The 144,179-nt window shown below is 39.4% G+C and overlaps 1 protein-coding gene across 4 annotated transcripts; it reads right to left on the minus strand.

The window, feature by feature from the left end:
- Nucleotides 1-17,584: 17,584 nt before the first annotated feature.
- LOC118222986 (contactin-associated protein-like 5) lies at nt 17,585-111,299 on the minus strand. 4 transcript variants are annotated; one of them, XM_035409013.1, is made up of 24 exons: nt 111,004-111,299; nt 80,889-80,999; nt 78,989-79,179; nt 65,274-65,421; nt 62,220-62,423; nt 61,728-61,912; nt 60,369-60,512; nt 56,234-56,495; nt 54,972-55,142; nt 53,759-53,930; nt 45,678-45,784; nt 43,098-43,217; nt 41,735-41,935; nt 38,074-38,230; nt 36,813-36,940; nt 36,408-36,578; nt 35,866-36,084; nt 35,298-35,537; nt 32,649-32,873; nt 30,630-30,763; nt 29,979-30,066; nt 23,303-23,506; nt 22,761-22,835; nt 17,585-22,138 (listed from the first exon to the last, which is right to left on the minus strand). In XM_035409013.1, the coding sequence occupies exons 1-24, from the start codon at nt 111,086-111,088 to the stop codon at nt 21,894-21,896; spliced, it is 3,987 nt and encodes a 1,328-aa protein (XP_035264904.1). In that variant the 5' UTR covers nt 111,089-111,299; the 3' UTR covers nt 17,585-21,893. The 4 variants fall into 4 exon arrangements, with proteins under 4 accessions (XP_035264904.1, XP_035264905.1, XP_035264903.1 ...); XM_035409014.1 differs by having other exon boundaries at nt 54,972-55,115; nt 78,989-79,182; XM_035409012.1 differs by having other exon boundaries at nt 54,972-55,139; nt 78,989-79,182.
- Between the last annotated feature and the right edge of the window lie 32,880 nt (nt 111,300-144,179).

The raw sequence follows: 144,179 nt of genomic DNA on the forward strand, positions 1-144,179 counted from the left end.
ATTAACATAAGAAAAGAACATTGAGATGACTCGAGAATGACAGAACACGCATGTAAACCAGATCCGATGGGGTTGGACTTCCTCCAAGCACTCCATTGTGAAGAACTATTCAGTGTGAGGAGTGGTACTCATGTTAGTCAAGATATATAACTTAAGCTCCACCAGTGCCAGTCCTCACGCCAGTTTCTCAAAAGGTTCCTAGTTCCGAGGTAAAGTTCCTGCGGTGGAAACGCGGCTTTATTCTCCAATAACACACTCACAAGCGCATACACATCCTGAAGTGTGCACAGTAAGAAGTTTTCCCTCTTTCTTTAGCTGTGGCCGGCTTGAACACTCTGTATTGAGTTCACCCTCATGACCTTCTCATATTCCACACAAAACATTGTACGCATGCCATTGGTACTTTATGTACTGTAGCAATTACAGTTTTTTTCACATTGTAACTCAAATTGTAACTTCAAAGATCAAAGTTTTAAATTTTGATTTTTTGATCTTTTTTGATTTTTGTACTGTAAAGCTACGCACATGTCAATGTTTTTAAACTTGTTTTTAATTTTTAATTTAGCAACGTATGGCTATATAATGATACGGCTGTAGAATGTATATTCTGTGTGATGAAATACTATATCAGTTATAGGTAAAACTATATATTGAGCTTGCAAAACTTCTACATTACAATATTAGTTTGAATAACAAGATCACATAATTAATTTGTGGGACATGCAGTAATTGGCATGCTATTATTATTATTATTATTATTATGATTATTATTATTATTATTATATAGCAGTCAGTGTGGAAACAGAAAATAGTGTGTCGTAACATGTTTGATTTAGGTGACATTGTCAAGATGTTGCCTGGTCACTGAGTAAGTACTGGCTGTTGCCACTTCTCTAATCTGCTTGTCTGTTTTCCTTCCGTCACCTTTAGCAGCAGTTCACAAATCATTTTGCCAAGTCACCAGCCATAAAAGACCCCCATTAAAACAGATCCCTGTAAAAAGACTCCAGGTAAATTAAATGTTTTCTCCTTTCTTGATGTTTCAGATTAAAGCGTTGTTGAATTTTGTTCTTCAACTACAGAGAAAGTGTTCTTGTTGTATCTTTAGAGAATGCTTCTGTTTTTCATTGCTATTTTTGTACAACTTCAGTACAGTCCTAAGCCCCTTTACTAAACTAAAAGTCCTTCTTGGGACAAGCTTATGTTACCACACAAAGTGAAAACATCTCAACTACTGTAAATCTCAAACTATGACTTTGCAAATGAAGTGCAGTTTTCCATAGGATAAATTATTAATGCATATTATAATATAAACCCGGTTAATTGTATGCCTGTTCTCAGAGCTCAAAGAGTAGGCCTATGTTAGATTGTACAGAGAGCTCTAAATGAGTCCATGCATCTGAGCTGTTTCTCTCTGCTTTTGTATCCTGCAAATTGAACCTGGCAGCTTTCACATAATGTAATTTAGAAGCCACAATAATTACTGAAGATAGCACCCACTAATGTGCTGTCACAGATGCATATGGTACAGCTTGTGTTATTCTTTAAGAAGCACACACAGGGACTACTTGTGTATGATAATGGATTTCTTTTTTTGCTTTGCTTAATGCTCCAGATGCAAATGTAATCTGACCAGTGATAAGAAAAGAGATTATGAGAGCAAGCTTATTATCCGGCTCCTTCATTACTTATGTAATTTTAAGGGCAGTGATTGCATTCTCCGAAGATGGTGGGAAGCAAAAATAAATAAATAAATAAATAAAATTCAATTAAAGAAGCTGCTAGATTCGCACACTCCAACCTCTGCCCCTCCCGACACACGACACAGAGGCTTCCTGGAAAACCGAGAGCCTCGCTTTCTCGTGGATGTTATTTCACACTTTCAGAAACCCAGCGGATGGCGTGGCGTTGGAGAGACAGCGAGCGGCTTCTGCTGCAACTGTACGGGCCTGCAGGTCCTGATTCCTATAGGGATGACCACGTTTCCCCTGTTTGTTTGGCTGTTGATGCGGTCCCAACAGAATCTGTTGAAAATCTTGTTCATGCTGTGTCCCTTGGCGAACCGATATAAAGATCTTTACTGACAAATCCTACTTTATGGCCTGACACATATATAACAGTATGATATTCACTTTATTCTCATAAATATTCAGTTGACTATTCTGGGGCTGAGAGCAGGTATAAAAGATAGGATGGAGACTGTCCAGATCAGTTACAGATAGAACCATGAGTTTTATCCTGACTTACTTCCTTAACCTGTATATCCAACCTCACACACCGCAGTATGGAATAGATGGGGAGGGTACAGTATATTTATTTTCTCATTACTTAACCTGCTACTGCTTTGTATCAGCCTTGCACTGAAATTAATTTGTGTAATTGTTACCTAGCAGTTATGGGTTTTGAATGGGATCTGATTAAACTTTGAATGCTCGTTATCCAAGTGCCTATTTCACTATTACCTGCTTTTAAAATAGATTTGGATTATTCCATTTCTGCACAATACTGTCTTGGATTGCATTGTACTTTCCTTAAAGTTGTCTGTTCATTACCTGCAGATTTAATGTCTTGTACTTGTACAGACTGTCTATTTATTAAGTGAATATGTATTGCCTTAAACATACTTGTACAGACTGTCTATTTGTTCATTTCCCTTATATTTAGTGTCTTGAATGTACAGATTTTGTACAAGTTTGAAGTATTCTTGTAATTCAAGGACTTTGTGGGATAATTGTGCTCTTGCCTTTATTTGCATAATTCAGTGTTTAGACCACTCCTATTTCAATATAAGAACTGGAAAGGAAACCTGGTCATGTGATTCCATTCAATCTTATTAAATCTGGTATTTTCGCAAGTGGCATCACCCTGAGATGGCTGCCAAAAAAAATAGTATTGCTGATGTATTTCAAAACTAGTATTACTGATGTGATCTCCTAACCACTGAGCAACATGAATTAGCTCATGAATAATCTACAGCTAACTACCTCGCTAGCTACTTAATGATTGCTTACAGTTTAGTTCACTGGTTTAGCTAGCTAACAGCAATTGCCTCTGTGTTGTCATCCATTGTGTTGTTATGTTGTGCATACACAGCCATTACACTGTGTAAAAGGGACAAAATGACCATGTTCACATGACGTTACATTGGCCAAACAGAAAAAGCGCCATTTTGAGAAGGCAGTTTCCTTTCTAAATCTCATACAGTTCTGCGAAAAAATCCAGGGTGCTAACTGTAGATCAGTGAATCTTTGCCGTGTCTTTCTGTTTCGGTAGCCAGGCAGTATAACCAGAAGGCATACTCCAATTGCAGCTGTCATTGCACAATTTGTACTGATCAACATACTCTGTGATTCATGGAGATCTCCTCTCTGGTTTCCAAGTAGATGCAGACAATCATTAATAGAGATAGAGCATTAATAGAGCTGTGTGTACACAGCATTTTGAGAATATAAACTAATGGTATAAACATGTAGAGATTGGAAATGTGTATACACATCACTCACCTTCTTCACACTATCAAGGTGTTCATCAGCAGGCTTCTCTTGCATTTTCACACAATCAAGGTGTTTGTTTACACTTCAATTTAATTTATTCATTTGCATTAGAAACATTTAATTTACTAATTACAAGCTATCCTTGCATATAAATATATTTTTGGCATACACTTGTTTCACATACCATCCCCAGTACGTGCAAACCAAATCACTAACCCTAAAATTCAGTCGCATGCACACAAACACGCACTGGCAGACAAATGCACATGTACATGCACTCAAAATAGGGAATGCACAAAGCAACAAAGGTGGGCACATGCACATGTACATGCACATACAAACAAACGAGAAAGAGATACACACTGAAAGCTGAGTTTCAGGCATCCCATCACAGTATTTATTTTAGTACTATGTGCTCCTAAGGGGAACTTCTATAGGAGCCGAGCTCATTAGATCTCCTGTTTGCAAGAATATACGTAGAGCTTAATGTTGCCATGTCTGTATCCTGCAATAAAACTGTGTCCCTTGTGTTCCGATGCTCAGCACTGCAGTCATTATCAAAAGTGCTGATTCTCATAGAAAATATAAAACAAAGAAGGGGGGAAATCGAGTGGAAATGTGTGTGTGTCCATGTGTGTCTGTGCGTGTAAGGGAAGAGTATCTACTGTTCCATTCCAAGATTTTCCCCAGCTCTGTTTTCCAGGCTAACTGCCATCAAATCAATATTTCACCTGACACAGTTCTTTTTGCACGGTGACGTGCTTCTGATGGTACACGTTAACACCCTGTCTGCCAGCTCCTTCCTTGAGCTGTGTCTTTGTTCCTTTATTCCCCACAGTGAGTTATGTCAGCTAATGTGGCCAGTACCCTCATTTAAGAGCAAATAAAGCACTTTAAATCTTGGCAATACACTATACAGTATGTGTGATACACAGTCAGGCCTCAGATTTTCTATATCTTATGCCTCAACAGGGTGCCAGCTTTAATAGTTGGGCATGTGGTTAGCAAACATTATTCTAAATATTTTTGAAAATTTATTTTCATTATTTGCATATTTACTAAGCACAAGCAAGGTATTTTTTAAATTATGAATACCATACTCATCTATATAGCAGGACCACACTTGGAATTCAAAATCTTTAAAAAGTTTTTAATGTTTAATTTTTTATTATTTACAAGTCTGATAAAAACCATACTGGGCCCAGATAGTACATGACTCTTGAGTATTGGATTAAAGATTCAACAATATTGGAATAAAGCATTTGCACTTTCTCTTTTTTGGGACACAAGGAAAAAGGCTGGCATGTATGATTTACTGTGACAGGCTTTTAACTCACCTGAGAAACACAATACTGAATGCTGTACATGAAATATCCTGGAGAGCATTTATTTTTTATTTTTTCAGTGAACCTCATCTTTATTAAGAATAAAAATTCAGCAACGTTGTCTGTTTCATTAAAAATGTATTATTCACAGTCGGAATCATGGCCCAGAACTAGAGGAAGCAAAAACTGTATAGTTTGGTGCCTTATTTTTATATGGTGTCTTGCTTAACATGTGTTTAACCCATTCGTGCAAGCTCTCTAATGGCTAGGATGCCAGTGTTCTGAGATTGCTCAACTCAGATCAATCAGAGGCATTTCTCCTGCAACCATTCTACGAGTGGAAACAACAAACAAGATAAACCCAACAATAGCCTGAATGTATGCCGAAATAAGTGTAAGAATTAAGTGTAATTATATCATGTCATTGTACTATCAATATTAGCAACTAAATCTGAAATAAATACACAATACTACATTGGTTTTATGCATAGAGATATTCCTTTCAAGATTTAGTGGTCATTTATTGTTTTTGACAATCCATTTGTGAAATATACACTCATTTGCAATGCCTATATTTCTTTTGAGCTGTGGGTAAAAACACATTACGTCATTATGGCCTTTTCCAATTCATACTGGTTTGATCAACAGTACCTTTATCCAGCAGAGGATAGTATAAGCTTTACAGCGAAGTATTGTATGATGTGTCTAATTAGAAGTTTGGAACAGTGGTTTAAATCCGATCATAACAGCAAGTTTGGTTGCACCATCACATCTTTATGCATTCAGCCACAGTGTAAGCTGGATAAGACATGTAACTGTTGAAAAATAATTGTTCTTTTATTTCAATTTTTGAAAAATCTGAATTATTTCGAGAACTTCTTAGCATGGCTAAGGCATATGCTTGCCTAGCTGATATGGATTTGGGCAGTGAGTTGGAAGAGGACAGCGAGGAAGGCTCCTCTGAGCCTGACAGCATTGATTCTTTTGAGAAGGATACATACGGACGTGGCAAATATGTCCTCCTCAATATACAGTATTACTGTTTGAAATAATTCAATTATATATGTTATTTTCTTCCAGTCCACTTTTACCTTTGCCATATTTTTGATATTTATTATATTTGCATTATCAAATTCAAATATACTGTTTGGTGATATGTGCAAGATGAATGTTACATTTCCCTTTGGCTGAATATAAATTCAGGCTATTCCCATTTTCATATTTGCATCTCACATGTTGTATTGTTTTCTTCATTCCATATTAGAAATTTAAATGACCGGTTTCATTGAATAAGAAACACATTTGAGCACAAGGAACAGGAATTTTGAGTAACCCAACTCCTTTCAGAAAACATTTCCAGCATTTTGGATACTAAGAATAACTGTCATTTACATTGTTAGAGAAGGAAAAATAATAATATGTGCTGTTCAAATTTAATTTATTAAGTTTATAAAAATAGCAAGCTTGTAATTCTGCCCAGTTTTGAAACACAAAGAAAAGTCATTCTGTCACAAGACACAATTAAGCAACAAGCAATTATTCTTGGATAATGCTGTGGATATTCAGCTGATTAATTTGTTGAATGTTAAGTAAAAGAAGCAGACGCAGGTTCAGAGGCCATGGTCAGCATCTTGGTTGATTTGGCAAACCACTCAGACCTGGATAATTAATGATAAAAATGATGATTGACTGTGCTTTTACAGTTGAGAATTGTGGGAACTGAATTGTGAATTTTGTATCTTTTTTATATCAATGTATACACACACACACACACACGCGCATGTTTGTATTGCTATACTTGTGAGGATTTCCCATTGACTTACATTCATTCCGTAACCTCTAACCCTAACCCTAACCCTATCCCCAACCACTACATGCCTAACCTTAACCCTAACCTTAACCTAATTGTAACCCTAACCCTAACGCTAAGTCCTAAGCCTAAAACAGCCTCTTAAACTTGTAGGGACCAGCAAAAGGTCCCCACCTTGCGTAATCTTTCTATCCTTGTGGGGACAGTTGGTTCTCACAAAGAGAGTAATACGTGCCCCCCCCCCCCCCCACCCACACACACACACACACACACACACTCAGTATTAATCATTAAGGGAAAAAAAGTATTCCGTTTCAGCACATATTGTTTTTATGTAAAAAAAAAATAATGTTTTTTGAATAAAAAAGTCCCAGAAATCACAACCCATGACAAAGCAGACTGAGAATAAATGGGGACCTAATTTGACATTTTAAATTGGATTTAATTTACTAATTCAATTCATATGATCTTATATTATATACTTCCACTAATTTCCCTAATTTGACTGCTTATTGTTTCTAAAGTAAATTATAAAATATTTGAAAAAATATATTTATTTAATGAATAACAACACACAATACTTATGGAATATTTGCAGAACATTTGCCTTTTTTAATTTAAAATGATTTTGTGAGCAACAGAACTTGGTCTACCCACCTTTCAGTCCTCAAGAAAGTGTTCTTGCTTTGTTTTCAGTATTGATTGGGCCCCTTAAATTGTAAACTTGTAGAACCATTCATCTGGATAACAAAAATAATAGTTTCACCTGCACGTATCCTCCAGTGTACTTCTTCCAATAATTAAAAGGCTTATATTTCTTCCTGGTCTGCATTAATATGCTGCCGTGTGTGTAACCGTCTTATAGTCTACAGCATGACTCTTGAAGTGCCGAAACGGTGAGAATGTGAGACAACGCATGCGACGGCCCTCATGGCATCATTCTGTAATGCCATCATTAGCTCTTCATGTTTTATTCAGCGAAAGCCTGTGGCTTTGCATTTTAAAAATTATGGGAAAAAAAGGATATCTAATTATATAGCCCCCCCCCCTCTCTCTCACACACGTGCACACAAGCAAAAAATACTCGATAAAGGAATATGCCTCATAGATGACGTGGTGTTACATGGTGCTAATGCTATAGTCCATTCATTCAGGGTGCAGTTCCTTTAGTCAATCAATAAATCTTTATGAATCTTTATTGTTTCTTTCATGTACAAATAGAAATATGAATAATATGCATAGGAATATATTAAGAATAGAAAAACAATGTACATAATCATTTTGATTATGAACTATAATCAAAATGATTGTCAAATAGGTTACTTTGTTGGTGAAAAATAATAATATGATAATAATATGAACCATTCTTGATTTTTGGGCTTCATGATCAAAAGCAAGAAAGGATACGACTTGACTAATGCTCTTGAGCAAATCTCCCAGGTAGTGTGATTTAAATCTAGCTTGTGTTTTCTTTTTTTTAAACTGCGTTTTCTTTTTTCTCTGTCATGGATATTTCATGTGTAGTAAAGTGTGTGCACCTAATCACCACTGTGTAGGAAACAATAATGGGATAAATTGGTATTTAAAAAAACACTTTTAATGTTTAAATTTGATTTCATTGATGAATCCTGTCAATTTGGTCAGTGAGATAAACCATTTAGCTCAGTGGTGCATTGCTTTTGATACTAAGCCAGTTTCTGGCCTTATTCTTAAAAGTACTGTAGAGCTAATTTTATCAAATAAAACAGTTTTCAATGCTGGATATATCCCATATAATTTAATAAAAAACTGAAATGAATGTTTGCCATGATCAGAATTCAAGAACCTTCCACACAAGCTGTCTAGACAATTTGTTGGCATTGACATACTGTTGAGAAGGTTTCCAATGAACTTGATATTTGTATGCAGCTAGGACTAAAGAACACCTATGTATGCTGGCTGCGGCAGGAGCCAGTACACCTGTCTATGATCTTGTTTTGAGACGACATCTGTGATTGGTGGATCACAAGCTGAAGGTGAATTTCTACCACACAAGTATACAAATTTCATAACACTATGCCCAGAGCTTCTTTGGTTAGAGATCTAAAGATCAGAATTTCGCTAATATTTTACATTCATTAATATAGCTTCTCACTTATCCCATACTAATTTGGCCAAAACAAGGTCAGCGACACGAGTTAGCATGCAAATGTGTGCCACAGAATGAAACCCCTATGGAATAAGTGTGACGCTTAGCTGAGGACTATTGGTCTTTAGCACAGTGGGCTAATCAACATCTCCTATTGTGTGGTGCAGCGGTGGTCAGACACTTAAGGCACACCTAGGCCATTACACTAATGTTAGTGGTAACTCACAGTGGTAATGCATGAAGAACTTTTAGCTTACTTTACGTGCTTTCTCCAACAATTTCTCACACCCTGTCCTGCTTGTAAAAAGACTGGAGTAGATAAACTAATATGACTTTGCTTAGTAGGTCCTGAAATATTGAGCTGGTCAACCAATCACTAGTCAACTATTCATGTGATATGATACATATCCATTTCTCATGCATGAATTGCTGTGATGTTTTACAATTACTTAAAACACTACAAACATCAAGGCACATGCAAAAAATTAATTGCTGGGGACATTGATTTGCACAATGAAATGTTAATGAGCAGGGCTTAATTTGTCAAACCATTTAGGAAAGATAAAAGAGGAATATGAATTACACATAACAATGAATAACAATATAAACACAACAGGAGCAGAATGAAAAAAAACAGATAAAATTACAGTTGAATTATGTTGTGACTCCCGTCCACAAATATCCAATTAAAATGTAATTCCAGAATGATATTACTCTTCCTTTATTCCTTTCAATTCCTTAAAATGCTCTTCTTGAATTGCCTATGTGACATGGTTCACCAGCTCTATGGACAGCTTATCTGTGTATGCAATGAAAAAAATAATAATCGTGCTGTTCATGTTCTCTGAACATTTCCTATAATTTGTCCCAGAATTCATTATTTTTTTCATAGTTATTTTTTATGAGCTGTACTGATAAAAAAAAAAGAAAAATCTATGTCTTTCAGAGTTAATTTGAACTGGTACCCCTATAATCAAACAGTCACACATTTGTTCATCATTGGAGAAAAAGACATACACATGTCATATTCACTGACCCGATCCAAGCAAAGCCGATTGGCCCAAAAATGTGATATTGCAGAACTGGCGACTGTTAAAGTCTGTTGCTCCAACTCTCATCTCAAAGCTCTCAGCTTGGTCTTCTGAGTACGAAGGTTAGCCATTTTGGAAAGCGCCGGTTGACTGCATTTCAATTTCCATCCGCATCCTCTCAGCAGTATTCTGAATCTCTTGCCCCTGCAGCGCAATTCTCTCATCACGACAAGGCTCGAGAACACACAGACAACTGTCCAAGATCAGAGTCAAAGTGCATAAAGCCAGCTGTGTCATCACAACTGAACAAACTGCTTTAAGTAAGCCAGTGTGGTGATTTACACTGATTAGAAACAGTGGCAGCCTAGCAGAGCTGAGGATTTTCAGAGATATTTTGGATGCTGATGCTGCTGGTATGCCCGCAAGTGAATGAGATGTTCTCCAGTTTGATTGTGTTCTGTGGTGCTACATTTGCCATGCCATGACTAGGCCATTCAAGGTCTTGCGTATGTGCTGACGCTACTGCGTGCACTGCAGACACATTAACTCTGTTGAAGAAGCATGTGCAGGTCTGGCCTCTTCTTTTCACTGTTTCTTATATAGGGATTTTTTTTTTTTAGATGTAACATCATAGCCAGTCTGGAAAAGCTCAGACAAGTGCCTGGTTGAAGTGCAGGCTGTTATTTCATGACTTCATTTTTATATTACACTACTTTGCACTCACTTTGCCAATGTTCTTATCCAGAAATAGAGGGGAAAACCTCAGTAATACTCTCATGAATACTAAAGTGTGGTATCACCAAGAAGGCATAGAAGCCCCATTCATAATCAATGGGCCTCATTCACAAAACATGCGAATGACCAGATTTGATCGTTGACTGTGCTAACATACATTTCCACAAACATTTCTCCATTCATTATTGTTTTCTTATCTGAATTTGTTCTTTGATTTGAACAAAACCAAATCTGTGGGTTTGGAAACATGCGTAAAGGCATATGCAGAAGATGTTTCTATTTAGAATATATTATTACTTATGCAAAGTCCATTTTAAGTAGTTACCAACCTCATATTAACAAAATGCTTATCAATACCATTATTATATTAATATTATAATACATGCTTATGAAATTGACTTTTGATTTCAACTACATTAGCTAGCCAATTTGAATAACCTCATTTTTCTACTAGTTTATATCTTTGTTTAGTTTTCAATTTTGATTTCAGTTTCAGTTTAGTTTTAAAAGTGGGTATGTTAGTTTTTTTTTTTTTTTCCAAAGCGTTTTTTTAAATTTCAGTTTACAATAATGTTTCTTTAATACTTACTTTTCATCTTAGTTTTAGTTTACAATAATAACCTTTTTGGGAACAAATGTAATTCATTTTGTTTATTGATAACCGTGATTGATAATGATTGATAATGATATATATCCATAAGGACACAGCCAAACCCAAAGCTTATTGTAACAATGGTATATTTGCTGCTTTGTTAATTTGCTAATTGAGCCACTCAACCTTGCAGACAGGTTTGCGGAAAACAATCAGTTGCTGATGTTTGCCCATGACCATGAAGTCGACATGCCTTTTTATGGGATTGAGGACTAGGGTGCTTCTTTATACTAATCTACATGAACAAGCATACTCATCCAATTAACTAGGAGTCTAGGATACACACAAAATTGAAGGTCTGTGTACTTTCATCCAACGACTTTGAGCAGATGTTGCTATGGGCAGATGCAACTAAATGTCCAATGGGGAGAATTGTTGATTGTGGGACTGGAGCATTTGTGATGGTGAAATTGGCAAGAAAAAGAAAGAAAAAAACACAAAATAACACAAAGTTTTTGGCTTTATTGTGTGGACGTGTCGAGTTGTATCTGAATTGTGTTTACATGAGATCAGAAGGTACAGAGGTTAATGTCATTAAGAGATAAGAGTCTGTGCTGTTGTGGTTATTTCAATAGGAAGCCCTGAAAAGTGCCAAACTCTTGGTGCTGTATAGGTATGGGGCATGCCCTGCCAAGGCATATCTTGGCAGATGGTATACCTGCCATCCCAACCAGAAGGAAATTAAAATGAAACAAAGAAAGAGGATGGGGTGGGGAAGAGGGTCGTTGGTATGGTCTGAATTCCATGCAAGTAGACATTGCAAAACCAGAGAAGGAAGAGATGAAGGAATAGTAAGCTTGTTGCCTCTCCGCAGAAAAAAAAACGGTAGTACTGAATATTACTGAATCATAGTCAATCCGCCTCCCCAAAGAGGATTTTCATGTGCGCTCAGGGTAATGTAAATGTAAGGGTGGGTAATTTACCCACTTGTCACGCTTGTCAAAATCAAACCTGAATTTGATTTTGGATGAAAACTCTACCCCTGGCAGACACAAGCTTTGGGTCTAGTGGGCAGCATTCACATTCTGTTTGTGTTGACTGCTCACCATACGATCCTTGCTGTCAAGTGTGTGCATTAAGGAAGATGACATTTTAATTGAATCTGAGCATATGCAGAAGTGAATCACAACAAATAAATTGAATCTTCCTGAGATCTGTGTTTCCTCCCTGAGGGTGAATCTTGAGCTAAAGAAGCTCATTTTACGTCACTGCCTGTGAAGTAAACAAAAGGATGGGTAGCTGCTGGTAGTTCATTCTGAGATTGTGCTTAAATACCCAAGCTACTTACAAAGTTAGCTACAATAGTCCTTATACTCCTAGCCATTTGGCTTAGAATGCCATAAGCTAGGCAAGTGAACAAGATGAAAGTAATGGTTTACACTGGATAATATGCTAACATGTCTTTCTAGAAATGATAGCTAGCTAGCTACAATATTTAAATGAACATGGTCTGCTGATACACCTATTTTTTATTGCCAAGCAGGAGAGATGTTTATGCTGCAGGCACAGACTACTGGGATGCTTGAGCTGGTAAACATTAGAAACCACAATAATTTTAATACGGTGCTCCCATCAAAATATTATAATCAGTGCTTTGGGCAGTCTGGCTCTCACACCTAACAATACAATCAAGAGAGAACCAACTGAAGACCACTCCACATATATGACTAGTAATTGTGAAATTGGAAACATGAAGTCCAGTTCAATTCAAAAAGCTTTTTGATATAAAATTGACTGCTAAAGCCATAGTGTTGATGTAAATCAACAAATGCGATTCAACATGATTGGTTGGTTACAATGGGTGAGATATAGGGATAGATAGTTACTCATACCCTTGCTTTGTGACATTCCATGACAAAGCTTGCTATGATTGGGCCAGTTATTCCCTCTCCCCTCTTGAATTTTTCTTCAGTGCTTTTGTGGGGAAATTCAGGCAATTTATTTCATAAATAATCTCAGCAAGAAGTCATCTGTCAGTAGAAGCATTTTAGGGGTTGGTGGTCAAAATCATAAATGACCATACAAGTTAAATTAAATACATGCCAAAAAATGTAGGAATCTTTGGACACAAAATACACGTAGCTACGTTCTCCACCACTCCCAGGAGGCCAGGCCAGCCAGACAGTTCCATAGTTTATCTTCCGGTGAAACCAGATAAGAGGGAAATCCACCATCCCATGTGAGCCAATTTAAAATAAATAAATTGGCATGAAATTTTTTTTGGAGGAATATATTTTCCCCATGGTATCCTGGTCTGGGGTGACTCCATGGTTATGTAACAGGGATCAATTATGTGTACTTGGGATGGTACTGCAAATGTATTACCTGGCTTTCAGAGGTCATCTGTAACATCTTTGGTGTGTAGAAATTGTTAAGAGCTAAACTGTTAAGAGCAGTGTATCAAATTTTTGTAGAATTGTTTGGCCTTGGCAACATATCCCATATAGATCATTTTTGAGTTTCACTTGAGCTAGGCTTACCTTTTTGTGAGGCGAGGCTGCTGTTTGGCGATTGCATATTCAGCCTATAACAGCATAGGCTATGGGACATGGTGTTAGATGGATCCATAAACACTCCAAAACTGAATGGAAGTAAATAACCTTAGGCTGTTTATTTAAGAAAAAAATAAATAAACAAAATGCTTTAAAAACATATCTGGGCTACAAAATAAATCTCTCCTTTCACAGAAAAAGAGGTTAACAGTGATCAAGAGAGCCAAGGAACTCAAACCTCTGTGGCTGCATTTCAGCAGTTCTCCCTCTAATGAAAGCAATGGGCCACACCTGAGCTGATTGCTGATCAGCCTCATGTGTGTGTGTGCTTGCGCAGGAGACAGCTGTTGAACGCCTTCCCGGCTGTGGGAGGGAAAAGAGAACAGCAGACAGAGAGGAGGAGCAGACCTCTCTGTACGTCCTCCCATTCCTGGTATCGCAGGCTGCCTTTGCTGTGTGAACTAGACCTGCGAGAAATGGAAATGACTGATTGCATAATATCTATTTGCTCATGTGCTTTATCTATGTCTGGATGCCTTCGCAACACAGTCAACATGTATTAATTTGTATTTTACAACTGTAATCCTTTATCAAGATCTCCGGCATTGCTGGTGGATGCATGAAGATCTTTTTTTTTTCACGGTTTCAAATTATTCAGAACCCTCATATCTGTACTTGTGCAGCTCTGTGTTACTCCAATATATCAACACGCACAGCTGTATTTGTGCAAGCAACAGGTCTTTATGTCCCAAAATCCCATTGGGAGTCACAAGCAAATGTTCATATTTGATCCACACTGTGTTTCTAATCAAATGTTTCTTTTCTTGCTTGTTACAATTGTTCTGAATATAATTTTTGCGAGGTTTTGAGTTCAGAATTATTTAAACAAATATAATCTCTAGTGCTTTAATGGATGTAGCATACTATATAGTCCTCATGCTTTCTTGTTGATATATTAACCTTAATTTCCCTGTTAATTAATTTGTTGCAGATAATTAAATAACACTGAATATTTGCCAAAAACAATTGTGATTCAGATCAAAGCAAGCCAAAAGAAAAAAAGAAAAAAAAAAAAAAAAGACCATTTATGTTAGCAGGATTACTGGCAGTTCCAGTGTTCAAGCCATTTTTTCATTGCTTTTAAAGTTTATAATGCATCCAGATAAATACTCATGATCTTTTCGATTGCCGCACCAGGTGTGGGTGAATAACAGTACGTCAGGATTTAATTAGCGGGTTCTGAGAGGGGTAGAGACGAGGTACTCCATCACAGAACCTGGCAGAAACAGCCACTCCTGTTTGATGTATTCGCCAAGAGTCATTTCAATCATCGCACTTCTCCTTGGCTCAGGAAGCTCTGGAAAGTTCCGCCTGAAGAGTGCCTTAAATGTAAAGCTGAAAGGGCCATAACTGCTCCCATGCAGTACAGGGTCATCACTCATAAATATATACTGTGTACCATTCATTTCAAGGGAACTTTCTTTGTTGCTCATACATGAATTACAATGGTGAGGGAATGTATGTGTGTATGTGTGTGTGTGTGGTTTCTGCATGTGGAATGTGTGTCTGTATATGTGTTTGTGTATCAGTGTGTCTTTATATGTGAGTGTGTGTGTGTGTGGGGGGGGGGGGGGCATGGAAAGAGGGACAGAGAAAGGGAGAGAGAGAGAGATTAATGTGAGATGAACAGTATGACAGTGACCTAGTACTAGTTATGAGACTGTATACAAGGTATTATAGAAAGCACCGCATCTTTTGTGCGAGTAAACCTTTTCTAGATATCATTGTTGCCACAACAAGTTATTAGTTTTAGCTTGTACCTTGTATGTTCTATCATGGGAATGCTATTTTTGTAAAAGATCATTTTTAATAATAACACCAATGTAGTATATATAACAGTACACACAAGAACACACACATACTTGCATGCACAAATCTGAAAAAAAACAGTCTATATGGAGTGAAAATATCTGAGCTCTCACGAAAAATGGCCCAAATAAAAAAGTAAAAACTGACGCCTAATATTTCCTTGTTTCTAAAGGTTAATGGGTATCTGAGAGAAAATAATGTGAAATACTAAAAAACAAAAGCGGCAGCCATTTCTCCATGTTTGCAGCTCCCTCTACAATGTCTGTTCCTTAATTCACTCTGACAGTGAGGTAATGGGTCTCTTCTCCATCTCCTCTCAGGCTCACACCACAAGCACACTCTGGCAGTCAGCTGGGGAAAAAACAAAAGTATGAAACCCACTGCTCGGCTCGCTCCGATGAAGCCTTGACATTTAGCTAAAATCGTACTTGTACACTGAGGAGAAACCATACAAAATACCCACGAGGAGTTCTTCAGTAAAAGTGAACTCTTTCCTACAATGCTCTGATCCTGGGGTCGGTTTGGGTCAGGAGCAGATGCGTAGGCAAAATCTGACTGTTTGCCAGAAATTGTGCTTAAGGTTAGAATAACTTTCAGACTGGCGCTATTTGTAGAACAATTTCTGTACCCACACTGGATGGCGGATACTCACCTTTAGTAAAAACACATCAATACATTTTGCAAGCACAATGTACATGTTAGTAGAAGGCTAGCAGTAAAATTCCTTATTGAAATGAATGTTTTGCATGCTAATATTTTCCATTTTCCATGAATGTATATCATTAATGAAGAAACAGCTCACAATATGTCACCTCTTCATTAGGTTTAGGACTTATATCCATAATAGAAATTAAGGCATTATTCCAAAGCTTATGGACTTACTGAAAGTACAAAGTAGAACTAAAATGTGAAATTTGTAAGAATGAAAGCTGATCATAAAGCACATTTAGCTTTATAGTAAGAACTCGCCTAAATGGCAGGGAATTCGGTGCTCTCACAAAATTACCTAACCGGCTATGACTAACTGTATTTTTATTTTTAGTTTCAATTCCAATGTGTTTAAGATGGTTCTTTTGAGTTTTTCTCTCATCCTGGCTTCCAGCTCTCTTCTGTGAAGTAACATTAACCCAGCTGTATGTCCAGCTGGTGCAACAGTCCCAGCTGTGAGGGAGATGGTGAAATATTATTCTACCCATGGAGGAGGAGGAAGCTCAGGATGCCATTACAATGCACTGTGCTCATTAAATTGTACGGGAGAAAAGACAGCGGTGATGCTCTGACAAATGAACTGTAAGCACCCTACGAACATTGAAAATGGAGCAGGCTTCGTCATCTGTGGTAACGTTACCACTGCTCTCAAAAATAAATCTGGGGCTTGTATTTGTGAAAGCTCTAAGTTAGAATTTCATTGCATTACTTTTTTTTTTTAATTCAGCGCATTAAATATAATTGGATGAATAGAAAACTAATGTTTTTCTGACAAGATTAGTCAAACATTGCAGATGCAATTAATTTAGAAACACAGCACTGTTTTTCTAGGCCGTGGTTTAGATAATTAAACACTTGGTTGCTGCGGATGAATAAAGACAATGTGGGTTTGTTTCAAATAAAGACCTTGATGGGTGAGCATGACACCACTGGTAATATGCTATTGCATACAAACCTTATACCATAGACATGCAAACATGCACACTGTATGTGTGTGCATAAAAAAACAAACACACACATGTATGCACGCACACACACACACACACACACACACACACACGTTTGTGGCGTTAATGACAAGCAAATATTTCTTCATATTACATACATGTTATGTAGGCTAATATTATTTTTTAGTTCAAAATTAGTATCACACAGTAATGTATAATTCAACATGAATGTTTGTGAGTATTTATATTTTATAGACTACATTTTTCCCTGGTTCCATGCCATACAAGTATTTTATTCTCAGTGGGGGAATGTGTACATGCCATTTTTAAATTTCCTAGTGTGAAACAAATTCAATGAGTACACACAGTAGACAGTATTTCTTGCACATAAAGCAGTAAAAATGCATTTTCTTTATTAAATATACATCTATTTACAATATACCTGTACAATTATTATAGCCATATAAAACAAACCCAAAAAATAACCACAATGTTAATATTAATATAAAGTAATAAACAGCAGATTCTGCAAAGTTTGTACAAGTCTTTTTTTCAGTTGTTGTAATTAATTTTAAGAACATAATGCACTTCAATAGTGTTTCGGTGACAGGATTCATTCTGTTCAAGTTTTTCTTTCGTTTTTTTGAAAAGAATGAGCCAGCCCAGTGATTACAATATGATATAATTTCCTTCACAAATCAGTCTCTTCACATTTGTTCATACTGAAGTTCATATGGTTTCAAAACACACTGAACAGCAGTGATACCCAGTTGCCTTTTGCTAAGGCCACTGGCATAATCCACACCATTGTCCAAACTGCACTGAAAAGCAGTGAACAACAACAGAGGTTCACTGAAGGGAAAATAGGTAGGGTGATAATATCTGTAATAATGCTTCTGCAAAACTACAGTGCTGCATTGTACAGTGAACAGCATAAAACCACAAGCAAAATTACAAGTTTCTCCACAGAAATGCAATATTTCCTCTGACACTTCCTTTGCAATCTCCAGATCTAGTTTGCACTTCCTTTATTATAATTAACAAGGAAACTTACTACTGTACTGTACATGCTGCACACAATTCAATTAATTGCATCTTGTGAATTTAAAATATGCAAATTGAGCGCTATTTAATTTTATTTACCAGCAGGTAGTATGCTCTGATGTACTCCTTATGCATTACAAACTCTATAGACCTGCTAACATACACATTACTCAGCATACCTTTCATGAAGATATTTTCTGCAACACAGCTTTACTTTTCCACATTATTCTATTCTGTCTTACAATTCAATAGAACTGCCCAGCCTGTTCTGAAACTCATTTTCCTGAGGTCTTTTTGATCTTAATGGGTAGCATTTCAGACACTGAACAGACAACCATATGAATCACAAACAGAACATATATCTAACAATGTGCTTTCCTCTTTCGAGCAAGAGGGTATAGATCTGTCCTAAACAAATAAATGAATGAATAAAATGATCAGTGACTAAGCATTACGATATGCACACCGTCATTTACACATATTGTGTCTATAATTTAGAGCCTTGTATTGTATATTGCCACAACAATGGAGAACACACACTGTACCTTCTAAATACATGACACAAATGATGCAGACCATCTCCATAAAAACTGCCATTTCATGAACAATCTCGAGAAATCATGCTCTTCAGTTTTGTAAAACACATTCTCGTAATAGAGCTTTATGATTTATCTATTTGATAGTTCCACTTCAAATAGAATATGGTATGCAGATAGTATAAATCATGTACTCTACCCCAGAGGGAACCAGTGTAATAAAGTGCATAATATTTTTTAAAATTTAATCTAAATTTCATGGTTGAGAAGTTCAAATTATGAATGTCTTAAAATACATAATAGTTAATGTCAGTTTTCTCTCTATGGCCCATAAAGTAAAATGCAGATTAATATATCAAATTGAAATCCTGGCCTTGGAATCAGTCAGCCAGTTATATACATAAATGAATGAATGAATTTATTAAGTAATGAATTAACAAATAAATAAATGTGGACAGTAGTAAGGTGTATTCAAAGACTTGTTTGTTTTTCTTCTTGCAAATTTCATAGAACTCCAAAAACAGACTGATGTTCTGTAGTGCCGAAAAAGGAAAGTGTTCAAAAGTCGAGTAGAAACCAAACCGTAGTTAGACTGAATCCAGGTCAGTTTGTCTGTTTTTCCGTCCTCTCCCTTCGGCATGGACACATGGACGCTCGTGCATCTCTCCTTGCTGACAGAGCACTATTGGAGAGAAACTCCATTCTCCAGAACACCCACGCTCAGCAAAAAAAAACTGCAGGTTTTATTGTCAGCCCAGCAATTTTCATGCAACTTAGGATCGGCTGCCTGGTCCCCCAGAGAGAGCGGGGAGTGGGTGCGATTCCTTCCTGACCTCACCTGTTCTGAAAGCATCCTCTGGTTCAGTAACCTCCCGAAACATTAGGTCTGCAACACCTGCTGACTGAGCTACACCTAATTTTACGATCCACAACATCAGAAACACATTCAACTGCAATGATTCATTTTAACTTTGGAAATGCTCACTGTGTTTCCTTTAATGTAGGTATGTAAAGCAGAGAGATTTCCGCAACCTCAAGAAAGAATTGTACTTTCTAGGTATAACAGCTGCTTAATGCAATACTTTCGAAAATTGCTGTGGTAATCCGTCTTGATCAGGTGTAACAGTACTACAGAAAATGAATATGGCCAACAATCTGAGGTAACAGATTTTAACTCCAATGAAGATACAATGAACAAATAAAAAAGAAAACTAATGTTCTCATATAACAAATCACAAAATGTAGCATTACAAAAAAAAAAAAAAAAAAAAAAAAAAACAACTTTCTTTTTTTTGAATTTGTGAATTTATGGCAGGTCTGTGAAGTTTTTTTTTTTTGCAAAGCCATTAGCAGACAGCGGCTTCAGCAGGATTTGATTGGCTGCTCTGCCAGAGGGTATGACAACAGATGTGCCTTAGATGTTCAGAAGCAGCCTAATGGCGGGAGGTTTTTGGCAGATGGCGGGTAGTCACAGATCTGCAGACATCAGACCCAGGATCCTGACACCAGAAGTGCAAACAAGGAAGTGAGCTGAGGCGATTCTTTCTGTCCTCACAACCAGATGACAGAAAAGACCGTGTAAAATATTTGTAGCTAAAGGTTAATTAAGATATCCATTTTTGTGTATACAAATGACGTGCAGGAGTAAGAGTCATACTTCCTTCTGAATGGTTAGTTTCATCTAATTGTCAGTGGTAAGTACAGTATACATAGTACTGGACTTATTAATACTTATTTATTGAACTTTGTTGCTCTGTTTCCCAACACCAGCTGGTATACAACATATTTTTTAGAAGCGCTCTGAACACACTCAGTTGTACTACCGGTTGGGTTCATATATGTGGACCAAATGCTGATAACAGACGGGAAAGGCTATGATATACTGTCGGCAAAATATGTATGTCTGATTCAAAACTGTTTCTGACCTAATTCAAAACCAAATTGTTTTTCTTTTTCTTCTCCATCTATCAGCCTACCAATTAATACAGAAACTTATCATCTGAAAGTCCTCTCTAATGTACTTATCCTTCCAGGGTGTGTCCTGATAAAATGCATTTCAAATCCTGGAAGGTTGCCCTTAAGAAACGGAATGGCCGGTGAGAATAGAAAAAGAGACAACAAATCTGAATTTAGAGAGCGGTCAGTCAGGATGACACAGCCTCTGCGATGTCACTATTCTCTTGCTGATTCACCTCAGATGCAGGAAGGACAGCTTTTGATCCTTGGCCCTCTGTAACTTTATAACAGGATTACTATAAGAAAACAGCAGGCCTTAAATGATCTACAGAAAATGTGTAGTCTATACCCCACCCCCTATTTTCTGTTTGTCTAACAAAACTGTGTTCCCTCTCCACTAGATAAACATCAACACACAATCTACAGATTAAATCAGCTCTTCCTGTCCAATCAACAGTAAAATATAGGGGAGGTCTTTCCCTTCCCAGAATTCCCTAGGTGGGTAGTCATGACAGACAAAACGGGATGCATGCAGACGAGGCACTGATCTACTGGATCACATTCTCTCCCAGGAAAACCTCAGCTTGAGGAGTGGAATAGATTCTTCAGATGTTTATGCTAAAGTCAGTCGCTAAAGTGCATCCTACCTATAAAAAATAATGATAAATAACAGCCCCTCATTGCACCATATGATATCATCAACATAGTAAAATAAAATAATGCTAAAATAATATTCACATATAAATATTGTTCTATATCTTTATACTAAATCCACACATACTGTTTCATTCATGAACTGGAATGATGTTTTTGTAACGTTTCCATGCTGGGATTAAGCCAGATTGCTTTTTTCTATAGACAGGAAAAAAAAAAAGAAAAAAAAAAGATTTCCCATAAATCTGTTTCATCATTTCAGTTTCTTAATTTCCTTGGATGCGTATTAGTGTTCTACGCTACCCTGCAGTGAAAACAATAATCACATAATTGTTTTTTATATCTTAAAAAACGTACAGACTAATAAATGTTTTTTTTTTGTTGAGACCATCGCCCTTCCGTTATGCGGTGGCTACATGCCAAGATGTCTCTGGGCGGAGAAGACGAGGTGCAGTTTCCCAAGACGTACAGCTCAGGGAGGCCAGGAAAGACGGACTGCGAATGCTGGCGTGTCAGATGTAGTACTCCTTCCTGCTGTTCCGCACCGAGTTCTGAAGGTCCATTTCTGTACAGTAGGCCGCGTTCAGGCCGTGCCGATGGCTCTGATGGTCCAGCTCGGTGCGGTAGGACACCTCCAGGCTGTGCCGGTGGTCCTTCTCGATGGCGGATGTTTGTTCGGCCTGGCGGTACTGGTACAGGAAGCGGGCCATCACCGCGACCACGCAGAGAGTGATGAAAACGACGGCCGCACTCACGCCTGCAAACAGCGGTTGCGGTCCCGTGGAACGGGAAGATAAGGTCAGTGAAACATCATTGGCTGGGTCATTTTGGTCATATTTTAGCCACATGATTATAAGGAACTGGTTCAATATTCAGCAGGATCTACACTCTCTCCTGCTCATCACATGTAAATGAGGCCTGGATTCAATTAACATTTGTCCTTAAGTCTGACTCATGGTTAAATGTAAATGTAAATTTTTCTATTTTATAAATGTCCAGCAAGTTGATTTTGGCTTGTTGAGTGCACTGTGTGGAGAAATCAATTAACATTGACACTTAGTTGTAATGATAATTCAATCTAGCATTTATATCTGAGTAAAACTAATTAGTATAATTAACCTGAGTAACCTGTTTTATTAGTTACACATTTTCTGAGTGGGATGTCAATGCACAATATTTAGTTACCCTCCAGGGTGAATTACAGTTTTATCAGTTTGAAAGTTTGTGGTGGGAGAACCTTGATGTAGTACATAATCTTATCCTAACCAGGACACATTATTCCAAGAAGTCGGCGAAAGAGACAGAGATAGCAGGGAGCTCATTTCACAGCAGACTGACTTTAACAATCAAACAAAATAAGACAAAATGGGAACGCTCACCTCCAATTACTGCCGAATCACTCTGAACCCCATCTTTTAATGGCTCCTTCCCTCTGTCAACTTTCTCTGAATGATCTGTAGACAATGAAAGAGGAGAATGAATGAATTTAGCAGCATTTGGGAACGTAATGTGTCGCTAAGCAAGGAATGGGAGGTGTACACAAGAAATAAATGAATGAACCTGTCAAATATAATCTTTTTTTTCAGTTTGCCAGAATATACACATTTGTGTGTGGTCAGTGCCCTTCTCTGATCCAACATTGAGATGAAACAGAGCACTAGTCTTGACCAAAATGTACTTAATTTGGTGCAACATTTGGTGACAGCAGAATGTGTTTGCATATCTGGTTTATGTGTGTGTGTTGGTATAAATAGGTTGTTTTTTCTGAAACTTTTTAAAAGACTGTTACTGTAGGCGGCTGTGTTTTAATAGTGACTGTTGGAGGTGTTTATACGTCATTTGCATACGTAAGGTGTGGTTTAACAGTAATTGTGTTGGAGGTGTGCGTCTGCATTCAAGAAGTGTCAGAACATAAGCATACCTGAGAGGGAGTGTGACTTCGTCATGTCCGCTGACGCCCCACAGTTGGACTCCACTATATGTCCCCGTAAGCTGACCAATGAGCTGCCGCGATTCAGCAGCGCCGCTTTCAGTGGAGCCACCTGATTGAACTGGACTGACGACAGGCAGCCAATGAAACCTCTGGATCCCGCCTGCATCACTTCTTCATTCAAGATGTCACTTTCTGTACACATAGAAGGAAAGATATTGACTGCAGTTTATCTGCAAGTTGATCTATGTAAACTGAATGTGAAAATCGATTTAGCTGGACGAAGTTGATTGTTTAAATGAAATGCTAAATAATCATTACGATGCAATAAACCTTGAACACAATGAGTGGTTGTTACCATTGTTCTAACATTTTAAGCATGACAATACTTATTAAATCCCATTGATCAGTTTCTGTGGAGAGCTCATTCAAAGAAGAGCATAATTTTACTGAAACTGATTGTTGATTACAGTTCCTTATTCACATTTGCAATTGAAATGCATGTAAATGCAATTATGGGTCCTCAATATGCTGTGATTTCCAAGTAATCGTAAAGTACATAATATTAGCTCCATTTGCAAATAGAATGATTGCATTTACATAAATATGCTTAAGTACTGAAATACACATTTTTACTCAGTGCTGAGCATAAGAGCATTAAATGGCACGATAATTAGCATTTTGTTGAATGTTTTTTTTATCTGAACAAAAAGACTGCCCCTTTTCTCAGGAAAGTTCCAAAGATATATTTACTTTTGTTGAGTTTTTTTCACCTGGAGGTGACTGAATATAACCATAATGTTAATGCTTATAATAATGAAGTTACATCTGTTCATTTCTTCAAACACACTGGACCACAAATAACATTTGTGTGTCAGAAATTGTACGTAAAGGGGCACAGAAAATGAGTACACCTCATATGAACACATCTTTTTTTTAAGGCAAAATAAATGGTCAATTAACAACTGTTAAATCTCACATGAAAAGCAGATATAAATAAGCAAAAATATGAAATTTGCAAGAAAATATGCCCATTTTAAGAAATGTTTTCCCAAGTCTTCTGGACCAAAACAACCATTGTTTTACAAACTGCAGCACATAACTAAATTTATGATCACAAAAAACTGATTAGGTTTTTTTTTGGCAGTTCAATCATCTTGGTTTTATACATTGAATTCAATGGGCAGCCAGCTCTTTTGCCCTCAAGCACGGGCAGTTGAGGCTCTTTGCTGTTACTTCCTTGGCTTCGCCGCCTGGCCCCTCCTACCCTCTCCAGTTCTTTTGAACGCTCTATAGACCAATCCCCGGGCGAGGCAAAACATCCGGCCAGTTGGCTCTGACACCGAGAGTAGACACCAGGCCTCGGAGCCAATCCATGCATTAGAACAGAGCCTTTATGCCATTTTGTGCCAAATTCATGTCAGTAGTTGCTTCTTCTCTGTTTGTAATCCACATTTAGGCTCACACAGAGCTTAACTTAATCTATCGTAATCATGGTAATTTGAGATGATGACCCATATTAATTATACTTTTTAGCACATACTGAAGTTTGAGAGTTTGGTTGAATATAATAAAAATATCAGGGCTACAATTTTGTCAGGATACATTTCATAATCTAATTAGCCTATGAGCTATTAGCCAATTAATTTTCTCTTTCTCTTTTGTTGCTTCCTGTTGTTTTTTTCTAAACACTTATAAGCTGCTTTAATATATATTTTTCCCCTTATGCAATGGAATCCTTATTTATAAGTATAAACACATGGCATGGACTATATAGCAAATCAAATTCATGCACAGGAATATTGTTTGAAGTCATAAGAGTAATGACATCTATTGATATGATCTGGCAGGTATTAGGTCAGTTTGTGGTTAAGATTCCCTGCAGGCCGGGTTAAGTAACAGTCGCTGCCTGTTTTGGCGTTGGGTTGTGGTACAGATCCCAGTATGACATGGTGGATGCGGGGCTGTGTGCACATTACTGAAAAAAGGACCTACACAGGAAACTGCTCCACACAGTTGAATTTTAACGCATAAGCAGTCTTACAGCTGAATCTTACCGGAGCATGTCTACGCTAAGTACCTCCCTCCAGGGTACAACCGCTTTAGCTCAGCTGGGTTTCAGAGCTACAACCTTTCATGTCCTGTCCTTTTACCACTACAGCAGTCAGCTACCCAACGGTATTTGGCCTGGAGTTAAACAGCTTGCAGGCAAGTCCCTGATGGAATGTGACATAAACACTTTTTCAAGGCCACCATCACTGAAATTTTGCCTCAACATCCAGATTCCTACAGATGAACTGGGTAACAAATTTAAGAAAACAACTGGAAGGGGAGAGGGGACCGGATACATTGACGACTGCAATATTTGGAGTGGATTTTCTCTACACTATTTCGTTTTCTTTCTTTCCTTTCTTCGTTTTTAAAGAAAATTAATGGTTAGACTAGTAAATGTAGTTGCATGGAATGTAAAAGGGCCTAATAAGACAACTAAGCATTATAAAATTCTCAACAATCTCAAAAAATGTAAAGCCCATGTGGTTACATCATATATGCTAGGATTGGGTAGGGCAAGCCCATGGAATAGGTAGCTCATCGAAAAGTGGTGAAGTTGCTATTCTTATAAATTGGTTCTCTTTATTCCAAGTGACAAATACAATGATCAAGAAGTGATACTCTTGCTCATTCCTGGCACATGGGGCTCAAATATAATAACATTTATAGGGATGGCAGGTATGCCATCCCGCCAAGTTACACCTTGTCCCAAGTGCTATTATTCCTAAATGGGAAATAGGGACCAGTGGGGGTTATCTCTGTGTTTTTAGGCTAGTGTTTAAGTAACTGTACTTTCAGTTTGTCTTTGTATTTTGTACTTTGCATGTTTCTTTTATATATTTTATGTTGAACCCAAAGACAAATGTCCAATGTGTGGACAATAACGTTTTTAAAATTTTTTATTATTGTATTGTGTTGTATTATACAGCACTGAGAGTTTGGTACTTTTCAGGTTTTCCTACAAAAATAACCACAATGACCACAGACTCTCAGCACTTAAAAAGATTACCTTCTGTACCTTCTGACCTCATGCAAACAGACAGAATTCACAAACTTCACACATCCCCACAATAAAACCCAAAACTTTAGCATTTGTTTTTTCTGCCAATTATATCATCACAAATGCTTCTGTACAGCAATCAATAATTGTCCCCATTAGACATTTAGCGACATTAGCCAATGACGACACCTGATACACATTCAAAATGGACATATAAGTACACACATTTGTTAAAAGAAAAAAAAACTTTATCATCTTTGGGTTTGGTGGAGCCTAGCTTGCTTGCTGACTAACAACTGCCAAAAAACTATTGCTTTTACAGCTGTATAATCTTTGTGGGATACTCATTTATTTGTAGCAAAACAATTAGATAATAAAAGCTCACTTATGTCTACACCAAGGAAGCAATTGAACACACCTGACTAATCAGAAACACCTGTGAAGCCATTTGTCTCAAACAGTATGATGGGGACAAATGGCCCTGAAATGGGGAGATGAAACCAACATGATGGAACCAAAATGTATAAAAATACGCTTAAATAAAAGAGTGTGCACTTTAACCACATGTGAATCATTTGATTACAAATCTAAAATTGTGCACAGAGCCAAATCAATAAATCATATGTCTGTCACTAACATTATGGCACTTACTGTTTGTCCAGAATGTTGGTAATCCTCCACCCATACATGAAATAGAAGCCAAATTGGCCAGATACACAAATACATCCATCATATTTATTGGTGGCAATTTTAATTTAGTAATGAATCCAGCAGAAGACAAAACTGGAAAGCAACTGGTTAAACCTTCCAAGGCTAACCTAGTGCATCACTGTTTGATTAACTGAAATAGATTGATAGATATTTGCCAAGTTATCCATCCTACTGAGTGGGATTGAACTTTTTTTACTAAACGTCATCGATCATTCTCAAGGATTGACTACTTTTTTGTTTCTCATGACATACCACAGACTTGTTATTCATCCAATAATCATTTCAGCCCACAATTCTCTACATCTTTACCTGGTATTCAGATGTCCACTAGTTGACAGAAAACCAATCATTCATTAATAGAAGAGAAACATATTACAGTACAAATTGAGGAGGATATAAAGGAGTTTATGGCTACAACTAAAAACTTAACTTAAGACATAATTATTTGGGAATCTCTTAAATGCTGTTTAAGAGGTGAATTAATAAGCAGAGCAAGTCATCACAAAAAAACAAATAGACCATGAGTTGTTATCTTTGACTAAACACATCAGAGCTATGCAGAGTAAAATTGCCCAAAATTTTAGTGAAGACCAAGACCTTTACTGGGACCAAGATTCTCAGTCTTCAGCTTCAATATAACAAACTTTTAGGAGCCAGAACAGAATATGTTCTGAACACAGCTCAGCTCAATTTTTCCCAAGAGGGAGAAAAAGCTGAGGTAACCAAACAAAAAACATATGACAAGTAATAACATTTGCAGTATAAAAATGCCGCTGTTACCAAAGATGCAAATGAGGTTAACTCAACTTTTGTTGATTTTATAAATTTTTTTCCAAAAGCTGTACTCCTCTGAAGTTTTGTGTTCTTAGTCAGACATACAGGATGTTTTGGGTGTGATGAAACTCCCTAAACTATCAACAGAGGGTGATAACTCTCTTGAGGGGCCTGTCACTATATCAGAGCTAAAGAAAGCTATTCATTTATTTTCTTTAAATAAATGCCCTGGACCAGATGGTTATTCAGAAGCATTTTATCAAACATTCCAACACTTGCTTACCCTAATTTTTGTTTAAACCTTCAACAACATATGTTCAACAAAAACAGCATCTGTCTCTTTTAATGAGTCTCTAATAACACGTATTCATAGGAAAGACAAGGACCTACTACTGTGTCAGAATTATAGACCAATACGCCTGATGAATCTAGACAATAAGATCTTAGCCAAAATTAGGATGGGCACATCCTTACCCAGATGCATTCATTGGGACCAAACAGGTTTTATGAAGAATAAATGATTCGGACAACACGAGAAAGCTTTATAATTTAAAATGGGGGTTTAAGCCATTCACTTCAGATCAGAATTTCTTACTTAGGACTAAGAATTAAGGATAATTTGAAAGCAACCAGAGATATTCACTTTAAAGATCTATCAAATCAAATCAACTCAGATATTAGCAGATGGGAACACTTACCCCACACGCTTATCACACTGTGGGGGCAGAATCAATATAGTTAAAATGATGGTGCTTCCAAATGTGAATTATGTCTGGAGAATGCTACCAGTTCAAATCCCTAAAAAAATGTTTCAAAAACTTCATATAGTTATTCTGTCCTTCGTCTGGGGTGGGAAGAAATAATGTTTCTCACTGGAAAGACTGTGAGCAGAAACAGAGGGAGTCTGAAGCTGCCCAATTTCTTTCATTATTACCTAGCTATGGGGTCACTACCTAGCTATGGGTTTCATCACATAAATGCTAAATATTTGTTCAAACTGAACACAACTTAGTTTTTTGTTTACCTCGTGGTAGTTTGCCCTTGTTTTGTTCATTGTTTTGTCTATCTATCTATCTATCTATCTATCCTCATTTTTATTTAAGTAGTTAAGTGATATATGATCAAAGATATGGCAAAGAACCCTTTGTTCTAGTAATGATACTAATAATGATTTAGGTGTTGCTTAAATGATGTAACTTTGCAGTACCTGATGGACAGGATGTGGGGGACTTCGTGGGATCCAGGTAATCCAGGATTACTTTGAGTACAGAAATTAAATATACTGCATACCGATATAAATATATTAATTAAATATACTAAGTGATACATTTCTGTCCTCTGACTTTAGAATTTAGATTTAAAGAATTTAGAAATAAAAGAAAACTAGCTTCATGATATAACTCTATGTTTGTTGCATCAAACAATAATAACAATGAGTATAACTTTTGCGCCAATTAACTTCCTCTAGATCAAACAATCCTATACAAGGAAAGAAGGGCAATTTCCTCTTGACTTGTATTTCAAGGCAATCATATCCAGATTCATTTTGGTATCCTGTTAGATAAAAGACATCAACAGACAGATGCACTCTGAACAAATCCATTTGGCGGTTATTAAACACATCCTTTACTCAACCAGCACATATGACAAAAACAAATGCACAAATGTGCTACCCGTGGGAAGAGTAAACACTTAATTTATTTAATTATAGTTTAATTATGAACTTCACGCAGTAGCTAATGGAATCCAAAATTAGTCCTTGGGTAATTGCATTATATCACATGTAAACAGCTGATATTATAAGAACTTGCGTCCATTAAAAGTTGCTCTCCATGGGGGCTGCATCATTGCATCATTGACACTGACATGCTTTATTCCAGAATGTGATGACTTTATAAAGATACACATTGCACGGAGCTACAATATCCTTAACATATGGCATCAAGTCTGCCATTTGGACTGACTAAGATAAAACTACACCACTTAAAAGAGCTAAAACAGCTGTCTGTATTATATCACCTCTTCTGGAGATAGGACCCTTTGTCAGGATTTATGGGCAGGGTTTTATTACGTTACATACCAAACATTTTGAAATTATCCATGGAGGTTTAATGCCACAGGACGGCTTACCTGTGACTTTGCCCAAAGTCACGGATCTGATTGTATTTAATTCCGTGTTAGATGACAGGCTGTATTTTCGGTTGATGTCCTTGTCAATCTGGTATAGCAAGAAAATAAATTAATGCGTCAAGGCATTCATACATATAAAACACTTTTTAAATCTAAGGATATGAGAAGAGCTGCTGTTCATTTGCTTTCTGAATCAACAGCAGCCAAGGGCATTTCATGAACACTGGAGAGCAAGCCAATGACACATGCAAATGATTCAATTTACAGATCATTTAAAGTCAGCTGGATTCAATCCAGAGGTTATTCACAAAAGCCTAAACACTTATTGTATTTATGCCAACAATATAGTATACATCATATAGGTTTGTACATTAAATGTTGGCAGATAAAATCAAAACCAATATACATTTGCAATCAACGTTCTTTAATATTTCATTACATCATTGTGCAGATTGGTACGGTACACAGTTAGCTCATTCGAATTAGAGATTACTGATAAAACATTTATAAAGGTATTGTATAAATTGTGTCATTAAGAGCTTTCCATAAATATTAGATGCTGAATACACTGTTAAACCACAGTGATCCATTTGCAAATTGATTATGGTATTGTGACAAAAAGAGCCAAAGCTTAGAAAAAGGACCAATTACCTGGACATAAATATCCTTCCCCTCCCGATGCATTCGAACCCAATGCAGCTGCCCATCAGCCAGGCTTCCATATGTGGGGGTGAACACATCTGGGGCCCTCTCCTTATTGAGTCGGTAGAAGATTTGCAGACTCCCTGGAGAAAGAAAATTAGCAGCCAAGGAACTTTAAGAAATCACCCATGCTAGTCTTTTGAAGAGTAACATGAATCTTCATGATACACGTAGTGATAAATGTAGGTGAGGTAAAAGTAGTGAAATAATTAACAAATGATATCAAAACTTCTTTACATTCTAAATTCTAAATTGTACATTCCACAATGCATTTTGAGGCTCGAACAGCAGGAATCACTCTTCAAATACCATAATTCTAACCATTGAACCGGCTACTAAAAAAAAAAAAAAAAAAAATCAGTTATTTGTTATAATTTTATTTTTATAGTTTAATTTTATAGGTGCAAGACAAGTAGGAAATAATCCAAACTGCAAACTTTTGTGTTATAAAAACCTGTCATATTTATCCCATGTATAAAAACATGATCTATGTATAAATGGCAACAAAATTTACAGTTGTCTGAAACATTTTTTCATAATATATGGCACAATGTGCTATGCCTATATATATATATATATATATATATATATATATATATATAATCTTCAGAACTATTCTAGAAGAAAGCATTAGCTTCAACTATCACATTATGAGAGAAGTCTTTAGTAGACTGACTCTTTAAAAGTCAAATATTTGTTTGATTAGATATGAAAATCCTTCACTGATGAGTCCTTGCTTGTCCTTGTTGTTCAAACACTGAAGAGGTAGAAATGCATATAAACCTGCTGGAGTGTTGCATGTGAATGTAATTAAAAGAAGTTCCACAAATCCATTGAGATAGCAGCACTTTCCCAAACATCCAGGCTGGTAATACAGCAACAATTCAATTTATTTCTCTCTCCTCTCTTTCTCTCGTCCCCCACCATGCCTGATAAACGCGTCCTTACTCGAGATTTGCCAGAAATGATTAAGGCCCCTTGATGATAACGAATCCTGAATTGCCACCAAATCTGGAACCGGGAGATGCTCAGTGCAATAGCCTGTGAGGAATTCCAAGTATAGAACCCAGCGGGTTTTTTCGAGCAGCACCACATGGCTGATTCAGAGCGGAGGTGGAAAGTCTCATGTTCTAAGTGGACTGAAAAAGCAGCGATTTGTTCTCAGTCACAGGTACTTAAACACTGCCATAGAGAATCACAGACTCACAGACGTGGATATATGTGCTCGGCTGGACCTTCTTGATTACAGATATTATACTGCCCTTCTTCCAATCAGCAAATTAGCGATTGCCACCTACTGGGGCGTGCCAGCTGCTACTTGATACAGAGACGCAGTGTACAACCCACACTTACAGTGCCGTATCAAAAATCAAGGACCCTCACAATTTCACTTCTGCCAGCCTAACCAGGTAGCTCTTTAGTGTGATATTGCTTCTTTCTAGTTTTGTACTTTGGCCTCCACAGGAATAATTAAGATACTAAAGAGTGACAGGCTGATTTGATTTTACTTGCAAGAAAAAAATGCATATCCAGAGGTGGAAATTCCAGGGATCACAAAGTAAAAGTCCTGCCACTTGTTTCTTCCACCCAGGAATACAGACTGCGCTAATTAACAAATCCAGGTAACTGGAACAAAATACTGGAGATTACTTTATTTTCTGAGCCTGGATTTTCCACCTCAGAAATCTGAATTCTGAAATGACGAGCAACACAACATAATTGTTGTTCTAGGAGAGCTTGTGATGGCTAGACAGTTAACTACCTGGGCGGCTTGCTGGTTTGCATTGAATAAGCAAAAAAGATTATCTTATCATGTGGGGATATTGAAAACAATTACACACAGTTTGACAGACAGCCAGATAGACAGACACACACTCACACACACACACACACACACACAAACACAAGGTTATACACACACTCAGATTCACGCCGAGACACACACACACATAGTTATGAGTGTTATACCATTGCGGGCCAAGATGATGGCAATGCCCTGCTGGTAGTAGGAGCTGGCTGAGAGCAGCATGGCGGGTGTCTGGGTGGTCAGGAAGCTGAATGCCACGTTCTCCCTGGGCCTGGCGTTCTCTGCGTAGATGGCGGAGGACAGAGTGCTTCTGTTGCGCATGACTGAGAACGGTTCCTGGAAGGTGTAGGTAACTGAGGACCCGCTCACGAAAGACACAGACACCTCTGAGCGATGGGGGGGGGTGGGGGGGGATGGGGGGGGGGCACAAGGAGGTGGGGAAAAAAAGAGACACAGAAAATCATTTCACACTGAGATGCGGGATCATTCCACAGCCAAAAAGTGTTCGCGGAAAAAACTGAGAAAAGAACCCGCTCATCCATATGCAAATTCCTCCAATAACTCAAAGCGGTATTATAAATCAGAATAAATCCTTATGATAATCTGCAGATAGTAATGACAACGCAGCTGTGCCGAAACATGTAAGGGGCTTTGACTGAAACGCGACTGGGTGCCATCCGCGAGCGGCGCTCCGCGAGGGCGGAGTCGGCCCGTCTCCGCGCCACACGCGCTTTAATCAGGGCCCCCCGAAACGGCTCGGGCGCCAGTCATTTCTCAGCTCGGGGTTTGAGGAGATAAAGACCGCGGTGACAGCGCTAGGATTCTCTCATTATAATGATGGGTGGTGGAAAGCCGGTGAGCTGGCGGGGCAAAGGCACAGAAACAGGCTGCTTTAAATGAGATTCCTCCCTGCGGAGGATGTGCCGGTAACCCAGGCCCTGGAACCCACGCTCGAGCGGGGAGCGGGATCCACGCGGAGGGGCAGGAGGGAAACGGCAGAGTGCGGGTTCCTCCGTCGCCTTACACGTTCACCCTTTGATCCCGCGGAACCAAGTCGGCATTTTGAAAATCCTAACATGCTCCCTTTAAGGGCTAATAAAGTGTGACCACAGTGGAGCAAGACCTTTTGGCTAAGTCTTAAAGACCAAATGAAAGCATTTTTATGCTGTATTGCTACAGTACAAGTTTAATGAAAATGAATGCAAATAGGGTGAAATGTGGATTTGGCCATCAAAGGAAGTCATTAGATAAAGACATTATAGGTTTTAGTGACTATCACTGTTTCTCTTTTGGTTTGGCTGGAGTTTACCCCCACAGATGTCTCAATAGGCATGTGTAGACTAGAAGATGAGAAAATGAGAAGGGATATTTATAACAACCACCCACTAGCTAGCACCGGCTAATTCTGGTTCAACCTCCCTCATGTGGGATGGCAACAATTTGCTCAATTGCTATATTTATATTCTATTCATATGTATGTGAAAATGTAAACAATGGCAGAATACAAATAGTTTTTGCTAAATGGAGTTATGTTGAACAAATTATTTGCTACACAATTCATCACCAGACTTCCAGCTGGTATAGGCCAGCTGTTACTGTTTCGTATTATTGTTATTGTCTTGTATTATTTTGTCTGTTTGATTTTATTATTTTGTCCGTTTGATTTTATGTCTCACTATACAATCTCGTATGTATTTTATGTTTGGACCCCAGGAAGATTAGCTGCACACTGTGTATTGCTAATGGGGATCCTAAATAAATAGTACAGCAAGTTAATGCGGTTAATTGGAAAACTGGCTGCAAAATACTGGTGTTAATCAGAAATTGTATTGACTCTATGATCAGAATTAAAAGTATATGATCACTTTTGCCAAAAGGACAGTAATCACTTCTCAATGTAGTGTAAATCTTTCCCAAGGAGATCACTGTTTTGTACAGGTACTTTGGCCCTTACTCTCATTGGTGCTGGACTGGTAACTTAAATATATCTTAATAACAGGGTGACTAACCATTTGAATGAACTGTCTTAACCGATTGTCTTATACAGTATTTCTACAGCATACGTTGTCGTGTAACCTAATCTACTTTTTTCCAACAATTTCCGACTGGCAGTCCAGAGGATTATCTGCATAATCTCAGGATTATTTGAAAACACACTTTTCTGTTGCATTTAATCATACATACAATAGCACATAGTTGTTTAGATTTGAGCTTTGTACTTGTTCTATACATTACATACAGAAAATAAACCTGAGCACATTTTATTTTATCACAACAACATGTGGGGTGACTTTTGGGGATATTTGTTTGTGAGAGAGCATTATACTTTCTATGACAGAAACCAGAATGGTGAGCTGATAAAAATGTAAGCAAGGCAGTGTCAGAAATACAAAAATATTCCTGAAAAAATGTATCTGGGAGCCTTAAATGTATATACTGTATATTCATAAATTTCACACTAGACTGTTTACGTATTCTAAAGCAAACTAAATGGAAGAAAATCTCATAACATGCTCTCATAACATTGCGGAACAGGCTGCAGTATGTTCAGAGTCTTACCCACACTGCATTAATGTCATTGTGCATGTAAGCCTTCTGGTTTTGTCAAAGGAGAAGCCAGGCTAAAACAGTACAAAACTGAAAACAGAGTACCTCTATTCACACAGCTTTTCCTTAAAAAGATTCCCACAAGTTATCCTCATTAGTTCAAAGAAAAACTCCATGGTGACTTTAAGATTAAGATGAGGTTTAAGGATGAATCCTTCAGACTGTGGCAGTTTGGGCATTCAGTCTTGTTTTTGGGGACGTACCTTTCTTGCAGTGGGGTCCCCTGTAGGCAGTATGGGTGCAGTCGCAGACGTAGCCGCTGTTGCTTTCCACGCACCTCCCTCTGTTGTGACACAGGCTACCGTAGCTGCTACAGTGTCCTGGGCACCCAGAGCTCACTCCTGGCGTGACCTTTGCCCTCTCCTGCAAGTCAAGGGTTAGCCCGCTCATGGCCAATGCTCGGATACAGCCCAGGAATCCTCTCTGCCTGGACGCTGTCCCTCCTGCAATGATTGAAAGGAGGATTATAAATGAGTTAAGAACAAGAGAAGAACAAGAAGGAGGATGAACAAACAAAGAAGGATGACTTGGCAGGTATCTGTCTGTCCTGTAGCAGGAACAGACAGTTAACAAAAACTTCAACACAATTTAAAATGATGGTGTCAGAAGGTGTGAGAACAGTTCTGAAGGTCTTAGAAGGCATATGTAGGTCTTAGAAGTAGGTGTCAGACTGCTGAATGTGTCAGAAGGCTGCAGGTGTCAAGAACGAGGCAGAATAAGCTCTGCTTCTGTCAGACGGGTAACCAGGTAACCAGCTCTGTCTGCTCCTACCTACGAAAAGCTGGCTGTTGAGCTGCAGGCGGAAGTGTCCGTCGGGCGGGGCCTCCAGAAACCGCAGAGGCAGGTGATCCACCTGCAGGGACGCCTCCTTCACATTGCGTTCCGCCCGCACGTAGTGCCACTGCTTGTCGTTCAGGGGCACGTGGGACTTTACCGTCAGAACGGCCGGACCATTCCCCACGTCGAAAGTGAAAGTCACGGCAGATGGAGCTGAGTGGATTAGCGTCAAACAGAGACGAGCTTTTAGGGATGTGCATGACAGCGCAAAATCACAATGTAATGCTAGCCCGTGCCTGTTAAGAATGAATCTCCAGAAAAAATGATTTAAATGTATCAAAATGTCAAGTTACTCATGCATACAAAGCACTGTCTATAGGTGATTAATTAAAACTGGCAAAATCTAGGTCTGCCTTTGAAAATATTGATATCAAAATTGATATCAAACAATCAATGGTGGCCATCTTAGAATAGACATTTGTAGTTGGTGTTCAGCTCAGGTCCACCTCACTCCTGTTCACAATCGGCAGACTCACAGCTCAGCTCCACCCTGATGAAGTCCTTGATGCCCAGGTTCTCCAGGAAAACCCCAGAGGGCGCTGTAGTTTTGAAGTAGAAGGAAATGTCAGCACTGAGCTCAGCCTGGAAGGTAGGGAAATGGAGGTATGACGACTCCTGATAGAAAGAAGCTGCATTCCAGAAATATCCTGAAAGCAGGAAAAAAAACAGATTTTCAGACTTCATAATTTAACGACTACTCTTCACTGAACAAACTGTGAATACTTGAATTTCTTAAATATACTCATTTGTACAGTAAGACAATAGGTACTTTTAAACAATCTGAAATTAACAACAGAAGAGAATGAAAGCTAATGTTCACAAACATTGTAGGTAACTCATAACTATTATTTTGAACTTTCTCCAAAGAACAAGCTACCTACTGTCACCATAGCAACGCAGTGGTCCGATTCTGTACATGACTTCTGAGCCAGTCCTGTTTGTGTCTCCAATCAAAATTTCGCTCACAGGCAAGTGCTCTTTGTAGGAGAGCAGGCCTGTGTCGTCGGTCCTGTAAACACAGACAGATCCCCGCTGAAATCTCACAGACCTTTCCTTCTCTCGCCTATCAAATCTACTTTCACATCCCCCCCTCTGTCCCAAGAGCCTGTCTCTACCTCAGGCTACACAAGAGGGAAAAAACTGGACTGAGGATGTTTGCTGTGCAAATATATATCCCCTGCAGTAGTACCTCTGCAGTTTTTATGAGTTTCATTACAAACGCCCTGCAGAGAACCCTTGGGCCAGGCCCTGGAGTCAGAACCTACGATGCGAATATCTGCAAATACCCCGAGGAGTAAAATCTGCATTGGAAGGGACACTGCTCCCTCACTGTGTAAAACAGGAACAAACAGACTCAATGCAGCAGGGCCAAGCTGCTATTCCACCAGTATTTCCCTGGACTGAACAAGTTTATACGAAATGATGCAATACAATCCGAAGATACTTTACTGTCTGTTTGTTCAGAAATTTGTCTTGCATCGTAGTGTCTACAGTTCCATAGAATCACAAGAGACAAGTAGAGTACTACAGAAGACATTAAAAATAAATACTTAATTTTAATATCTTAATATAATTAAATATAAAAACACATGTTCTCCCATATACCCCCCTAAGCAAGAGTTCCCAATTATCTGCCCTTCCTATACAATATACCTCCTCTCTAATGAAAAAAGCTGGTACTCAAAGTGCAGCACATGGGAACTATCACAAACAATATTATTTGTCAATCGGAATATTCTCAGATTTTACTCTTTTTTTTACATATCTGTATCACTGGAACTCCCATGATCTTTGAGCACATATGAAAAAGACTGAGCTTTGATTTAAACTGAACTGAGATACTATTGTTGTTATATTAAAACAGGAGCTTGCCATGATAGTACAATGGTTAGCAAACTGAACTTGCAACTAAAAGGTTGCAGGTTCAATTCCTGTCCACTGCCATTGTGCCCCTTAGTTTAGGGGCAAGGTACATAACCGGTATTACATCAGCATATATCCAGATGTATAAATGGATAGTTTGTGTAAGTTGTTCTGCATAACAGCATCTGCTAAATGGCTGCAATGTAATGTATGTTAGTGTTTGTTTTCTGTAAACCTCTGACATGGTGATAATGCAGAGGCGGCATGCTGTGGCATTACCATGAGTCCCTGTTTGCATCACAGTTGCAGAAGTAGTTCATGTCCATGCAGTTTTCGTTCAGACTGCAGGAGCACTGCTGCACCCCAGGAAGGGATCCACCCCAGTAGGTGCGCCTCTCCCCGTTCCTGTCCACCCACCAGGACATGGGGGTCCCATCTGCAACACAGCCCACAGCACAGAGTAACCCCACAAATTCCCAAAAAAAATGGCCTGGCAGGATTACAGCCGCAGACAGAGATAAGACGAGCCGATCTTCCATAAGGCATTTTGGTTTTCACTTTTTGGACTGAACTATTCTGATAATGCCAAGCTTGAGCAAGGATACCTGCAGGCTTCATCCCCCTAAGGAGTCGTAGTCATTTGTCACTAGGTCACTTCTGCAGAGTGGGCAAAATACAGGAGTCAGAGCTGCTGGCATCTGGTACCATTGTGTTATTGTGCTGCCAGCTCTGCAGGTTAGCCAGGGCAGAATTATTCATGCGTCCATGATCTCATATCAATATCAGAATGTGATATATACACACACACACACACACACACACACACACATATATATATTAAACATGTGGTTACAGTGCAGACTCTCCGTTTTCATGAAAGCTCACTAGTGCTTTCTTTCTTCTTAATGATGTTCCAAACTGTTGATTTCGGTAAGCCTAAGGTCTGGCCAATGTATTTTAGAGGTTTATTTTTCTTACAAAATATTTCACTGCCTCATAATGGCTTCTTTGACTTTCATTGGCACAGCTCTGGTCCTTATGCTGACAAACACCAATAACAGACCTCAAAGGCAATCAAAACCCTAGGATCAAAATGAGGTACTCTAAACTGTATTATACTTGCAGAAAATAAGCAAATGAACACACATACCTAATCAGAAACACCTGCGAAAGCCATTTGTCCCAGACATTATGGCACCCTGAAATGGTGGGGCTATGTATAAAAAGTGCTGTTATTTCTACATGGTGAAATGTATTAAAATACCCTGAAATGAAAGCTGAGAATCTGCACTTTAACTACATATGGATTGTTTGATTACAAATATAAATTTTGTACAGGATACTAATAATACAAGAAATTAAATGATATATATATATATATATATATATATAATAACATGATCCCAATATGATATATCAGCACAGGACTGCAGTCTGTCATACCTCCCTGTTCTCATTCCCTGTGGAACTTCAGCTGACTGGAATAGAATTGCATATTCTCCAATAATTATGAGAGCAAAATCTAACTTTTTTCATTTTTAACAAAGTTACATAGTCCATTAAAACTATGAGTTGTCGAGAGGAACCTAATCACATTTGACTTTGCCTAGAATTGGATTTAATATCTAAGGGGACCTGCGAGAGGGTGAAATTCTCGTAGATTTTGATGAACTGTCATAGTTGGTGAGGAAGATTAAATGATGAAAAAATCAAATAAACATTCTGTTTATGAGAGTAGGCCTGGATGCTAATGCACCAACAAACAACACTAGCACATACTGAATTCTATTTAAATATGAGCCAATGCTGGAGCTCTGCTTATTATTCTATGTCATTAGATCATTAAACTTCAGGCTCCTTGGTGTTTCTCAATAATTCATTGGTTAATTTTCCATTGTGTAAGGTGAGGTTAAAAATAAACAACAGAACATTGCCTTCTCTATTCAGCGTTAAGACTGTTAATATTCTAAGTCTTAAGGTTGGTAGCGTGATAAATGTTCTGTGTAAAAAAGAAACACTTTTTGGGCCATATTTACCAAGAATTTGCAAGGCTTTTATAGACGCTAATAAGACAAATATTGTTTTTCCATATTTACTTATGTGACACACCGAAGGTTTGCGCATCCCTAAAATTTACGTGTTTGGGTTAATGCATATGTATTTTAGGGTGTTCTGATGCTAAACCGCAAAAATATGGGAATAAATAATGGAAATTAATTCCTATGACCTGCTACACCTGATTTATCATGGCTGGTGGCCGATGCGGCAAAGGTAATTCTGGCTGTTTTTAACATCTGGGAAAAGCAGGTGTTACAAGATTGCTATTGCGGCAGTTGCCATTCTTAGCAGGGGACTTCATCAGCGTGGTAGAGTAGGGGAGAGTAACTAATATATATAATAATGCATGCTGGGATAGGCTCCAGCACTCGCCGCGACCCTGCTCAGGATAAGCGGGTATAGATAATGGATGGATGGATATACATATAACAGTATTTGGATTTTGCTCATTTACTCAGATAATATTTAGCCTTGCTCTATGAAATTTTACTTCAAATAGTCTGATGTTACATGCATACCACCTAGTCAGAATGATTGTAACAGAGGTGCGGAATAATTGTAATAGTAAATATAACGTGTGTGCACAGGTTCTTCACAGACTAATGTTAATCAAGGAAACATATTTCCAATAGTGAGGTGTGACCAGCTGCAGCATCAGGTTCTGAAGCATGTGGCTTTATTCATGAAAAAAAAAAACTGCATAAGCAGCCACATAACTAACCATGAAGTGAGTTGTGGTACCATCCAAACTGATGAGGAAAGCTTGTTTTTTAACACCCAGGAAAGCTTTTACCAAGCAAATAGCCTACCATACGGAACAGGTGTGTGCTTATTGTAAATGCCTGTGACCAGGTGGCTGTTTCTTTTCCATTAATTACTTAGGGCATCCAGAAGATGAGGCTATGTCAATGCAGCAAGCAAACTGGCTGGACACATTTACCATCAAACACTGAAGAAACTGAGTACAATTAATTTATTTAATACATTTTAAACACCATTTAAAATGCCCAAGGTCTCCCCAAAATAACACTACATGTACTGTAGATGGTTTTATATTGTCCCTAATCGCCTGAAGCCCTCTCCATAACCTCCCCATGTACCAACCCTCTTTTTTTTCTTTAGTTGGCATTCAGAAAAACATTATTTTGTTATAGCAACACAGAGACTGCATAACTGTAACAGCTGAAACCTAGCATCCAATTCCAGCAAGAGTACATTTTAAGGACAGGTAACCTTTTTACATTACTGTGAAAAAGTATTTGCCCCAGCCATTCCTGATTTCATCTATTATTGCATATTTGTCACATTGACTGGTTTCAAGTCTTTATACATAATGCAATATTATACAAATGGAACCTGAGAAAACACAAAACATATTTAAAAAAAAAAAAAAAATTTAAATGTTAGCCTGTGAAAGTATATCATTTATGGCACTACAAAATAATTGACCAGATAACTTCAATGAGAACTGTTGGCTATACATTAGTTTAGATTCCTTTTGTGATTCACAGTGCAGATTTAAAATAAGATACTGAGGGTTGTGGTTTGAGTGAGAGCTTGTCTGCAGTGGCAGAGATTGCATCTCTAGAGAGGCTGACTGCATTCATTTTTCATAAATAGGCAGTGAGTGCAGGAGACCCAACCAGAAGAGGGAACTGGAGAGAGAGAAGAGGCATACTCTTGGGGAGTGTATCTCAGTGAACTGACACTATCATCAGAGAGAGAGGAGAAGATGTTCTCCCAGCATACTCATTTAGTACTCTGCCTGGGGAACTTCCAGGATGTTATCTGCGAGATGTGACAGGCAAAGCCCACAAAACCATAGGCAAGAAACAGAAGTGGATCGAGGGTAGAGGGGCAGAGCCGAGTGGCTAAGACTCACCCAAGTTACTGAAGAGGCGGGACTTCCTGCAGCGGTACACCACTTCCTGTTGACAGTACTCTGATCCGGCCACCAGGGCACGTAGCTGTGGTGGTGAGGTACTGTAGTTGAAGTGCATAACATAGGGCTTCTGCAGCGTAGATCCTTGCACCGTGACCAACTCTGTGCTGTTGTGTGAAACCACTGTCCACACTTTGTCCTCTGCATGGACAACAGAGGGAACACATTTACTTTACATTTCCGCATTTAGCCAATTTAAGGCTACAACAATATCACCTCAGCTAGGAATCAAACCTGCAACCTTTATATCAGAAGCCCGGTTCCTTAACCATTTGCCACACTATACTCCACTTCATAAGAGATAGTAACCCGTAACACATTTTGTGTCATTCACAAATTACTCAATAAATTGTTTCGATTACAGTATTCAATACATATCGGAGTTAAATTGTTTAATAATTTGAATAAAGTATATACTATAACTGATCGAAACACGAGTGTACTGAAATGAATATGCAGGCAAGGGATAGTGAGTTTGCTTTCCCTAAATGTATGCACAGATCTATGATTATGTACTGTCAATGTTTGCTGAGCTGAATGGAATGTATATCTCCACTTGTCTCTTTAATTGAAGTCTGCCTAAGCAAACTATGAGTAAATCCACAAGAATTTTTCAAAATCCTCTCTGAAAAAAGTCAGCTTTACAGTGATCACTTAGACAACCAAAGCACACTGATCACTAATATGATTACAGCAGGTACTGATGCCATGGGTAACTCAAGAAGACTCATTTCAGTTATTTGTTCTTAGTAAATGAGAAGGAATGAGCCATATATAAGCTGTTCGACACATACTAATTTGTGCACCTACACACCAACATATGTATTCCCATATGCACATATGCAAATGTTTTCTTTGACATTCTCATAAATGTTTTCTCTCTACCTTCTTTCTCAATTCATAATTTTAAGCATTTGAAAAACTTAAATACATACTGCTATATACTCTCTAGCCCATATTCAATCAAAACTTGTCATTTTGGTGACTGCTGATCAACTCACCAAACTATGGTTGTGAAGAAAAATAAAGCATTGTTAAAAGTTAGTCAAATTTAGCTTTGATTGAATCCAGCCACTCTTCTCTGTATTTGTGCAGATCACAGTACCACCCTCCCCTCCCCAGTTCTAAGGGCAACACTATGCACAAAGCATAGAAATTAACACAGGTAGGATAGGTAGATATGAGTTTAGGATCTTTGCGCAATTTGCCTGCTGCTCTTGGCTCCCCATTGCAGAGAGTAAAACAGTGAGTGGGCCACAGAGGTAAGAGGGCAGACCAGTTCCAGGGGTGGATAGCGGGTTACCTGTCATGTTGCAGTACACCAGCGTGGACCCGAGGGGACCGCTCCCGTCAGGATCGATGGAGAAGAGTCCCGAGGTGCTTCCTGTCTGCCTGTATGCCTCGCAGGAAGGTTCATAAATGGCTGCAGAAACAAGGGCAGGATGTACTGCGGGAATTCTCAATTAAATTACTCACCTCACAAGCTGCTCGCTCTTTATTATGCCACTCACACCAAGAGAAATATTCATTTCAACAGAACTATGAAGTTATAGTTCTTATTTTAAATAAAATTATTTTACTGTCTTATTTTAAAAGCAGTTTTTGATTAGTTGGTAACACAATAATGAAGAAGAAGACGATGAAGAAGTAGAAGCCGTGACATTAGGAACATTTAGTTGATATGTAGAAAAATCGCTTTAAATTACTGTAACTTAGAATAGCAGGGGTACGCTTGGGGAGTTGCTTATAGAGGAAAAGTTGTAGTATAGGTGTAGGCTGAATCAGGGCTTGACAGCTGTCCATAGTACATGTAGTCCAGGCAGTGGTTCTCTAACTTGGTTCTGGGGACCTCTGTGAATGCTGGTTTCTGTTGTAGCCATGCTCAAATAGGTTTGCTGAACACATGTGTTTAAGTTCTTTCATCATTTTTTTCCTTAATCCTTTTAATACAATACAGGTTTGGCTCATTATCATTTGCTTTGTATTTTAATTCTTCATAATCTCCCAAATGGTCAGCCAGGTGTCCACAATTTCATCATACTTCCCCCACTGAGGAGCCTACTGATTCAACTCAGCCTTTAATTTGATCAGTTAATTAACTTATTTATTTATTTTACTTATTTGCATACAATATTTAATATGTTTGCAAAATACCACAATAAGCACAATGTGAATATGGGACTTTTATTATTCATGATATGCATAACTATTTCTGACATAATGTGGTTTAAGAGGGTAAATAATCCCTCAAAAATGAAAAGGGTCATTAAGGAAAATTAACAGTTTATTAAAATTCTTGGATTGCAATTGTGGTTGGAACAAAAACCAGCATACACAGGAGTGCCCCGGGACCAAGTTTGAGAATCACTGATCTAGGTGTAGGTTGATCAAGGTAACAAGGTTTTGTATTGGAGCTAGGTGTAGTCTGAATAAGTGTGACATGGTTGTGTATTGGGGCTGGGTGTAGATTGTATAAGTGTGACAGGGATGTCTATTGGAGCTGGGTGTTGGTTGAATAACATAATTCAACATAACATAATGACAAGAACAGGCCATTCAGCCCAAAAATATTTGCCATTTTTCTGACTAAATTGTACCTTGTGCTCAGACCACCTATAGACTAGATATTATCTAACACCGTGTCAAGCTTGGTCTTGAGAATCACCAGAGTTTCTGCCTCTACTACGTGACCTGGCAGGCTATTCCACACATTGACTACTCTCTGCGTGAAAAAAATTCTTCCTAACGTCTGTACAAAATTGACCTTTTACCTACCTTAATTTACATTTGTGCCCTCATTCTACTAACAGAACTTAACAGCCCAAAGAATCTCTTGTAGTTCACTTTGTTAATCCCCTTTATGAATTTAAAAGCATCAGTCAAATCACCCCTAAATCCCCTTTTACTAAGCTTGAAGAGATTAAGCATCTTAACTCTTCTCATAGCTTTTATCTTTCACACCAAGAATCAATTTGGTTGCTCTTTTTTGAACCTTATCCAGAGTCTCTATGTCTTTTTGTAGTACCCCAGAACTGCACACAATACTCCAAGTGTGGTCTAACAAATGTATTGTATAAGATAAGTTTAACCTCCTTGGGTTTATACTCAATAAGACTATATATCCCAGCATCCTTTTTTTTTTTTTTTTAACTGCTGCAGCACAGTGCCTAGAACCTGAACGTTTCTGATCAACTATCACTCCAAAGTCTTTTTTCAAATTGAGCACATTCCAGTTTTGTTCCTCCCGTTAAGTAATCCAGCCTAATGTTTTTTATTTTCCACATGCAGAATTTTACATTTGGCTATATTGAGTTTCATTTGAAAGGTTTCTGCCAACCTCTGGATTCTGTTTAAATCTTCTTGGATTACTATAGTAGATTCCAAACTATTAGTTGGGCCTCCCAGTTTTGTATCATCTGCAAATTTGACTAATGTACTTTCTATGTCCCCGTCAAGGTCATTGATATAAATGACAAAGATTTGTGGTCTCAGCATCAATCCTTGTGGAACTCCACTTCCCATAGTTCCCTGCTCAGATAATATCCCTCCTACTATTATTTGTGCTCTACCCTGTAGCCAATTCCAGGGTAGAACACCAAGAGTAGTAGGAGGGATATTATCTGAGCAGGGAATTGTGGGAAATGGAGTCCCACAAGGACAAGTGTAACAGGATTTTGTATTGAGCTAGGTGTAGGTTGAATAAGTGTGACAGGGTTACGTATTGGGGCCTGGACATAGGTTGAATTAATGTGACAGGGTTGAGCATTGAGGCTGAGCGTAGGCAAGGGGTGGCCGCATGAGTGTTCTATATAAATGAATGAGCATGTGACTGGGAGAGGTGAGGACAGGTTTGTAAGACAGGAAGGGGTGCACAGTGACTCACAGTTGTGACAGGTAGCTCCAGTATACCCTGTCCCAGAACAGTCACAGTAAAAGGAGCTCCAGGATTGAGAGCACTGGCCTCCATGCTCACAGAAATTTGGCAGACACCTGGGGAGAAGACAGTCTCCAAATATGAGGAGGAAGAACACCAAAAGCCACCTCCAAAAAAAGTGAAATAATAATTAAATACGCATTTTGAACAATTAAAAAGGTTGCAAGTATTCCCATGGTTTTGAAGCCACCTGGTTGAGAGCAATGGCCGAGATTACATAGTGAGACAATCTCTGTGAAGTATTTCAGGAGGAATGAATGATGGAAAAAGATTTTTTCAATCATATTCCTAATGTGCTTTGTGACTATCATATTCCTAATGTGTTCAGTAGCCATACTCATATCATAGCAGTTTACTATGATACTACTTTTTCAATGGTTTTTTTCATTAATATTGGTGAATGCTAAATTCAAAACACTTTGAAATTTGTTAAGGTCAAATGCTATTATGATCAAAGTATTATGAGCAATGAATGTGCAAAATTCAAGTCAGTCAAATGCAAAATGCTATGGTGGGATTTTTATGCTGGTGATAGTAAAATCTGACCCTACTGCTGGGTTTCTCTTCTGCCTGATAGTCTATAGTCCAATAATGTCACTGATTGATCAGAGATTGCACTAACCAGGTGCATCAGTTTTAAACCAGTCAGGGGAGGAATACAAACCAGCAGTTCTACTAGCCCTGAGGGCCTGAGTTGAGTATCCCTGACATAGGTTGCAGTCAAAGAGTTATTACCAGCTTTTTACACCTCCAGCACCTGCTATATAAACATGACAAATGTAAAATATGAATTTAATATATGCTTATATGAATGTATGAAGATACTGGTACATTAACAAAATACATTTGATGCCCATTTTTGTGTTGCCTGTGACCTTGTGCAATCATAAATAAATTAATGAATAAATAAATAAATAAATGAATAAATAAATAAAATGCAACCAGTTCTGTCAAAATGTGAGTGAAAGTGGAAAATGAACTATAATGAACTATGAAAGATAGAAAAAAAACTGCAGCAAAGCAAATTATTTGCTTGGCCAATTCTGGATTAAACCCCAAATCAAGACTTTATAATATTTTTAAAAACACTATTTTAAAATGTTTCAGCGATTCAGAATAAATTCATAATAATCACAGGATTAGAATGTTGTGCAAATACACTGCAGATATTAAGGACATAAGGAAGCTCACCTGGAGAAGGAGAAGTAAGGTGACAGGGGTGAAATAAATAACCAAAAAATAAAATAAATAAAGTCATCATAAAAATAATGATATATAAAACCTATAGCCTCAACACATAAAGAGGTTGATTAAGCCATAAAGTTTGGGCTGTCAGCTCTGTTGAAATATAATCAAGGGGCTGCCCTTTTTCATGCAAGTAACTCTGATGCTGAAGAGATAACTGTTCTTCAGATGTAATTAAATTGCTGGCCGTCTGACAGGACACAATTCATTCTCTTATAGATGTCTAATGCTGAAATGGTGGAAGCTAGAGAGAAAACAAAAGCCTTCCTGCATCCATAGCGTTAATGCGGCCACGCCTTCTATGGGCCTATGAAGTGTTCTGATCTGGCCAGAGAGATGGAGCAATAGCAACAGAGTTTGTGATCACAGAGAGGTCCTGGACACCTGCTGTCCCACAGGCCTGTTCTGTGCCCCCTCTCTTTGGGAAATGGAATGTTCTTTAAAGAGGCATAGTTGCAACTGAGCCTCAACAGCTAGCACAACATTGTAGGTGGCGCTGAAAGATTTTGCGATCAAACCTAGATGTGGAATAAAGGAGGTTGAATGGAACACTGAGCTGAATATCTAGTATTAAAGTAGAATATCTTTGGTCTGTGTCCAACTTCAGTGTTTGATCCTCTGAACTTACAAGAAGTCCAATACTCACTTGGTTTGGGACATTCAGGTAACCAGAACCAAGAGACCAATTTACAAACTGAGAGGAACAAATAATAATATATTGCTTAGAAAACATAAGTAGAATATAAATACAAACTACACATCTAAGAAAAAAAAATGTTTATAGATATTGTCTTGCACGTCAAAAAGAGTGACTGCAAAGCAGAAGAAATGCGCTTTGCATTTATGCATCCTGAAAAAGAATGACAATTTCTCAGAATGAGATGCGGCCCTCATGTCGAATTGGTTTGCGCTGTCACCTTCTTGCTCTGCTTACCTAGCTGATATGTTTTATGATGTAATTCTGTGCTCAAAGGAAAAATCCATTACTTTTACTGTGGCCGAGAATAACAAAACACAACGGGCCTAAATTTTCCGAAGTGCTATTGATCTCATATATGATATGCTTCCATAAATGCAGATGCAAAAGAATATGAATACAAACAATAAAAATTGCATTCCCAGCTACACAGGTAAGGCGTGTCGCATTTTATTGATTCGCAGATCAGCATCCGATCATGGTGACCCGCACCTTCGCTGCCACGCCTTTGAGTTATCATCATGCGCTCCTTATAAATGTGTCTCTGGGAAGAGAATTTGCAGCAGTTTATGCATTCTGCATTCCACAGGAAATGACACGGGAGCCATTGAAGGTATTGACAGGAAGCTGCTTGCAAAGAAGAGCAGGTGCAGTGAGCACACATAGTATGTCATAATCAATACTGAGTGTTCATTTACCTAATCGTTTCCGTTTCTCTGAATTATCAAGGCTCAGATCTGAGACAATACTAAATATGTGGCGGGATACATTTCCCTCAGTTTCCTTTTCAGCATTTTGTGTTTCAGAATTCCAGACCAGACGCTTAATTCCCAAAAGGCAGACCCATTTCAGAACAGTGGACTAGGTAGCCCCGGTGAATCGAGAGAGAGATGGGTGGTAACCCACGGCAACGTTGCTATGGTGACAGACGGGCATGAGATCCAGGAAGAGCTGGAACTCAATCTGTCAAATGCTCTGCGAATGTGCTACTGTTGTGCCATGGGGGACAGCCCTCCTCAGAAAATCCTTAGTCCTCCTCATTGGGACCCAAAAGGTGTCAGGCCACAACACTGATGTCAACAACTATGGTAAAGAAAAGACTGCCCTAAATCAGACACTGTATGGAGTGAAAAAAGCCTCCTATCTCAGAGGACTTCAGACAATTCATGATTAATAGCAGTTTCTTCAAGCCATCTTAATTTACACAATTACAGGCCTTTTAAGCATGCATATATTATTTCATGCTACTTTGTCTGTGGATCAAATCCAAGAAGGCTATCTATTTTTATGTATAACAGTACTTACAGCTTGGATATCTCAATCCCATTTACTGTACAGAGTGAATCAAGCATGGTCTGGATAATGTTTCAGACATTGGTTTAATTACTACTGAGCTATTTTTACTCTCCTGCTGAAACAGGCTCTCATGGACCATAAAATCACAATAACCATTCTGCAGATCCCTGTCTTCGGAATCACCTGGATCATGAAATTTTAGTGGGCATACAGTACAGCTCAGCTTTCCCAAAGCCCAAGGAACCAGACCCCTGAAGCACCTTCCAAAAAGAAGATTTTATTTTTCCATTAAACCTATCCCTTAATGATATGAGTAATGTAAAAAAAAGTTCTTCAAAATTTCATGGATTTCAAAAAGTTTGGCAGATCTTGGTAAGGTCATACATTTATTGTACATTTCACGCTCTCCATATTAAATGAGAAATGCCCTTGGCAAAAAAAAAAATTAAAAAAAAAATAAATCTCTTGAACACTTCCGATCCTAAATCGGGGTGCTGCACTCGTCCTCAGCAATTCTGTGCACATTTGCCGGTCCGGGCTTTTCCCAAGAGCGCACTCATCACGCCGGCTGGGCTCGGGAAATCAATCACTCGAATCAATGCCGAGCACACCACACGGGCCTAATGAGACCCACTGAAGCACCGTCACCCCCCAATTCTGGCGGCTCTGTTTGGCAGAGAGAGTGACAAAAATAATATCGCTGCAAGACCAGACCTGCTTTTCTGTCATCGACGAAACAAATTTAGATCCAAAGGGCAAAATGGGAAAACTAAGACAAACATGGGACAAGGACTTATGTGGCCAGACTATGAGCCAGATGGAGTCCTGTTACTCAAAGCAAACAGAGAATATTTATACCTCAGCTGATTCCTATTCCCTGATAAGCAGTCTGAGGTTGACTGGGTATACAGTGTAGGAGAAAAACACATATACATATATAAAGCTGTTTAGAGAAAACTAAAAGGCTGAGCTGGCGTTGTATTTAATCCCTGATACAATAACATATTGCAGAACCTATCAAATTGCAGGAAATACAGTAACAGACCACTACCACACTTAAAAAAATAAAAATAGAAGTAAAGCCTTGGTACATTGTACAGTGCAATTATGTATCATCTACTGTTCACAGTCCACACACACACACAAGACTGGGTTCTAGCAATGGTTCTATCCCGCCTGGACTACTGCAACTCTCTTCTGGCTGGACTACCGGCATAAGACCCCTGCAGCTCATTCAGAATGCTGCAGCTCGTCTGGTCTTCAACCTCCCCAGACACTCCCATGTCACTCCCCTGCTTACTACCCTCCACTGGCTGCCTGTTATAGCTCGCATCAAATTTAAAACATTGGTCCTAGCATACCAGGTAGTCAAGGGATCAGCCCCAGCATACCTCCACAGGATATTCAAACCCTACATGCCAGCCAGATCCCTCCGTTCTGCTACCTCAGGATGCCTGGCACCTCCCCTTCTTTGCACCTGCGCTTCTAGAACATGTCTCCTGTCTGTTCTGGCCCCACGATGGTGGAATGACCTCCCCGTGGAGGTCAGAACAGCTGAGACACTGACCCATTTCAAGCGTCGACTGAAGACTCACCTCTTCAGGCTGCACCTCTCCCCATCCCTCCCTACCTCCCTGTAATCTCTTAAATGACTATAAGCTTAGGGTTGTAACTAGGCTGTTTCGTAGGTGACTTAGTTAATGCACCTGTCTTAACTACTGCTTGTATTTTTCCATAGACTGTTGCTGTTCTCGTTTGTGTTAGTGTTAATCAGTTTAACCTTCAGGGTCCAAGTTGAACTATGCGGTTGTTCCCTGCACTTGGACCGGTACTTCTCTCTAGGGTTTTTCATCATACTTGTTCCTGGTTATGGTTATACACTTTGTTGCACGTCGCTCTGGATAAGAGCGTCTGCCAAATGCCTGTAATGTAATGTAATTGGCGGCAGTGTAGCACAGTGAGTAAGGAACTGGGCTTGTAACCAAAAGGTCATAGGTTCGATTCCTGGGTAGGACACTGCCATTGTACCCTTGAGCAAGGTACTTAACCTGAATTGCTTCAGTACATATCCAGCTGTATAAATGGATACAATGTAAAATGCTGTGTAAAAGTTGTGTAAGTCGCTCTGGATAAGAGCGTCTGCTAAATGCCTGTAATGTAATGTAATGTAATGGGTGATGTCCATTAAAAAATAGCAATATTGTCCTATGGAATGATATATGATACCTTTGTCTCATGGCCAGCTATTGATAATCAAATGCCTTAAGTACATTGCAAAAATAACTAATTTCACTCAACTGTTCCACCATATTTTTGGAGAGCATTGTATATTATATATTCCCTCATAATGTATCTCTGTGATCAGGAAAGGGAAAAGGTGCAGACAAGGTTCAGAGGCACCATGCAGGTGATACTAGTGGTGTGTTGCCTGTTTGATCTCCACCTGCAAAAAGCAGGTATCTAGGGGAGTCTTCTGACCTCATGGAGAAAAGAGAGAGACAGAGAGAGAGAGAGATACAGCTGCCTGGCCATGAGCGCCTCAGTTATCTGCCCAAGCTGATATCGAACGTTCCAAAACTGTCAAAGTCAGTGTGCCAGGAGCCAGTCTGATGCCAGTCCGATGCCAGCTGGTCATGAATGATTTAATAGCGGGAGCCTGTGATGGAGGAGTCCGGACATGTCTGCCATCACTGAAAAGCGCAGCTTGGAGCAAGGCGGCAGTAGCTGTCCAACCTCAGATATTTCTTTTCTTCTTGTGCAAACTATAATTACAGCCCTCTCCAGCAAATCTCCACATTCCTGACTGATGTCTCCTATTGGAGTATGGTGCATGCCTTGACTAAATAAATTATGCAAATTTAAAAAACACAGAAAACATAGAGGAGACAAATATGAAAACATATTAGAGGACAAGGAAAGGTCTGTACCACACTGTCACACTGAATGTGAGCAGCCAGATCACCTGTCATTGCCCATAGGGCTGCTCATATGGTCACAATTACCACAAATGAGCACGACAGCCATGGTGACTCATCAAGTGACTAATCATGTGAATATTGCAACCTGTTACACAATACATTGCCTAGGAATTAGTCACTATGATATGCATTTTTAAAACTAGTTTAACTGTTAGTTGGTTTAGAGAAAAGTTAAGTTGGCACAGAACTTCTGGCAGGCACTGCTGTGCTCACGTGTGCTCACATATCACTGAAGATGAATTAGGTATTGCATTTAATTAAAACATTACAAGAATGAACTCAAATACAACACCAAACCGATACTGTAAGGAAAGTGGCTGTACATTAAAGCACGTTCTATTAAAAAATTACCTCCCCGATTTGTCCATTTTGTCGGTGTCTATCATTTTCAGGGAGAAAAATAATGTTCTATTTGTTGCCAACATCCTGTAGTCATGACAGCTGTTTACAGTACTAATGAAGGAATATTGTGATATTGGTTTCTTCTGGGGTAGAAACCAGGAAATCTCTCTCTCTCTCCCTCTCTTTCTCTCTCTTTCTTCAATTCAATGTTCTTTATTGGCATGAAATACATTGAGTACATATCGCCAAAGCAAACAGGAAACATACAGCAACAAGTTATGTAACAGTAGAAGTAAAATATGAACAATAGTATAAATAAAAAAATATGATAAAATAGTAATTAATGTTTTGAAAGTGTAAACAAAAAAAACAAAAAAACAACAAAAAAAAAAAAGATTTTGTCACTGTCTTTGATGCCACTCTGTCTCTTCTAACTGCGGCAGGTTGAAATATACCGCTCTCTCTCTCACTCTCTCAGTGTGGCGTGAGCACTGGGGCATTGTGGGTGATGACTCACTCTCATGCAGTTGCTCTCAGCAGTCAATTATCCATAGGGTCCCAACAGAACTGCTGATAATTAGAGACCAACCAGGCTGCAGGACCCAGCTCATTAACAAGCCTTCAGCCAGTGTAACTTTAATGGGTCTCTTTCAAGCTTAATTTGACTTTACTGTCAGTCAACCTTTCACCTGTCAGTCAAAGCACTCCGAAAAAGTGCGGCGAGCCAAATCACAGTAAAAGCTGTCAGACCTATGGAAACATCAAAAGCCTCCTTCCTCAATTTCAGCAGGGCCTGGGAAGTGTGAAAACATGTCCTGACTTTTAACGAAATCCAGAGAGTACAGACATATGTATGGACCCAATTACCTAGTAAACGGGATACCCCCTCTGGACAGGTTATACCCCACTTGGACAGCGCTGCCTTTTGTAAATTAAAAAGCAAAAATATGCGCACAATCACACACATACCCAGGCACATACGGACACACACACGCACGCTTGTGCACGCATGCGCACACACACATATGCCCACTCAAAATGGACATGGTACTGGTAATTTGACTGCAACCTGCTGTGTTAAAAGCAGTTGTGATGCTCATGTGAAAAAGTGGAAGATAATGCAAAAATATATAAAACGTACAACAGCTATATTGCATCAAGGGAATTCAGCATTTGAATAAGTGTGATGACGGCATCAGAAGCCTTTTAATATTAGCGTTTTTTTTTGTTAAACTGCTGCAGCAAAGCAATTATCTCCATTTCCGAAGAGACAGTGCTTTGCCTTTTAATAGCAAAAGCACATGAGAATAGACTGCTCTGCCAACAGCACTGAATACATGAAGATATCATGTGCCAAAAGCCTGCTGACAGAAAAGGGTCTTAAAGAGACAGAGGCAGAAAGAATGCAGGCTTTAGCCTGTCGTGGCGTCCCAATTTGTGCCATGCTGAAACAAGGTTCCAAACTGTCTTACCTGTCACGGATGCCACAGACATCAAATTGCAACTGGCTGTAGTTCCCCAGAAGGCCCTTCTGCACATGGAAGAGGTTTACGGGCTGGCCGTTGATGAACATCTGACGCATGCACCCTTGAAAGGCCAATGTGGGGTTTTTGCAGCCTGGATTGTTTTGGGTCATGGGGCAACCTAGAGTGATATGGACAAGCTTAACTTTCACTCAAGAAACACTTTCTGGGATAGAAACATCTGGCAAGCTCATAAAGCAGATATCTTCTCAAAAGTTTGAGAAGCAGCTTATAAGAATTCTCAAGAAGAACAAAAGAGTGGATATTCATGAGCTGAGTTTGGGGAACTCGGGATTGCAATGATCAGCCTTCGTATGGGAAAACTTAATAAAGCTACACTGCACTCTGTGAATTCAGTCACTATCACCACAGTTTTGGGGGATGCAAATCTGAAGCATTTCAAGCTTACATTAAAGAGAGATTGAAGCTGTCCACAAATGTAACAATTATGCAATTTAGTGTCAGCGCGTTTGATCGACTGAGCGCATGTAGAGTGTAATTATAGCACTCTAGAACATTTCATTTACCTCTGTTGAGGTATTGCAAGCAGAGAGGGTTTCCTTACAGTATAATTTCTCTCAGTGGGGTATGGTAGGCAATAGAGACTGGGCTTAGTCCAGAAAAGGCCCAAAAGTCTGGATTTCTCTGATGTGTGAGGCATAAGGGTTTTAGTCTGTTACTAAGCCTCCCACGCGCAAGTAGGAAGTCGGAGGTGGACACAGTGACAGATATAGTAGTGGGAGGCGGGGCCAAAGACTCATAGTTTGAGACGGTTGAAACCACAAGCAGTGATGAGCGAAGGGACAGAGTGTGATCCTGGGCAGAAAAAGGGGGGGGGGGGGTGGGAGTGTTAGGGTGTAGTCAGGTCAAGGAGGATCATGGTGAGTATGGGGTATGGGCCAGGGGTGGAATGAGATGTGACATGGTAAGTTTTAAATAGGGCTTGTCTTCTCAGGGAGTCTTTATTTCTGTAAACGTATATCTATGCTTATCAGCCATTTCTAGAAAATTACCTGCTGTGAGTTTGGGCCAAAAACATAATTTAAGTAGCTACTTGTGCATTGGCTTTTTATACCAAGAAACTTGCCTATCTTTAGACATTAATAGACATCTTTCTTAATAATATGTTCCATTAGGCAGGTGAAAAAACGTCAGAACCTACCCCCGAAGAAGACATCATATCCAGAGTCAACGTGGTCTCCCAGCTCCATAACCCAAGATGGCTGGTCATCCAGAGTTAGGGACACCTGCTGTCCCCTTGCACTGAGACTGACTGAGTGCCACTGTCCATCGTTCAAACTGTGACCTGCGGACAAAGGCATTGTTTGGACTACTGTCCAGGACAGAAGGGAGTTATGGGATTGCTGAATTATAAATACCATAGATTTACATGTAACACTAGCTGAAAAAAAAACATTTTTTTCAACACCAGCTGTGTAAATTAAGTTGACTCATAATGTTGCAGGTCTTTCAATGTGGGGATTTAAAAGGGTATCTGATTGAAACTATGCTATTCTACAGAGGTGATTTTTTTTTAAACTTTACTGTTCTTTTCATATAAAAAAACCCACTATAACTATTGGGATGGTAATGCTTGATTTAAGAGTGAATCTCAGATTTTAATGAATCAAGTTCTGACAGTGAAGGGATATTGCAGTGCATGTCTGCTGTGTTTCCTCAGAGCCTTATGTCCCTGCCATCTGCTGAGATATCTCATCAAACCTCACATAGTCTGAAAAAATACATAAATATGTTGATATAAAAGTCTTGCATTAAACCTTTACCAACCATTATGGAAATGTACGCGTATAGGTTAGACGTATCATAAAACCCACAGTTCTCTGCTGCTGAAAAATCAGATCTTTGACTGATGCCTTTCTCCATGCCTGAAGACTAACCTCTGTAGTTCTGCATCACTCAGTGAAACAAACCCTCAGTCCAACCCTGACAGACACAAACTGAGTTCTCTCATCCCTCTTTATTAAAAAATAAATAATAAAATTAAATCCACAAAGTGTGTGCTGATAACATGTAGTTTAATTGAAGAAACTACGCAGCTGCGCCGCATGGCATCTATGGGGCATCACTGGTGTGTCTCTTGGTAAATGGTAAATGGACTGCATTTATATAGCGCTTTTATCCAAAGCGCTTTACAATTGATGCCTCTCATTCGCCAGAGCAGTTAGGGGTTAGGGGTTAGGTGTCTTGCTCAAGGACACTTCGACACACCCAGGGCGGGGTTTGAATCGGCAACCCTCCGACTGCCAGACAATCGGTCTTACCTCCTGAGCTATGGCGCCCCAGGTCCCACCTCTTGGCTATGAGCATCCGTGGGTTCACAGAAACATATTATGTTGGAGGCCAGGGCCTCGGAAGCAGTCATGGCTGTGCTAGAGTCTTGCCTGCTGAGGCGCTGGCCCTCACCTGTAGATATCTCTGATTTCTGTAGGGCCGATCTGTGGTGAGTGAGGTGGAGCCGCCCCTCGCTGATCTGCAGGACCAGGTGCTCGGGGTCCGAGTTTAGCTGCGTGGAGAACAGCAGGCCGTCTCGGTTCCAGGTGCGGAACTGTAAGCGCACGGAGAGCCCTGCAGTCACCTCCGTCGGGATCGTCAGGAAGCTGGCGCTTGCGCTTACGAATGTGGTCGCCACCAGCTGCAGCTCTGAACAGGAAAAGGTCACGTTGCCCTGGAGATGACAAGACACAGCCTTATGCACATTAGAAAAGGATATACACAAAAGTACAAGATATTCACATCGCAACTGTCTGTCGCTGTCACATCACGGTATTCCCACTGGAACTGTCTCGCCAAAATTTACAATAAATATGCAGACACACAAATGGTATATAAGCTTTTACAGTGTGTTCCTCAAATGGAAGCCACCTAGTGGCCTAGGTCAATTCAGACATTCAGTGATCCTGCAACCAAACTATGAGTGAAACTCTGTTCCAAACTCTGTGTTCTAGCTTCTTCAGTAGATGATGCAGGACAAATATTTCAAATATGAAGTTTCAAAGTGCCACCATTGTCACATAGTTCATCCATTTAACAAGTACCCCCAGCCCAGTCTCATCTGCAACTAGCGTGACACATTGGACAATCTGTATCTAGGAGTACATAAACATTTTCACTTTACCAACCAAGTCATATATGAATAATCATTAAAAATGCTTTGCCATATGGTCTTAATTACTACTATTATTGAATGTATTCATTAATAATCTCTTGAAAATCTTAATAAAATGGGACATGTGGTTTATAGTGGTCTGCTTTTTCAGAATTCATACCATTCACAATGAAATTGAATGTCTTGCAAAAAGGTTTGCACTATTCTCTAATGTGGACATTTCTCATACTGTAGTGCAAGCATTCATAGGTGGCTCATTCATGTGTTATGTTTGATGTACTGGTTTACTGTGAAGCTATAACATCGCTATGGAATATTATTTTATTGTGTTCTCATTGCATTGTTCTCATGTGCGGGTATTAGTCTATCCATGGGCTATACTTGTCACTTAGGGCATGTAAAATATTAATTTCAAATTTACTTTGCTTCATAGTAGTACATTTGCTTTAGTAGTTCTGAATATCATCCTCAGATTTTGCACACTTGTGGTCAAAGAATGTATGATCCAGGGCATAATTTTACCTGTTTTACAAAATTTTAGAATGTTTAGAATTTTAGAAGATAATTTAATTTCTGGCACTTTATTCTTATCTAAATTATGAATATAAACTAATTGTAAAAGTTATAATTGTAAATGGTACAAATGGTACACATTTTGTGCATAATTTAAGCCATTTAACAATATGTTAAGTCTCTGTGATCCTCACATCTGCCGTTATAAAGCCTTACATAGAACACTACCTAAATGGGCAAGGATTAGCATCTGTGTGAAGGGGTTAAAAGATGAATTATCATAGAACATTATAATTAACAAAATAATACCAAGCAGGTAATTTACATGAGATGTAATGATGAGTTAGTAGTTACCCTCATCTCAACACATTCATGTGTTAGTCCAGACATAATGAGGTAGTGTGGGATCGAACTGTCAAGACAACGAAACACAATGCAATGCAACTCACTGTGGGTCATCTCAATCATCTGCCTCACAAGGTCATGTAACTGCCATCTCAATCCGGAAAACATCATTACAATCTGACAGGGAATTTGTCACACTATCATTCATCACTGATTTTAGAGCAGATTATAAGGGACGGTATCTCTTCATTGATTTGAGTTGCATTAGACTCTTGCACTAAGTACAGGCTTCTGATTATATGGTCCACTGAAGGCTCATGTTTCTATGGGATTTGTGGCCTAGTAATCAGAGTGATCAGACAGCACTTTCAAACGAGGGGCTGTGGCTAGCATGACAGCAAGATCTTCTCAGGTCATGTTAACTAAACAGTTTACAATACAGTCACAAGATATTGAATAGCCTTTGTAGTCCACTTAAAATCAAATGTAGCTACATAATGCATAGCTAGCTAGCCACTGACATTTTAGCTAACCTAGCTGTCTAATTTGGTTAACATACTAAATAGGTATGCTTAAGGTGCCTCATTCAACCTTTTGCTAACTGCATTGTCGTGTTGCTTCTTTAAACCAACTGGCACAGCAGTGTCCTTTGAATAACTGCTGTACATACACCCAAACTCTTTTTGATTAAAAAAAAAAGACTCAAACATATGATTGCATATAGGCAGATAACAGTCATCATGAGGAAACTGGCCTCAATCACTTTAAATGCAAAATCGAAAAACCTGCACTAATATAGCTAGTGTTCATAGAGAACTGAATTTTAATAAATCAGGATATTATCAGTTTTAACTGTCTGAAATTTTCCTTTGACAGACTTATGATTCACAAAAGCAGACCGGAAGCACATTTAACAGGCTGACAACTGTTTTATGGACCAAATAGGATGTACTGACAGTCAGCCTTTGTTACACAGGGAGACTACTTTACTGAACACCAACCAGGTCAATGTCATTTCCCAGTCATTTCAAGAATTCATTCACTTTCAAATAAAAATTTCTTCTGAGATATTCATTTAAACAGAAAATAGATTTGACTTTGAGTCACAATGGAATTATCACTACCAGAACCTTGGTGGTTTTTGTAATAACGGTGACATATAAAGCTCACAGTAGCGGTAGTTATAGCTATGTGCCAGCTTTTCAAGCTTTGCTGGATTCGTCAGCTTGTGATGAAGAGACACTCGTAATTAGCAGGGTGTAACAGAAACAGCAATATCCCACTCAGTGGGTTTCCTGTCCCCCAGGTCTCATCCTCTCTTTTCTCCAGCCTGTCTCACTATCAGATATCTCAGTTCCCAGCACAGAGCGGGACACCTCACCGCCACCCGCTAATTGGACACTAAAGGACTTCCTGAGAGGCCATCATTAAATCACACAGACGGAATCTGCAATGACTTGAGAAAACTGGCAACAACTGCTGTGAGATTCTCCCAAGACCATCACGATGCAGGATGTTACAGTGCAATTAAGAGAACTTTGCGAACCAACTCTGTCCTTAAACTCTGAGGACCAGGAGCAGGTGTACTGAATTGAGAGGGACCATAAACAGTTATACTACATTGAGCAGGCATAGGAACAGGTGTGCTGAATAGAGCAGGACCATGAGCAGGTGTACTCAATTAAGCTTACTGCATTCTGTGGCCCACAGCTTGAATTATCATGACTGAATACAGGACATACCCTCCATTTCTCTGAACATACTGATAGATGGAGTCATTGAGAACAAATTCATTTTGTGGCTGGCAGAACATTGATCGTTCGTGTTTTCCTGGGTTAGATCTGCCTGAAGTTGCTTGCTGAAGCACTATACGCACAGCTGACAATATGTGTCAGAAGATTATCCTAAATAACACATCTCTCCAAATGCAAGGGTCAGGCTAGTGGTATGCGTCATTCATTTGGTTCATGGGGGGAATTATATTAAACAGCAATCCCACAGGATTGGATAGGGCGTATTAAGCAGTAAGATTTATTTGTTCCATCTTGAGTACCTCTACATAAGATATACACAAGAGACTCAGACAAAAAACACAGTACCAGTAAAGTGAAACCTCTTTTAAAAACACTCCCAAAAGATGGAACTGCTATAAACCAGACATGAAGATATAGTGCATATATAGTGTAAGTATACATCATGGCAGACTTGGTTTTGCACATTGACTTCCACATCTTCCAGAAGCCCCAGAAGGTTCTTTGGTCATGTTATGTGTGCATGCTAGCTCAGCTCTGCAGACGAGAGAAACCAGACATTGGTTTGAAGGTCAAGTAAGGATGGCGTAACATTAACCAGCATGCTTAAATTGCTTCAGTAAAATTTGCCAGCTGTGTAAATTGGTAATCTATACAATGAGATTGATACAGGCAATTATGGGTAAGAGTACCTGCCAAGTGAATCACAACAGATTTGCCATTAGTAATTTTTCAAGTGCCAGGCTAACGTGTTATTTACTGTGAGTCTAGTGACCGCTGTTCATTGATATCTGCAATGCGACTGTTTGGGGAGGGGTCCTACCACACTGTAGATCTGAGGTTTTCGTCTCTTAGCCAGGTCAATGATGTTCATTCCATTGTAGTAGAGGTTCTCTATGCAGCCATGGAAGTTCTTCCTGAGGAAGGTCCCTGGTTTGCCAGGGAGTGGAATTCCTCCAATGCTAAGCTTTGAGAAAGAAACAAAGGGTGAGAGAGATGAAGATGACACATTACATCTCCTTTGTCTGTCTTTACAGTTTAGTCGTGGTCTCCTGGTTTGGTTCATTGCAGTATACAGACTTGATTTATCATTGTGAGTCAGGCAAGAGAAAGAGTCTTATACAAAACAGAGTGTAGTAGCAACCTGTGCTTTAAAATGGCATGTACTCTTTAAATATCACAGCCAACAGTTGAAAGCCAGTGGATGGGGGGGGGGGGGGGGGTGTTCTTTGCATGATGTAACACAACACTGCACATGATCACTTTTTATCAATACCGTAGCTGCATCTAAGGAGACAAATTGATCTATGATTTGTAGCGTCGACCTCAGTATGTCATTGCAACGCATTCATGACTAATTCAGACACTTTGCTTAATTTTTACAAACAATGGCAGCGGAGGTTTGAAAGCAATCATCACTCGGAGAAGTAATTAGGTTTGAACCTTAGATCTAAAGTTCAAGGCTTTTACAGGGAATTGAGTTGCTGTCGGTTCTTTTCTTTCTTTTTTTGACGAAAATCAATAGACTGTACTGAGTGTATTGTGTTTATAACCACAACCGGAGTCCTTTTTTTTTTGCTTTTTCAGCAGGAAGAGTGAGAAGTCGGACTTCAAAGGTTTGATATGAACAACAAATTGAGTTCCTAACTGTACAAGAATGCTCAAAGTAAACATAAATCGGTCTAAGGCCCTCTATAGAAGAGGTTCTGCTAAATACTGTAATGTAATGTCATTTGTAATAAAAACCAACTGTAAGTTTGTTCACAGCATTGATGCTTTCCATGCTGACACACTGTGGCTGATGTAATATTTTGGATAAGTACAGGATATTAAATCTCTTTCCATTTAATTCAAAAATAACTTTCTTACAATAAAGATGTTGCACAGAGACACAACTTTAATAGAAATTGGTTAGTGCATCTGTGAGAGAGAGAGAGAGCAAGAGATTATGTGTGTGCGTGTGTGTGCGCACGTGATTATACATTGATGCAGGTGTGTGGAGTGTGCGTGCGCAATTGTGTGTACATGGATGCACAAGGATGTGTATGTGTGTGTGTTTGTGTGAGTGTGTGTGTGTGTGTGTTTGTGTGCATGTGTATGCATCTGTGTAGCAGGGGAGGATGCAGAAGCAGACCATACGTGTTAATAAACAGCCGGAGGAGGAGGGGGTGCACATTCTCACCTCATAGTCAACATCCAGTGAGTCTCCTTCACCCTTGGTGCGGAAATGCTCCGTGTGTTTGTCGACTGTGAAGTTCACCAGCTTGTTAAACCGCTCAACAAGGACAGAGTGCCAGTACTGATCGTCCAACAAGCTGCCTAGGGTGACTGACATGCGACCACTACTAGAGTGGAGCTTGGCATCATCTAAGTGAATAGAGAAAGAGAGAAATAAATTGATAGAGAGACAGAGAGAGAGATATGCAGTAGAGAAAGACCAAGCATATAAAAATAATGTATACAGTGAGATGACAGGGGCTATTAACTGGCTTTTCAATTTAAAATTAACATACATTTACACCAATGCACAAACAGCAAATAAAAATGCACAATAATGGGCACGTAATAGCACATGCATCAATAGAGTAGATGCCCCTGATGTGAATGTAACTAGCTGAAGTTTCATTCAATCTCTGTCTCCCTCTCTGTTTTTGACCTTTGACCTCCAACTTACCGAGGTTCAGGTGTAGGGCCAGCCTGCCTCGATGCAGCTCCAGGGTGATGTAATCCCCCCTCTGTCCCTCCCCATGAACTAGCACCCCCTCCCCTTGCTGGCTCCGGAACTTGAGTGAAATCACATCTTTAACGGTGCTCATGGACTTCTGGTTAAACCGGTACAGAAGTGAGCTTCTGCCATCAAAGTCTGCCACATCTGACTCTGCACAAGAGAAGAAACAAACATATGAAAAGTTTATGGGTATGAACTCATTAAAATAATAAACCGTTGAGTATAAGTTAATATAGTTGCCTGAGAGAATGAATGCAACAATTTAAAAAAATGAAAGAAGGAACCAACAAACAATACACATACACACAGTCAGATGAAAGATTGCTAAAATGAAGTCTTAATGACTAGGAATTAAGTATGCTGAGTATGAATGAAAATACGCAATTATGTTAGTTAATTGTTAATTGGACTAATGAAACCTTTATTTACCTCCTCTGCTTGCCTAAATCTGGATCTGCCTCTAGTTCACTAGTGTCTGACTAATTATTGCCCTAAGGACCTTCAGCAGGACTGCAGCACAAAAACTCCTGAATGTTCAGACCGGCTTTCCAGTGGGCCCAAATAAATGACTTTTGCTTCTGCATCTGTTGCAGGATTACTGTCAGAAAAAAATACTGCAATCGGTGATGTGCACCTGTTCATTTTCTGTAGAACTAAAGCAATATTAAGTACTGGGTATGAGCCTTTGGGCAAAAAGATGTTGACATGTTGATATGTCTGAACAAGCTGTCAAACGCAGACTTGACTTCATCAAAAATGCATGCACCGCTGTCTCTTAAATCTCCTGCCGCATCCAGCTCCTGCCGACAAACACAGAAACACACACTCTCACCATCTCACACCATCTCTGCTCTCCACAGACAGACAGACAGACAGACAGGCACACACACACACACACACACACACATACAGTACATTTGTGTGTCCAACACAACCAATCAGGCACAAACATACTCAACATAGCTAATCAGGGGCGAACATATCGAACACATCCAATCAGGTGCATACCTACCCAACATAACCAATCAGGCATACACATACCCAAAACAACTCCAGGCAGCTCCCCATAACCCTCCGCACTGCTGCTGTAAGCCTGAGGGAGGGAAGAAGTGACTCTCTGCCTGTCTCCTCACCTGATTAATGACCTCACCGGAATCAGCATGTTTAGAGCCAGTTCCTAATGAACAGTGAGAGTGCCGTTCACCCTAACCCTGGGGGAACCCCTTCTTTTTCCTACTTCATCTCCCCCCAATGAGTCATGCGCTACAGGCTGGCCAGTGTTGCTAGGCACACTGCCAAATTTCACAGGAGCCCTCTCAAAAAATTGGCCAGTATACAGGGAAGTGTATATCTGCATACACATGCAGCTATTACCATACCCTTGGTTATTGATAGAGATGCCCAGTAAAATTATTACTGTACTTTCAAGAAAACTCTTATATGTGAATATCACTGTAAGTGTAAGGTTGTTTATCTTACACTTCATCTTTGAAACTCAGAGCCAATAACCCACGCTTTGAAAACATAACCCATACCCTTTCATCAAATAACATCCTCTGAGTGATGTTGGATCCACAGGTGAAGGCAACAATTTAAACAAGAAAGTCAAGAGGGTACATGATTCAATACAGCTTGCATTGAACGGTCATTTAGATTCTCTGAAATGGTTCAAAACACAATCAAAATTGCTCTCGGATGGCGGTAGACGGTTAGGGGAGAATTATTCATTAAAATGAGGGAAAAAACAAGTTCCTGCAAAGTTAAGGTTGGCACTTTGGAAAGTACAGACTAAAACAAACACATTGTAACTTCTATTCCATAGTGTGATTAGCAAACGTGTCTATCTACAGTCTGCTAGTTTACCAGAGACAAGCATTTCTTAGGTACTGTACTAGAAAGGAATGGAGTCAAAAATCAAGACAAGACATATGTCAAATGCAGAACACCTCTGAAAACTGCCTTGAATCTAACCTGTGACCACCTTTCTGCAGTGGGGATTGCTGGTAAGATGATAAATCAAGATTATCCTGAAGTCTGAGGTCTGAGAACAGAAGACCCATTTTTCACACTTTCCATACTGTAATTTTAGCAGACGTGCAGTTTTCATAGTGTATGGCTCTCTTGACTTAATTTAAAGCACCAACCTAACAAAATATGTAGGATTTAATAATGGGTAAAATTCTTCCATTGTTTTTCTGATTTCACTCCACTAAATTGTTTTAAGAAAGCCATTCCATCAAATATAATTGATGATGTTATGGATTAATTCATTAATTGGTTGATTCAGTTTCTGGTTGATTGATTTATTAATTAATTGGCTGACTGGTTGTTTAATTTTTGCTGGCGGCTCTAAAGTTCAAGGAAGGTTGTGCCCCCTCAGGCATTTTTTTGACATTTATTAGTTGAAGTGAGAAGCTTCCGCTGCAGTGTTTTTTCAGTAAAACACAGTCACTCGGCATTAATACAGGGCTATAGAGTGAATCTGTTCTGCTTAATGAATGTGTTCACTGAAGATAATTGGATAAGAGCAGTAATCTATGGACTGATTCATTTAATTTAATGCCTCTTAGGAACTTGCATGAGTAGCATCCCAGTTACTCACATTGATTTATTCAGAATCAGCCTGACAGGATTTGACTTTGAGCTGGCTGGTCCTTTATCACCTGCTCCAGTCAGAATAACTGAATGAGGACAGAAGCTGCTTTAATTAAATTAAGTTTGATCAGAGGCAAAGGGAAACTACTCTCGGTTACAATAGGTCAGTGTCAGTGTATTGCTATTCTGAGACTACCACCAATTGGGCTAACAATCTTTTTTTGCATTTGTCCAAAACTATAAAGGCCAAACTGCACTTATCCTCACCAGTTTGTTGGTCAAGCCTCTTGTACATGCATGCTTTAAAGTAACACAAAATGATAACACAAAAAAATCCCTTATCCTATTGCTAACCTCTGCACACAACACACTACTGACAGAGAAAAATAACACAGAAAAACTCACTGTATGTGCATCCGTAGACCTCCACCCTGAGTCCCACCCAGCCACTGGCACTCCAATCCAGGGGGACAAAGCGCAGGAACCTGGTCCTAAGGGAATGCGGGAAGCGATGGTGGACAACGCCGTCCGCGTTTGTGTTTCCAGTAAATGTCTGGTGAGAAACGGTGGGAGACAAGTAAGTGTACCTCTTCATAACAAAATCCTTTTTCTTTTTTGTTAAATAGTATGGAGCTGGTACTCATTCAATCTCACTTTACTTGCAGAACCCCTTTCATGTGCACACCAATTAAATGCAAGTCAGAATCCCAAACACATGCACTTATCAGGAGTTGACGATTCATATCCCATGCATTGGGTCTATGATCCATTGTAATATAGTATATAGCCATAAAAATGAAATAAAAATATAAATATAAACATGATTGTGTCCTATCAGCTTTCCACTAATCAGTTTTGCTCATTTTCTAGATATTTAAAATTGAATCTTTTTTTTTTTTTCCGTTTTTCCGTATTTTGCCCATTCTTAATGTTTTAGAATGCCTTCTGAGATATTATCGTTTGAAGAAGGCTGCCTCTGACTCTTGAACAGATCTACAGTATAACAAAGTCAAATCACATTACAATACAAACTTTTTGTGTGCTACTGGTTTTGAAACTTGTATTTGTTAATAAAGAAAGGAATGATAAACCTCCAGGTAGCCAAGGTAGGCACTGTGCACACTCAGCGTATAGCAACGTACCTCGGGAGAGAATACGGCAGGCGCCACTGATTGCTTCTGTAGCTAATAATAGCAAAATTACATAGCACCTTGCAGTACATATAAAAATTGTATTTATTAGGTTATAAATAAAAACAAACAAAGAAGCATGTCAAAGACAAAGACATGCAGTAACAGGCCTGAAAATCAGGGCAGGATTGCATGAATCGCGTATTTTATAAATACCATATACAAGTTTGCAATAAAGCGGGAAAGCCCCACTAATACATTAAAACTGGTTTTCATTAATAGCCTAATTGTACAATAGAAAATATAATTGTGAGTGCTGTTCTTTAGGTTGCACAGGCCATCTCCAAGTAAATGACTTGTGTATAAGTGTGCTGGCTGCTTTTGTGAAATTAAAAAGTATATGTTATTGAAATAAACACTGAATCCAGTCACTCACTGGCCACCGTAGGCTACATACTTCATGTAGGCTGGGCAAAATGGAGCTTTAGAACATAGACAGTTGTGCACGAGATTGACTATACAGTTCTCACAAAAATCGTAGTTTGTTTACAGTTTTAAATTAACTGCAGTGGTGATCAAACGTACACGAAGCAAGTTCTAGTGCGTTGTTAGCCTTTGATCACAGTTCTATGAGACCGTATGATGCAGCCTATATAAGCCAATAGCACTCACCCATAAAATTGATTTTTAGCATTACTTGTTCAACTGAATGTTCAAAGTGAAACAGTTCAATATTTCTATTTATGTTTTGTTTTTCTTGTTTTCAGTTATCCTGGAAAGTTTTCCTGAACAGTTCTAAGTTATGTTGGTATTTTCAAAGCATGAAGAAAGGGAAATGGTTAGGCTATTTTTAATTTTCATACTTCTACATAAAGTAAAATGCAAGAAAAGAAAAGAAAATAAAGTTAATAAAAGCATATTGCATAATTGTATTTGTCGTATTTTATACCACCTGTTTTGCCACCACCCTTCGCTAACTGAAATTCCCCCCAAACCTTTAAAATCCCACAGAATGTTGTTCATGGGGGGGCAGGAGGGAAATCCCCCTTAAACTTAAAATGAATTTTAAACCCTACAGTACATATTTTGACAGTTATGGATTTACTTGACAGCTTCCACCACCTGTGCTGCCTTGTTAATTGGCAAATTGTTTGCTAATTATTTCCCATTCACACCTTCCCAGCTGTTCCCACAGCTCCAGACAACTTGCTTCCACAAATAATGCATTTATCACACTGTAACCTGACTCCAAAACCACATATTCAAAGAGTAAAATCTGAACAAAAGGAAAAAGTTAGAACATGTTATAAAATAAATTGACATTTTCATTTTTTAATTTAATAACTATGCACTATGAACATGATTGAAGTTGGAATTTGAGGTTAGACTGCATAATTGAGGTTATTATTGACTTTCTTATCAACTTGTTGCAACTGGACACCCTTCCAAGGTTGAGCCATCTATTTGCAATACCAATACCAACCAAAAAATTAAAGGCAGAAATCAAACTGTGTAGAAATGAGATTTTTTTAATTACTTTTTTAAAATCATGTCGCACAAGCATTCCTGCATAATGCACAAGTTAAACTCTGTTTTATTGGATCCAGAAAAGAAAAAAACTTGTCAGATTAACAAGTAAATTAATTCAAGTTGTATGTTAATACATGTTAATGCGAAAAAGGAAACATGTCAAGGCAAGTAAATTAGCAAATGCATGCACACAAAATGTGTGCACAAAACAAACAAACAAAAAAAAAAGTTCATCAAAGCAGATCTTGGGACATAAACAACAAAATAAGCCAAGGGCATGCAGGCACAGATCTGAGGAAGGAAGCCTTTCTTCTTATAGCACGTAAAGACACTTCACTCTCATTGACTTCAAAGACCTCAGCGTCAAATTCAGCAAAGCCATTAGAATGAAAATGAGAATTTAAAATCCCTGTGGTATTACAGTGTACCGCCAACTGGAAAATCAGAGCCACTGTGAGAACAAGTAAGAAGTATTTGATTTGTGTTTCAATGGCATTAATGTAAAACCTCTTAGTCTTGTACTGAAGGAAGTCTGTTCTTCTCATTTTCAGCAATGACATGGTCCTATTGAAATACAGATTCAGGAAACGAGTGGCTTGATTTGGGAAGATATTTTGGAGAGAGAGGAGGAAGAAGATCTGTAATCAATGACCCACTTTCACCATATTGGATTTGAGTCTGCTGATTTAATTTAAATCTTACATTTTATGCCTTACAGATTTAGGGAGAGTGAGATTGTGGGATTGGAATTTAGGCCTGGCCTCCCCAAAGTATCCAATATGGGCTGGGGGGACACTTTCTAGAACTACAAATGGAAACAAGGGCTGATAAACTGTCTTTTGAAATAAAATCTGGAAAAAAAAAACCCACCAGGAATTCTATCACCAGGAATTTATTTTAGATAAATGTTTATAGCTCTTCGCTGAAATTTAGCTGTTTATATACTATATATTCTTAAATTGAATTACCACATGAGTATTACCTAGATTCTGGATGAAATAAAGGCACTATCCAAGGCCAGTTCTAGACATAGGCACTATAAACGATCGCCTACGGCACTAACCATCTCGAGGGGTGGAAAATGAAGGGGAAAGAAAAATAAAAAAAATAAATGTGTTGTGTCCCTGATAGTTGGCACCCACTCCCCCAGTCTGCAATCTTGCCTAGGGCAACAGAAACATTACAGCCAGGTTTGCTTCCCTCTGGGTTTCTCCAAGGAATATTAATTGATAAATGTAACTATTTTTCCATTTCACCTCATGTCCTCATATGGAATTAAACCAGTCATATGTCCCAGTGAAAATAAATAGTGGAGTCTGGAATTTATTGAAATAATCCTATATTATGTACATTTAGTGTATATGCAGGTTGTGGGGAAAAAACAGAAATCTTGAGTTAATGAAGGGCAGCAAGTAGTTATAAAGGAAATACTACAACACAGATGTGATAGTTCAGCAGAAACAAACATGCAGGACAGAACTGGACATACCTATAAGTATATTATGGCTCTCACAGCTATAAGAGATCTCAGTAAATTTTAAAGAGGGGTGATTGGTGGGACACAACATGACGTGCTGTTGTTTCATGAACAACTGTGCCACAGTTGATGTCAGCATGTCCCTTTTCCAAGAGAAAGATAACCTCAGCAAAGGGCTGCAGTTTGCAGAAACACATGCTCTGGGATTGTGATAACCACACATTAATTCGCCTAAAGCAAGGCAAAACGGGCACTCAGTCACTGATCAGTGGGACTGCAGTTTTAAAATATGGACATGTGCTCAACATCCTCCTAATTTGTTTCCTTTGCCTAAACATATACCATTGTTTAGTAAATCTATTGCTTACTTCAAGCATTTTAAAAATTAATTTTAATTAATTTAACGCAAAGGCAAAAAGCTTAATTTATAAATTGATGCGTGGAACGACTTGCCATCATTGCAGTATTTTTGTGTTATAACGCTCTTTCAAATAGTGAAGCACCGAGATGAACACATTTTTAAAAGGACGTTCAAAATTCCGGGGATCCTTAATAGTAGGATTTTTTTTTCTTTCTCTCAGAGTGATTAATGTTTGCTTGCCTTGCTTCCAAATAAACCTGCAGCCAATCACATCAAACATGGCAGACAAGTGACCTACATAAAAATGACCTACAGAAAATGAGGGCATTTTCTGTTTATATATATATATATATATATGTATATATGCAACAGGGGGTATTTCTATATAGCTTGAGATTCAGTTGCACTATGGGCTGCTCCACACATCTCATCTTATGACCTAGATTCGCAAAAATAGGAGTCCTCTCCCACAGCTAGGAAGTAACGATCAGACAAAATAGCCCTGAACTTTCTGAGCCTGGGGTGACGAACATTGGTATTACTTTAAAGATTAATGTAACATTACAATAAGGTTAAGGCAATGTCAACAGAAGTTTGAATTAAAGGCACTGGTGCAGGTATGACTCAATCTAAGTAATGTTAATGTTTATTTAATCAAACTGAACCCCCCTACAAAGTCAACTGTATAAATGTATCATTTGCAAAAAAGTTTTTGTGTTTGAATTTGTGTGCACTGTATCAAGCCACCCCAGATAAGTCAAATAAAAAAATGCAATAATAATAATAATAATAATAATAATAATAATAATAATGCATTAGTCGTGGTCATATTTTCCCTCTGTGCCTCAATTAAACCGATAGGTGATGCTACAACTTCAAAATGAAAAAGCTCAGTCAAGACTGCAAAAAAAAAAAAAAAAAAAACCCTGAGCCCCATAGAATTACATCAGCATCAGCCCTGGGCATCCCTGATGGCTGGTCTATTTTGTGAGGTGCTAAGAGAGAACCCAGTCCCAGGATTACGCATTTTCGCCTTTGGAAAAAGACAGAAAGAAAAAAACAGCCAAAGTGTATCCTCACAACGATCCTGCAAATATAAACATGTGTCTTTGGATGGGACCCATGGGTCTCCTCCTCTCTTCCATTAGATCACAGAGCCCAGGTTAGTTACCAGTCATGTAAACAGGCCTTCACCCACTGTGATTTGGATATTTATATTCCTGTAATGAAGACATGGAGATGGCTGCCTCTCATTCATTAAGTGTTTACTCTCCCCACTGATAGAGTCCCTGTTAGAGGTTTCATCAGCCGGATATGTGCACCTCATTCCTAAGGAGACAGTTTGTCTTGTTTAGCGATGCTACCAGTGGAGGGACCAGATTCACGCAATGGTGCTAACAAGCTTGGAAAACGGGCTTAGAAATATTCATGAGTAAACACAGAAACTTAGCATAACAATAAGAAAACAATGCAATCTCAAAGCACGCCAGCGTACTGTTCTATGCTCAGCGGACAAAGGGGATGTGAATATGTTGTAAATTAAAGAAATAAAACAGATTAAAGACAGAAAATGTTGAGTGTAGTAATATGGGTAATGAAAGCAAATTTTGAAAAAAAGGTCTTTAAGCAAGATTTAAAAGAAGACACAGTCAGAGGCCCTGATAAAATCAGAAACATTCCATAAAATTGGAATTCTAGCTGCAAATGCCTTGCCTACTCTTGTCTTAAAGTTAAATAATATAAATTATGTTGCTTATTTTTTGGCAGTTCGCTGCTTATGAGAGGGGAATCAGTGATCTTTAGTGAAACTGGATGCCAGCTTTGTTAGTGCAAACCACTGACATATTTACGGGTGGAGTGTTATCAATAAATGGCAGTTGTTTGCGGACCAGATTGCCGAAGAGCAAGAACATCTTCCCTCCAGCTTCAGTCTTGATAATTAGTCCACCTAATGCTCAATCAACAGCTGTAGTTCTGCCATAATTCTACCAATCCGTCCTTCGTAGCCTCGGCTCCAACTGAGCATAGCACAGATGCTTCATTATTTTAAGTCAGGAAATGATGCCCAGGCTTTCAACTGACAGCAGATGAAACCAAACTGCACCACAGTACAGTACATCTTGCCATAAGATTGTAGCCAAGAAGTTTGAACAGTTTGAACACAGAATATTGCAGAAGGTTTTCAGAGAAAGAGAGAGATCAGGTGAACGATATACCAATTAAACAAAAATGTCTGTCGGAACTAGAACTCTTACTGGCTGTATAAGTAAAACTTACGATGTCAATGACAGGTGGAATGTTGCAAATTTGGAACATTGTCAGGCTGCTTTTCATGCTTATATAGCTTTCATTTACCTAGGATTAAATATTGTCCCAATTTTTTTGCTAATTATTTAATGGTTATGGCATTGGTGCTGCAAAGAACAAAAAAGCTAAAAACTGTTTTAAAAGTTTTTTTTATTTTTTTTTCATGGAGAGTGTGGGGTGATAATTGTAGCTATGGTTATCTGTCGCCATTGGGACACAATGTCAAAAGTTCTGTTTTTAAAGTACTTTACTCAAGGGAGCCCTAAACGTCCTATCAGATCACATCACTGAATGTTCCAGGCCGCGGTGTAGTGGATAGGGAATTGGGTTAAACTAATTTTGACATATGGTTGCACCACTGACTGATGAGCACTGGGTGTCAGAGAATAATGTAGAACTCATAAAAGATGCAACATTAGTATACCCTCTGGCTGCTTCACCTTGTCATTCATTTGACTCGTTCAATGGCTATATCAACGGCATTGATCTGAATGGGTATTTGATGAGCTGCACCTGGACACCACGGGACCTGCGAGCAGTCACCTGCGCGCTCCATTGATGCTGCCTATTCCCTCGACCTTTACCGCAGTTAATGGGATCATTAGCGCCACGCCGAGAGGAACTTCTTTGTCACCTGATATTCTTAGTCCGCCTCTCCTCCCCCGTGGCCGGCTCGCAGGGCGACGGGCCCAGGAGGCCGGAATAGAACACACCTCAGCACCACCGCAGCAACCGTGTCTGACGGGGAAGGTAAAACGGTCCTTTCCCATGAGGCCGGGCAGCCTTCTCTGCCTCTGATTAAGCCATTAGACTACGCGCTACAAGAAACGTACAGAGCACACAGCTCTGTCCTCACAGAAGCAGATAAAAAGAGCCCTTTTATTCTTACCTTGTTTTTTTTTTAAAAATTTATAGAGAGGTCCCATTATTTATGCAATCCTTATAATTCTGGTCTGATAAATTACTGCATCATTCAAGCATGTTTCAAGGGAACTGAACGGAACTGAAAAAAAATAATGCTTTGAAAGACTGGTAAAATTAAATTAAATAGGTTTATCAGGGATAAGACAAAATGGGGTTTCCTTGGGACATCAATATGTATAACATATTAACCTTTTGTTTTGAGCTCAAAAATGAGCAAGGAGACAAACAATGTTCCTAGGGAATTATAAGCCAACCTGAAATACCTGAACAAAGCAATCTCACAGAGCCTTCCAAAAATAGCTGTTTACTGAGCAGGGTGGCAAATCCCCTTACAGACTGCATGGTGTTGAAGTGTGGCACATGGAATAATCCACCACAAATGGACAGGATGAGTTCTGTGTGGTGCTGGCATCCCTCTTGTGGTTAACTAGCTTCCCTGAGTCACTCTGAGTGGAAGCCGGTGATCGATTTCCCCGTAATAATATTATAATATATATATATATATATATATATATATATATATATATATATAAAGATATAATTATTATATATTAATATATATTAATATAATATATATATTAAGATCATAATATTATTAATAATTTGTCACAATAATGAATATGCACAGAAAGCAGAGTTGTGAAGTATGTGGAGTTTCAACTTATCTAAGAAGTGGAATGCAATGATACTTAAAGGTCTGTTTTCTAGACCCCACCCCCGCATCATCAGGTATCATCGCACTCTCACAAAGGTTCTGTTTCACACCCAACCACTTCTGCAAAGGCTCTGTCTGACAACTTACTATCCTGTGACATTAAAATTATCCCAGCAGTGATTATTTGAAAAGAAAAAATAATAAGATGCTTTCTGAAAGACAGCTGGGTCGCTTTTACATTTCAACAAATTGAATTTGGCCAAATTAAAATTGTGTGGCAGGAATGGCAAATGCACCAATTAAATCACGGAATAGCACAGTTTAAATTACACATTTTAAAATGACACTAATTTACTTGAATGCAGTGGCCCTGCTTTGAACAAAAATTTGAAGTACTGAACTACAGCGCCTGTAGCAAGCATTAATCTCCTCTGAATATATGGTGAACTATCAAATGGACTGTGAAATCCTGAATACACAATGAGCCTGCAAAAACACAGCTAACCCAGGAAAACACATGCCTGCCAACCTCCAAAAACACAATTTACCTGTAAATACAAATGTAAGCCCCAAATATGCCACTAGTTCCCCAAAATGCACAGCTGAACCTGAATAAACGGACCTGACTTTTCCCCAATTTGCAGTCTCCCTGGAGGTCACTGGGCAGTTCAGACCTCCTGACAGGATGTGAGGTCAGAGACCATGATGGGCTGGGAGTACACAGTGGAGCAGGTGGCGGGGTCACCTCTCGGATGGGAGGGGGGTGGGTCACTTCACGGACAGGGAGGCCACTAAAAATGGACAGCAACACCATCTGTCTACCCCGTTTGTTGCGGCTGAATTTTTTCAATCAACCGAAGTGGCACAGGGGCGAGAACTGTCCTGCAGACTTGGTCAGATGCCAGCAGGACTGTCATCTATGTATCATCCAAGGCTCGGAGGCCATAATCATGATTAGCTCTTTTGGTAAGCTTCAACTGACAGTTTCCATGCTAATTACCAGCTCTGCCCCTTGTTCATCTGGATTCCACCAGGGGAAATAAAAATGGGTTACGACAGACTGCAATGTATCAATGCATTTGCGCTGCATCAGAATTCAAATAGCAACACAAATAAATGGAGTTGAATAGTTCCTGTTTAGCATGAATGCGTGAATATGTCAGTTTGTACTACCCTCATATTTTTAAAATGGTCTTGGACTTGCCTGACTTTTCCCAAAATATTTTCAGGCATATTTGCATATTTGCAGTTCTTTGTGTCTTACCATGGATCAGGACCAGTAATAGTTGTTAATGAATTTATGCATAATAATGATGTTGAGAATGCCACTGTGATAAATTTAACAGCAAAAATAACTTCACATATATAATCTTTTCTCTCCCGATATTTCCTCGAAAAACTTTTTGTTATGTGAAGGCAGGCATACTTTACAAAAAAATAATCAGTGGCGATCACAAAAAAAAGGTGTCTGGTTGAGATATGGAATGTTTTTTGTTGATCCATTCAACTGAGATTTTAGGAAAGACACAATGAGTGCCATACTAGATGAAAATATGTAAGTTGGTAAATCTATGTCCTTAAGCGTGAAGAATTCATATTTTTAAATCTTGGAACTTCCAGACATTAACATCTGCTGACCCTAGAAATGACAGGCAGTATTAATTTGAAGGAAAACTATTATTCTTTATCATAAGTAACATTGTGCCAAATAGAAGAGGATAGGAATTAATTATGATAATCATAAACCTAGGTGCACTGTTAAACACAATATTTGATTTTAATCAGGGAGAAAGGGGCCCACATTTGTTCTATTTAAATAATACTTAATACATGTAATATTTATATTTAAATACATAGGAAAAAGACAATTCACAACAGTACTCATTACTTACAAACTGCTCCTTGCAAAATAATAATAATAATAATAATAATAATCTGCATGTGCCTTAGTCTTCCTTGAAAGTAATCTTGGGTCAGCCACATGTGTTCTGGCACATTCTGTCTTCTTTGTTAGATATAATGCCAAGTGAAACCTTTATTTATTGATACAACTAGTTTATTGCGCAGAGATTGTTTATCTGCACAATCTATTAATGTTATAGCAGTATTTACAATACTAACAAAACAAATATATAAAAACATCTCAGTTTACAACTGCTTACATGCTTTTTGTTCTTCTTATGAGCTACCCCCCTCAATAATACAAAGCCAGTACATTCCATCCAACCCTGCAGTCAGACCCAACTGCAAATAAATATATCCTGCTCTCTCATGCACTCTGCCTCTGTAACCTCCAACGCATGATTTAAAAAAAATTCTGGGCTCAACGTATGGAGTACTTAGTATCTTACACGTGATGGGTGTAGAGCCGGTCTTTGTGTCCTTGTGTCTTCCAATCAAGTAGCTTCACTAAATAGGCAGCATTGAACTGAATACTTGAAATGCAAGCTGTGTTCAGCTATTAAAATTGAAATAAATGAATTTTTCTGCATATCTTCTGTATGTTCATGCAATCATACAGCGTATGCACATTCATAACGCCAACAGAATGACACAATGCTGTCTCTGTCACTATCTCTCTCTCTCTCTCTCTCTCTCTCACACACACACACACCTACATGCACACATTCACTCACTCTAGATTCTCTGCTTTACATCAACACTTGCACACAAAAAATAGATCTCCAGACACCTCTGTTCCACAGCAGTCTATTCACACAAACAAAAAACTCCACAAATCTTTTAAACTATCAATCATGCTCTCACACTAAAAGCAATCTGCTCAGCTCATCTTAGTGCCACAAATACACGTATACATTGTTGAACTTCAATTATAAACCCAGGCTTTGCTGAACTCCTTTACCAAACACAGTTTTCTATTTTTGTCAAAACCATTTTATGTAAACATAGTAATGCCTTCCATTTTTACAAAAATGTCTATTTAAGGCAACTGGATAAATACTGAAGCAATTCAGGTTACAGTAAGTACCTTGCTCAAGGGTGCAACAACAGCTCTCAGCCAGGAAATGGACCTAAAAACCTTAAAAACCCAGTTCTTTAGCCACTCTGTCACGTACTACATGCTGCCTGCATCAGGAGTGACAGGGATATTGTCGACATTTTTTCATCAATCTCAGTCAGTTGAGCTCTGCAGCTCTTGGCCACACGGGAGACACCTTTATTCATTCCTGCTGGGCTGCTCAGATCCGTGGGTCAGCTTGATCTCGGCGGTGACTGCGTAGCACAATGCACCTACCCTCATCTTAACGATGACTCTTCTACGCTCCAAGTGATATTCGCTGATTTTTTTTTCATAACCTCTACCTTTCTGAAACTTGATTCCCCAGTGATTTTATTATTTCATGGTCTCGGGCTAAAGCACTTTTTTTTTTCTTTCTTTTTTTTCTTTTCCATTGAATTATGCACACAATTTAGCAGTGATGCACGCAGAAAGAGCCAGCAGGTCTGTCAGTTCCACCGGGGACATTACCATACACATGAGTCAGCTGTGTGTAACTAGCTGCGTAAAGGAATCGGTGTGACCAGCATGCAAAATCGGTCGACATTTGAGAGCACAGGAACTTGTTTTCACATGCACACCACCAGTCCCTCCAGACAACAAAGCACTGACCGATTATTTCAGAGATTCACTGATCAAACTGCATGTTAAAACATTTATTTCTATCATCTAAAATATGAATTCTTTTCAAAACCTCAACCCTGCCACCCCCAGTTTTGTTGTTTAAAATGTTATAAACATGAAACATAAAAAAGCATTATAGAATTACTTCACACATGATACAGCATCCTCAGAATTCCCTAACTATTGACAGAACTCTAACATACACGAATCTTAAAGTATTGACCCTGGTGGAGCGCAGCTGGAACACTAATAGGCCTGTACATTAATTGGCAAAAATGAAAGGAAAATGGATTCTTGGTTTCCGTAATGCAGCAGAAGTACAGGATGAGAGCAGCGTTTTGGAACAGCGTGTCCACGCGTTCTGTTCCAGAGCAGCTTAGGAGCAGCACTCTGCTCGCCCTTTGTGTCAAGGTTTCAGAGTGCTCTCTGTCTCTGAGCCAGAGTGCCTTTTATGTGTGCCACTTTACAGATTTTCCGGGAAACATCTGATTGATGTGACCCCAGTGTTTGTAGGCAGTAGCAACAATAATGCCCATTATTTTAACCCTGCCAGAGCTGTAACATTTATTACTTCCCATACTGAAGAAGGTCTTATAGATGTGTTAGCGTATACTATAGGTTGCTTCTTCCAACTGAAAAGACTAAGAACCATGTATAAATTAGAAGGGGCAAGCAAACACAAACATCCTTTAAAACTTAATAGAGGAGAACAAAATATACATTTTCAAAAATGTCAGATGTTTTTATTGTTACATAATTATTATGCATATTTAAAACAAACAGCTTTGCATATGCTTATAGCTTTTATTTTTGACTTGACTTATTTGCCCGAAGTAGCACCATTTGTCACTGTTAAAAATGATCTTTGTAAGTTTACATTGACCTGTGCCAGCCTGCCTTCACATAACAAAAAGCTTTTCGGGGAAATATCGGGAGAGAAAAGATTAGATATGTGAATTTATTGTTGCTGTTAAATTTATCACAGTGGTATTCTCAACATCATTATTATGCATAAATCCATTAACAACTATTACTGGTCCTGATCCATGGTGAGACACAAAGAACTAAAGTGCAAATATGTCTGAAACTATTTTGGGGAAAAGAATGTGTTGCTGCTTAAATCTGAATTTACATTGTATCTGAGCATGGATGAGCAGAGATCCCTAGAAATTCTTAGAAATAAAGCTATGGTTGGAGTTTAATGGCAACACATTTCTCTGTTTTCCACACTGCCTTTTAAAGGTAGTCAAGTCAGGAGAGGCCCTAAAGAGATTTAATCTACCATGACGTTTAAGATAGAAAACAGACCTGGAAGAGTCTCAGAAGAGCTAAGAATCTCTGGTATATTTTCAGTCTAAGTCTGTTCAGTCCTTCATTCATCTTCAGATTTTCATTTCAAACACAGATTAAAGTACTTATTCATCATCTTCTGCAATCCTCTGGAAACTCCTTGACCGTTCAATACTCTGTCTTCCGAGAGGGGAAACCGTGACCCACAAAAGTTGAATATCAAGTTCATGGCAGTCTCAGTGAAAAAGGTAAGTTAATGATTGTGGTGCCAACTTTGGGCCTTGAAAGCAGAAAAGCAGGGTACGTGGGGGATAGGGTTTAACAGTTGTACATTCTAGTACTCTTTTCATAATAATGGCTGCACCATAGTGAGGCAAGGCTTTATAGGTATTTGGATTTGAGACCTCTCATAAAGTTTTTTATTTTATTTTATTTTTTTTATTGATTGCCTTAGGTTATTAGGGATCCCATGGAACTTCCTGAATCGTGGGTGTCCAGGAAAATTTAATAAATTGGTTCTATAAACATTTGTATACATTACATATGTATGTTATTTATAGTTTAATTGGTTAAATGATTCCCCGTCTTGATGGGATCTCAAGTACTTTAAGGTGGAAGCATACCTGCAGTAAATTTGAGTCAAACTCTCTCTTCAAATGACACAATACACACACACACACGCACACACACACACGCCCGCACTCATGTACGCACACACCCTCAAAAGGGACTGCAGTACTGTAAAAGCAGTGGTGGTATAATATAAAAAATATACTCATACAGTCAGAAGTGACAGGACCTACCCACAGACTGTCTTCTTGTTTGTACTGCTTCCAGGCTCCGCCTGTGTCACTGAACAACAGGAGATAGCTGGTCACCCAATCTGAGCTGCCATAGCGCCCCTGTGTGGCAATGGCTGTGATCTCCACCCTGCCCCGTAGGTCCACCTGCAGCCACTGGTGCCGGTCTGTCCTGCGTGGTACCCAGCCCCCGCCTCCTAGGGAGAAAGGACAGGCAGCATGTTGGTGGTGGTACATTTGTTGCTGGTATAGCTGGATGTTTGGCTGTGTGAAGTGATCTGTTGCTGGTTTACCTGGATTTAATGGTGACGTGTGGGGATTCGTTGCTGGTGTGAGGGTATTTGTTGCTGTTGTTGCATAACTTGCCCATAACTGTATAGTTAGTCACATGTCTGTGCTGATTGCTAAAAGATTGCTGAACTGGTCATGTACTTTATTGCTTATCCAGGCCATTGTAATGATGATGATGATGATGATGATGATGATGACAATGATGATGATGATGATGATGATGATGATTAAGATCTCTATTAAAGTGTAATATTTTCCTCAGTTTATATCAATGGAAAGGCTAAGAAGTCATGACTTAATTTGAGTCTGATTTTACGGAATACGTCTTACTTGCATAGATAAATTGATACTTTACAAGTCTGCCCTATTTAACTGTCAAAACAAATAGCTATTCAATTGTAAGATTAGAGTATAGCTTGATTATGAGGGGCTAAGTAAAACAATGAAAAATAACGATTGTGCATGTGTAATCTTAAATCTTATAAATAAAATATCAAATTAAATTTCCCTGCGCTTATATAACATCACAGATCACAATAAACTATATTATGAAGCAAAGAGTGTTTTTTGGAACATAAGGAGGAAAACAAAACACAAGGCGTAATACTTAACCACATATTGACAACTGAAACAACCGCAGTCTGGCCATTGACAAAGGCCAATATTAAAAAGTCCACAAAGAGGGAAGAAAACAGCGTGCGGTCACAGTGCAACAGGTGGAAACGGATACAGTTTCTCTAATTCACATTAAACACTTTCTGTAAAATAATAAAAAGCAACACAAAATGAAATATCACTGCTCACACTCTAACAAATGATGAAGCCGAGGAAAATTCACTGCCCATCGGATGGGTACAAGCCACTGACAACAGCCCCTACGCATCCAGCCCACTGTTGACACCAATGATAGGGCATCACATCCTAATGATCGGAGAAATGGCCATAAGAAGGAATCCTGTTTGCAAGGCTTCAGTCCCTGAAGTCTCACTAGGCCAAATAAACTTCTCAACCCAGTTCTCACTGCCCCTCTTACACTCATGTGTACTGTATTTAAAAGGAGTGACTGTGAATAAAAATTTGTTTAACATGAATATATTCATTAAAATGCTAGTCATGTAGACAACAAACTGGAGTGATAAACTTTTACAACAGAACATTTGTACAAGTTGAGTTTTCATTAGAAAAAGTGACAATTTTCATTCATTTGTGAAATAAATGAAAGGACAAATTATTATGTAGTCCACGTCAATACATTTTAAATATTATATAATAATGCAAAAAAACAAATAAACAATGCAAACTTATGTTTTTCAATCACATGTATAATTATATATGTGTAATAAAAAAGTACACTATGGTAACATACTTCTGAAATCAGCAGCCGTTTGCACACATTCAACTTTCTCCTTGTTCAGGCGGCACAGTACACTCCAAGGACATGAGTTTGATATGCTGTCTAATCACACACATCTACAAGAAAACATGACTGTCCTATTCCCCAAACAAAATGTCATTTCCCAATGGCACTCTCCAGCCGGCACTGCTATCGATTAAAGTAAATAAGATGTCTTGGGCATCACACGAAGCAGAGATTATTCATTACGTTACTCACCTTCTCTTCTATTAAGTTTGGCGAAGCGAGGAGAATGGTTTTCAGAGAACACCGAGGAACTCTGAAAGGATTTTTGCGGGAGCACTGACACCAAGGGTTCGTCGCAATAATCTGTAGGAGAGAAGAAGATAAATGGTGCCAAAAATGTATTTCTCAGTGGCTGATGATGAAGTCGTATTTTCACGATCACCATACTTACCTCTGCTCCCTTCTGTGAGATTGAGGTGACGGAATTCATTATGTGATAAATGTAACAGTGAATACTCTCTGAAGACTCATGCTTTAGTCTGCTATCCCCAGAAAAGATATCAGGACAAATCAGTCAAAGGCAAAACATCGGTCTTCAGAGGGCATGAATCATTCTCAATGCTCCACATATACAAACGCAGGACACAAACTTGATTTATCAGAGGAAAACTCATGTAAATCCACCATTTTGAGTTATCTGTGTGACAGTCACAAATAATTATTCAAATTTCAGGTGGTTTAGGTCTGCCAAAAGTTCCGAGGGAATTACAACCTCTGCCTTGAGTGGAGATGGTCACAGTGCTTGAGCCTTCATGAGAGGAGAAGAAATAGGTTGCTACAGTAACATTGTTTTGCTGATGACATTGTCCCTGAATACAACTGAAAACACTTCAGTTGCATTTCAAAGCAACTGAAAAGACTGTTCAGGTTAAAAGACAGAGGTGACTTGGGCGCTTATGTACTTGGCCCATAAATGGATTTCACTCTGAATGTGACGTGCCTGATGCACTGTCCTTACCCACTATTCACGAGAATGCTGAGTGTGATTTGCTCAACAATGAAAAACCAGACTTTTTTATGCATTGAAATACATATCTCTTAAATATTCTTTAGTCACAGTTCTCCCTCATCATTTTGACTATGAGCTTATTTGCTGTCTGCCTTTGCTTGTCAGCCATATCTTCTAGTCCTTAGGTTTTTCAGATATTAGTGCAGCAGATCTAAGAGAAATTGCAGCAGTGATTAATTCCAAACATGTGTAAGGAACAATGAACATACAATAATATCTCAATGAACCAGAAAATTAAGAAGGGATGACTTTCAGAAAAAGGATATATGCTGACTATAATGCCGTTTATGTCACGTATGTACAGTGTTTGTGTGTGAAGCAGTTTGGTACATTCTACAATGATTTTTTTTTGTCTGCACCATTTTATTTTCTCCCCTCCATCTTTTCATTCTCTCTTTATCAGGTTAATTTAATTCAGTTTCATTTCAGCATGCTTCATTGACATGGCAAACAAAACACCCACTTGCATTGCCATACTACATTAAGTTGTAACAAACAATATTGACTATTGCTATACAAATTGAATTTCTAATTTTGATTAGATTAATTCCTTCTTTCCTCAATGAACACACACACACACACACACGCACACACACACACATATACACGCCCGCACATATTCTTGTAATTACTGTCCCTTAGCCTTTCTCTGTTTATATTAGTATAGTTTTAAACACTACTGTTTATACACAATACTCCACGGAATTGCAACATACTGACCCCAACCTACCCCCTGACAGATCAATTCTGCATGCTTGAGTGTATGACAGACACTCATTTCCCTGGCAGCGTTTCCCCGGTAACCGTATATTAAGTATGTGTTTGGTCCCCTATGGCTAAATATGAATCATACAGTAAAAGTAAGTGTGTGTAGCCCCCAGAGTCCTGATTCTAGTACATTTTGATTAAAGCAAATTAGGGATGTCACGATACCAGTATTTTGGTAGTTGATACCAATACCAGTGAAATTCTCTCACAAAAATTCACGTCAAATTTACCTTTTCAATTTGTAACAAAATATGTGACATGAAAGCACATAAAATTCCACATTTTCACACTTAATTCTATACCATGGTAATAAACGAGATGTACTTCAGCATATACTCCTTTATTAAAAGTTATGTATGAACATAAACAAAAAAAAAAAAAAAAAAACTAGAACAGTGGCTTGTAGCCTTCAAGTATTAAATGGCAGGCATGTCGCCTTCAACAGTTAAAAGCAAACGGCAGCTTTAGAGTATCTCCTTCCAGTACCAACCGAGTACTTATATTCGAGTAAACAACATTGTGCTTAGTTGTTATAGCTACATTTGCAATGGTTGTCAAGATCTTTATTACAGCCAGTTAAATGTGCTAGATCTACCAATTTATTCTGTGTGGCCTACATACACTCATCCACAAACATTTTCTTGCAGGTTACTATCTCCAAGGACTCATTTTGTCTGTTTTTTATTTAAATGTTTTTAAATTTCACTTGCTTATTGTAGGCTACAGAAAACGAATGTAATCCAAAGCGAGTCCTCTCCGAATCTCAAAATGATTGACGTCAGAAGGGAACACCCACCTTACCAACTTGCTAAATTGTCTTTTTCAGTACCAGTGCCACATGCTTTTGGGGTAAATCTGGCATTACCGTTATTCTCTCGTGTGGGTGGGCATTGCCAATGCTTTCCAACTTTCCTAGACGTCTTCCTCTGCTTGTTGTCAGTCAGAAAGGAGTGCAGCAGAAAAACTAGTACCTTCATGTTTTCTGAACTTTGGCTTCAAATTGGTACCAAAGTATCGGTTTGTGTGACATCCCTAAAGCAAATTAAAGCAGCTTAACATTTAAAAAGCATCTTGAATCCCTTACATTCAATTTGCCTTTTCACATGTGAAAATCACAATTTCACATACAAATTTTACATTTTCATATGTGAATTAAAATGTATTATTATATGTATTATATAATCTATTATATATAGGTGAAAAGAAAATGCCACATGTGAACTGGACATTATCACATGATTGGCTTTTTCTACCTGTGAATGAAAATGTCTACAGGTGAATAGAAAATAGGTCCCAGGAAGCTGTGTTGAATTTGTATTTGCATGTAGTTTTTGAAATGTGAATTACAATTTCCACATGTGAAAAAACGTGTTTGTTCCGCTCTCATCTTATACGTGGGATTATTTTCATAGTTCACACGTGTACTCTTCACATGCTGTGTGACCGCATGCTTTTTGAACACATGTGGTTATTAAACGTGATTTTTTTCATAAGGGCAAAGAGGGCAGGCGGGAAGAGAAAAGGTAGCGACTGGTGCCCATTATGTGGGTCAGAAAGACAGCCGGTTCACCCAAAGCTCTGTTTCTAATTTTGCCCTGAAAAATTTTAAAACTGTGTTAATCTTATTCTGTGGTCAAGGGTACTGCATGACTGTTTGGTAACCAGCTCTAAACTCCAAATAAGGAGCGGAAAAAAATAAATTAAGCAAAATGTTGGAACCTTCCAGGGCTAGTGCAGTAAGCTGAATTAACTGGAGATGCTCTCAGGGTGAGAGTGGGACAGAAGGGCTTCTGTTTCTGGGTGAACCCTTCACACATCGAAGCTGTGCCTGCCAGCTGAGCAGTCTGCTGATGCCGCTTCAGAGCAGAATCTCCTGGAAAAAGAGCTGCTCTGTCTCCTGATTGGGTTGTACTCTTTGTGCGTTTTATGTTTGTGGGTTAGACAGCCTTTCAAAGCCAGATAGTCAAGTCAGTGGTTCTGCTAATGAAGCGCAGTGTTTTATGGATGGGAAAAGAGGGAGATTTCTAGGGGTGAACGGTCCTACAAATCCAGCTAACCAACATCATTTCCCCCAATGGCCTACTGCCTTCCTATTATTGTGAAAAACAAATAAATCATTTGTGAATCTAGATGGAGTACAAGTTACAATATGTAAATACATACAATATATATTTTTAAAAAAACTATAGTAAGAACAATTTTCTTATTATTCTTTTGAGAACAATCTTTATAAAAATAAAATGAGCAACCCAGCCATTTGAAATGACACCTTAAATCACAGCCCCATATAATTTGCAACTCTGAACCTGGTGTGGGAGGTGCCTATTGATCTATTCTTCATTGTGGCCTTATATCTCTCAGGGTTAGCACATGGGGACAGAATAAAAGATAAGACAGCAGCCAAGTCCAAATCAGCACACTTGCATACTATTGTGTATACCTGAGCACAATGGATGAGATAGTTGTAAAGTAGACAAAATTATCTCTAAATGTAGTGCACTTAAGATGATATACTTCTTTCCAGGGTTTCGCTGAGTATATTCGGGACCGTACTTTTCAGGAAGTAAACAATCATTTTGGTCCCATAGATATGACACAAAGCTTAAGTTTAGAAATGAGCCACAGCTTCACTGATGTTTTCATCATTAACAACAACAGTGACACGTGAGCATGGCCGCACAACGGTGGTACATCTCACAACACTCCCACGTTGGTTAGAAAATAGTATGGAGGATTCTTTTTGCATACTGCCCACCCTGTACTAAAACATACGTGCTAAACAGTACTGCTTAGTGGACAGTGCATACATTGAAGATATGGTAGTTAGGAGGCCGAGGGTGGCCCTGGAGGGTGGATGTCTTTCCAGTGTGACTTAGCACCTAGTTACACACGTCGCCTGGTCTCTTGGGTCTGAACTGGATGGTGAGTCTAAGGTGAATATAAAAATCAGGATCACCATTCAGCCCTTGTGAGGTAGTCCTGACCTACAGTCTGGTACAACTTTAGGCTGATTACTGCAATTGTCTCTGTAAGGCCCATTATAAAGACACAGTTCCCTAACCTGCTGGCATTGCCTTCCGTTTTGCCTTTGGTCCATTTCTGTGTGCGTATTGATTTTTATTTTTCTGTATTTTGAACGGGTGAATAAACGGGCCATTGGCCATTTCAAAGGCATCATTGTAAACCAAATCATCACCATGTACAGTGAACTCTCCTGTCACTGCTCCACAGAAACATTTTATTAAACACCAGGAAAATTGCAAAGTGAATAACATACTGTAAGACAGGCTTACACACTGCACTTATGAAACCATTTACAAACACTGTTTTCCTCTCAGTCGTTATGTTCTTTTTTTATCAGCCTGCCTTCACTGAGCCACAAAGTGAGCAATGGCCTTGCCATGAGAGAATGCCCCAGCAACTATATATATTTTTTGTTGCTATTGTATTACTCATTGTTTTACATGCCTGAAGTTCAGCCAGATCTCTATGGTTTTTGTTAATATGCTTATTGTCTTCTACATTATGTTTTTTGTTTAGTTTAGTTTTTTCTTAATTGTATGCAAATTGATAAAGCTTACAAATTAATTATAGTCTGGGGATGCATACACTTGGCCTTGCCATGAAAAAATCCAGCAAAGTCCTCTCCTGTTATAAAATTGAATATGTTTAATGCATCTGCATGACATTTGGACTATCATACCGTACTCTGTAATGAAGCGATGTATTTTCTTTCCTCCACTTAACCCAGAGGATTGCAATTTTGAACTAAAATGCCCAGTCAGGTGCACACACTTTGTGAAACTCCATGACTGAGTGAGTTTAAGATTTACGGAGCCTGGCATCATCCTGAATTAAAAAGCCATTAAGGGTATAAAATGAAAATCCCACAGGAAGGGCAAGGTAAAACTGTATGAATGGGCTAATTTCAGAGAGGTAATTGCACGAGGCCTGGACTCAGATGGCTCTGTTGTATTTGTCAGTGAGCATTAACTGTGCAGCAGGGTGGCAGTGTAGTATAATGGTTAGGGCTAGCAACGTAAGTTTGTACATTTGCCCTAGTACCCTTGAACAAAGCACTTCACAAATGTTGCTTCAGAAAATATCAGCAAATATTCGGCAGTATAAATGGATTTTATGTAAAGAATGTAAGCTGTGCAAGTCACTTTAGATGAGAGCTTCTGTTAAATGCCTACACACACACACACACACACACACATATATATATATAATTTTTTTTTTTTTTTTGCATAAGCTGTTCATTGAGTGGGGTGTAGAATAAGGGTGTGCCCCAAGTACAAGACCGTATTCATAAAATCCCAAATAATGACATTGTAACAAATTATAAACATAGAAATATTAATAAATATGAATAGAATTATTTGGAATTTTTTTCTTATAAACAATGGCAAAGTAATAGTGCATGCTTTTCTGTCGCTGCTGTTTTAACTGGCATGTTTTGATTGTTTCCTTGTTTCCCAAACGGTTGATAAATGACTGCTGTCATTTATGCTTTAGCCTGACGAACAAGAATAAGAAAAATCAAGCAGTGTGATTCATACATTTGTCCAAAAGAGAGGTCATGCGTTTCTTTACCAATAATGGCAGCCAACTTCAAGCAGCCCCTCCCCCGCTAAGCTGTCGTCAAAATAGCCAGCTGGTGACCCAGAGATAGCGTAGACTAGCAGGCGTTGCGTTCACATGCATTGCTACTTCGTCACCAAAAAATCTAAACTAACCTAAACTAGAGTAGCATGAAGATAGAGACACAATATGTGTATGTAATCTATCTTTAAACTGTCAAATGTCTGTCCATAATATACTGTGTGTATTTGTGATCAAATGGCCTACCCAGAATCATTAAAGTCAGCATTTACTCCTCAATAGCAGAAGAGAAACACTTTCCCATTTTCTGGTTACAACCATGCCAAATTTCTGTCCAGTTTCTATCTGAATACAAATCCACATTCAAATACTTTTTATCAGTCGAACAAATGCAGATACAAATAGTGGCATCTCCGCATACCCCTAATGTAGAAGGAATAGTATCCCAGGCTAGGAGAATGGCTCAGTGTCGCTCTGTTTGATGTAGCGTAGGATTTCTCCGAGGTCAGCATGGACAGGACTTATTTTTAAAGCCGGGCAATGCAAGAGTAATGGTGCAGCCTTTCAGGGTCCTGCAAAACTGCAGTAAAACCTTTATGGGTCTGCTGCAATAGAAGTTATGAGAATTTAATGTCCCACTAATACTGCAGATGTGTAGACATTGCTGAGCATTCTAATCAACTATTATTTGACAGTTAATGTCAAAATTAGCCCTGCTAAATTCAAAATAAATGTTGTGGTAAACAGGGGCTGCATCTCATTCAAATTATTCAATATTTACAGAAAAGCCCTGTTAATCATTCCTTGAAATCGTCCATGTTGGCTTCTTTGTACCACATCTTCTTATCTAGGCTAGCTAATGAGCACAATGAAAGATAAGTACTGGGAATGTCAAGAAGTTCATTGGTTGTTTCAGCACACACTCATTCTGATGTCAACTACGGCCAACAGGTTCTGGTAAACGGGCTACATCTCAACTAAATATTTACAGAAAAAGCGTGTTAATGAAGTCTTCCATCAGGGGCGCCCTTTTCAGACTCTGATGTGACAGAGACTGCACCTAAAAGGCAGGTCAAATGCTTAAAAGGGAACTTCATTACCATACATCAGTTACATTATCCCCCATTGCAGCAGACATGGGACCAAATGCAGTTCATGGGTCATTGTAAATTGTAATACCATTTCCAGTGTAAAATCCACTCTAGTAAATTATACAAACAAATCATACTGGACTTATCTAACCACTGAAAAAACAGTCAAATAATGCTGAAAAGGACTGCTAATTATCTTGTGTCTTCTCTATCCTGGGGCAAAAAAAATAAAATCTAAGAAGTCTGCTTGCTTCCTTGATATTTTGGAAATGATATTCAGAACTTACTTTGGTAGTTCAGAGAGATGATATAAACTTTAAAGTTACAATCTCGAAGATTTCCGTTTCGTTCTCTTTGGCGGTACCAATGGCGAGAAGCGGTAATTGCAGGTGTGTTTTTGGACCTCACTTCCCAGAGATCCAACCGGATCCAACCAGTGTCACCTGTGTGACGTCAGTCAGTTGGCACCTAGGCCATGCCAACTATAACACTATTTATTGAATAAGAAATGGTTGCTATAAAAGTAACGTTATGTGCATACTCATTCGTTGTCTAACATTAAGCTAACTTAAACTGTCTTCACACTGCCGAGCCGGGTTAAAATGCTGTAGCAGACCTGGAGTAGAATTAGTGATGATCAATTTCCACAAATGTTCTTTATCCTTTTGCTCGGTCTGAACATCTTTACACTGCAGAGAAACTGCAGTGCAAATAGCTATGTAATTTAGTAATGTTACATTGTCATCAAATGTAATACGAAATCTACATCAACAACTAATATGACCTGTCATGTTACACAAAAACTTTTTAGGGTTCCATAGCCACCACCCCCCGACCCCCCCACCCCTTCTCTGCTATTGTAACGCTGGCAGACACCGGAAAAAAACAGTACGCCGCTCACACACAAGTGAGCTGAAGAGCGAGCCTGTTGCGTTAGCTCCGCCTACCCTCTCTGGCGAACCAACCACTGATGGGTGATGGAAAACGCGTCACTAACTATGCGCCCCTTGTGATTTTTTCCCGGGAATGTCGCCACAGACACCCAGTTCTTTAATCATAAATTATTATAATAATAATTATATAAATTAATATAATAATTGTGTTACCTAATTCGGCGATAGATAGTGACTTAACAGACATTTATTTTAATGAAAATCTTCGAGATTATTACTAACTGTAATTTATGTAATCTTCCCCGAAACCTATGGTCACTTGACTCTATCTCAAAGAAACTGCGAGGCACAGCATGCATGCCACAGACAGACAACCCTTAACAGTTACAATGAACTACTGTCATGATCAATGCACTTCTTCTGATTAATATTTTAGAGTGAGTACAAAAAAGTCTGTTTCATTTCAAACGGCTGCTCCTCCCTCAGGTTATCTCCCTTTTAAATTAGCTGAATGGCATCTCAACATTTTAAGATTCTAAGCAGCCAGTACAACAACCTGACATTTATCTGTTATGAAATGTGCATGAATCTAGAGAACCTACAAACACAGATGTGACATTGGCACTCATTAAAATGTATGTGTGTGTGTGTGCACGTGCGTGCATGCGTGTGTGTGTGTGTGCGTGTGTAGGTGTGTGTCTGTGTGTGCACTTGTCACACAAATGGAAAATGCATATACATATACAGTCATACTATATATGGGAAAAATGACCTTGGAACAGTGGCCCAGTCTTCAATAAATTCCATTCAATAAAAGGCTTTTATTTGAGAACAGTAAGACCCCAGGCTCAGTTCCCAGCGTGTCACTTATTTGCTGTTAATTTAAAAGAATGTTGGGTGAGAGAGAGAGAGAAAAAAAAAAAAACCCTGTGATTGAATCACCCACAATCCACAGTCAGTCTGCAGGGTCAGTCGTAGTAACATTTCCTGAAGCACTATGGTAAAAACACTGAAATAGCTATATTTTTACATGAAATACATGCTTTATTATTTCAAAGGCATTTACTTGGCTTACTTAGTAGGCCTAGTTCTACTTGGTGAAGTAAAGCATTTGTAAATCAGGAAAATTGCACTCAATATGGTCTAAGAAATGAACATAATAATAATAATAATAATAATACATTTTTGTATTTTAATTTTTTAATTCATTTGTTGCAACTAAAATCATGAATCACTATTTCAGGTGCATTAGAACTACATCGGCTGAGGCCCACTGATTTGTTCTGCTACAGTCATTACGTATGTACCATAAAAATTCTACAAATGTAGAAATAGTGAACCATTTCTGGTCATCTTTGTGCATTCTCTTTCATAAGTAACTGCAAGCGAATGAATTATTATAAACACATATTTACTAATATGGTTTATGCACATATATTCAATTCACATAACATGTTTGATTTCTGTTCATATTGCTCCATGTTTTTTTTTTTGTTTTTTTTTTTTTCCAGAAAAACAGATTTCCTGGGAATTGTGTTTTTTTAATCTCTGATATTTAAAGTAGTACATTTTAGGAAAATATTAAAATACTAATATTATAGGACTGAGTAGGTGCAAGTTTAGGTTTTTACACCTAAATATTTTCCCTGATTATCGCCTCAGAAACTTTTTTCATTCAGGAAACATTGCAATGTGCAATTAGATATGCTTGTAAAACAATGAACTGTATTATTATTTTTTCCCAAGAATGTCCTCTTGGGCAACATCAATGATGCCCTTTCAGCATTAATCAGGTTTTACAGATGATGTGAAAAATGTTTATGCTGATGGAACTCAAATCTATGTTTGCATAATTACAGTTGATATTTAAATAGCCTTTTCAAAGGCCAAAACTTGCAATATAATCAACTGCCAGCAAAGTGAAGGGCAATTAATTCTGTCATTTACAGAATAAATATGTGTATTACTTCCTGAAATCAGAACATCATTTTCTTTCATAGCAATGAGAGCATTCATTTGCAAATGCCATAGAGGTCTTTTTCATAGTGCCTGGATCAATAAGCTGTGACAGAAAGAAAAATTATCCCAAAACAGGGAAAATTATTGTTGTTTGAGCTACAACATTAAGCAACATGACCCTTTTTGCATTTGCAGTCCAAACTTTCAGCAGACACTCTTATTTAGAGTGGCTTACACAGTTCACACGTTTTCTTACATACAGTGTATACAGTAGGATAGTACTCTTAAGAAATCTAAGTACTTTGCCTCCACTAGAAATCAAACTCAAAATCAAATACAACAAATTCAATCCAGCAAACCCCAGGCCTTTAACCATTATACTACACTGCCACCTGAAAATAACTGCCCTAATATGAATTCTATCGGTACCAACATGGACGCAGGCTAAATATAGTAGCTACCTACTGTATGTAAGACAACATTTTCTGTACTAGAAAAAATTCTATGAAAAATATATAATTCAGCAAAATTATTAAGCAGCAAAACAGAAAACATACCATAAAACTTAATTTAAACATGAGTCTTATAACAATTAAGGAAACAAAAATTGTATAAGGGCAGAACATAGAAACACATCTTGCCCTACAGTATGTCAGCATATCTTTTACTTGACCTCTGTTAACCTTAAGGAAGGAGCACTCACTCAATGAAATTAAGTAATCGATTATTAGGCAGTGTTCATTTACATTTTCCTGGAGTGGATTTACAATTATGGAGACATCAGCAAACTTGAGGATGTACTGTAATTGCTTCTACAGTCTTCTACACGATTGTAATGACTTCTTCAGTCGTCAGTTTGTATTTGAAATGCACACAAGAGAGAATGCAACCCTGAGATGGATTTTGGTGTTTTATTCTTCCAAATCAATAGATCCCATTCAACTCACTCTTGGGATCTATTGATTTGGAAGAATAAAACACCAAAATCCAACCTTAGAATTCAAAATAGAAAATTAAAATGATGCAAGTTTTAGCTGAAAGATGTAGTTGGTCTGCATTCAATGCAAAGGGGAAGTAAAAAAAAAAAGCAGTTTAGAATGTTCTCCATGGGTTTTCCCTCCAGTGGTAAAATGAGCTTCCCATCATAAGCATTGGCCACATGGGTGCACAGGAAGCATACCAAATGCAGTGCATTATATGAAGCAATAAATCTTTTATAAGGCTACGGAATTTGCCGATTTCATCTTATCATGATGGAAATGGTTTTATCCCATCTTCTGACATTAGTCCATTTAAAATATGGAGGAATAGGATTGGGTTTTAAGAACAGCCTCATCTTCAAAGGGCTGCCTTTTACCATCCATTGTCAGCAGAGCACAGAATGATTAGGAAAGGTCCTTCTCTGTTCCTCTAAAATTAGGACAATTCCTGAGCTATTACTGAACAATTAAGGAAATCATTAAGGTTGGCAAAGGCAAGCCATCTTCATTTATCACAGCCTATCTGTCTGGCAGTGGATTTGTTTCATTCACAAGGTATGTTTGCTCGGTCTGCATTTGCTCAAAGTTATTTTTGAGTATTTGCAATAGCTAACAACGAGCCTGAGAGTGATGATGTTTATCAATGACACTTAAAATGGAAGCCAAGCCTTCTTTTCACACGTGACCACCACTGTGAGTGAGGCATTTAATCTGACCTGATTCATCTGCTTGTCAGATTGTAGTGGCAACCTTCTGCACTGAGTCAATGTAAACTGGGGATGTTGTGGATTAATCAGTTGTTTAATAGACTGATATTGAGTGATACAATATGCCCATCTATGCATTACACTCATCAAAGCAGAACCCCAGACAGCATGCTAAGGAACATAATTCCAGTGTATATTTTAAGTCTATGTATTGCTTTTTATAATTTAGTCTATTCCAATAAGTGGTGGATCATTAGCAATGGTTACCTGAGCTTAGGCTAGCAAGGACTTTATGACACACACAAAAACGAGAAAGTGGGACATCTATATAAATGTGCTGTATTAGCTAAATGTTCCCTAAATTTACAGTTCAGGAAAATGAGAAATAACTGGTTTAAATTTGCATTAAGGCTCAATTGTCCTACAGCTTACTGTGCACCTTGTCTGCATTACAACTCCATCATTGTACGATATGAAAGATTGATTCAGGTTACTGATAACTGCAAGATGTGAGGATCATGGAAACTAGATGATTCTACTCTTTTTCATCAAAGCGCTTGGAAACATTTGTCTTTATGGGAGGTACGAGCACTTGAAAAAGTCAGCACTCAGTGATAAATTCACTGTGACATTTTAATATTCTCCATGTGCAGCCTCTGTGTCTCATCAGTTTCTGATCTGCTTTGTAAGGCAAATGGCTACTTAAACGCTGAATGTGCGAGAGTGTTGATGTTCAAGATTAAACAACTGACAGGTTGTAGCACCGGTCATACATCACAAGGGAGGGTCTCAAATCTTGGTGACTTGGAACTAATAAATAAATGATCTAACTGACACCACAACATAACAAACTCCACAAATATACACCATCATAATTTGAGGATGCTTGTGGTATCAGTTACACCAACAAATTACTTTCACAGCTTGTGTGTCATGACCACATTAAGAGTTGCCTTTGACATAATGAAATACATTGCTGCACACAATACACAGATCCTGCAGAATAATTTCATAGGAAAAAAGACCATTTAAAATAGTGGAGCCGTTAAACGTTTTTGCTTACTAAATTTGCAACATTGAACAGCCAGAACCTATTCAGTAGCTAACCCAACTAAACACTTACACAATATATATTATTTTACACAAAAGTTTCATATTTTGTGTTCTTTGCATTTAAAAAGAAAATACACCTCTTCACTTTATTCAGCCTATGTAGTGATTACTTCTTTGGAGTCATGCTTACATAACTCTCCCCATATCCAAATATTATATCATATATTGGGTCGACTCTGGTGTACCTTCATTTCTTAGAAGGCAGAATTGTATTAAAGTGGTTTTCCAAAGTAATTCGCTTGCCTAATGTGGGTTCAGCTGCACTATCAAGTCTACAATTGGAGTTGCAGCAAATCTCCTGCTAGCTCCAAATGACATGGTTATGATTTGCCAGTGTTTATGCCCTGCCACTGCAGATTTAATGTAGCACACAAAATCTTGTCTTGTTCTATATCCAGGAACTAGAGGGAACCTTGTGTTAAATCCGTGTTAATCTCCAACAATTAGTACATTGCACTTGATCAAAAATTTAAACAAAGTAGTTAGAAAGCCTTGGAGGTGTCTTGTGTGAAGGTGAAGCACCTCCCAGGTTCATGAATAGTGAATTGTCAGACATGCCTTGTGACCATCAGTACTTAGTTATATCTGACAATACTGTGGTGAGTTAATTTAGCTATGTGGCTTATCTAGCCAAACCAAAGCTACTACACCAAAGCTAATTGCCAGCACATAACCTGAAACTACACAGCAGAATGACAGGGAGAGGGCAGAGCTAAAATAGAACACATCTCAATGAAGATGAGTGGGTGGAGATAGTTCACAGCAGAAACATAAGGAGAGGGTGGAGCTAATGTACAACACATCTAATTGAAAAAGAGTGGGAGGAGCCAGCTCACAGTTGAGTGATGGGGAGCAGATGGATGACATTGAGTATGGAAGCCTGGCACTGAGAATCATATCTATTTCTCTCAGATTCTTTGGGCTGTAAAAGTGAGCATGCTATGCTGGGCATGTCGAGTCGAGTGCTAGGACTTGTACAAATAGGACTGCTCATGCCCAGCTGGTGAAAACAAACACAAAAACATTCAGAGCTGAGCCAGAACAAGCACTCCCTTGGTGGTGATCTGGGATACAACAAATGCATGCCCAGTGCTGAGCTGAGTTTCAACAAAACAGGTCACAACCAACACATGCTAGCACTACTGACCTAAGCCCTGCTTTCATTATAACCATCAATCTCCATTTCTGTAGTCATCCTCCCCAACATGTGCTCATCTCCATCTGCATGTTCACCCAAATGTAAATGTGAATCCTTCTTCATATTCATTTTTTTTTAAATCGTGGTGTCAGTCACATGAAGGGCAGGCACACAGCACCCAGATAACAGACAAGCTGCTATGCTAAGACACTCCAGTTGGCAAATGTACCAGTGTAATAACAACGTTTCCCAAATGAAGCTTATATTTTGACTATCAGTGGTGTGAATTGGCAGCATTGGGGAATATTTCCATGTGCTCTCAGTTTATTTTCCATTCTGAAATTTAATTAGGGCTGAATTTGACCTCAGAGGTCTGCTGTGCCAGATCTGAGTGTGAAGTCAGCGGCTGGTACTGGAACTCAGGTCAGAGCTCACTGGCAAGAGCATAATTGCATTTCTCTAACGTCAACTCACCGGGGGAGAGTGTGTCATCTAGATGTGGAGTGCTTTAATTATGGATATCATCCTACTCTGTGTATAATATTTCATGGTTGGGCACTCTGTCTTCAGGATGGTTTTAAAAGGATGCATTACCTTGCCCTTGTGCAAAGCTGTGTGAAGGGTTCTTTTTGACAATGCAGAGAAAGTTAACTTTTTTTAATGAAAGGTCATCGCGTTCCCCTAACAAAAACAATGTCATTATAGCTATAGAGTTCAATCGAAGGACAAAATAGACACTACATATTTACATTGTTTTGAATTCCTATGCTGCTCCTGTTAGTGTTACATTGCCGTGCATTTTATGTTATTTTTATGTTATATATGATGTATATTAATCATATGTATGTTGTATGATTAAGAGATGCGTTTACCTTTGGAGGTCAGTCAATGGTCTTTTGTAAAATAATTTTCTTTCATTCATTAATGCCCATATCATAAAATCCTGCCCCAAAGGCTTTTTCGCCAAAAAGTTAATTGATTTTCACCAATTGACCATATATCCCATCCATCTGGTGTTCCAGGTAGATCTAAATTACCTGGCATCACAATTACTGTAGGTCTAAGTCACCTGGTGTCCCAGGTAGTTGTGAATCACCTAGCAACCAAATAACCACATAACATATCAGTAACATTTTAACTGACTTCTAAATGTGTGCTTCTTTAAGCTAGTAAAGGAATTTCAAATTCAAAGTGTTTAAAATTTTACATGGTCCTGCACGACTAAGGTCACCATTTTTACAAATCAGGGCTGTGTTTCCCAGTTTCGATGTACCTTAACGTTCTGCAAATATTTCTAAGGTATACCTTTCAAAAGGAGCTCTCTTCTCTGCGAGTGTTTCCCAGACCCTACCTTAGCAGTTGCCTAAGGGACAGTTTCAAAGGTACATCGTAAATTGGAGCTGTCCTTCACTGTGATGTTGAAAAGTGTACCATTCGATACCACGCAAATCGATTGTCTCACTTGTAAAGGCTTATGAATGACGTTTTAACATAATAAGCGTTGTCATAATCATTTTACATCAATCTAATATTGCAGAAGAGGAAGCTATGCCTACTAAAGATAATCTGCTAATCTCTTTATGAGTCAAAACGAGACCTTGTGATAGTTTCAATAAATACATATAGGCTACAAAAGATAAAATAAAGAGCATCAATCGGGACATATAAGCCATACTCTGGGACTTCTTGGAAGCCCAGGAAAAAGGATATAGGCTACATATGGGTGAATAATTGTGTTCTTATTGAAACAAAGGTCTAATGTTAATTTGTGTTTATCACACAATATATAAGCAACTATAGCAGCATATCCACTGATTCCCACTGACTTTTCTCTGCAATGCAAAAATGATCGTAGATGAAAGGCAAAAGCGCGTCTGTGGAAATTGATCATGATTAATTCTATACCGGGTATACCTTATGAATAGGCCTACCTGTTAAAGTGATATGTTCATCCACCTTGATTTGCTGTTGGATAGTCTTAAGTTTAAATAAGAATATCATTATTGGGTTGTTCACTGAAAATCGTAAAACAACATGGTAAAAAATAAATGTTCTGTAATGTTAATATTTACCCAGTGCTATTTTGTTATATATAGGAGTTGTGAGCTAAAGGAAAGGGATGTAGATCATTTGGCTAAATGATTGTCCTGTTTGTTCATTATGAGCCACCGTACCTGTATGTGTTTATGGCTAGGCCAATCAAGGTGCTCTAGTTCCGTCTAGTTTGATCATGCAAGTAGACTCACTCAATGTCGGCTTTGCTCACATGGGTTTTATATTCTTAATAAACCGGTGGTTTGTTCCAAGTCAGTGTGATCATTTACTCACACACAAACAAACTAATTTCTACAGGGTATGCAGTCAGAAAAGCCATATCCTCAGTTATCCGCAGCTCCACTACGTAAATATAAGCTTATTTTTTTTTCAGAAATTTGATTAGTATTATGTATAGGCCCTATACTTTATTATCATCATGATGGGAACAGACAGGTGAAACGAGAACATGCCTGTGCACAGAAACGTTGTTTGAATAATTAATTTTCATAATATTAAACTATTTATGTCATTTGTGCATGCAGATGTAGGCTACTAGATGCGCACTGTAGTACAACTGTCGATTTGAAAAGCAAAATGTTGGCCTAATAAGGCTAAAACTGTGACAGGATGAGGGAGCGCATCGCTAAGGGACAGCTATGAGTGCCTCAGACCACCCTTCTAAAGGTATACCTTTCAGAAGGTATACCTTAGCTAAGGAGGCTCGGGGAAACAGCTCGAAAACTAAAGGAAGACCTTAAGGTAGACCTTACGACGCACGTAGCGCTAAGGAGGCTCTGGGAAACGCAGCCCAGTTTCCTTACCCGCATTTCAGTCATTCCCAGCATGAGGTCACTAGGGCTTGCTTTGAATTGAGTCCAGAGTGAGTTTTGTCAAGTAAAGTGTACAGAATCGCTTGGGATAAAAAATACTAACAACCTCAAGGAATTAGTGTGCTGCCTTAAAGAAATTCTGTTTATTTTGGAGTGCATCAGGGTTGTAATACATTGTCAATTTCTTTGCAAGTTTTCAAAATGTTTTGATGCATTGGCTATCTATTGTTTCGACTGCACTGTGTGTCAGCAGAGCCAGTGTTTGTTTGGTATTCATCTATAATTCAATCTTATTGTAGCTTTCATGCATTTTCGTTTCTCTACTCAAACAAATAGATCATTTCAACGAGGCTATTTCCATGTTTTGCGATTAACGTGAGCCTAACAACTCCCTGAGCTGTTCCAGCATAGCAGCATTTGCTGAGATGTCCATCTCCAAGTCCACGAATCTGGAATATAAATTGTGATACTCGGATTGGTATGACATAGCAGAACACCAAGTGCTCCATCTCATTTTGCATGGCTCAGGTGGGAGTTGCCTTGGTAGGCCTGAACCTGGCTACATTACTGTGTGTCTTAGAAGTGCTGTCTAGCACAAATTTCTGATTATGCAATGCTTAAAAACTCCCAGGCGTTTGTCAACTTTGGGGAAAACACTTTTTTTTTGTTTGCTTGACATTCTGTCCATGTTTACTTTCCTTCAGCTCTGTGTGTTAGTAAAAAAGATTGCTTTTATGAGGTCACAATTAACCACTAAAGGTATGACTAGTCAGGTGATTTTGCTACTCCAGAGCCTATGGGGACCCCCACAATGATACAGATTGTTATGCAGGTTTAAAGCCCTGTGGTTCACATTGCTATAGAAAAAATTGTGATCCTATGCATGACATTTACTGATGACAACAGTAGCTATAGTAATTAGCGTCTACCATACATAGACCACAGGGAATCTGCAGCCTGCATTTTAAATCAATATGAAGTCAGGTCATGGTGAACCCAACAGGATAACTTTAAAGCCTTCCCATGAATCATTGTGCAAGGATGACAGTCTTTGGGGAATAGAACTAAACATAGGCTTGTTTATCTCAACCCAAACACGAACACTGATAACCTTTCCATGTATGGGTAGAAACGGGAGCATTGTCTCACAGTATTTCAGAAAATAGATGAAAAATGACTTTTTTAAAAATGTAACATGATATGCAATTAGTGGAAAAAATACTGTCTACATTATGGAGCTAAATTGATTATTCTTATTTGCACAATAGCAATAAATCACAACTACTGATTAATATTACTAAATATGTTAAATGATAATTTGGGTGATCTCACTGACATTTTTTCAGAGGTTCCCATGCACATATGTCCTGCTCAGTTACAGGTCAGTGATAACTGAGATTTACAGTTATTATGATCTGTCAACACAGTAATTTGTGTGATAACAAATGTATGCAGACTTCAGGCCACGTATTCTTTATTTACACAGGGTAGGTTGACTGAGCACACATGCTCTTTTGCAGCAATGCTCAGCGAATGCCTCTCTAATAAGCCTAACCTGCATGCCTTTGGGTTGTGGGAGGAATCTGGAGCACCAGGAAGAAAACAAGCTCCACACAGAAAAGCTGCAGCCAGGTTTTGAACCCAGGACCTTCTTGCTATGAGGTGACAGTGCTCTCCGCTGCACCACCATGGCATATGCTGTGCTTGTTATGTTGAACATGGGCAGTGCTGGACATTACAACCTTTCTGCCTTATTTTTTAACTTGCAGACAGGATCTCATCCATCCCAGGCAACTCTATGGCTAATTGTGCAACAGCCTGTATGGCTGCTGGCCACAGTCAACCTTTGCATATTGAAGATTGTATTCAAGACTGTATGTTAGCCACATTACGAAGCTATTGCTTTACTGTGAGCCCCAGAGGTTGATAGCAATATTGAATATTTCCTCTTTTACTTAACGTCTGATTAGCTAGTGGGGGGGTTTCCCTGCCTTTGCTGATGTCATGTCTTCCCCTGCTTGTCATCCCAGACAGAGATGCTATTACCCCTAAACCCACCGACCCCCCCCCCCCCCACCCCCCCATACATACACACCTTGTTACTTGTGTCTCATTCTGACTACATGTTATAATAAATCCCAAACAATAGCTGCACACTTTTTTTCATTCTGATTGAAATCATTCCGATTGAAGACTTTGGGTCAACTGTTCACATGGGATGTGATCTAATACGGTCTGGTGTTTACATGCGCTGACACATTTAATTGGAACAGCTGTGTGACATGCGCAAAAGTGATGAATACCTCACATGTTTTATCAGTGGAGAGAAACGTACGTCACCACTCATTTACGTCAAGACAGTGGGCATGCGCAGAAAGAACGCAGCCAGAAAATAATCAGTTTCATCGTTTACATGGTACAGTTTTTCTTTTGATCAGTTTATGAAAAGGTTTAAACTACCCCTCTGCAACCGACTGAAGTTTGGGCCTGTTTATTCTGATTAAGGTGCTTATATGGAGCATTTTCATTCTGCTTGGGCTTTTAAACTGATATTAATCGGAATATTAGGCTCCATGTAAACCCTGCTATTGTTACCTTTCAGATGATGATTTTTTATATGCTATTGTTCTGAAGTGATCAGTTGGGCCATGATTGCTGCTGATGAACACAACAACTCCCCCCCCCCCCCCAGTACCGAGATTGGTTGTGACAAACCCCTGGTTCCCCCTCTCTGTTTTCTTCACAGTTTGCACTCTGTTCTCATCCACTTCTGGAATTGTAAAATAGCCTGTCACTCAAGTGTTTGCTATTGCAGTCCCTGGTTAAAATTACCAGCTAAATAAACAGTCTACTGTTTCACGCCCACTGCCTGTTTAAACTGTCTCCTATTACCTTGCCAGGCAGTACACTACTGCGATGCTTCAGTGTGAAAATCCAATTATAATGATGAAGAGACGTAGTGCAAAATCCCACATCCAAGTATGCAAGTACAGACTGCACTGCAATTGCTCAGAGCAGTAAGGCCAGTCCTCATGAAACACCACTGTCCAGTCCCCTGTGCACATTTCTGGATACTATCAATTATATTAATGATAATTAGAAATAGATTAGCTGTGAAATTGCAAACCATGTTCCTGTACCAGCATGCAGTTTGTATTCTCTCCTGGTTTGTGACCTGAATTAGTGGGGACAAGCTTTTAACCAAAGCTAATACATGAAATCACGTACACATTCTAAATCAGAGTAGCAGACTATTCTTGGTTAATAAATCATGCAAGTAGGGGAGGGTGGGGATGGCCAGCTATATATATATATATATATATATATATATATATGGATTTAAGAGGAAATACATTATCAGAGGGATATAAAATCCCTCCAACAAACAATATGTCATACAAATCTATCTTCCCAGCAACCAAAAATGCACAATTTTACTCAATTTTTCGTAAGTTAAGACTGATCATGTTCTCATTGACAGAGAGCAACATAAAGTTATGAACTGTCTGAAAGTTAGCCCGCATTTGCTAAAGGTTTTTCTTAGGATATTGCAAAGGCTTTCACATTAATGCTGACAAAGAGAAAACCATTTTTTAAAAGAATCGAGTGGTAGAGTGCAAAAACATAAAACATGCCATTGAGATCAAATCATATACTGCTATTGGGGTGCACTGATGGATGCAGTCATTCTCAAAGTTCTGCAGGGAACCGAAAGTTATTCATATTTAGAAAGAAGACAGATACTGCAAGCCCAGCACTATAAATATATTTAAAAAAATATATGAACTTGTTAACACTAGACTGCATTGAAACAGCATTTTAGTCTGAGATTCTGAAGGCATATTGCTTACTGTGTACCAATGCTTACCTACTGCAGTCTAGCTTAGCAAGACTTCAAGACATTTATTATACTTATTTCAGACAACATGGTCTCTTTATCTCTGGTCAGTGCTATCAGAAAGGTTTATTTAAAGATTTAACGTAGAAAGCACATGGAAAGTATACTACATGGTTATAAGTATGTGGACACCTGATATCCAACATCTCGTCCAAAATTATGGGCGTTAATATGGAGTTGGACCTCCCTTTGCAGCTATAACAATCTCCACTCTTCTGGGAAGGCTTTATACTAGATGTTGGAGCATTGCTGCAGGGACTTGTTTCCATTCAGCCAGAAGAGCATTAGTGAGGTTGGGCATTGATTGGGTGATTAGGCATGGCTCGGAGTTGACTTTCCAGTTGATCCCAAAGGTGTTGGACGAGGTTGAGGTCAGGGCTCTGTGCAGGCCAGTCAAGTTCTTCCACATCATTCTTAACAAAATAATTTCTATATGGATCTTGCTGTGTGTCCGGGGGCAATGGCATGCTGAAACAGGAAAGGGCCTTCCCCAAACTATTGAGGAAGCACAGAATTGTCTAAAATGTGATTGTATTAAGATTTGAGATTAAGACTTGCCTTCACTGGAACTAAGGAGCTGAGCTCAACCCATGAAAAACAGCCCCAGACCAAGGGGTGTCCAGATACTTTTAGTCATACAGTGTATATGCAGAAGCAATGTGCAAAACACTACGTTTTTTCTTCCAGTCTTGACCAAAAACTGTTTCCTCTACATTGCTGGCGGTATTGACAATCCAACTCTATTTTAAACAAACATAAAGATAGCACTGCATCATTTCACTAGCTAAAAGGACTGGTTGCCGGACAGCAGCTGTTCCGTGTCTACCTTTTCTGTTTGTGAACCTTTAAAAACACAGTTGTGTGTCAGCATCGAACAGACCCTTGTCTAATGAAAGTGCCACCCAGGCATCGGATAGAGTGCTGAACCATCAGCTGCCCCACTCTCTGTTCTGCTTTAGAGGGAACCGAAGCTTATTTGCACATTAGTTCTGGCGAATATCGGATCAGTGGAGTGAGATTCCCAGTGTGGTGGACGAATATCGGATCAGTGGAGTGAGATTCCCAGTGCGGAGGGTGAATATCGGATCAATGGAGTGAGATCCCCAGCGCGGGGAGCTGACAGTTCTACTCTCGTGTCCCAGCAGTCCCAGATGTAGGGGGTCAAACGCTGTGACCTCATGCTGGTCTGTGGAAATGTCACACAGCTCACTCAGGTCTAAACACACTGAGATACTGAGTCAGTGCATCTCCACTGGAGTTTTCAGCACCCACAGAGGAACTAAAATGAATACGTTGATTTTATAGACTGATAAGCAGTGATTGTTTATAGAGAACATTTACAGATAAATACACAGAGTGAGAGAGAGAGAGAGAGAGAGAGAGAGAGAGAGAGAGAGAGCTAAAATAAAATAGAGTCAGCAAGACTGTTTTTAGCTGCTAAAGGTTTAGACACCAAACAATCCAATGAAATTTACCATGGTCATGAAATCTCCTCCACAAATGAAAAATTATAGGCATCTGAGACAATGTGGAATGTTTGGACAATGGGACTCAAAGTAGTTGGGTTTGAAATGAGATTATAGCTGGCCTGGTCCTACCTCTTGTTCTCAAACTTCATTTCCGGAGGGCAGCCACAGTGTCTGTAGGCTTTTGAGATTTTTTTCAAACTGCAGTCAGTTTAGGCTTTGGAAATGAGGTGTGCAGTCTCTAAATGAAGCATTTTAGTGGTTACATACGTGGAAAACCAGCAGACAATTCTGCCCTCCATGAACTTGGTCTACTCCGTTCAAGGTCATTACCTCCAAGGTCTGTCAGGTTGTGCACTTGCTACATGTAATGTTTTTTTTTACGTCTTTAAAGATGCATTTCATAAATTCCAAATATGAAACTAGACGTGAAGGTCTGCAGTCCAGTATTCATTTTTCTGAAAGTCAATGTTTGAAAGAAAATGTATTTTTGGCTGGGAAGCAAGAAGATGAAAAAAAAGCTCATTTTATATAGCATCTCCATGAGTGCATATTCCAGCCCAGTGATTCTTAGTAACGCTCATAGTCTTAACTTCATGGGGGAAAAACAACAAAGTGAAATAGGCTATATTTTGTGATTTTAATCAGGACAGAAGGTTCTGAAGATATATTTTTCATAAGCTCTGCCGAAATCATTTGACTCCAGAAATAAATATCCGTCCACACACCCACTGCAGACACCGCAAACATTTCTAAGTCATGTTAATCTTTGATAAGGTCTCATGTTAGCACTCACAGCTTGGTCTACACAGAGCATGGTCTTACTGATGTAATGATAAAAAACAGGGAAAGCACACAATATATAGAAAATGAGGCAATGATTTTCTATGAAATGTTTTCCCTCTGATACTTATTTACTCTGATCTCCACTTTTCTCATTCTTATCCCTTACATATTTAAAACTGCTGCATAACTTTGGTAATTGCATGGATCTTAGTCAGTTCAGTATAAACCAGCAGTTACAGCACTTTGAAATGCCTGCACAGCCTTTTTGAAACCGGAGGAACAATATTCATTTTTCCATTTGTCCTTGTATAACTAGTATTTGCCCTTGAATAACCAGTATCATAATTTACATTGAAAAATTAAGTTCACCATCATTTATCAAGGAGTTTTGTCCGAAATAAAATCAATGATCTTCAAATACGTATTGTAAAATAGCTCATATTCTCCCTTGTATAATAGTGAATGATAAAATATGTTTCTCATAGTAATTAAACAAGAACAATGCAAGTAGTTGCGAAGATTTGTTAAATCTGTTTTGAACTGATACATATGCTTCCAAATTTTTCCATTGTTCTGAACAACACTCTAATCTGTTAAATGAATGAATTTATTTTTTAATGAATATATCCCCAGAAATATAAAAATGCACATAATGGAAGCTACAGTAGGCTTTCTGTATGTATACGGTATGTTGTTTCAAAAGTTCATGGCAACATGTAAATGTATTTCACAGGTCTGGAAAGATATGGTGGCTCTTTGATGATTTCAAAACACACTTTGGGGGTTTGTTGTTATAAGATAACAATTGCACCGAGAACACTTGATAGGCAATAGTTTGCTATCTTCAAATTCAATATCGTGACAAATCAAAATGTTTATCCCAAAAATATGATGATACCATGTCCATGAAACCCAAAAGCCAACATAGGGTGTTAAGCCTGGGTAGTGTATTGTTGATTAGTGAGGCTACATTTAAAGGGTCAATTCAAGAGCTGCACGTGTTTACAAGTTGAATGAGAATTTTGACGGGTTTTAAACCTCTTAACTGTTAACAATAACAGCAAAAGTAGTATGAGACAGGGCTATTTAAAGAACGTATGGTATGGGCTCGAGAGAGAGAGGAGGGTTTCTCAGCGTGTGAATGATTTGATTGGAGAGAGACAGGGCTGTACTGGCGCCATATTCATCAGGTGAGACAGCTTTTTCATTGCTTTTCCGATAAGCCTCACAGGAAACATATAGCTCTGAAGTACCTTGTATCAAATTTCAAGAGATTTGTAATTTTTTTTTTGGCGTGGGTGGGGGTGTGTTTGGGTGATGCATCATTTTTTGTGACTTGAAAATCAATAATTGTTCGCATATATTTTGCAGTCCTTTCTGACATATTATACATGGAAATTAAAGTGTTTCTGCTTTGGCACATTTTAATGAAAATATTAATTCTATAATTCATATCCAAAAACTGAAATAATGCCATCAAGGGACAAAATAATGAGGTTACTTCAACTAAATCTAGCAATGATTTCGCAATTAGTGAAACAAATGCTGTCAGGCAGCAAAATGAATGACTTATAGAAGAACAGATATTTCAGTTGGCTGAATGTGTGTGTGTGTGTGTGTGTGTGTGTGTGCGCGTAAAAAAAGCGAATAAGCCATTTTGTGCTAAATGGCATTTTATCCCGCTTTTATGGGATTCTGGGAATGGAAAAGCGTACACAACCGTAAATGCCAAAAAACCCCTGACAGACTTATTGTTGACAAAATACACAGTAATCCAATTGTGAATTGTATTGTATTTGAGAAATTAAAATTTAATCCAGGCAAAATGCAGAAAGCACTGCTATGGCTTGCCACATTAACAAAATGTCTACTTCCACCAAAAACGTAACAGGATTGCTCTGTATTCATGGTTGATCTTGTCCAGAGAGCAGGACAGAAACCCACAGAAAAGGGGGAAACATTCATTACAAAGGAGCAGGAGACACTAGACAGAATGCAAAGATGCTGTGGAGATGTTCTCAAAATGCTTGGCAACACAACATAGCCCTATGCTCTAAGTCCAGCAATAGTCTGCTTTACATGTAAAACCAATACAGTCCCAGCCATTCTGCCACAGTAAATGTTAACGATCTAAAGGCAGCACAAAGTAGGAGGACAGTGATTATGATGACAATGATGCTGATGATGCGGTGGATATTAGTAATCACTTTAGATTAATCAACAAGAATTAATAGATTTAGCTAATTGCTTTGCTATAGAACAGGGCTATTACTTATATTATCCACTTCAGTATGGAGCCATGCACTGTGTTTTCAAGGTCAATGACTTAGCTGTATCCAGAGCAACACTTACTGTAAAGGACTGTCCACAGTGCATCTGTTCTGGTAGCGAGGGGAACTATTAAAATGTTACACATTGTAAATAACTGAAGGTCTGATAATTACAAGATGATACTTTATAGTTTCCCTGGGCAATTATCCAAAAGGGGTTGCAACCCAGATTGTGCAGAATTGTTGCATGGTGTTCTGGTACACCTAGTGTGTCCTACACTGTACTACATCAGTACACTACTCTTTCAAAGAACACTACCTAGTATTCACTACATTATACTACACTTCCACAGTACACTCAACAGTGAGGAAAAACCTGCAGAGTCGAGACAGTGGAATGGAAAGTCACCTATGCTTTCACTGGAAAGTCACAACAGAGGTAACATTAGTGATTGATAGACAATAATAATGAAGTTATCTACTCTAAAATGCCAGATAATTAACTATCATTATACATTGAATCTATACATGTTTTGTAAAAGGCATTATTTTTGTTTAAGATTTTTTATATTTCTGGGATGACAAAAATGATGAGCCTCTTTGCAAATAGCCTCCGTCCTGCATGATGTTCCAGAGAAAAGTGTGTGTTGATGTGCAGGAATCAGTTTATTACAAAATGTTCACCACTTGCACTTCCCTGCCCTCAGAGCAACAGACAGCTAGGCACATATCTAAGCGAAGGTCCATCAGAGGTTCCACTTTGAGAATGAGTTCCTGTAATGAAATGTTTTTCTGTTTCAGCCTGGGGCTCCTTCAAAATCACAGTCTCTCTCAGCAGGGATGCTTCATCACAGCTTTAGACTTGTGCACTTGTAATAAATTACAAAAATAAGAATGAAGAAATGAACAAAATGACTTTCTGGACCTAATGCCCTGATATAAAAGACAAGATTCACAGCTGAGCTGTGATGTGATCTTTGTCAATTTCATACAGCCATTGAAAAGAACATATGTCTTCTGGCAGAGAAAAGAAACTGAATGCAAATAAAGGTCTCTATTGAGTCATCTGCGTCTTTCTGCTTGGTTGAATATGTGAGTTCAGCTCGTTCAGCGTTGGCTCTGAAGTCACGATGATGAAGAAACAATCATTTTCACAATTGTCAAGCGAAGATCCAGATTGCATAAATAGCAAGTACTCTGCATTCTGTGATTTGTAGTCCGTGGAAGTATAACTCATCTAAGAGAAAACCCTCCAGCCTACTGTATGAGACAGAGGTGTGGCTCCACAATGAAGCTCTATCCCGTAGGACCTATGAAGTCAGACAGAGGTCTCAATGGGGGAGTGGAGTAAAAATAAAATGCTCCCTCTAAGGGAGACCGAGCATGTGCAGACACACTCATCGCAGACACCGCAGCTGCCACTGATTCTCCCTCCTGACACAGGTGACCTACAAAGGCGAAGTAAACGACTGTCCCTCTTTTTTTCTCTTTTCGAGGTCTGAATATAAGAGCCTCTCCAGTCATCAAGTAGAATTATCCCACAGCATAAGACTGCCGGACATCCCTGCTCACAGGACACTAAACACCAGAGAAACAGCACTGAGAGTAATACAATTTGTCTCTCTCTGAACCCAGAGTGTGTACGGCCGATAGCATTTCACGCATGTAAATGGTAAAATCACAAACCTTTCTAAGGATAGAAGGCAAATCAAATCGGTTGCTTACCCAAAGATGTATTACAACAGTGCCTCACCTGGGAATTGAACTCTAAATCCCCTTAACCGTTACTCCGCGGCACTGGCCAGATGGAGGAAGGATACTGGTGGCCGGCAAGGAAGAGCCAGGCGAACATATGCCAGAATCTCTGTGTCTGTCCGAGCGCCATCTCTACAGCTCAGCCCTGCGTCCAAGGACAAAACTTGCCCCCACTTCCTAAACTGAAGGCAGACCAATGACGGGTCAAACGGGTAGGACTGATGGGCTTCATCAACCAACCATCCAATTGCCTTCAAATACAGTACCATTAACTTAAATGCTTAATTATTGTTTCACTATTTCCACATAGAAGTACTCCGCGAACCTATCAATAGCATCAAATGGCCAAGATGACTCCCTGGCCTCTGCTCTGTTATTGACATTTAATGTGTTTATCTCGGTGATAACTTCACAGATCTAGCTGGGTGCTTTTTAATGACATTTTATTGTCTGCACACAAATGTGCCGAGGATCGATAACTAAGCTTAAATCATGCTGCTTCTCTAACTATTGATTGCTAAGGCTCATTGCTGATATTGCAGCACTGGTGTCATTATGAAAGTGCTATCAGTCTCTCAAAGGGGTCCAGTTCACATATTTTATACACAGCTTGGCAATGAAACATCCATGTTACTGAAATAGGACTATTTTACAATGAATCTTTAATGTTACAGGCCTCCTTAGGAGTATAGTGAATGCACATGAAGCAATTTGCAATGTGTTGTATGCTTTCATAAGATGAACTGTGGACAGAGCAGATGCCTGAGAAGATATTTGGCAAATGAGATACCCTTTGATAAATAATTTCTCATTTTCATTTGGCATCAGAAAAACTGGTTCAAAACAGTTTCTTCTCAAAACCGCATTTGAAAGGCATCCGGAAAACTAAAGCAAAGCCTGTCTGAACAGAGAGGAATTGCCTCCATTCCACTGTGGGCATCACATCAGCTGTTTAGCAGCATTTGAAAAAGACTGCAGTCTGATTTTTTTTTTATACGTGCAGCATGCGATTCCAACCATATACTTTTTTTTTTTTTTTAAATCTTACAACTAATTTGAATCAAACCCTGAAGGAATCACTGCACAAAGAGAGCATATTCTGACAAATGGGATGCTATTTGTCCACTCTTTGCTTTGGCAAATTACACCAAAGGAACTATGGAACTATGGAAGGCAGCTGACTGTTAGCTGCTCATTAAGAAGGCTTGCAAAAAGACCGGCCTGCCAGACTGCATTGCCAATACAAAGACTGCTGATATACGGCGTATACACAATAACGCTAGCTACAAAACAACTACAGCACGCGCAACACACATTGACCATTCAGCAAGGATAGACAGGACGCATGCCGAGAGTTTAGACAGAAAACTATTAGAGGAGAAACATCGCGTATTCAACACTTGACAACCTTGCCAGCATGCGCTGATGTTCTTTCTGACCACATTAATCGAGCCGCCCACACTAATCACCGAGCTGGAAAGTGCCGCCCTCGCAGTCTCTCCATTGTAACTCCAGAGTAACCGGGAATACAGACGGGCACTTAAATTAGATTTATTGACATGGCTGTAGTCTTGTTCAGTTTTATCATGGATGTACAAAGACATTATTATGGAGTATAAAACACATAAAAAATGTACTCTGCGAAATATATTACAAATGTATATATGATTCTAATACGATGGGGCTTGTATGCCATGCATATAAACTTTGTAGATCACACACAGACTGACGCACTTGCACGTGCGCACAAACACATATGAAAGAAACATGCTACTACTACTACTACTACTACTACTACTACTACTAATAATAATAATAATAATAAATATATACACGTAGAATTAGCCAGCATACTATTAATCATGCAGGTATAGTACATGGTGTTTTGGCGCGTCAGTAGTTAAGCAGAAGTAGCCTACACCCTATTTTCCTGCGTATGACAATAAATGTGCTGACAAGGAAAAACGTCCCTGTTTAAATTTTGCTTAAACATGGTTTTCTCACTATATTTATTCTTTGGGAAATATTTTTACATGTAAATGTAAATTCCACATCGTATGGACAGTTATGCGTATTTATCAGCAGTACTGGTTAAGGGGATCTCAGTTTGTGCAATTGCGGACTCTTTCTTTCTGTCGCTGTAAAATTCGTTCTGGACGAATACTGACCTCTAGTGACGACGAAACTCATGTGAAATCAGTGCTCTGCTTCACTTTTGCGCTGAATTCTTCAACATTTGAATAATTTCAAAACCTGGTACTGCGATTCTGACCAAATGTTACTTTCTAAGAGCATCCACAGAAAATGTAGAGACATTAGAGACCTTAAAGCTCCACAACGATTACAAAATGTGTTTCTGACAAGTTAAAAAAGATGACAATCGGCAAAAGTTACGTTTAGCGTTTTCAAAGTAATATCACGTTAGGGCAAGCTGTACCACACATACTGCCGTACGTGTAAATGATGGATTCAATGTCGTAACAGATTTCCAAATGAACACAGATGCTTGTGGTTTAAAACACTGAGCACAGAGGAAGCGCTGCAGAATGGAGACTAAAGACATGTAGCATCTTGTGCGACGTGAGTGACTTCCATGCCGGAGATCCACGCGCAAAGCCCTGGAGTTGCAGAAGCGTGACATTTACAGGTCTTCAGCGTCCACATTTTTATTTTAGTTTGGAACTGAGTTTGGATGTAGACAACTGTGTTTTCCCAGTTAACTTTTGACTCCAGTGAAATTGACCGTCATGTTACATCTTAACATACACCAAACGGGTCTACAATATAGGAACAAACAAGGATATCTGACATCTAAAATGTTCTAAAACGTTTTATATAGGCTTCGGTGGCCTTCCGTTCATTAATCGTAAGTGAACTTAGTATGCCTTCTGGACAGTTAAGAAGAACTTGAACATTTACAAAAAAAGCCACTTGTAACACTGACAAACAAACAGTCACATCGAAAGCCTAAAACGTGTTTACGGAATCACTTAGTTACTTACAATTGTTGGCTGCCATCACGGAACTAAATACACTCAACACGGCCACGCCGAGGGCATAGACCCAGTACTGTCTTCGCGATTCCATCTTCACCAACTGAGAAGAGCTACCCAGGTACCGTTAAATCCTTTGTCTGTGGGAAATAACTCCAAAGTGCGCCGCCTCCGAGTGTCTTAGTTCCCGCGGCGTGTGCTGTCTACCCTGCAGCCAGGGTTTCACTGATGAAATAATGGAGACACTCCCCCTCAGATCCTCTTAAAGACGCCTGCTGCACCGCTCTCCGACACTGTCGGCACCGGCGCCCTCTCTCTCTCTCTCTCTCTCTCTCTCTCTCTCTCTCTCTCTGGCAAGACAGGATTCGTACGCAATATACGACAGAGCAGAACTGCAGCTAACTACAGTTTATTCACATTTCACCGTTTTAAAAATTACCAGGATTTATTATTCTCGACATTAGACAATTTTTTAGTACAGACCAAGAAGTAATAAATAAATAAATAAATACGCCTGTAATTGGGAAGGGGTGTGTGTGTGGGGTGGGGGGGGGGGGGGGGGGGCTTCTTGTGTACAACCGTTGCAGTAATGCAAATCAATTATGGTACTACGGCTGCGCAAGTCGTTTTTCGCATTCTGTCCCAAGTGCAGTGGCTCCCATTTTTTTCAGAACCACCGCAATGGACAGCACTGGCTGCTATGTTCTTAGGCGCATTAGTGTCCGTTTGTTGACCGAAATATAGAAATACAACTTTTATACAGCTTATTACGTGGTCGTTTACTATAAAACCAAAAAGCTGTAAAACAAGAATATTATACAATTTACTTTTTACAATATTTTTTTTTTTACAATTTTTATTTTTTATTTTTTTATTTTTGTAACTTCGCTGGGACGACGTTCGCACACATACGGTCTGTTGTAGATACATATTCAAAGGTTTTATGTTTATTTCCTCACATACCAGCTATAAAAGCACACATAACCCCACCGAAAGTTCAAAGCACCGTTTTATTGTGCAATAAATGTGATCTGAAATGTAACTTACTTTTGAATCTGACCCTCTGTTCACCAGAGGTAGTAAATAGGTAACACTACTACAATAAGTAGTAAATTAATTCTATAAACCCATTCTGGCGTGACCAGGGTAAACTTTTAAACATTTTTGAAAGTAGACCTAGCTATTTATAATCTGAAAGATTAATGTATTTACTTTTATTTCACCAGGGTATATGAGTGAGTGGTCTCAGCGGGAACTGTGCCACTGGCTGTATGTCTAACATCCATAAGGATTAAACTACTAAGACACCATTATTATACCAGCTGTGATTCTCCTCATCCCCTTCAATCAACTCAAGCACCCAGAACATTTGTCCTCTAACACTGCCTGCAGGCAACCACTTGGTGTTTTTCATAGATAGAATAGGTAGTCACTGCATAATTATTAATATTTCTCATTGATACAACTCCTCTATAAATATTAGTCAGCAGGCCTTTCTGTAATTGTAATATAATGTATACAAGGCTGCAATTGCTGTTGATAACGGTGCATTCACACACACGCGCGCGTGCACACACACACACACACACACACATACCTATATATGGAAGTCTTTTGATGGGACTGAAAAGGACAATGTGTCCGCCACTGTGCTCAATCTAAGTGCGCCACTGACAGGAATGAAGGATGCTTTTGTTTGCGTGACCCAGAGAACACCTCTACACCTGATGCCCATCACGTCTGAGACAAACCCAATCGATACCCATCAAGATGCTCTCTGCCAAATAAAGGCTGAGAGGAGTATACTGGCCAAGAAACGGAGCCAAGTGGTTCATACCGGGTTCACTAGCCTTACTAATGATGTATTACAGCAGTACAATAACCTAATGAGGGTTACATTATAGTGTAACAGTACAGTAATCTAGAAATTCTAAAGGCTCAAAATAACAGTTCAGCTGCTTAAAAAAGGGTAGCACTGAGAGAGAGTAATAGACGCACACGCAGACAAAATAGACAATAATTAGCAGTGATAGAAATGAATTTATAGGCAGAATGAGAAAGACAGAAATGGATATGGAGACAGGAGAAGGAAAATGAACGGATGTGAAAATGTGTTGGTAGTCTCAGCCCTCGTGTCCCAAAATAATCTTCAGGAATAAGACAATGCCCTCTGCAGCTGTGAAGGACAAATTGTGTTCCTAGAGGACCAGAGAGAGACATGGTGAGAGGTTAACCTCCATGCCTTTAAACCCACTCTATACGCTCTCTCTCGTTCATAACATACACTGGACTGATTCCCTTTACCAAATTGTCAACTCTTACTTGATATTAGTTTCATTAATTAGTTTGAAAAGACACATTTAATTCAATATTATGCACAGTCACACTTTTAATGATGATTATGACTACCCAGTTAAAGGTCTTGTCAAGTTTTGACAGTGTTTTGATTTGTGTTAGACAATAGAAAGCCCTTAATTTAACACTTGACTTTTTGCACCAAAGCTTGATATTGATAAGACATAATAGTGTATGCTTCTTCACGTTCAATCACATTTGATTGGTCAGTCTGTAATTTGTAACCTTGAGTTTTGTTTTTAACATTCACAAAAATCAAGTTGAGGGATTTCCCATTTCTCCGTAAACCACTGTCCTCTGAAACTGTACCACAGATGTGCAACCATTGTGTGGAAATGACCAAAATTGAATTGGACATGCTTTATTTTGTCACCGTCCTGAATTAGCCCCACTGTTTCACAGTTGTGCCTCAACAGCAAAACTAGAGCCCAAAGTATGCATAAATAGATCCCGCTCCAGCCGTTAAAGAGAACAGCAAGTACCGCAGCATGTCAGGCTTCCCTCTCTCTTTATGAGTTAATCAGTCCTCTGTGTTTTCTGTAAAGTTGTAAAGTTTGGGTTGACAAAGCAGGTACTGTTGAAACACACACCCACCAGCCCTGCCATATATTGCTTCTGTAACTTATTACTTTAGCACCAGAGAGCACCAGAGCTAATAAAAAAAGGCTAATACGGATCTGATTAAATGACAAATCCACCCTCTATTTCTGGATCATTCCAAAGGCGAAAACTCACACTGTTCCAAAATTAAAGCAAACATCAGTCTGGCAAATCAGAGTCTGAGACCCCTGAGAGTATGTCTAATGGCACATTGCAGACACAAAATGTGATCTTGTGCTAATATTTGAGCGCAATCTATTAATACTGCAGCCTCTGCTAGAGGAAGGCTGTATAAACAGAAAGCCTCCAGTAAGTTATATGTAGGATCAACTCAAATCGTTGCCTAGTCATAGTCTATTAGAGGGCTGAAGAATGTAGAAACAGCAATGATATAGACTCATGCTATATAACATGATTTACCCATGTTCACTAAGAATGAATGGCTTAGCCCCTGGTCACATTATCGCAAAATTTACTATTTATTTATGTATTTATTTATTTATTTATTTATTTATTTATTTATTTATTTGTTTGTTCACTTTGCTTGTTCACCTTCACTTTGCCATGTATTTGTTATTTGTGGTATATTATGTACCCACTATATTTACAAAGGCATTCTCAGACAGCTGGGGGTATGCCATCCAACAAGATATGCCTTACTGGGACATACCCCATACATATATAGCATTGAGACTGTGTGGTCAGCATACATATTTGTCTGGGAAACACAGACATAAGTTTAAGAACTCTCACTTCTTGCATTATCAACTTCTGACCTCATGTAAACACAGAGAATTCAGATAACTTCACACAGACACCTAACTAAATATAAACCCAAATAAATAAATAAATAATAATAAATAAATCACGTGTCCAAAAACCACATCAACACCAAACATGTGAAGAGTACACATGTGAACGATAAAAATAATCCTAGTGCTTATTCTTTTATAACATAATACAGCTTTAGTGGATTATGTATTTTGGAGAAAAAAGACGGCCTAGAGGCAACCAACAGTGTCGTCTGACATGGTAACATTGAGCAACATATCAAACCTCATTTTAAAAATGCTTTTTGGATTTTAGGCACTTGCTCTTTCACACTTGGCATGAAAGATCCTGTGTGTGCATCATCACATTTGAATACTTGGCGGGATTGTCGCACCTGACACTAACAGTGGAAAATAGAGGTGGAAAATATAGAGGAGCAATTACAGAACACAAATGCATGGAATCAATATTGCTACAAAAATGGCATTATGAGAATATATCAAATGTGGCATTTTTTTTATATGACAAAATGAAGGATTGACACTTTAACAGGTTTTTTTTATAGAAAATGCTATTTCCAGTTGCATCCATAAAAGGATTTTAATGACAATATGGCCTGGTTTGTCAGTCAGAAAAGGCTGGATGGGTATTAAGTCAGACAACACTGATATCAGAGATGTTTCTACATTATTAGATTTGCAGCTTTTTCCACTCACAGGGAAAATATGCTATTTTCGAAGGCTGTGTAAGCATTGTGTTAACAGCTAAAAGTGGCCTTAAATAATGGCACAAAATAATTAGATTCTCTTGCACTTGCCTGGAGTAGGTCGTATCTCAGACCTTTAAACATGCCTTTGCCTTTCATTTAAAAGTCATATTTTGGATAATAATATTAAACTGCTTCTGTCTACAGAAATTAATGAGTCATGATCCTGGTTGTAGGCACGGCACGGTGGTCTGTCGCCTCACAGAAAGAAGGTCCTCGGTTCGAATCCAGCCTTTCTGTGTGAGTTCTGTGCATGTTCTCCTTGTGTCTCCGTGGGTTTCCTCCCATAGTCCAAAAGACATGCAGGCAGGCTAATTGGAGACTCTAAATTGCCCATGGGTTTGAGTGTGTGAGTGAATGGTGAGTGAATGCTGTGTGTGCCCTGCAATAGATTGGCGGCCTGTCCTGGGTGTATTCCTGCCTCTCGCCCAATGCATGCTGGGATAGGCTCCAGCACCCCCCACGACCCTGCCCAGGATAAGCGGGTATAGATAATGGATGGATGGATGATCCTGATGCATACAGGGGTGGTGCCATATGATTTTAATTCTCTGGATAATGTGTGAACAAAGATCCAAATGGGATCTTTATACAACTATACACCGTTTCATAGTTCCTCCACACATCCGCACTCTTTCATTTTGAATGTAACTTATCTCTTGTCCTCTTTCATCCCTCTAATAAGCAGAAAGACAGCTGAGTGTGAATATAAAAGAGAAGTAATTTGAAGAGGAAAGCATTTAGGTAATGACTGCCTGTACAAATTCTCCTAAATCTGTCATGGTCCTGCGTTCCTGTCTGCGTTTTCCCTGTTGGGCCGCCAGATGGCGGCACTCCTGTTTTGTGTCCTGCTCCCCCTGTGTTAATTGTATGATTGTTTCCAATTGTCTAATCATTGTTTTCTGGCTGTCTCGTTTTCCCTTCCCCTTCCGTGGCCTGATTGTTCATGGTGCCCTCCTGTGTCTCGTCAGTGTGGTCTATTTAAGTTGCCCTCTTCCTTGACTCAGGTGCTGGATTCTTGCGGTATGTCTGCTTGTTCTGTGCTCCCCTCCTCAAATCTGCTCCATGCGTTCCTGTCTATGTTCTGGTTTCCCGTGTTTGTTCCTGAGATCTGTTTTGTTCCCGCCTATGTTTTTGACCGGTTTGTGTTTCTTACTTTGTTTCCGCTTGTGTGTTTCTGTGCGTTTCTGCCGTTTGTTTTCTGTACTAGTGTAGTTCTGTTCTTGTTTATTTTTTTTTGTTCCTAAGAATATTTTGAGTTTGTTGTTTTGCCCTTTGTGGCCTTGCCTGTTCCCTGTTTGTGTTTGCCTTTTTGTGTTAGTAAAATCTTTGTTAATTTTCCCTTTTTGAGTTTCGTGTTTTCCTTCCCCCACTCTGCGCCTGGGTCCCAGCACCCGTACTGTTGCAGAAGAATCCAGCCAGTTTGGGACCCAGCAGAGTTTTTTTTTTTTTTTTTTTTTTTTTTTTTTTTTTTTTTTTTTTTTTTTGTTTATCATGCCACCGGGGTGGTGGAGTGACCCGGAGGACTCGCCACCCAGCGACTGGGAGTCCCTCGCCCTTGAGCTTCCCAGCGCCCGGGGCGGGCGGTCACGGAGGCGCCGTGGTCGGGCTGCCTCCCGGTCGGCCAGACCTCCAGCTGCCCAGCCGGCGGATCCTGACCCTTTTGAGGGGTCTCGGCTTGCGATCTTCCCAGGGTCCGGCCCGCGGGGGTCCCGCCGGTCCCGTCCGGCTGCCCAGCCGGGTTCCCTACAGCTGTGGTCTGTGTTCCTGTCCCCTGCCCAGCCCAGATGGCAGGGCCCTCGGCCTGCTCCACCCCAAGTCCCAGAGGGACCTTCACGGCCTGCTCTGCCCCGAGTGCCGGAGGGACCTTCACGGCCTGCTCTGCCCCGAGTGCCGGAGGGACCTTCACGGCCTGCTCTGCCCCGAGTGCCGGAGGGACCTTCACGGCCTGCTCTGCCCCGAGTGCCGGAGGGACCTTCACGGCCTGCTCTGCCCCGAGTCCCGGAGCGGCCTTCACGGCCTGCTCTGCCTCGAGTCCCGGAGCGGCCTTCACGGCCTGCTCTGCCTCGAGTCCCGGAGCGGCCTTCACGGCCTGCTCTGCCTCAAGTCCCGGAGCGGCCTTCACGGCCTGCTCTGCCTCAAGTCCCGGAGCGGCCTTCACGGCCTGCTCTGCCTCAAGTCCCGGAGCGGCCTTCACGGCCTGCTCTGCCTCAAGTCCCGGAGCGGCCTTCACGGCCTGCTCTGCCTCAAGTCCCGGAGCGGCCTTCACGGCCTGCTCTGCCTCAAGTCCCGGAGCGGCCTTCACGGCCTGCTCTGCCTCAAGTCCCGGAGCGGCCTTCACGGCCTGCTCTGCCTCAAGTCCCGGAGGGGCCCCCAGAGCCACCTGGAGCCCCGGAGAGGCTCCCAGATCCGCCTCGAGCCCCGGAGAGGCTCCCAGATCCGCCTCGAACCCCGGAGAGGCTCCCAGATCCGCCTCGAGCCCCGGAGAGGCTCCCAGAGTCGCCTCGAGCCCCGGAGAGGCCCCCAGAGCCGCCTCGAGCCCCGGAGGCCTCGCCTGCTCTGACCCTTCCGCGGAGGCCGCCTGCCACACCCAAGTTTCGGGCTGTACTTGTGCCTCGAGCCCCGGGGGGGCCTCCGGAGCCGCCTCAAGCCCCAGGGGAGCCTCCGCAGCCGCCTCGAGTCCCGGGGGGGCCTCCGGAGCCGTCCAGAGCTCCGGAGAGGCCTCCAGAGCCGTCCAGAGCCCCGGAGAGGACAACGGTCCCATCTGTTGTCCCGCAGGGGCCGCCGCAGACGGCTCTGGCCGCCCCGCAGGCTAAGCCGCCTGCCTTGCCCCCTAGCGTTCGTGCTCCCCCTGGCGTTCGTGCTCCCCCTGGCGTTCGTGCTCCCCCTGGCGTTCGTGCTCCCCCTGGCGTTCGTGCTCCCCCTGGCGTTCGTGCTCCCCCTGGCGTTCGTGCTCCCCCTGGCGTTCGTGCTCCCCCTAGTGTTCTCGCTCCCCCTAGTGTCCACACCTTGCCCCCTGGCGTTCGTGCTTCCCCTGGCGTTCGTGCTTCCCCTGGCGTTCGTGCTTCCCCTAGTGTTCTCACGCCCCCCAGTGTCCGTTCTTTCCCTAGTGTTATCGCTCCCCCTAGTGTCCACACCTTGCCCCCTGGCGTTCGTGCTTCCCCTGGCGTTCGTGCTTCCCCTAGTGTTCTCGCTCCCCCTAGTGTTCGCCCTTCCCCCAGTGATCGTCTCTCCCTCGGTGTCGTCGCTTCCCCCAGTGGTCGCCCCTCCCCCGGTGTGGTCGCTTCCCCCAGTGGTCGCCTCTTCCCCGGAGTCTGTCCTCCCCCCAGTGGTCGTCCCTCCCCCGGTCTCGTCGCTCCCCCCAGTGGTCGTCTCTCCCCCGGTGTCGGTCCTCCCCCCAGTGGTCATCCCTCCCCTGGTCTCGTCGCTCCCCCTGGTGTCCATTCTCCCTTTGGTGTTCGTCCTCCCAACCGTGTGTCCGTGTGTTCCCCGGCCCCCCTGTCTAATTGTCTGCCCGCCTGTTTGTCTGTTGGTCTACCCGTATGTGCGTCAGCCAGTTTGTTGGCCTGTTTGTCTGCCCCCCAGGCCGTCAGCCCATCGGCCAACGTGTTTGCCCGCCTGTCTGCCTGTCTGTCAGTGTGCCAGTCTGCGTGTGTTTTGTCTTGTTTGCCTGTGTGTCAGACCCTATGTCAGTTGTTGGGCTCCCCCCTCGCCTTCCCTGTCTGCCTGTCCCTTTGTGTGTCCGTCGGTGTCGCCGTGTGCCTCCCCGCCTGCTTGTCCCTGTGTCTGTCTTTGTAGGTCTCCCTATTGTGCCAGTGTCTGTCAGTCTTTCCCCCTCAGTCTTGTCCATCCCAGTCCAGTGTTGTCGTGCCCCGTCTCGTTGCTGTCCTTTGTCTACCTGGCCCCAGTCCAGTCCTGTGTCTACCTCGCCCCAGTCCAGTCCTGTGTGTCTGCCTTGCCCCTGTCTGAGTCCCCCTGGTTTCCTGAGTCCCCCTGGTTTCCTGAGTCCCCCTGGTTTCCTGAGTCCCCCTGTCGCCCGAGTGCGGGCCCTGAATTTCCCCGTGTCGCCCGAGTGCGGGCCCTGAATTTCCCCGTGTCGCCCGAGTGCGGGCCCTGAATTTCCCCGTGTCGCCCGATGTGCGGGCCCTGAATTTCCCCGTGTCGCCCGATGTGCGGGCCCTGAGTTTCCCCCGTGTCGCCCGATGTGCGGGCCCTGAGTTTCCCCGAGTTCCTGTCCGTTCCTGGCCAGCCCCGAGTTCCTGTCCGTTCCTGGCCAGCCCCGAGTTCCTGTCCGTTCCTGGCCAGCCCCGAGTTCCTGTCCGTTCCTGGCCAGCCCCGAGTTCCTGTCCGTTCCTGGCCAGCCCTGTCTAGTCCAGCCCCGAGTTCTTGTCCTGTCCAGCCCTGTCTAGTCCAGCCCTGAGTCTTGTTCTTGTCTTGTTCCTGTCCTGCCCAGTCCAGCCCTGAGTCTTGTCCTGTCCAGTCCTGAGTCCAGTTCTGTCCCTGTTCTTGTCAAGTCCAGTCCTGAGTCCTGTCTCCAGCCCCCACCCTCTGTTCACTCCCTCCCCGGGTCGGCCTCCTGGGACGTCAGGAGCCGTCCCTTGGGGGGGGGGGTACTGTCATGGTCCTGCGTTCCTGTCTGCGTTTTCCCTGTTGGGCCGCCAGATGGCGGCACTCCTGTTTTGTGTCCTGCTCCCCCTGTGTTAATTGTATGATTGTTTCCAATTGTCTAATCATTGTTTTCTGGCTGTCTCGTTTTCCCTTCCCCTTCCGTGGCCTGATTGTTCATGGTGCCCTCCTGTGTCTCGTCAGTGTGGTCTATTTAAGTTGCCCTCTTCCTTGACTCAGGTGCTGGATTCTTGCGGTATGTCTGCTTGTTCTGTGCTCCCCTCCTCAAATCTGCTCCATGCGTTCCTGTCTATGTTCTGGTTTCCCGTGTTTGTTCCTGAGATCTGTTTTGTTCCCGCCTATGTTTTTGACCGGTTTGTGTTTCTTACTTTGTTTCCGCTTGTGTGTTTCTGTGCGTTTCTGCCGTTTGTTTTCTGTACTAGTGTAGTTCTGTTCTTGTTTATTTTTTTTTGTTCCTAAGAATATTTTGAGTTTGTTGTTTTGCCCTTTGTGGCCTTGCCTGTTCCCTGTTTGTGTTTGCCTTTTTGTGTTAGTAAAATCTTTGTTAATTTTCCCTTTTTGAGTTTCGTGTTTTCCTTCCCCCACTCTGCGCCTGGGTCCCAGCACCCGTACTGTTGCATAAATCAAAGCAAGCTTCTTGCTAGTGATGTGATACAAAAAAGTTATACATTTATGTGATACTTATTTTATATATGCAATGAAATTGATAATATTCTGAATACTATGTCTGTGAATAATGAATATTTAAAGCTTTAAACTAGTATATTGCACACGTTATTTATTATTATTTACAAAAATTGTTTGCAAATAGCTATTATTAAATTATAATTTGTTATTAAATGTATAACTGAGTTCTTAGTCCCTCCTTTCAGAGGTCTGTTTGCACTGGTCCTAATTCCTGAGAGCAAAAACGAAGATTTAGCTGGTTCTTTTTTTTTTTATCAAAGTGCTTACTTTCCACAATCAGCACTCCAGGGGACATGGGCAATGAATTGCACATTTGCTTTAAATATGATTTGTGTTGAATATTCACAGGCTGCTAACATAGCACATTTTCCAATGATTATTAATGTTAATTAAACATGAAAATGTATTTTTAAATGAAATATGTAGTTAGAACCATCTAATACATTAGTAATACCTGCTCATTTATTCTCAAGGTTATAACTGGGCTCAATTCCAATGTTACTTTTTCCTTGTGAAGATACTTCCTTGTGAAAATACAAATGGCCTACGAACTGAAGGAAACATGTTGTCTATTACATCCCACATGTTCTTTTATCTTGCCACTGATAAAAGCAAGTCAGATTCTTTGTAACCTCTCTATGTTCTTTGCCTTGATACATCCTTCACCGAGTTTCTGCAAGCCAGTCACCTGCTTCTGAACACTACCATTGTTTTTGTGTGAATCATCCAAAACTCCATTATCAGATTCAGCCAGTCAAAACATTTCTCCATGGTCTCAGTAAGTTTATTATTATGGCCTGAGTCAATCTCAATATGAGACGGTCTGGGATAATTTGGCATAGTAAGAGGATTGCTTCTTCATAAAGCAAAAACATAAAACAGATAGGAATAAAATAATTGCCACATATTTATAAAAGGCAATGTTACTATTCTCTACAAATGCTGATAGCTTATGTCTAGTGCTGCTGTAAAATTTCTGTTTCTCCATTCTTCTTCCTCTGGAAAAGATGATCAAATGGTGCCAAAGGTGAACCCGAACTAAGAAGAAAAAAAAAAAGAAACAAAATGATGCATTAATAAATGAAGAGAGTCACTTAATTATTTATTCAGGGTAATATTTCAATTCTTTTTTGTTTTGTGCCTGCACTTTTATAATCTTAGGTTTTTTTCTCATTAAATATTAATGTGTGCAATCTACAATTCCATAGCTTCGATATCTGCAAGTTTTATCAAGTGGAACAATTTATACAGTTTTATCACCGAGCTCTGTTGATATTGTGTGCCTTTATCTGATCGGTGAGCTCACGGAAGGTCCTGTAAACTAATGAGCTTTTACCTGAGTCCTGGAGATAATGCAACAAAACACCAGGTGAAATATCTCTCCCACCCTCAGATGTCAGGGTAAAAATTAGTGCCTCATTACCACCCAAATTTGCACTGTACCCTGGCTGTGGGCAAGCCCGGTGTGACTCCTGGCTCTCTGTCAGATTTTGAGATTGCATTTATCTATTTATCAAAGATTCACTTTCAGAGAGGGTAAGTGGTATACCCCCACATCAAATGTATCCAGGGAGACACCCGGGAGACTTGAGGTAGACACAGAAAGCTACATGCTGGGCTGATATAATTGCATGAAAAATTCCCAGACCTTAATATAACCAGGAAATGGATATCAGGCGCAGACATGTCTAAGACTGCAAGCATAGCAGAATGGTTAAATGAACTCTGATTGAGTATAGTTTTATCCCTTGTGGATTCTTATACATATTTTTATAGTGGATTAACACTGAACATTCTACACAGCATGATAACAGAATGTGATCTCATTAAGGTTAAAATAAGAAACGTTACAATGCAACAACTTTCATATCACTGTAATTTAGGTTTTCCTCACAGCCAAGGACCATCAAGAGATCAATTTTGGCTAAGTGTGTTTAACTTTCTTTCACCTCCCTCGTGCATGAGGAACATATGAATGTGTTTTAGATCATTCTTTTTATCATGCGGATTTAGATAGATGATCATAGATAATTCTCAATTGCAAATAAAAAATCAAATCATTTAATGAGATTTTATATCATGCATTTAGACTTGGTTCCTATTGGTTGAGAACATGTTGTTTGGCCGAAATGTTAATGCACTTGCAATAGAGATGTCTGAGTAAAGATGACCTGATCTTTTTATCTTTCCAAACTCAGAATTAATTTACACCCTTGAACACTTCAAGTGCTACATGCTCTGACAGCTATTCCAGCTCACTCCTCAGTCTGAAATTATACGAGTAGTCATATTTCACTTGGATCGAGTTTTGTCAAGCGCAGTATATCTTGCCTAATTCTTGTCTTCATGAGGTGGCATGAATTCACTTTCTCTTCTCACTGAGCTCTTCCATAATTAGGCTTGAATTAGATATGAGTGAAATATTTGAGTCCAGGTTTTGAAGAATTGAAATAGTACAAAAAAAAAACACACACTTTTTTCCCCTCTTGTGACTTTCCATTTCCAACTCAGGTCCAAAATAAAGCTCTGTTCAGGCCTTGCACTGTGTCCCACGTGGCCTGCTTTGATTGCAACATGTTGAAACCATTACGTCTAGGGCCTTAACCTGGAGCGTAAACAGAGTTTAGAAAATGTTTTACACCTCAGTGACTGAGCACGGTTGTTGTCTTTTTAGATGGAATGCATTAAAATGACAGAGGAGTTATGGTTGGCGTTTTGTGAGCAGGAGTGGCGAAGGAGGAGCAGATGCAAGGCTCTGCAGTATTCATGAATCTCAAAAGGAAAACACTCAGCATTTTGTTCATCCTCGTTGTTCACACTGTGGGAACATTTTGAGGTCCTCTCTGTCAGCACCTCACCACCCCTGAGTTTAACGCAGACATCTACTAGGGATGGTGTCAAATACAAATACCATATTAGGCAACAAGCTTCCTTAACACTAGATAGGCCAGAATGGTTCCATTAGGCTTTGGGGACTTTAAAAGTGAAATTACTCCAATGCTGTAAATGCTACATCCCCCTTCTTTCATGGCCTTCCTGAATATTTGGGCTTAAAATAACTGAAATAAAAACAGTGCTGCTAGATGATCTCTCAAAGAAGTGGTCAAAGAAGTGTAGCTTGAAATAAGGGCCTACCTTTTGCCTATTCTCCACGTCAAGCTTAGGAGCTCATTCTGAACTTTTGCTGAGTCAGCATGGGCGAAAAACCCACAATATGTGTTTCTGAAGGTTGAATCTGAAATTTGTGTGCAGAGGGGGAGGTTATTAGATAAGCAAAACCTGGTGCATATAAACATATTATTTTTTCATATATCATATGGGTTGAATCATCCTCCTGATTTGGTAAATCTCAAAATGATACCTAGGAGCCAACCGGACTGTGGCTACATTCAGTTCCACTTTAACACACTCCCTTTCCTAGTTCTTTTCCCTTGAGTGAGCTATTTTGTGATAGAATTTGTGATGTGTAACAAGTGAATTTAACAGGCGCTCTGCAAAGGTGGATAAACAAGGAACGAACGAAAACGGAACGCCCCTTACAACTTATATAGGAAGTGCTACCCCATAGCAATCTCTGCTCCATGCATGAGTATTTTTTTTTTTCATAGGATGACTTTGGAAGGTTCATGAATAATTCATAGCAACCTTACCCTAGCTTATCTTGAGTGATAATAAAAACACACCTGCCGGTCTTATAAAACTCTATCGCCGGTCTTTGTGGTGCTTTTAGTGGGGATTTCTCGTAAGAAAACCTCACTCAAAAACACAAACAGAAAAATGTGTAGGCTAAAAGATCTCACAAAGTTCAATTCTCAGTTCCTAATCCCCCTCCCATCCCTCAACATGTGCTCATGAATTATTCACAAACATCCAAACTCATCTCACCAAAAAATCACCTCCTCCGTTTGACAGCACACTGATTCATCCTCTTTTCTCCACGTGTGGAGTATTGCATTGTGGGATTCCCTTCTAGCTGGGAGCTTGCATTTTATACCCTTGGCAGCAGGGAGAGGGAAAAATGAGGGTGTGAGGGAATATTATTGCTCCCTCCCCTTTCATAAATCGGAACCGAATGCCACTTAGTGTGTCTGCCATATTTCATCCTAGCATTTTGGGGAAGCAAGGGAAGGGAATGTCCGGAAGACTGCATAAAACTCACATCCGAATGCAGCCTGTGTGTCCTGCTAGTCAGCCCAGGAGAGTGTGGCTATCCCAGAGGCAGGAACCACAAACCGCAAGCGTCTGGGAGCCCTCATTGGCCCGTGTGGTTGCAGAGCACTGGGTTATCACAACACTGAGGATCTGAACACAGGACACGTCTGATAGGATGACAGTGCTGAGGCAGAGCTTCTGTCCTGTCTGCATCTCTGTGGGATTTCCACATGACTACACTGCCTGGCCAAAAAAAAGTGGCACACTCTAATATTTTGTTGGACAGCCTTTAGCTTTGATTACGGCGCGCATTCGTCGTGGCATTGTTTCGACAACCTTATGCAACGTCACAACATTTATTTTCGTCCAGAATTGCATTAATTGCATTTTTGGCCGAGATCTTGTATTGATGACGGGAGAGTCGAACCACTCCGTAAAGTCTTCTCCAGCACATCACAAAGACTTTCAATGGGGTTAAGGTCAGGACTCTGGTGGCCAATTCACGTGTGAAAATGATTCCTCGTGCTCCCAGAACCACTTTTTATCGCACCACGCATTGTCGTCCTGGAATATGCACGTACCGTCAGGGAAGAAAAAATCCATTGATGAGATAAGCTGGTCATTTAGTACATTCAGGTACTCAGCTGACTTCATTTTATTGCCGCATAATGTTGCTGAGCCTAGACCTGACCAATTGGAGCAACCTCAGATCATAACACTGCTTCCAGAGGCTTGTACAGTGGGCACTATCCAAAAAAATCCAAACAGCGACTTTTTTTTTGGCCAGGCAGTGTATAATATAACACAACTGTTATTCTAACACAAGCTGAAAGCTTTGTGTTTAATTCAGAGGCTCCAGTCTCGTCTGGGCTCACCTTTGGAAATTCACCTTTTTAAGCCCTTATTTTTGGTATTTTGTAAGATAATTTGATAAATAACTCAAATCATCAGTCAAAATTCTCAGTTCATGTTTATCATTGATTTCTGTCTTTTGTGTCTTAGACTACTATGCAGGTGTGGACAATGTCTCATCATCACAAGACATCATATAATTGTGGTCCAAAAAGGCTGCAGATTTAAATCCCAGATGCGGTACATCTAAAATTTTAGTAAATATTCAGCTCTGTATATGGCATGAAACACCAAGAACAACACAATGTACAATGGACAGTGTTACTCAAATAATTCAAAGTAATGTAATGATATAATACATTTTTTTTTAAATTAAAATAAAATAATTAAATAAATACATAAATACATAAACATTAGTTTAAATTCATTTATTGTATAGTGCAGATATAATGTGTGTTCAGAGATGGTCTCTTACAGGAATACTGCTGATCGTCTGCTCTGCTTCAGAAAGACAAACTGTGCATCCTCTGGTAGAGGACAAAGAAGAGCCCGTAACTTGGGTCTAAAGTAAACTTCAGACCCATTAACCCCCCACACCTGCTCCAAAGCTCCCAGCTGCTTCTCTGTGCATTGCACCAGAACCTATCATACAAGTCCAGAATTCAATACCTGAAAAATGGAGGGGGTAAGCTTTATATGAGAATGGCCTTCAATAGGTTTCCTACTTATATACAAAATAAAATGGCTGCTTTGGCCATGTTTGGTTGGAAAACTACCCTGCAGTTATGGTTTGTTTTTATCCGGTTCTTAGCCTTGTTTTCATTATCCCTTGTAAAAAGACACAAGTTGTACTTAGATATACTTAGACTTAGGCTTTTATAGGTTGGTTCTGTGCTGTGGTTGGACAGTTGTGGACAGGTAGCAGGTAGAGAATTATCATGCAAATTGAATTTTGTTGCCCAAAATAACAAAACCTGATCAGTTTTGCAGTTATTTTCAGGTATCTTAATATCAAAATATAAATGGATAACACCATTCGTGTCATATGGAGATCCAGGCTGCATGCTTCTTTGCCACATCGCACATATTATATTAAACCAGTGATTTCAGTCAACTCTTTATATTGCATTACATCACATGTTTAGCAGATGCTCTCACCCAGAGTGACTGACATGTTTAGAAAATGCTCTCACTCAGAGCGACTTACAATGTAAGAGAAACGTATTTCAACTCACCTGCTTAATGTGAGCAATAGTGGCTAACCTGCAGCAATAAAGCACTAGTGCAAGGTAAGTATGCTAACCAAGAAATAAAATGCTAATTCTAAATACATAGATGCAATCTAAATATGTAATGACTATATCCATAATAAGCCTTAAGAAGAGAAATATACAAACCATAACCTGGCAGGGCACTCCAGGGCGTTATACTTAACCCCTGTTCATTCCTCTTTTAATTGAAAAATGCTCTTTTAAAGGCACTATGGCTTCAGTGAGCAGACAGAAGACTCATACCACCTCCTGTTTAATACCCTGTGTGAAAAAGGTCAGTTATAGTTTTGATCTTTAGTGGCTCGGGATAATATGTACGCATAATTAAAATATTAAACAGAGGCGGGATGGGGAAGCTGATTTACAGCAGCAACCGAAACGAGGTATAATTGTCCTCCTGAGATTATGTACAGTATGTAATGTATAGAAATGCAGCACATTCATGTGATTTTCCCATTCCCATCTGCTTCAGGGAAAAGAACAAAAAACATGGCAATTTAGAGGAAATGGGAAGCACTTTGATGCATTCAACCTGGGAGAAGAGAGAGAGAGAGAGAAAAAAGATCCAAAACTAATGAGCAAGGTGACCGATTTAATCCCTGGGAGAACTGTACTTTATTAAATTCCTTGTTTCTACAGTATAAGCAATTAAAGCGATAGTGTTGCTTTTAATTGTTCGTATTAATATCAGAATATATTTCACTGTGAAGCAAGTACTACAGTTGTGCACCTGATATGTTTTGCTTTTGCAAACTTAGAGACTGTGTGGGGGTTGGTATTTTACCATGCAGTATTAATGAGTCGGGAAGTCAACTTTCTTTTTATGTTTTAGGATACTGCCCCTTCAGTTTCCTGAATAGTAAATCCAGAACAAATCAGCACTACAAAGCAGGCTAAATCAAAGGTCCGGAGTTACACATTCAAGGCACAAGTGCAGAACACTATTGGTAATTCAGGACAATGGCGGTTTCAAGAGATTTGTTTAGGAAGGCTAAATTGCCTGTGGGTATGGTGTAGGTTTGGTTTCATCATGGCCAATCAGATCAGAGGGGTCTTTCCCTTCAACCTTGGTGCATTAGTGTCAGGGTGAACTGGTGATGCTGTAATGTCTGATGTCTGAAATTTAAGTCCTCAAACACACCTTTATATGCCACCTCAAACAAGTATTGTCAAACAACTGGTGTTGTGACAGCTTGTCTCCAGAGAAAGAAGAGATACAGTGCACATTACTTTAGTTTGTTCCCTTCTCTCCCAAGCTAAATATGGCCCTACATATACAGTATCAGATACAATTATTTTTAAATAAATTTTTCATTTTTATTAGTTATTGATTATGGGACCCCATGCCTTCTTGGTGATGATGCATTTTTGTATTGTGAGTAACACTGATCTGTGAAATGAAAACATTGATTCTCCACCACTTAACATCACTCTGGATAGGTACATCTGCTAAATAAGTGGTAAGCAATGTAATGTCATTTTCATTACTAATTATTATATATTGACATTGTTATTTTTTATTTTACTGATTAAAATATGCAATTAAAATAGGCTCACAGCTTGCTTGTTCCCCCATTTAGAAGTTATAAAAAACATAGAATGAAGATTGTACCTTATTTCAGCCAAACTTGTACAAAGCATCTAATGGCTCCCATCCATCTTTGTAACAAGTTGAAACACTCATTTTCGTGAAACCAATGGTCGCTGGTTTCACTGTGATCTGTCAGCCACACTGGTGTTAAATGGCTTTGGCAGAGGAGTTCAATGGTGCTTGATGTGTGTAATGCTGAGTACGCCCAAAATGTATTTCCTTATGAAGTGCTGTCAGTTTTTAGTATTGCTTTTGGAGACTGCTACCTATATGAGGCACCAGTTAGCTAACTAGTGATTAGGAAACAGCCCATGTCCGCCATATAATAATAATAATAATAATAATAATAATAATAATAATAATAATAATAATAATAAATCCTACAGTTTATGGGGCTAAGAGACCTTGTCCACTACGTACTCACAGAAAATGATACACAGACAAAAATCTTTCCGGAATCTCAGTTGAGTTTTCATTCTCAGGACACATATTTTTCACGGAGAGTGAAGTTAACGGCACACTCTTAACCCCTTTGTGAAAATACCAGATCTTGGCAATCCTCACCCATTTAGGGGATGTTCGATTTAAGGCTTTTAAACTCCAGATGTGAGCATCACAGATACTTGAAAATCGCTTAAAATGAAGCAAGATATGTGTACCATTTACAATACTAATTCAGTAAACTGGTGCTTCAAAGATAACTCATGACTGAACCTATGAACGCGTACACTACAATACGTGAAATCCCCGCATTAGAGAATAGTTCACACCTGTTGAAAGATACTAATTTTCATTGTGAATGCTATGTAACTTCAGGCTATTGTAGACTTAATCTTGTTGCTATGACAGAATACAAAATATTTGTTGGCGAAATAATATTTTTTATCAATTTCCAGATGCTATTGTCCAATGTGTCATGGTTGGGGGGTGTAGTTGCAGATGAGACTGCAGGGAAGAGGTGCTTGTTAAATGGATGACCTACACAACAATGGTGCGACTTCAAAGTTCAGTATTTGGCATAGCTGTCATGTATCATCTACTAATAAAGCCTGAATACAGAGTTTGTTGTTTTCGCTCATAGTTTGGTTGCAGGAGCACTGAATTTCTGAGTTGAGCAATCTCAAGACGCTAGCATCCTGGCCACCAGGGGGATTGCATGAATGGGGTTAAAAGGAGAAGGGCCCGAGACAAGTAACAGCCCTTATTAAGAACAGGGATTTATTTAAATTTCAGATGCAAGTGGGAGGAATCTAGATTATATTACAGAATAAATCCATGTAATTTTCTGCAAGTCTTCACGGCTTCCATGTGACTTTGAATTGAACAGAAATGCAGCAAAGAATGTCCAGAGGGATTGACCAAAAAGGCAAAGCTGGGAGAGAGTTCACAGTGTCTCAAATTATTTTACAAGAAATGTGAAATTGATGAGAACCCAATTCCCCTACAGACTGAGCCTGTTCCCTCATGACCGTGAGCGCCAAATTAATACAGCAGTGTTGTCCCTCCCAAGGAAGTGCTGTCAGAGAATGACAATTCAATAATCTTTATTTCATTTACCAATAGTACACATTTTTTAAATTTTTTCCAAGAAATTAAGCTAGCAAATATTCCTTAGACGTACTTAATAAATATAACAGAAGCCGTAGTGATATGAATACCTTAATTCAGAAGAAGAAGCTGGTTGTTTCCACTCCCTGTCCCTGTTCTATTACATTAGGATTTTTCTACCTACACCTACATTTTGAGGGCTCTAATTTTTACTCAGTTATTCTAATTAGCATAACTCTTCAGCATGATAGGAGAGCTAATTATTGTAATCAGCTGATTTAGTGCATGTTGGTGGAACAAATACATGGTCAGTCTTTTACTCTTTGAAGCCAGGTTACCCACCTCTGGTTGTCCGCTATTTTTGGTAGCCAACTGAGTAGCCTTCAGACAACCTTGACTTGAGACATGGTGCCTCAAAGTCATATAGTTCTTCTTCTATTAGTTTAAGTTTTAATCCCTGCTGAATCCATAGTCACAGGGATTGTTAAAAAAGACCTTAAATGTCGTGATAACACCAGGAAACCTGGGCAGAATGAGTTCAGCAAGATCAGCAAGATCTTGTCTTATTCTCTTTAATTTCCGACCTCAGTTTATTACGGAAAGTGATTAACTGGGAAACTCTGAAGACAGTCTGCTCCAACGGAGGAATTTTGTCAGTCGATGTGGAAGCGCCTTTGCCTTGTTGGTCAAATTTGCAATCTTTTTGGGCGCCACTTACTGTAGAGGCTTTTAATTAATCATCTTGAGAAATAAACCACTCACTCTCTGATCTGTTTTACTGAGTGATGATATTTTTCTTGCTTTGGTTTATTAAGCTCCACATTTCATTTTAGTTGACTTTTGTGAGATATATTCTTTTCATTTTAAAAGTAGACAGAGCTTGTCAGTAAAAGAAAGTAACAGCTTTTTTCACTATATGTTCTGAACGTGATATCCTACCCACCCATTCACATTGGTCAGTCTCAGAGAGTTAAGTCCTGCTTGGGTTTATAAACCACACATGATTCGACGGTAGCATGATAGATGTGTAGAGGGCATCATTATGATGTAGGGTGTTGGCTACTCAGGATGGTCAGGGGTACAATGGCAGTGTCCTATCTGGGAATCAAACCTGCAAGATTTTGGTTACCGGCCCAATTCGCTTATATTCGATTACAGCAGCCACCCATGACATGACTGAATGACTGACTTCTTGGCATATTTGCTCCTGTGGTCTCGTGCTATCAACATGAGTCAATTTGACTATGGCAGATTGACTCTGACACTTGAACGTTACACATTACACTATTATTCACATGGGTCTTTTGCTGCACCATTTTGCTCCAGCCTCACTACTTAGCTCTCCGTGCTGTACACCTATTTCTGATTCAACTGTTTATTTTCATCTCTGGCATCTGTGGCCAGGCCTGGTAGCCAAACACGGCATGTTTAACCAGGTCCTAAAGAGGACTGAAGAAACAATAAACTGAGCTAACAATATGGTGCACTGGGATGCCGTTCCGTTGCTCTACAATTTCAGATGGTTACATTATTGTTTCGGTACTTAAGAAAATGAGGATTTTCAATCAAGTACACTGAGTTAAGCAGTCTCGGCATTTGGAGCATTAGCTTACAAATATGAAAGACGGGTACCTATTTTTTGAGGATATGAGAAACAGCCACAGACTGGTTTACAGTTGAAGGAGGGAATGATTAGTACTCAGACAATGTCATCATGTTTGACAAAAAAAAAAAAAATAGGCAAAGAAAAAAAGCGGCATTTGCAAAACAAAGCAAAGCTGCCACTGTGATTAATCTTACAATTACAGAGCGGGCCTCCTGGATAAGGCTTAGTCCCGCTTCAGTAAAGGCGATGAAGTACTTGGCGGCTGGTTATCTACTATGCCTTGTATTCTTACAGTGAATAACCTCTTGCCATCTTAAATTTTGATCACAGGACCTGTTTGCTTTAAAACCCATCCCTTCATCTCTTAATATGACTGTGCTTTGTAGAAAGAGGCTTTGTGGGTAGATTTCTTTAAAGTCCATTTCTAATTATAGATAAACACAGTTATAAAAACATCACACGGTGAAATCGTGCGAGCAGTATGTGTCATAAATGTTATAAAATGCAGGCAATCAATGCCTTTTAAGAGACTTAAAAACATTTTGTTCTGTGATCTTTTTGATAATTTACTGAAAAACAATTCCAGTAAAAGTAAACTTTCCTTTCAAATAAGCTACTACCTTAGTAAAGGTTTTTAAAATAAATCAACTTTAAAATTTACTCAAGTACCAAAAGTAAAAGTGCCCTATGATATAAAAAATCATAATGCATAAGAAGGGTGACCATATATCGCATTACAAATAAGAGGAGGCAGGCGGGGGTTACACTTAATACTCACCAATTTGTTTGCTTATATATGGTCTATGTAACGAGAAAATCCTAACTGGACAATTTAGGGATTCAGAAATCCCGCCATGATATTTTCAGTTCCAAAAAGATGAAATATCCAGGAAAAAGAGGATGTCTGGTCAGCTAACGTGGGAATCAAGCATTAATTAGAAGCAGGAATCAACATCATAAAAAGGGCAATGAATGATAAGTGCAAAGTATGCATTTTTCCTGCTCGGGGGATTTATATCAAAGGCAAACTGGACAGCATACGATCCACAAAAACAGTTGATTGTCTTTTGAATAAGCTATGACCCTGCGTGCATTGCTCGGGAAAGCACCAAAATTAGCAACTCCCCATATGCTGGGCTGCGACTTGCACCTTAGACCTGGTCTGAACAGGTGGGCGGAACAGGCGCAAATAGCAGACTACGCCGACGCCAAAATTGCTGTGCCTTGCTTGATCTTCACTGACACACCCCGCTTCGATAAACAGTGAGTCACAAAATTACCAAAGGGGCTCAGGTGCATCAAAATCTATGACAAATATACCACTTCACCAGTGTGATGGCTCGCCAAACGCTGTGTGCCGGCTGGAAAATAGAGCCCTAAATGTCTCTTTCTATGTGTGTGTGTGTGTGTGTGCGTGTATGAAGGGACAGCAGCACCTGAAATGGACCAGACGTTTCATTTACAACAGTGGTAAGCATCCTGGAGATCTACCATCCTGTAGGTTTTCATTCCAACCCTAACGAAGTACACCCCATTCAACAGCTAGGGATCATGTTCAGCTGCTTATTAGTAGAGTCAGGTGTGCCAAATTAGGGTTGAAATGAAAATCTAAAGGATGGTAGATCTATGGGAACAGGGTTGGCACTGATCAACGGTGACTTTTGTCCCAAGCGCTCCACCCATTTGTCCCAAGCGTCTCAAACGGGAGAGAATCTGTCTTTCTCATGGTGAGCAGGTCACAATTGCCAAATCAAATAACTCTTGAAGTGACATGAAAGGTTTGCAGTAACATAATGTAGTAGCATGGAAAATAGTCCTGACTCAGCATTCCTTAAGACGGCAGTAGAACAAGAAGAAACAATCCCATATAAAGCATAGAAATCTGTTTCATTTAGTTCCTTACAACTATTACTAAACACTCATCAACCTTCCATGCTCCTCAACTCAAGCACAATTTTCTCAGTAGGCTGAGTAAAAAAAACCTACAACAGATTTTATGCGTTACAAATGTACAAGTGGGCCCTGGAATCATTCTGATTATGTTCTCAGTTTGCAAGCTGTTTTGACTCTCAAAAGGGGTTGAGGACCAAGACATATTGCCATTTTTTGGCTTTGAGCTTCTATCTCATTGGGCCCCCCCCCCCCCCTCTGAATCATACTCAACGTCTGTTTGGGGGTAGACTCCAAGGATAATCTTGTTTTATTTAAAACTGATTAACAGGATTACCCATAACTTTTCCATGCTGCATGCTGTACTATCAACAACCAATTTTATATATATATGTATATATTGAAGTGGACTTAATCAAATCATATTTGTTTAAACATTATCTTCATTTACATTGGAACTACTGTAAATGACCCTCATCATCAAATGATGCTTCTGTCAACATGGGCAGATTAACAGCAAAACAATCTCTGTGTCTCCTCTGTTTAATTCTAAATTAAAATTGTATGTTTTGATATTAATATTGAAACTGTATTAATATTAAAAGTATCTCCTCCATTATATCTGTCAAGTCTCGACCATTTTGGTCTCAGTAAATATAACAAGAAACATGATATACAATAAATGGACATGTTTCAAACTCAGGCATATTCGACACAACAAAGGTTATTTCGGCGGATGTCATACTGTCAAAGTTTTCTATTCATAATCCATCAGTGGCAGATTTGGATTACACACACTTTCCCAAATTAAGATCTACTCCCTTTAATGCCTTTAATGCCTGCCCTTGTTTTACTCTCTGATTTGTAGTGTAATAAAATTGTGGAAGAAAACATCCTCCTCTGGGTGCATTTCTGAAGGAAAAAATGACCTTAATTGGTGCTCTCCTTTTCTTAGTGATGGTTAGTCATTTGTCACATTGTTGAATTCAAGTCCCTTACAGGGTTGATGTTTTCAGCACAAATAGAATTTGTGCAAGGCACCTGTTATTACAGGTTTTTTTGTGTGTGCATGCACACAAGCATTCTTGCACCTTGTGTGTGTGTGTGTGTGTGTGTGTCTGTGTGTGAGTATGCAATTTTGTTTTCATGGGCTTATTTAATTCTTAGAAGCAAAATTATGAATTGAGTTTTAAGGGTGAGTACATCCTGTCTGAAATTATGCAACATGTCTGAACAGTAACTTGAGCTCCAACACATACATGTATGTGAGCTGAACCTAGAGAACACATCTCACAGTAATTGGTTTTTGAACTACAGCAACAGCAGAAGCACTACTCTCAGTGTTGAATCACCAGCATTGTTGTTTTATTTTTATTTTTACCACATGGTCTCTGCAAGCTATGTGTTCACCACAGAAACAAAACAACTTCTGTTGCTTCACAGAACATCTGTACAGGTAGTGCCATCTCCTTCATTTATCAACAGCCCCCAGTTACAACAGCTGTATGTCTGTCGCTGGTTGTGCAGAAAGTTGTGGTAGCTCCTGATAGCTCCTGCTGCTGTGAAAGCATCTTAAATTTCAAGTAAAATCAGAATCAAATGCCACCTGTCTGAGGCAATTCCCCATGATCTCAAATGTTGTCAGTGAAATGCATCTCCCCTGTCCAATTGCTTGGTAAGCAATGTAGAATTTGGAAGCATATTTTGAGAAGTGAGAATGAGCAAAAATGGAAGAAGAGAATGATTCACAACCTGATGAATGCATGTCTTGACAAAGAGTAATTTGCATTTGTAGTCAAGCACTATTCTTGCACATTTTGATTATCATAAAATTCCAAAATGTTATTTGCATAATATTTGTAAAATCAAATCAGCAATGCATATTATCTACATGTGCTAATGTCTCAGTTACAAAAAAATACAGAGATTGTCAGAAATTCTAGCTGCAATGAAGTTCAGTGTTTCAGTTGATTCAAGAAGACTTCACACAGCCAGTAATCATCCGTTAACATATTCAAGAGACAGATGCAACCTGTTCCACTCCACATCATATCCTGACTTGTGTGCTAATTTGTGACAGATTTATTTTTAATTGTATCAGTAATTAGGTAGTGCCTTTTTGAATGCTAGAAAAAAATGTACACACAAATGAAAATTACTGAGCACATTGCTTATGTTAATGAAGCTCACTTTTGAGAATCACCAACCAGCTAACAATTTATCTGTAGCACTGCCTATAAAACTAAAAGTCACTAGCTATTAAAATAAAATATATACATTTTTTTTATCTTCACAGATTTTCTTTTTCAAGGGACAACATGTCTAGTATGTGTGATCTGATATGTGCTGTTTGAATATAAACAGCAGCTGTTTTTGGAGCAGCATTTTTTATTACTTTGATTAATTGGGGAAACCTATTTAACACTGTTGCTATTTATTTTGACCCTGATATTATAAACTAGAGTTGTTTATACAGTAGTAACATGGATTCAGCTTCATGTGGATGTTTGATCATAGCAACCATTTAAATCTGCTTCATCACTTATTTATTTATTATGAACATAATAACAGATTATTGTGGTGCTGCTCTCAAGTAAGTGCTTAAAAAATACAGCACTGTCGACAGCCTCCTTATTCAGGAACCAGGTATGGCACAGCTTTTAGATACAGCTTCCATTAATCTCTGTAAGTGCTCTCGCTTTTTTTACAAAAGTACAATGAACTACATTAAGCCGCATTCTTATAAACAGCATTTCAGTCTTAACATATTTATTAAGGACTCTATTTAATGTATTTAAATATTCACATATTTGTTCCAGAAATCTTACACTTTCATGTTGCTCAGATAAACAGACTAATAAAAGGAATTTCTACAAATAGTGCTATTTGTAATGTGTTATTTTGGAACATATGCTACAGCTGCTATTTATAATAAGGTGTCACGCTGTTTTGGAAATGGAAAAAAGATTCTGCAGACAATCATTACACTGAAAGGAAGTGAAATACATTATTTTTAACAGGGAGTTGCATTTGCACAGAGAGATTTGTGGAATAGCGCATATGCGGAATCATTAAAAGTAATAAATAAATAAATATTTATTTAAAATGCAATTTAAAAGCAATGCTTCTGCACAGTTATGTCTGGCACCATTAAAGGCAGAAGAGCTGGACTGGTTAATTTGATTAATAACAACAGAAAGGCATTTAAACTGTCAGACTTTTGGGTAATACTTAGTAATTGGGTGTCAAATAATCTAATGGGATGTAAAAGTAAAATTCAAGGGCGATTATTTTCTATTCAGCCCCGCACTGTACTGTCACCACAGACACTGGAAGTAGTTAACCAAGGTAACACAGCCCATCAGCAGTGGCGTCAGTAGGGTTGGTGACACCCGATATTGTCGACGGGGGGGGTGGGGGGCAAAGAATTGCATGTTATACTTTCAAATGACAAAGCGTTCTCGTCACATTCATGCCGCTACCGCTAGTTAAATCAACCGGCAATAAACTGCATCGGAGAAATTTGCTGTTTCAACTCGTCGCTACACAAAACACTGCACAAAATATTTGTGACAGGAGCCAGAAAACCAGCGTAAGTGCAGGAAAGTTGATTTTGAGTTTTTATAGCATATGCAAGCTGAGAAACAGAGCTTAAAATAGATGTATCATACATGGAGATTGGACAATTACTGAGGAAGTTCTGCTGTTTTGAAGTTAGACATTTATGCTGAATGGACTGCCAGAAAACCAGAGATTTTCACTTCCAAAGATTGACAAGGGATTCCCACACTTTTGTGACATATTTCCTTAGCAACCATGTGTTTAAATAGATACCAGTTACACCAAATTACACATAATGCATTGTGGTGGTATATTCTACACCAACTTTATTGTAGGTTGAAAGCAGAAGTTGGGATCCTCACTACCTCTTGTTCACACCCACTCAGACTTTGAATTAATTTATTCAGCCTTAGTCACACTCCTCCCTTGAATAACAATGATGCCTTTGACAAGCTGTCAATAGCTGCTATCCTACTACTCACCAGCGAAAAGTAGTACTTTACATCATTCTGAAAGTAATTAAGCTACCACAAACTACTGGGATATGTAGCTAGTAGAGCTTAAATAGATACCAAATTACACATAATTCATTGTGGTGGTATATACTACATATTTGATGTTAAATGCATGGAATACGTAAGGAATAAACAATGACGGGCAACTAGAAAGGTTACAATTCCTGAAGGAATTGTGTGGGCTTGCTTCAAATTCCAACTGGCACTGTCCTCAAGCCTCAACGCGGGTTGTAGCTGTGTGTCCGTAGCTTCTAGCCTACTCACGCGTGCAGGATAGCATCTGTATGCGCTAACTAGGTTAACTAAAGTAGGCGAAACGCTAACATGTTGAGATGTTATCTTCTGTACAGATGGGATTTCTGTGAGTTCCCGCATGTTTGATGAATGGTGCTACTCATTTCAGCAAGGCATCAAAACGCCTAGCACACATTCGGAAATAAGAGAAGTGGACCCATACCATAACTCAATCAAATACATCTCCCTAGCTCTGTCTTGCTTTTTAAAATTGTGCGGTCACGCACTGTACAGCATTTTTCCAAGACCCCCTGAAACTGGGTTTGAATGCCAGCTAGTTTTATGATAGGTTCGCCATCACTTGTTACCTAGCCAATATTAAAATTCAGCTGGGTTTTAGCTCAAAATGGTCTCATGGCATGCATTTTATCCCGGTTAGCTAACTAACTACTGAATTATATCAAAAACAGCGGTTAATGTAAACGCAGTCGTTAACAAAGATAGAGAAGAAAATGCGTCCCGACCGTAGCCATGAGTTAAATAAGGAACGCCTATTTTACCACCCAAATAAGAGACGATTCAGTATTTTGCGCAATATTGGCAACCCTAAATGAAGCCAGTAACTAGAACCGTGATTCAACGTTGCCATCAATTGCGAAATTGGACACTGAAATAGGGAGGGGACGTAACAACAATTCAAAATCGAAAGAATAATGTTGCTGTTTTAACTGCGTTAGAATGCTGGATTTTGTAGCGCATTGATTTTAGAACTGTTAAAAGGCCGAGGTATCCCTTTACTTCATTTACTTTTACCATGTCAATCCATTCGTTCTTGTCACTGGCACTATCTAAATTCAGCTCGGTAATTTGGCGGAGAGCATTTGCCACGTTACCAGTGTTGTCACACATGATAGAATCTCCCGTGACACTCGTAATAATTCGTAAAAAAGTAGACTAGATTGTAAACAACACAAGGTATTTCCTGACTACTTATGCAGGAATGTCATGCGGAATGGTTATTAATATGGATGTCCCGCCCATTGTCCTGCCCCCTTGCAACAAGCAGACAGAGAGAGAGATAGAGAGAAAGAGAGTTTAATTATTTAACTTTTTCTCATGTTTACCGATCAAACACGAGTTTGATAAGGTATTATAAAGTATACATGTTTAAGAAGTCATTTCTGCTAAAAACTGAATTTTGGTGAAAAAAAGTGTTTTCAACTAAAACGTGATTTCTGGAGAATCACCTTGTGCGACTTAAGCCTGGGTTCAGTGGCTCCTGTCACATTTATTGCCACTCATTTCAGTGTCACCCCTTTCTGATGGTGTCACCCGGTGCGGTCCGCACCCCCCCCCCACCCCCCTAGTGATGCCTCTGCCCATCAGCAGTGATCTACGGGAGGTGCGGATCCATGAAAGATACTATAACATGGAATTCATTCAATATTTCCATGGTTGATTTTGTGTAAAATCATGTGTACCAAAGCAGAGAAGAGGAAGTGGATGATATTTTGTGTTGACTATCCATGTGAGAGAGGTGTTTGTCTCTTTAAACGGGAGAACAGACTGATATCTCTCTAATTCTCTGTACTGCTATGAAAAGGGGTCAGGGTTTGTAATAGGAGGCTCCACCCCTTTTTGTGAGTTACTTTAGTAGGTAACATCTTTGGCCCCACCCATTCTTAGGTTCATGGTGAGATAGCTTAGCACATTTGTAGACCTAGAATGGTCAGTGTTTTAAGCATACCAAGCTGGATATGTGTTCTGAACATGGAATGGTATCAGCATTATCAAATTCCACCTTCCTCCAAGGGTATTCCATCGCGTTCTTTCATTAATGATAATGCAGATACAAAAAATGTATAGACATCGGCCCTTGAGTGAGTCGGGAGGACAGACAACATATCGGCAATCTTTTCCTTATGTCTGCCAAATCCATCTTTTGTCTCCTTACAATTGTTTCTTTTTTGTTTTTGCATTCATTAGTCATAGCCATTAAGTGGGATACTGCAAACGTAATGCAGTCTGCAAGAGATCTAATCCTCATGAAAAATTCAGTGCTTGTCGACACAAGTACAATTTTTAACCAATCTATCTTAGCCAGGAACAACTTAATAGTTCGTCAGACTACATTAATGAAAGTTAGATTGGTTCTGAATCTGGAATGTTTAGCTCTTTAACTTCTAATTGCCAAACAACAAATCTTAGAACACCGGGAAAACTTCTATATGAACACTTGGCTTGATGACAACAATGACAACAAACCTCCCACATCACCCTGTGGTTCATCTCTGTGGCCATCACATCCATTGTGTCTCTTCAATTTCCTCAGGAGGTAAGGCAGCCAGTAAAGCCCAATAGTTTCTTTTACCCTCTTGTTAGGCTATAAGCTACACTTGCACAACATGAGCATAGGGGGTGATTGACACCTGGACTGCTAAAGAAATCCTGTCAAGACATCCTGAAAAGGTTACAATGATACCAAAACGATACACGTACACCGAGTGATGTTTTGTTGGCACTGAAAAGGTACCCACAGTTTGGAAGTACACCTGGTAGCACCTTAAGATTTTGGGCAGACTCAGGCCTGTGGCTGAGTCATCCCTGAGGTGAGCTTAGAAATGTCCCATACTCATATACCCTCCCTCCCCACCACAACCACCAACTCTCACACACACACACACACACACACACACACTAACACAAAACACTTTTTTGTGTGTGGATCTACAGTACAAACTATGAATCTCTCTCTCTTGTTAAACAGATGTCTGACCCTTGCCTAAAACTCAACCTGAATCAGAATAAAAGCTCTACATTTCCTCCATGCCCTCCCCACTGCAAGACTTCTCTTTTCCCTGCTACAGGAAACTTGGTAGCAAGACTCCTGTGGGTAACCCTGGATATCTCGAGGTAACCAGCTTATGTGGTGGCAGTGAGTCATATTGGTAGACTCTTTCTCTGTGCCATCTGACAGATATGCCTCTTTCTCACCCTCTACTCTAGTAGGAGGGCCTTAGTCCATGCTCTGGCTCTTATGTTCAGACTGCTGAATTTTCTTCTTGCTATTCTCCCTGCCTATGCCACTAAACACCTGTGGTCCAGAACACCTTCATGCACCCCTCCTCAAATCATTTGACTGGCTGCAGCTCGGACCAAGTTAAAAATCTTTGCACTAGCCTGTAAGGCGGTGAAAGAAACAGCTCCACCATACCTCAAATCAATCTTCAAACCATACATGCCAGCTAGACAGCTCTCCATTATGACCTGTTACAGATGCAATTTGCCCAGTCAGGATTTGCACTTTTTCTTTTAGCATAGTTGGCCTGCATTATTACTTTAGTAATTCAGCATATTTTCTGGTCTGCAAATGCTGTTAGCCAGGTCTGGCACTGTTGCTCTTATTGGTCAGGTGAATGCACTTACGGTCTTTTAAACTATAAATTGCTCTGGGTAAAGGAATCTGATAAATGCATGTAATGTAATGTATCGACTGGAAGGCTTACGAACTGAACACATGATTCCACTCTCTCTTATCATGCTGTCCTTTATGAATAAATCACGTGAAATTTGCCTTTTCACATGTGCAAATCATAATTTCCCAATTTCATTAAAATATTCACATGCAAAACAAAACATGTGATATGAAATCACACGAAATTCCACACTTTCACATGTCACTGACATTTTCAAATGTGAACTACGATTTTCACATGTGAAAACAAAACATTTGACTTGAAATAGCATAGACTACCTTTTCCAGCTCTCATTTTAAGTGTTCTGGACAAAGCTTTTTTTACATGTGTGACTGTATATTTCCCCTTATCTTTAGAAACGGAGAAAAAATAAGATCGTTTATGCTTTTTTTTTAGTCAAGCTGAAAAAACCGAACCCTTCTGTCATGTGGTAGCAGGCACATCCTTTCCTGAGAACCTTTCATTTGAATATCCTGTCAGTGTGCAGCGTTACATGCCGCTTGGGTGAAACCTTGGCCTTGGTTTGCAGCTGGAACGAGGCAGCCGGAAAGTGATCGCCCGCCGTGTCACAGAGGTTAACTTCTGGGAGACTCGACATGGAGGGCCTGTCAAACAGACCCAGTGGCTTGGGGGGAAGCACAGGCAGATCGTCAATAAGACATTATCTGTCCTGTCAAGAGATATGACAAAGGGCCATAAAACTAAGTCTGCACCCACAGTCAGACTGGTAACAGGATTTTAGTATCGCTAACAGCAGTCTTAGAAGGTCTGCAAGCGATGCCAGAGGGGACTGTAGACTTGGAAAGATACTGTATGGGAAAAATTGCTACTGCTGGCAAATGGCTCTTGGTCACTTTTTGTCAATTCTGCACTTTATGTCCAAACTCTCTAGACTGACTGACTCTGTGCAGTTAGTACTTGAAGAAGAATGATGTCACCGTAAATAACTGAAAAGGTGTAAAACACAGAAAAATATTGGTTGATTATTGAATACACCTGCCTCTCGCACTGGAATCGAATAGACGAGACATGAGATGATAGTAACTGTTACCTGTCACTTTGAAAATGTGTCTTTCTGATAAGTTGAAGGCAGTTAAATTTATAAATATATAAATCAGACAATATGAATGACAAACATACAATAAATAAATGATGTAACACCAATGACGAGAAAAATAAAAGGGCTTTCTAGGCTTTGTTCTCCAAGGCAGTGGCAGTGCTCGCCATTACCTTTCAGATACACTGCGATGTCTGCACTTTGTTCATGTCCTTTTCCCTGTAGTGTTGCTCTGTGTACACTGTGGCACTGTTTATTATCCTGACAATGGCACTGATCCTTGCTATTTTTGCCACTCCACTCTCTATTAGTTTAATGGCAAATGAAATGCTGTAATAGATTTGGACAATGATAACACTGCTATTTTGTTCTACGCTTCATATTAGCATTATGCGAATCAGGGAAACAAGCAAATGTAAACAAATAAACTGCTGGGGTGATGTTGCTGTTGCTTTGGCAGTAAGTGTCCAAAAATCTTCAAAACAGTATCTATGTTACCAATAACTATAGTATAATAATAGTCTTTATTGTATATACTGTACTGAACAACTTAGTTAATTAAAAATATTAATGTGATAGACCATGGAATCCATTTCAATTTATCTTGCCAACAAAGGGATGTACTGTATGTAGAGTACTAGAGAGCATACTGTATGAATAAATTAAGTTCAGTATCACAAACACACATTTCTAAATATATACATAGTAATATTCCAGGATTCAGAGACACTGGGAACATTTAGGACCACCCTGGACAGTGGTGGAATCATTGATTTTGGTGGATATTTCATAATGTCATTTATGCATCTTTAAATGTAAGTCTTAGACATAAGTTGTTTTTCTTAAGGCATTTTCATTTATTCTTTCATTTATGTATTACTTTTGTTACTGTTTAGTTATTATTTGATGGAGCTACATAATTCATCGGTTATTTAAATAATTATTTTTTCTTTGGTATGAGAAAATGCCTTGTTATGGGAAAAAGTGCCAGGGAGTCTTCATTGCAAAGATGTGGCACAGATTCTGAAATTGACTTCACACTGGATGAAATAGCTCCTTTCCCATCTCCCCCCAATGCGAAAGTACCTCACCAAGAGGAAGATTACAGAGAAAGCACAGTACCTGCCATTGGGGCTGTGGTCCCACAGAGAGCCACCTGCAATCAGTGGGAGATGAGCACACTCTGGAAGGGTTTTATCAAAGAGACCTGTCAGGAAAACAGTGCCCGTACAAAGATAACATCACACGACATATCCAGCCAAGCAGCATACTGACATTCTGGAAATATCTTTTCTCCATGTTACAGCCATTACTTCAAATTACTGTCAAATGCCTTTCGCATCATATGTCCCAGTAGAGATTATTTAGATTTTCATATGAAATGATGATTGTTAGACCGCACTGGCTACTCTTGGCACTGCAGTAAAAATACAACGCTGTTTGGTGCTGAATTATTCTGCTGTTGCCTAAGCATTTCATGGCTGTGGTAATACCACAGTTCTTGGAGAGCTGGAGTCTGTAATCCTGTAATCATGCAATTTCCTTTACCCCTTGTTGTTTATATTATTATTATTATTATTATTATTATTATTTGAAAATAAAATAGTCAACAAATTAAAAAGGTCTA

The sequence above is a fragment of the Anguilla anguilla genome, chromosome 3 (assembly GCF_013347855.1).
Source record: "Anguilla anguilla isolate fAngAng1 chromosome 3, fAngAng1.pri, whole genome shotgun sequence".
Classification (NCBI taxonomy): domain Eukaryota; kingdom Metazoa; phylum Chordata; class Actinopteri; order Anguilliformes; family Anguillidae; genus Anguilla; species Anguilla anguilla.

Bases quoted from the DNA above. Each gene is read 5' to 3' on its own strand.
- LOC118222986 (XM_035409011.1), bottom strand. From the start codon at position 111,088: ATGGAATCGCGAAGACAGTACTGGGTCTATGCCCTCGGCGTGGCCGTG. The intron at 62,424-65,273 runs GTGAGTTTTTCT...TCTCTTGTGCAG, and splicing joins GGTCTACGGATGCACATACA to AGTCAGATGTGGCAGACTTT. The intron at 45,785-53,758 runs GTAAGACAGTTT...TCTTCTCCCCAG, and splicing joins GTCTGTGGCATCCGTGACAG to GTGTCTGCCAAATTTCTGTG.